This window comes from Eublepharis macularius, chromosome 5 (assembly GCF_028583425.1).
Source record: "Eublepharis macularius isolate TG4126 chromosome 5, MPM_Emac_v1.0, whole genome shotgun sequence".
NCBI classification, from domain to species: domain Eukaryota; kingdom Metazoa; phylum Chordata; class Lepidosauria; order Squamata; family Eublepharidae; genus Eublepharis; species Eublepharis macularius.
In genome coordinates, this window is record NC_072794.1 from 25,430,238 (window position 1) to 25,574,416 (window position 144,179).

General features: G+C 45.5%; 1 protein-coding gene across 1 annotated transcript; it reads right to left on the bottom strand.

Moving 5' to 3' along the window:
* Nucleotides 1–122,411: 122,411 nt before the first annotated feature.
* On the bottom strand, nucleotides 122,412–123,993 carry IER5 (immediate early response 5). Its single transcript, XM_054980994.1, has one exon. The coding sequence runs from the start codon at nucleotides 123,812–123,814 to the stop codon at nucleotides 123,074–123,076; it is 741 nt and encodes a 246-aa protein (XP_054836969.1). The 5' UTR covers nucleotides 123,815–123,993; the 3' UTR covers nucleotides 122,412–123,073.
* Nucleotides 123,994–144,179: the final 20,186 nt, after the last annotated feature.

Here is a 144,179-nt window from a genome sequence, read left to right on the forward strand (position 1 = left end):
GCTCATGAGTTTGATCCTGGCGGAAGTTGGGTTCGGGTAGCCGGCTCAAGGTTGACTCAGCCTTCCATCCTTCCGAGGCCGGTAAAATGAGAACCCAGTTTCCTGGGGGTAAAGTGTAGATGACTGGGGAAGGCAATGGCAAACCATCCCATAACAACAAGTCTGCCAAGAAAACGTCATGATGCAACATCCCCCCCATGGGTCAGTAACGACTCGGTGCTTGCACCTTTACCTTTATATAACAGCACAACTAAATTATATAATAGCTCTCTTCCCCTCTCCTTAGTTGCTTATACCCAGACTTTAACGTTAATGATTTTTAATCAGTCATCTCTTCTATATTCTATCTCTATAATATAATTGCCTTAATTTATCTTAGTTTTAACCTAAATGATCGAAGAAATCTTTCCATTTTTTCCAGAATTCCAATGTTGGTCTATTTTGTTTTGTTTCAATATTTATACCCAACATTTCTCCCCAGCTGGGACCCAGTGCAGCTTACAAGATTGTTCTCCCCTCTTCCACTTTATCTTCACAACAACCCTGTGAGGTAGGCTAGGCTGACCCAAGGCCATCAGCCGGTGAGTTTAACATGACAGAGTGAGGATTTGAACCTGAGTCCCCCAGATGATACTCGGACACTCTAACCACTGCACCACACTTGTTCTTATTTTTAAAGCTTCCTGAGGGCATTCAAGTAAACAGTTTTTAAAGTTGCAAAACTACTTGTATAGAGGGAGAGATTAGATGGTTCGTCGTTTCAAAGGAGCAGGCCAATCGGTGCTGTGCGGAGCTGGCTTTTGCTGCAAATCGATTTTTTACAGCTCAAACTGGAGAGAAAATGTTTTGCCTGGTAAGACACTGAGTCCATTGCTCAAATGATGTATGTTTGCACACATCCCAACTCTGACTCACCAACAGTTGGCCCTGATGATCGCTGTGCTTGTTAACACAGTATAGAAACTGAGGTCTCATCCCACGGCTGTGATGCTGACACAACACAGAAAACTCTACAGTATTTCAGGCCACTGGTCTTTCTCTGGGGGTGGGGGAGAGTGCCCTCAAGTCGTAACTGACTTATGGTGACCCCTGCTGGGGTTTCAAGGCAAGAGACTAACAGAGGTGGTTTGCCATTGCCTGCCTCTACAACCCTGGTCTTCGTTGGAGGTCTCCCATCCAATTACTAACCAAGGCTGACCCTGCCTAGCTTCTGAGATGTAGCGATCAGGCTTACCTGGGCTACCCAGGTCAGGGCAGTCCTTCTCTACTGAAGTAAATTTCACACGCCTGTAGGGTCGCCAGGTCCAGGTTGGGAAATTCCTGGAGATGTGGGGGTGGAGCCTGGAAAGGGTGGGGTTTGGAGAAGGGAGGGGCTTCAGAATGGTATAATCCCTCCAAAGCAATCATTTTCTCCTAAGGAACTGATCTCTGTCACCTGGAGCTCAGTTGTAATTCCGGGAGATCTCCAGCCACCACCTGGAGGCTGGCAACCCTACAAGCCAGAGATAGCTAACCTGCCCCTGATAGTGCCTGATCATCCCTGGGTGATTATGCCAAGGTTGAGGCTGACTCTTTCTTATCTTTCTATCAAGCTCCTTCATCTGTGATATCTGAAGCACGTTTTAAGACTGCCATCTTCAAATCAATGGCCCCGTCATTGCAAAAGATGGAATAGAGTTGTTTCCACACAAAGCTTTTGCTCCATTTTGGCATCCAAACTACAGCAGGATTTTTTTTGTAGGCGTGGGGAGTATCTACCCTTAATCATTCACTTTCCAGGTTTTCCCCTATTTTGTTGAGATTGTTCCCAAACCTGGTTGGATACGGGCTACTTCCACACAGTGATGACTCTCCATATAGTTTTCACTGCTGCTACAAATGCAGAGATATACACAGAGGCAAGGGAGCATCCACAGGGCAGCTTACTACACACTTCCCTGGACTCAGCCCCCTTCTATGGCCACCATTCCCTCCCATGCCATTAGAGGGCTTTGGGGAGGCTTTATTGGCAATTTCTAGAGTGATATACAGTAATCACTATAGTGATATACAGATCTGATATACATCAGATCAGAAAACGAAATATTGAAACTAAAACACCACCTTCCTAAAATGGAATACAATCTTCACACTTTGCTGTCCTTGAACAAAAAGAAGCGAGACACATTGTTACCGGAGATATTTACATAACTTACTGCTGTTCCATTTCTGTTCTCTATAATCTCTCTATAATTATATAAACTCAATTAGGTCCCATTCAAATTCACCCCAATAAATGACAATCCAAAAATATTACAAAAGGGTATCGAACATTGTGCTCCCCTATCTTCCTTGCTTGTGCTGAAATCCATCCTTTCTCCACTATTTCTAATATCAACTTTTAGCTTGGGGTCATTCTTTCCTTTCAGTTCTGCTGCTTTTCCTGCTTCTTACCCGTGGAAGAGCAAGACATTTCCTCCTCTTCTCATTTAAATGCACACGTGGTTTTTTTTGCTTGCGTGCCTGTTTGCTAAACACTGAGGGTTATCAAGTCTGAAGTGCAGTTGCTGGCTATGAAAGGAATTTCACAAGAAAATGTTCTCAAAGTATGCATCAGGGACTGGACGCAAAGGAAAGCAAAGCGACTGCAACTTCAGCAGTTGTGCAGAAAAAGAAGCGTGGCAGACGCAGCCTGTTGTACAAGGATTAAGAAGATCTAAGGAAAGCATTTAGTCTGCACTACCATTCAAAGTACACAATCATTAGGGCTGCCAATTCCAGGACAGGAAATTCCTGGAGATTTAGGGGTAAAGCTTGGGCAAGGCAGAGTTTGGGGGGAGGGGGAGAATAGCAGGGATGCGATACCAGATAATCCACTTTCCAAAGCAGCCGTTTTCTCTAGGGAAGCTGATCTCTGTCATCTGGAGATCAGTTGTAATTCTAAGAGATCTCCAGGTCCCATCTGGAAGTGAGCAGCATTTATCTCTGTCCTTTCTGTGGGTCAGACTTCCAACAGTGCTCAGATCACCATTGGGACAATGGAGTTGAAAGGCTGAAAAGAAACTATAACAAAATAACATATATGACAAACAGAAGCAAGTCCATTTTGGCAGGTTAGAGTCCATTTTCTTCTTTTACTAAGAATGTTCTCATGTTCTAATGGCTTTAAAAGCAACCCAATTTGCAAGAATGTCTCCTCACTACTTTATTTCCATGCTCAGAAAAAGCTTCATTGGCTTATTTTTTTTCCATGTCAGGCTGTTGTTAAAAGCATAAGAGCAGAGACAGTTTTTTAAAGTTCTTATCTCAAGACCGGAGAAAGGGAAAGTTTATAGGGCAGAGAAAGGGAAAGTTATGCTCATGTCTGAAGTACCTAAAGGAGTCTCCATCCCTTTGACATGTACAACAGCATTTTCGGTGCAATTCTAAGCAAAGTTACATCCTTCTAAGTATTGAGTCTTATAAGACTAGTTTCTCTGAGGAACGACACAATTAGCATGGCCCCAGACTGGTCCTATACTTTAAGCATCCTGTACCACAACGTACAGAAATCAAGCAGCTCAAGTTTCTCCAACCATAAGAAGCCTTACAACTGGCTCCAAGAAAAGATACTTCTGGATTAAGAGCGGGACCACAAGTGAAGCCAGACACAGGTTGGACACTTGTCAGCTTCCCTCAAGTTTTGATGGGAAATGTAGGCAGCTTGGCGGAATGTTGGACAAGTGACAGTTGAAAAGTCCATTGGACAGCAGTCGGAGAGTCAAGCTGCAAGACCAGGATGCCTACATTTCCCATCAAAACTTGAGGGAAGCAGACAAGTGTCCAACCTGTGTCAGGCGTCACTTGTGGTCCCGCTCTGAAACTCAGCTACTGTATTTGTCAACTGTGTGGCTATGATCCAGTACTGAATGGGGGGGGGGGGGAGGAAAGAAAGAACACGCTCTTAGAGGTCTCTCTGACATTTTTCACCACTTGAGGAGGGAAGCTGCATTCACACCTGAATTCCAGAAACAAAGAACTAACTTTCCTCCACACTATGTGAAAGAGTCCTCTCCTCTCGTTTTTCAGCATTTTCTTCTCTTATTTTCATGGAGACATCAGGGGATCATCTGAAACGACATCACAGGGTTTCCACCAAATGAGCCTCTCTCCCGGTCTCCTCTGTGTAGGGAGTATTGACCATCTACCCCCCCCCCCCATATATGAGCGAACACGCATGGTTAAGCCGCACTTCCACCTCCATCAGATGCTATGTGGTTTTTTATACGGTGAGCAGGTGTTTTATTAGAAAGCTGTGTTAATCGATTGTGATTTTATCTTGTATATTTTATCTTCTGTTGTGACCCGCCCTGAGCCCGCTTGCGGGGAGGGTGTGATATAACAACAACAACAACCTGGCCTGCACGTTTCACCCGAGTGGTATTGAAGATCGGCAGAGAAGTAGTGCTGTTGAAATTCTTACAATGGCTGCTCATGATATGACCTCTGAATCCCATACTTGTTGTTCTCCACCATCCCAAGTTTAGCCAGTCTTGGTTCCCTAAAAATATGCTTTTGCTTTGGGCTAACAACCCCAAAATGTAGGGCTCCTGTGCTTTCTTGGAAGTACCAGCAGAAGTCTTGTAGTTGCTTCTCTTGGTTGCTGTACTATCAGGCATGAATCAATCAGTCAGCTTGTGATGGCTTCTCCTAATTGGATATTTCCTGGCCAGCAAACTATTAGAAGGTTTGAGGAGGTGGCGCTCCAATCTTGACTGATGCCCAGATGGATAATATGATGAGAGCATCACGACAATTAGATAACAGCAACACACTATGGCGAAAACGAACTAAGAAACAAGGTTAACTGTCATTCAAACATTGTGTTATATGTTCGAATAAAGCTTTCGCAAAAGAAGTCTTATTGTTATAGTCTTATAATTATTATTCCATGAGCAATACAATTATACTTGATGCAGCAGTGTATTAATAAATCCATCAATTACAATCTTTATACAAAGTTGTAGAAAAGGCTTACACAAAGTTGTAGAAAAGCCTCCAACTTAATGACCACTCCTTAGCCACTTGACTCACGAGTAAATCCAATCAATAAAGTGCTCGTGCAAAGTAAACATTTCCTAGCTCTTCAATTATATTTATTCCAGATGGAATAAGGATAAAATGGGCTTCTGTGCTAGACTCAGTAATGTTAAAATTCACTCTTACCCTTTAATCTGCAGAGACAGGTGATGGCAAACCACCTCTGTTAGTCTCTTGCCATGAAAACCCTACCTGGGGTCACCGTACGTCCGCTATGGCTTGAGAGCAATCTCCACCACCGCCCTTTAATCTACTGAAACAGCTATTGACTAAGCTATCCGTCAACTTGATAAAAGGCCAAAGACCTAGTAAGGTACTGAACACTAATGCTTCAAATAACAAGACTGAACATAATGTTTTAGAAGGATCTCGCCAAGCTGAATTCCAAAGGCAAAACATTTTATTGCAGAAATCCAAAATCTGGTCATATTACAGATTTCAAAAAATTGTTGGAAGTAAACTGTTTAAACTTCCAAAAAAGAATTTTAAATCTGAAATATTACCGGATCTTGAATGCATGCAAAAATTGTTTTACTTCTAAACTAGGCTGAGCACTTCCAGCTCAGGGGGAAGACGTCATTAGCTTTGTCAGCTAAACAGAAAATGTACTACCTTTTGCACCGTAATCATACAGCCAGGGTGGGAGGAGCTACAGACAAATTTATGAGAAGTCAATGACAGTATAAAACAGTTCCAGAAAGGTCAGAGGGAACGTCACATAGGATCCAAAATATCTCAAATGACATCTCTTATTGGAACCAAGGCAGCGAATTTTGAGCAGCACAGAGCTCTGTTTCATCCCCGAAGAGTTCTGTGAAATCTGAAAGCTTGTCAACCTACTGTAAGACACATTTGGTGTAACAAATGCCAGCATCTGAACAATTTCTTATTCATTGTGAAAAGGTTTCTTTGCCACGTTCCGTTTACACACTGCAGCTTATATTTGCAGGGTGACAGATTTACATATTTTTTCGTTTACAGCCTCATGATTTCCATTAAGGCCCACGCATGGCAAGAGCCCTCTTGGAAAACTCCGTAACATTCCTGTCAAGAGCTGTAAAAGCTTCATCAGTTCTTACTACTCCTCCACTTGCAGCATTTGTCATAAAGTAGATCAAGCTGACAAGAGGGGGGGAAATCGCCCAGATGCAGCCCTTCTTGTTCCAAACATCTTCCAGCCAAACAAACCTGGCCGCCATTCAACAAATGCCATTTTGCGCTGGCCAGAACAGAAAGGCAATCTTCTCACCTTGTCTAGGGTGGGCTGAACTTGGAAGAAGTCAGAGATGCCACATCTGTCAATGTTCAACAGACGGAAAGCTGGCAATTCATCATGCCCAGGGCTCATTTCGAGGGGGAACGTGCCGGAACGCAGTTCCGGCAGTTCCCCAAAGAGGTCACATGTCAGGCCTGAGTGATCCACCTGACTCTTGGCCATTTTGGGCCTGTTTCAGCCTGGATCGGGCCTCTGACGGGTGGTGGATCACTCTCCCACTCAGCAGCAGCCCATTCCTGACCATTTTAGGCCCCTTTTTGCCATTTTGGGCCCAATTATAGTCCTGAATGGCCAGGATTGGATCCAAAACAGCCAGGATAGGTGATGTCAGAGGGTGTGGCATATGCAAATCAGTTATGCTAATGACACACTTCTGGTGATGGCAAGGGGCGTGGCATATGCTGATGAGTTATGCTAATGAGTTGTGCTAATGAGTTCCTCCAGCTCTTTTTTAACGAAATGACCCCAGGTCATGCCTAAAGAGATAATTGTGCCTTCTGGAGGGGCAGCTGTCCAACACTGTTGTAGCAAAATTAAACGGGGATCCAGCGACACCTTAAAGACTAACAACATTTATTCCAGCAGCAGCTTTCATGAGTCAGAGCTCACTTCATCCGAAGCACTGACGTGTCCATTCACAGCAGCTATACTTACATTTCAAGCAAGGGAACAGAAGGTGAGGATGGGGAGAAGTTCTCAAGGAGAGCCCAGAGTAAAGCAAGAGCCGTTCAGAGTAACCAGCGCATTCAGAATGGGTAAGAACCGCTCCCAGTGGCTGATAGAGGAAAAGGGGAGAATCTGTGTAAAATCAAATTAAAAGGAGCAGGAACACATGGGAGGGAACTGAGGCGTCTTGTGATGCCTTCAGGATAAACAAGCGTTTTTTTATTCAACCATGAGCTTTCATGGACTAAAGCACACTCTGTCAAATCCCTTCCAATCTGGCTTTAGGCCTGGTTATGGGAACGGAAAACCCTTTATCGTCCTGGGCGGTGACTTGTGCTGGGAGGACAGAGGGAGTAAGATTCTCTTGATTCTCCTGGACTTCTCAGGAGTCTTCTCGGTGTCTTTTGATACCGTTGATCATGGTATCCTTCTGGGACCGCTCTTCTGGGCTGGGATCGGGAGGCACTGTTTTGCAGAGGTTCCAGTCCTACCTGGAGGGTAGGTGGTGCTGAGGTTGTGGTGCTCAGCCCCTTGGCCTCTGGGGTCCCTCAAGGTTCCAGCTTGTCCCCTACACTCTTCAGCATCTACATGAAATTTCTGGGTGAGGACATCTGGAGATTTGGGCCAGGTTGCCATCATTATGTGGCTGACACAGCTCTATATGCTTCCAGCTGTTCCCAGGGAAGCTGCAGAGACCCTACACTGGTGCCTGGAGACCATTTTGGAGTGGATGCGGGGTAATAGCTGAAGATTAATCCCAGCAAGACAGAAGTGCTGCCAGTGAGTGGAAGGTCTGACCGAGGATTTAAGGAGTCACTCATTCTCAACTGTTCCCTTGAAGGAACAGTTCTGTAGTTTTGGGGGTACCCTTGGACCCAGGACTACTTCTGATAAGCATGTAGCAGCTGTGGCCAGGAGTTAGGCAGGAGTTCAATTGGTTAGGCAGCTGCAGCCGTTCTTGGGCAGGAACAATGTGGCCACTGTGGTACATATCTTGGTTACCTCTAGATTAGATTACTGCAATGAACTCTACGTGGAGCTGACCTTGTTCAGAAGTTTTCAGAAACTTCAATTGGTGCAGAATGCTGCAGCTAGAGTGTGGACTGCAAAACGTCATAGGGAACATATCACTCCAGTCTTGGCCCATCTACACTGGCTTCCAATCTTTTTCCAGGGACAATTCAAGGTGTTGTTGTTGACCTATAAAGACCTATATGGCTCGGGACCAACATATGAACCTACGCAACCACTGCAGTCATCTTTGGAGGTCCCGCTTTGGGTGCCCCCCACCTTCTAAAATAGACAAGTGGCAATCTGGGAAAGGGTCTTTTAGGTTGTGGCACCAAACTGTTAAGAACTCCCCCCCCCCAAGGATTTTTATTTCCACCATCAGTTGCTTAACAGATAGTTCTAACAAGCCAGGAGAAGATACAGAGCAATGAAGGTCCATCTTTTTTTTCCTAGGGTAAACTGCGATTCTTTTATCCCACCTGCAGAACAAATAAAAACAAGTGAGGCATAAAAAATTATATCCATAAAGAAAATCTATCTAAAAGTGGCAGGCAACCTGTATAAAGAGGATATTTCCTTGAAATATTGACACCTCCAGGGGAAGCCAAGGAACAGCATACACAATAAAAAGAGCGGTAGTAATAGTTCCGTTCAGGACAAATTCTGGAGGAGAGAGAAGTGGGAACATTTAGTTCAGCAGATCACAGACAGTAGCAAACTCATCCTTCCCTTTTCTAGGAGCCAGGTGAGTTTCAGGAGAGCCAAGTAAGAAGCAACACTAAGTAGTGAAGGTAGTTTCAGGTGGCTAGCCATGTTGGTCTGCTGTCAAGCAAGATCCGGCTCCAATGGCACGTTAAAGATCAACTAGATTTCCAAAGTATGAGCTTTCGAGAGTAAAGGTCCCCTTTTCAGATACAGGAGGGGGGGAAAGAAGGAGCCTTTATAATCTGAGAGTGAGAAGGGTATGGTGTCAGGAAACTAGCTATAATACATTTTGTAATTAGATTGATAAGAGCATGGGTGGGAAGTGCAGAAAATTGGCATCTGTAATGTAAGAAAACTCATTCGTTTTGCCCATTGGTTGATTTGACCTGACTGTTTTATGCGGAAGATAGGAACCTCCTACCGCCCTGCATGCTAATTAATAGAAGTAGAACAGGGCTCCGTGTTAAGAGCACCTGCTTTGCATGCTGAAGGTTTAATCTCCCCAGCATCTCCAGTTAAAAGTGTGAAAAACCTCTACTTGAGACCCCAGTCAGAGTACTGGATGTGCCAAGCTTTGAGAATAGGGGCTCTTGGCCATATTACAGCTGCCAGTACAATATTCACTTTGATAGACTAATGGTCTAACTCATTATAAGACAGCTTCATGTGTTCAGTGGAAAGGGGATGTCATACAGATTTTTTTCATTTCAGGAAAAATACAATCACTGCTGCTAAATTTTCTAGAACACTGTTATATCTTTATTAGATGGCCACTTCCTAAAATATCAATAAATAAAATATCACTAAATCAATAAAGCACCAGTTCTAACAGCAACAATTAATTTTCTTACATGGGATTTACTAAAAGGGATATAATGAAGAACACCACGGAGAGGGAGTAAAATCTTTTCTCCCTCCCCTAACATCAATGACCATAGAATTCCCATCTTAGCAGCATCCTCGGGAATAATGGTTTATTTTATGCCATAGAAGTGAACGGACTGCCCTCATCAACAGGCTGGGCCATGAAAACTCAATCATGAGGAGCCCCTAGTCTCATGACGTGGCCTAGCTATATTTCTTTATCCTAATTACCTGCGATGCAGTAAAGGTCTTGACCCACTGAGGCAGTTAAATGGCTAAGAGTGAACAAGCTGAAACTGAATCCTGAGGTAATGCTGGTGGGAGGGACGAGTTCTTGAAGGACATGGTACTTTCCACATGGCGTTCAGCCTACCCTTGTTGACTCTGTTAAGAGCTTAGAGGGTTATTCTGGATCCAGAATAATTGCTAGAGAAGCAACTTAATGTGGCTGCAAGGGGTAAAAAATAAAGCTTTCTTCCAGGAAGATGGCTCCCTACCTTGACTTGGCTGATCTGTCCACATGCATCTGTGCCACAGTGATCTCAGGACTGTCCTACTGTCATGCACTCTACATGGGTCTGCCACTGAAGTCAATTAGGAAACTCCAGTTGATACAGAATGCTGCAGCTCGATTACTGTCCGGAGCTAGGCAGAATATGTGTATGACACCCATTCTGCAGTCACTGCATTGGCACCCTATCAGTTATTGGGCTCAATTCAAGGTCCCTCAGATCTGCATGGCTGCCTCTCCTGTAATGCTCTGCCACAACAATGACTTACTTGATCAATTAAGTAATTGACTAATTAAACCCTTCTCAAATGCGGTGATGAGAGGCCTCTCTAGAGCAAACAGTTGTCTGCTGTTCACTGGGGGGGGGGGGCACAATGTATTTCTACCCATCCCTGGGACAGGACATTATCTTTCAGGTAAGAAACATATCCTGAAAAACTTGCTTGGCATCGCTTGACAACAAGTTTGTGGCAAAAGCTGAAATTAAATTCAGACCTCCCCGTTCCAATCCAAATCATTCATTCATTCAGCTACCATGCTGTTATGCCCCGGCACACTGACAGCTGTTGTATTCATACCCCAGTGGTTAATTGCTAGATAATGCAGGTCTTCACACCTGCCAGAGAGCAGGACAGCACTATGAGAGACTGAAGCTGAGACAGAGGTTAGTATTAGGCCACTATGCATAGCAGCAGTGCGGGTTTTCTGGGAAAATTGGAACTGGAATTTTTTTTGGATCAAAATATAAATAATTTAAATAACGTTCACAAAATTTTAATAACATTAGCAAAAGAAGTCAAATACACCATGTAGAACCCCTGGGGTTTGTCCATGCTTTGTATCACACATGACTGATTTGCAGCATAACAGCCCTGACAACTATAGATAAATAGGCAATATTTACATATTTGCAGGGGGAAATTTAACTTTCTGCCCTGCACCAATAATGCATAAGAGGGACCCTTATTATAGATTACACTGGAAAACTCCCCCCCCCTGCAATAAATTTGGGAGAAAAGGTAGTGGAAACGAGGTCCGTTTAGTGTATGTCTATGCATGAGAAAAGACACATTATATGCTTAAACTAATGAGGCCAAGGAGGTTACAGGATTGATAGTTCTGCGCTCCTGATTTAAATTAAGCCCTGACTTGAAGTTCAGAGCCAAACCACACAAGAACGTTCACCACTCATTTCATAGCATTAAGTGTTTGATTTTCCCTGTATTTTCCCTATATTTGCAGCGCTATCCTCACTAATCTCCTAGTGCCAACCTAAACACGGTTCCAATGAAACCAGTTTATGCCTCCAGCCCGTATAACCAACAAAGTTGTTCTGCGCAGCTACTCCAGTCTAACCCAATTGCTTTCTATGGACTTAGACTGGAATAACTCCTCCTGGGGCTGTACTGCAAGTCAAGAACATGCAGGTGTGAATCTCCTCTCAGTGTCAAAGAAGGTAATAATGGGCATTTTGTTACTTAAAGAGAGATCGAAACAGCACATCTCAACATCATACATCCTCGTGGATGGGAAAAAACTTCTGTTTTGCAGGTGCATTTCCATAACAGTGAAAAGATTTCCATCAATAAATACACAGGCTTTACAGCTGCAGTGATCTTGGTAACAGCTCCTTTGTGCTTTCTAATGAGGTTTTGCATGCTTTTTCCAGATGTTGTGCCGTAAATCCTTTTTTTTTTTTAAAGTAGATATAGCAAGCTAGAGGACATCTGTGAAGCGGAGGGATTCCTACATAATACCCAACAGAGGACGCTTCAGGGCTGTGCTGCCCTCTGTGAAGTAAATCTCCCTCAGTATCAAGAATTTGCCTGCCTATTTGCCCATCAGTTTCTCCCCCCCCCTTTTCCCCATCATTCACGCAGTCATTCAGATTTTGTTCCCTTGACAGAAAATTAAATCTACAAGTGGATCAGAAAAGGAAAGGATTGCTATATTTATCCATTGAATAGGAGGATTTTTTTTCCCTACGTGGCGTATGTTGCCAAAGCAACTAGTGTCTTGAGCTTTTCCATCCCCCCACCCCCCACCGCAAACTCCTGGCCCAAGAAAACTGTTTGCTTTTCCTCAGAGCAAAATGTAATGTGAAAATGTACGTCTCCACCATATGGGTGATTGAATCGAGGAGATTTACATAGTCTTGAAGCTTTTCTCATTATATAAGGTTTCTCTTTAAGGGTTTGTCATTGTATCAGGTAGGCTCTGAAAGTCTCTCTACTAGAGACATCTGACACATGAAGAACATGCTGGGAAGGGTAGTTTAAAAAGACAGAGCTGGCAGCAGGGCAAAGGTTTTGCTATACACTGGAGCTGTGAAATGCCAGAAGGGAAACTTCAGCCCATTATAACCACTCCAGGTCCAAGCCCAGCTCTGGAAGGCAGCTCCAGCCCATTTCCATTCCTCGCTGCCCTCTGGTTGCCATCTGTCTAGACCTAGAGAGCCCCTGCTACTGTTCCCAAGAGCTGAACCGGCAGCCCCTTGAAACTCCTAGCAGCCTTATAGGCATCTGGCCCTTTGAGACTCTTTCAGCCTCGGGGTTCATTTCTGGGAATACAGGCACACATTCAGTCAGTAACTTTTGACACCAGAAGTAAAATATATTTCGTTTATTAATTAGTTCAGATTAGGAAGAGTGTATGCAGGGCAGGAACCACTCTGTTAAAGCACAGAGCAAAAGGCAATGAAAGTAATAACTTATCTATGCTGGCTAAGACTGACTAACTAGACAGTAAAAGGCTTGCTAACTTGCATCTCTGAACTAGCTTCCAGGCAGGTTGCTCATACTCGCAAACTTTGAAAGGAAAGTCCCAAACCATGGCAGACAGTTCTGGTTACCTTGGTATCTGGCATGGAGCAAAAAGCCTCTCTCACATGCTGGTAGAATAGTTCTGAATAGAGAGGATCCACAGTGCTGTGAGCAGCCATTTTTTCAAGAGCTGTCAGCCAATCAAGGCACACTTAGATAATTGTGCTGCTAGCATGAGAAATTGGGGAGGGTGGCTGGAGACTGATACTCCCTTCTGCCCAAGGACATCTTCCTTGGAGAAAAACAGACTGCAGGTGCAGCTGAGAGGCCTGTTCATTCTTTTCTCAGGGACCAGGCCAAATTGGGCCTGTGGAAACTTACACCCCTGAATCAAAATTGCATGGGCAGATCAGCCATATGGGTTTTAAGGCCAGTCTAGACATCATCCCACACAGTTTTAGATTGGAGAAATGAAATTCACAGAGGCTTTGGGAGGCTAAGATGAAATTAACAAACCCTCTGAGGAACGATTTCCGTGGGCTCTTCCTTTTTAAACTATGCTTCCCAAATAACATTGCTTCTCCTTACATTTGACGAACATGCACGAAGAATTCCCGTGTCCTATCAATAGCATATCAAGAAATGTCTCCATTGACTGAGGTGATTGAGGATATGCATGGGTTCTGCTAGCCAGTAAATAGCTGTGCTACACCTCTGAAGATGCCAGTCACAGCTGCTGCCGAAATGTCAGCAACTACAATGCCAAGACCACGGCAATACAGCCCGGAAAATCCACAACAACCATCGTTCTCCGGCCGTGAAAGCCTTCGACAATATAGCAGGAAAAAATATAGCAGGAAACATGTTCTTTAGAGTTGCTTTAAAATAGAACCTTTTGAGGCACAGAATCCTTTTGTACACTTTAGAATTAACGGCATGATTTATTAGCTGATCCCATGGTTACTTCATTATGTTCAAGATTGTGTAGCTGCCTCAGATACAGTCCTCATTGTGAGCTTGTTCACCACTGCAAGACGTATCTTGTTGGAGATCTTCTGTACCTCTAATGTGAATGACTAGGTTATGAGATCATGGAAAACGGCTCTTATGTCTAAAATGACATATTAAAGTAGAATTATAAATCAAAAAGATTCATGAGCTGAGAAATTTAGGGAAATATGGGCTTTTGTTTATGCAAGAAGAGGACGGCTGTCCAGCTGTCCCTTTCTCGGGTGTCAAAGAGAGGCAATCAAAGATTGAGATACAAAGGTCAGGGGTCTGTCCATCCTTGCTTTCTACTATCCTGATACTATCCTTTGAAGTACAGATTGTATTCTTAGGGACTTCTTCTTCCTTTCACCACATCTTCCTTCTTCACCTTCTTGCCTCTATTGGTGTGGAGGACATGCCATCCTGCCATTCACCAGCATCTTTAGATGAGATAGCTAGAAAGACACCTATCTTTTCCCTTTCCCTACATAGAGTTCCAACAATAAATGAACTTATATTTCTTTTCTACAGCTTAAGCAAGGCTCTGAATGTACGTTTGTTTCTCTCCGTGCAGGTACTCTGCCATGCAGGCTCACGCACACACACACGCACACACACAAACATACCCCTGAAACCTATAACATATATCCCTGCATATTATGCAACTTTGCTAACAGTTAACAATGTTCTGGTAGAAAGATATGGTTTTTTATTTTTTTGAAACTTGGTTATGAGTGTTCTTTTTGTAATTTTCCCATTTTTTTTCCTGTTAGCAATGAAATTTAATTTTAAAAATTAAAATAAAATAAAGAGGGTGGGTAATTCTTATTTGGACACTTGAAAGGTAAATGTTGACGGGGAGGGGAGCGCTGTATGAATAAAACAGCTCTAATTTTGATGCAACAAAAAAGATCATTTTAGAAGTTTGGGAAACAATGCTATAAAACAGTTTACTTCAGCCCCCTACTAAAGCAGGGGTCAGCAATCTTATATAATCAAAGAGCCGAACTAAGTCAAAATTAAGAGGAAGAAATAACGAAACAGCCAGTAGAAGAAAAACATTTGCGACATATTGATAGGTGACATATTGGTTAATCCGTAAAGTTTTCATATCCCAAATATTGGTTGCTACAAATCTTTTATTGGGAAGCATCACACAGAATGTCTCATAATAAGCAACAGATATACACAGCAGCACCCTATTCAATTGCTTTAGTGCACTGACATTAACCCGCGCGTCGTCTGTACTTGGATTACTGGCAATTGTTCATTTTAATCCTTTCCCTTTCGGCATAACATCTCTAAGAAGCCCTTTGGCTCAATAAAAATCTTTGCCTACTATTCCCTTGACAAAGCAGTTATCCGTGCATCCCACCCACCACTCCAATACACCTTAAAGGTTTCATTTTCATTTTTATAGAGCAATAGCTGGTTCAATTTTGTTCACTATATCTCAGAAAAAATGGTATTCCAGAGCTGGGAGAAGTACAGAAAAGGGCAACCAAGATGATTAAGAGGTCGGAGCACCTTTACTATGAGGAAGAGATAAAAAGACTTTTCAGTTTAGAGAGGACTAACGGGGGGACATGATAGAGGGTTAATTAAATTATGCACGGAGTGGAGAAAGCCGATACAGATGACTTTTTCCCTCCCTCTCCTATTACACTAGACCTTAGGGGCACTCAATGAGGTTGAAGAGGAATAGCTCCAGGATGAACAAAAGAAAGCCTTTCACTCAACGAATTATATTGTGAAATTTAGTGCCAGAGGATGTATTGATGGCCCTGAGCACAGGCGGCTTTCAAAGAAGATTGGACAGATTCCTGAAGGAGAAGTCCATCCAGGACTACAAGCCATGCTGACTGAAGAGAACCTGCAGGTTCATAGGCAGCAGACCTCTAAATATGAGTGCTAGAAGGAAACATTGAGGGAAGGCCTTGGCTTCTGTCCCCTGCTGATTGGCTCTTCAAGGAAAATGGTTAGCCAATGGTGGTGGACTAAATGGATTGCTGGCCTGGGCCAACAAGGCTCTTCTTCTACTGATGAAGCCAGGTCTTCCAGCTTCTAATCCTTCACTAATTGTTACATTGCACAGGGCAGCAAAGATTGTTTCACTTGTGTCATGCCTCAGGCAGGGTGAGCCACCTTATGCTGCCACCACTCTGGGATTTAGGGTCCCTTGGGAAGGCCCAGAGTACCCTCCCAACCCTTCTGAACTCTGTAGCTTGGCCAATAAACAGGTGTGAGGACCCAGTAGAGTAACAACAAACAAAAGGATTTATTTACAAGGAGGTCAGTTAATATGAAACAAACAAGCAAGCAAGCAAGAAAGGTGCATTAGCAACAATAGATGGGTGAAAGCAAAATTAACAAAAGGGCCTAGCACGACTGAACTCACTGTCCCTCTGTCTGCCAGGCCTGTCTTCTCACCCTACCTGGATGAAGGCTTCTCCCCCTAGCAGAAACCTCCTCTGGTCTTCTCCCTGGGAGAAAGAATGCAGGCTTTTCCCCTCCCAGACTTATATAGCACTAGCCCCGTGTTCTGATTGGCCAAAAAGGGCGCCAAAACAGCCTAGAGGCTCCTGGGAATTGTAGGCAGGCCTACTCCCATTGCTAACAGGCTTCTGAGGCCTTGCTAGGCCTTCCCGGTACAGCCAGATCATGACATCCTGACATGCAACACTGCATACTGTTCCTCCAGTGTTACTTTGGATCCATACTTCTGCTATTCTCCTGACAGTTGCTCAGTTACTAAAGTGACCTTGCGGCCCGATCAAATGTGTATCCACTACCTAGGGGAAACAATCACCATACTGGGTTGCAACGTTCGCTCATGTCATCCGATTTAGACTTTGTGTCTGGTCTGCATTGTAGGTTACCACACCTTGAGCAAATGCCGCATGTTGGTTTGTGGGTATGCATTGCCTTTGTCTCTGACTTTTAAGGCTTGATAGTGGATTCGGAGCAGCAAGGCAAGCCCTGGCTGAGGCACAACAGCATGTTTTTCCTCATGCCTACAAGGAGGGCCTTGAAGTTTGTCGATGTGGTTGTTGGACCTTAGAGGTCGGCAAGGACTCACTTTCCACTGATTGCTCTTCCTTTGCTTAGAAGGATGCAAGTCTGCTTAGGGTGGCAGGGCAAGGTGAACAGCAGCAGCAGCAGTGCCCCCCCCCATAGGGTTGGGGAAATTCCTAGAGATTTGGGGGTGGAGCCTGGAGAGGGTGGGGTTTGGGAGGGAGAGGGAATTTAGCTGGCTATAATGCCATAGAGTCCACCTTCCAAGACAGCCATTTTCTCCAGGGGAACTGACCTCTGTCACATGGAGATCAGTTGTAATTCTGGGAGATCTCCAGCCACCACCTTGAGGTTGGCAACCCTAGCCCCCCACACTGCAACTATTCTTCTTTGTACAGTGCCTACAGCCACAGCTTGAATTATTGCATATAAATCCAAAAACTATTACAGTGAGTTTGCTTAATCGAAGAACTGCCCAAGTCCTAATGTACCTTGGAAAGAAAATTCTTTGCCAAGGGAAGGCGCTTTACCTTACAGCACTGGCTGTTTCAAATAAGGAACATTTTTTCTTGGGCAGACAGAAAGCCAAGCAAAGAACATACAGACTGGTTAAATTAATGCATAGCCCTCAGGAGGTTTGAGGATTGTACAATTCGGCCACTTGCTTCTTTCGTTGTGCTTATGCTGAAGTCAAGAAAAGAACAATAGATTCATTGCACTATTGGGCCTAAGGTTACATTTTCCAGAGACATGTTTACAAAAAGGAGAAAAAAAGAATTAGCCATTTTCTTTAAGAGAAAAAACAAACGAACAAAACCCCCACACAACCATATGCTCTAACTGTCTCTATTTACCAGAGCAGTCCTGTTCGGGGGGGGGGGGGGGGGACGGGCCTCTCAGAAAAAGCTAGCCTTGAATTTCTTCTTTCTGATAGCGATGCCCAGATTACTTACCAAGTAGCTAGTGTCTGTATGGCAGTACTGAGGTTAAGGAAATTTTATGGTATTTCGATTGTAATGCAATTGTTTAAATTATTATTATTATATTTAAATGTGGATTTTAAGTATGTTTTTCCTTTTTGCATGTTAGGTCTAAGGACTGTAACAATAAATAAACTATGAACCAGGGCAGTCCCTATTTTTTAGTACCCTTCCTTGGTAATTCATTGTTCTGCTCTGCAAATGTTCCATTCATTCCATTCATGCACAGCAACCAAGCAAATCTACAATGCTTCTGATATGCACAGTGCGTATTTCGCATGCATGTACCACTTCGGTATGCAAAAGCCAGAATTCTGAAAAATCCCATAGAACTTCCATATTCATATGTGCTAAACCAATATTCATCAGCTCTGGGTCGTACCTTATGTAAAACAGATCAGGAATTGAAACTGGAGTCCCTAGGAGTAGGATCCTCAGAGCCAAAATACATGACATGTGTGGCATTCAGGTCACAGCTGCCTGACCTATTGTGAAATGCATGTAAGGGCGGGGGGACACTCACCTTTAATACTTTCTATTGCTCCCTTCAGCTTGAGAGTGCTGTAAGAGGGGAGGGGGTATTCAGGCTGCATTCCTGTGCCATTTTCACTAGTGGAAACAGTAACAGGGTCCCTGTTTACCCCTTACTGGCAGAAATAGCCCCTCCTGCCCCCTCACAGCACTCTTGAGCCAAACAGAGGGTTATGAAGGCAAGCTCTCCAGCTCTTATATGTGACTACAGGTCCAGTTGGGCACCTGTAGGGATCCCAGACCCCCAGTGGGAGCGGGGGATCTCCTGCTCCTGCTCCCTACACCCTGCCCCCACTTACCTGAGCAGTGGGGGGGTGCACACCTTCCTTGTGTGCTCCCCCGTGGCACAGCACACTCTTGTGCTCCGCAGCCACAAGGATCAGGCCCGTTTTGGCCTGGATCGGGGCTGCAGCGGAGCGCAGGAGCACTCCTGGCCTCCACAGTGCCCAAAATGGGCCCGCTCCACAGCAAACGGGCCCATTTTCAGCAACTGTGGAGTGCAGGAGCGCTCCACAGCTCCCCAAAATGGGCCCATTCTGCTGCAGATCGGGCCCATTTTGAGGCGCTGCGGAGCGCAAGAGAATTCCTGTGCTCCGCAGTGACTCAAAAACGGGCCCAATCCGTGGCAGAACAGCCCGTTTCAGGCACGTTCTGCAGCACCCAGGGCCGCGTGATGACGTCACCCCTGAAGTGATGTCATTGCGCCTGTGGGGGCGCGCACACATGCTCTGTGTGCACGCACCCCCCTCTCCCCAGAGATCAGTGCCAGGCCCCTGTCCCCCAAGGCCTGGCAACCCTAGGCACCTGTGACCTGACTCTTGTGTTCTGTCAGAGTCTGTTTTCTGCCTGAAGCAAAGGTCCTTTAAGGGATTTGCATGGCCAGAAAAGCTCACAGAGGCAATATGTCCTTGTAATGTACATAAAGTTTAATTTCAAAAAAACTTGGTCCACAAAATAAGCAAAGACAGTGGTCTTTTACAATCCTCTTAGTTGCTGGGGGGACTTCCTACAACAACGGCCACACCCCTGAGGCGACTCTACAGCCCTTTCTGGTCTCTGGTGAAGCCCCCTTGTTACTCTTCCATTTCTTTTTTTAAAACTGTCTTTAGCCTGTAAGCTGGCAATGCTACTGTAGCTACTTGCAGCTATGGAACCCAGATAGGGTTGCCAGCCTCCAGGTGGTAGCTGGAGATCTCCCGGAATGACAACTGATCTCCAGGCAACAGAGACCAGTTCCCCTGGAGGAAATGGCTGCTCTGAATGGTGTACTCTATGGCATTATACCCCACTGACGCCCCTCCCCAAACCCCACCCTCACTAGGCTCCACCCCCAAATCTCCAGGAATTTCCCAACCTGGACCTGGCAGCCCTAAACCCAGATGCCAATATGCTTGAAGCCAGAAGAAGGTCACCTGATCACACATCCCTAATTCTCCTCAGGTTCTTTAGTGTTGGCACTACATCAGGTCACACCTATCATATATTTTCGCTCTTCTTCTGTGTGTGTCTCTCGGAGAGGCCTGAAAAGCAGAACAGGCCCCCAGAAAGCTTTGATAATCCAAAACTCACGCACCAAACCCAGCCGCTGCTGTAGCAACCAAACAGATTCCACCGCAGAGACCTGCCAAGGCTCTCTCAACACCTCGCACTTTCATTCCTCTCCTGGCACCCAAAGGTGTCACCACAATCCCAACAGAACAGCTTTGCAGCTTTACAGCGGGTGTGAAACAACACAACACAGATCATCCCACACTAGGGTTCAGGGAAGAGCTAGACTGATTTCTTTTCTCTCTCCAAAGAAGCATTCAGGCACCGTGAGGGAGGAAAACAGAGCGTGTATTGAAAGAGACATGTAGGACACAATGCTTAAAAGCATTTAAAATCTGAATTCTCCACATGAATTGGAAGGAATCAAAGCTACCACCCAAACAGCTGTTCTGCTTTTTAGAAAGGGAATAGATTTTTATTCTAGCTAGTCATAATAGGCAAATCCCTACCTGGAGGATATTTAATTCAAGTTGCCAATTCCTGGAGATATAGAGTTGGAATCTGAGGCAAGCAAAGTTAGGGAGGGAAGGGACCTCAGTGTAGTATAATGCTGTAGAGTCTGCCCTCCAAAGCAGCCGTTTTCTCCAGGGGAATTCATCTCTGTAATGTGGAAACCAATTGTAATCTCCAGGCTCCACATGGAGGTTGACAACCCTAAGAGAAATGTATCTATGACCAAAAGCCAGTATATTGATTCTTTATGAGGAACTAGTAACAAAGCTCATTGTGGCGGGAAAAATACATGGGTTTTAGAAAGGGGAGGGCGGGCAGGCTGGCATTGCCTCTTCCTCCTTCATGGCTGATCCCAGCTGGGGGAAGGCGGGGGACAGACATTGACACCTGTTCTGCTCCTGGTACTGGCCGGGTGAACGGGGGGGTGGGCATTGCCACCTGCTCTGCTATTGATCCCAGCTGGATGAAGGAGGGGGGGGGCATTGCTATCTGGTCTGCTCCTGATCCCAGCTGGGTGAAGGCAGAGAACAGGCATTGCCGCCTCCTCCACACCTGATCCCAGCCTGGGCTTCCCACCGTGACACGCTTTCTGGAGGGATGGGCTGCCTCTTCTGGGCTTCCCTCCACAGTAGCGCCCTCTGGTGGTGCACCAGGGTAGGAAGTGAGTTGTCTTGAATACGCTTAGCCTTTTATATAGTAGGATTATCTCAAATCGCCTCCATGCTAAACATTCGCTTAGAAGGAAGCCCCATTGAACTCAGGGGTAGACTTTTATTTATGTCATGGAGAGTCTGAGCGGTGTAGTGGGTCAGAGACCTGGATCAGAATCTGGACCAGATTCAAATCTCCATTCTGCCATGGGCACTGGGTAGGAAGCCTTGAGCACGCCACACTCTCTCAGCCAAACCTACCCCACTGGGTTGCAGCTGTGAATACAAAGTGGAGGTTAGGGTGAGAGTATACAATAAGGTATAGCCCAATCTCAACAGATCATAGAAGTTAAGCAGGGTTGGCCCTGATCAGTGCTTGGATGGGAGTCCGCAAAGGCTGGCTGAGGTTGCTCTGCAGAGGAAATGAGACTGCCTAAAGAAAAAAAAATACTCAAAGGCCATTTCAAGACACCTCTGCCAGGGGTGGGTTTGCACAGTCAAGCGACCTTTGCTTTCCTCTATGCTCTTTTCTGTGCCCTCGTTCCACCTTACATAGCTGATGCCCCACCGTGCTGCAGTGAGCCCCTGGCTGGGCCAGTTGTAATTATGACTGTGCAAAGCATTAGATTGCCTACCTTCCCAGGGGTCTCCTATGCCTTCCAGCTGCACGCAGTCACCAGTGGCCCATTTCCTCTCTCCTTCCTCATTTACCCTGGCTATAATAGTGACTGATTGAGCTCTTGCGCTCATTATTTCCTATAAGAAGGAGCTGTGCAGGATACAAGCCATGTGGGACACTAAAAGATGGGGGGGGGGGGGGCTTGTGCAAACCATACAATATATTTGCATCCCAACAGCTAGAGAAGAAGAAACTCACAAGGTGTCCTCTTAAGAAGGGAGCTCTGATTCTCGAAAGCTTATACTCTGAAAATCTTGTTGGTCTCTAAGGAGCCACTCAAATCCTGCTGTTCACAAACCTTGAGGTTCATTGTACTGTCAAATCACAAAAATCCATCTTCCTGTATGATATCCAGTGTCTTCATAAGGTTCAAGAAAGTAGTCCTCAAGATGGGGCGGGGGTGATCTCTAAAGCCTTCTTTGTCCCTTTGATTGAACTTCAGTCCCAACTCATTAGTCCATTCTAAATAAACGTTTCTGTAGGATTGCCTTCATTACTTAAAAGAGAAGATTCCTAGTTACACCTGCCTCCAAATCACTCCCACCAACCTAAAAATTTTCCTTCAAGATCAGATAGGAAGATGAGAATGAGTGAGTACTGTATGCAGTGAAGGGAAAACATGCTGCACAGATGCAGAAAAGGGATTACATTTGGCTCAAATTTGTTTAGATCTTCCCCTCGCTTTTCTGAGATAGCCTGGTTATTATGCCTCTTCCACCCTTTGCCCTCTGCAATGAAGAATTGCTTTTTCTGTAGAGAGGTTGTGGAGTTTCAAACCTGCCTGAGTGTTACTCTTCTTCTGCCCTTTGGTCCTAATCACAAATGTCATTTTAATGGGGAGAGCAGGAGCTTGAGGACAATTATTCATTTGTGAGAAAAAGGCATTCTGCACATGCTCAGAGGCATGAATAGCTTTACAGCAAGGTGGCTTGCAGTTCATGATTAAAACCACATACTAGGTTCAGTGAAACTGGGCATTCCTTTTTCTGTTTCCGCCTCTCATCTCATGGCCCCTCCTGTGCCTGAAGTAAATTCCCCGCGGCAAACAGAAGGATACAGCCGTAAAGTAAGTTACACTCCACTGCCTACTATTCTCACTTGCTACTACGGAAGTTAAAAGAGCGCAGAAGCCATTGTATAAAGGCAGCAACTAAAATCTTAATTCAGTAGTTCATTTTTAACAACCCTGGGAAATTGCAGGGCAAGCAACTTCACTTGAAGCCGGGAGGGGGGGGGGGGAGATAACAAATAGAAATAATACTTTTTCTGGTTTCTGTCCATCGAAGCCCAAAATTGTCCTGTCCTGTGTTAAAATAACAGGAAACCAGTTATAAAAGTGAAAGTAGTATCCTCCTGTTGTTCCATAAGGCTTTCTTATACTGAAGACTTCTGAGTTAGCCTCTTAAAGCAGCAGCATATAACGGGGGGGGGGGGGGGGAGGAAAGGAAGAAAGGCACAGAGCAGATGAGAATGAATTTGGTCAGGAAGGGGTTAACTACCTCTGTCCCAGCCTCTTGCAGCGTCTTGCCCCCATTCTTTCCAGGCAATCAGGACAAAAATAGCTTGCACATTTCCTCTCATATCTCTGCAAGGAAACAAGAGCTAGAAGCCGTTCTTTTAAATGGAGGTTGAAAATTCATTGGTGCGTGACATACTTCTTGGGGGGGGGCATTGCTCTCAAATGCCCACCCATCCATCCAAAAACAGTAGGCTTGTGGGCCACTCCAATAACTAAGGGGAGCTAGGGTACATCAAACCAGGATCTGAAACCATGGTTTGAAGTTGGTTTAGTAACTATAGTTAAGTCTTAACTATGGTTTTGCATGACACACAAGTATCCACATCCTGGCATTACCTAGTGCCGTACTTGTATATCCCTGGCTACAGAGTAGGCCTAGCCACCAGTGGAAGTCCAGGAGACAGGGACCTTGGGTTTTACCACCTTGGTAAAACCATAGATTTTTTTCTGATTCCTAGAGAGATTGACATCACTTCCAGGTTTTCCCTAAAAGTATCATTACACTGTCAGTCCGACATCCATTTTCATTTATTTTCTCCTGCCACTGTTCCAAGTGGCAATGGGAAACAGAAGATGGGGGATACCCTGTGGTGCTTGGCAAACCTATTACAGAACCTGGGGGCAGGGGACACCTGGAACAAGTGCTGGGGTCATCTCGTGCTGGGGGGGCCCAACCCCTGAGCTCCTCTGTTTGGTAGCCCCCCTTCACCACTATCAGCCTTCCACAGCAGGTGAAGACTGCAAGAGGATCACAGCAAGAGGCAATCAGCTATAGGATAGAGGGATGGGCCCTGCCCCTCCATTGCTAATCTCATGCCAGCTTGCTGCCTGCCAATCAAATTTTGCCTGGTGCCCCAGGATTATTATGACTGCCTCTGTAGCAAAGGCAACAAAGCCAGCATTTGTCAAGGCAAGTCATGATTTGAGCGATCAGATGCAAGCAGAAATTTGCTTTCCTAAAGCTTAGTTGAAACAAAGCATGGCTTGGCGTCATGTCTTAGTCTTCACCGAGATGATCTTCATGTAGCAACAATACCCTGAATGCATCTGTGTTAAATTCCAGTTTTGCCCCTAAAGCTAAATGTACAGTGGTGGACATTAGTACCTGAAAGAACAAGGGAAAATATTAAGAGTCTTAGAGGAAAGGGTTTTTTCTTTTCAGAGTTGGAACTGAAGACGCCTCCCTAAAAATATTGTGCTATTAAAAAGGAATCGACGGCATGTCCTAGCTGCCTAGAACATTTTGCTCAGTTGTACTCAACTTATTTCAGTGGGGAGGAGGAACAGGAATAAGTGGATGGAGACAGATGATAACTTGAACAGAAAAAAAGAAAAAGAAAAACAGTCACAGAAAAAGAGATTGTCAACTGTTGGGAACTTTTAGAAAGAAGAAGAAAGCAAGGAGGCCATGGGGCCGAAAGACAAGCGAGGCCTGTATTTGGGGCTCACACCAGGAATCTCATGGCCGGAACTTGGGACTTTCCATGGGTTTCACCTAGGGTTTCTATTCCCCTGATAGTGGCAGGGGATCCCCCAGTCCCAGCCTCCTCCCCCATTACCACTCACCTGGCCAGTGGGGGGAAAGGCGTGGGGACGGGTCTCCCGGGGCGAACTCTCAGTGCAGCAACATCACTCCCAAGAATGATGTCATTGCACAGACCCCAGGAGTGCTCCTGGGCTTCTTGCCAGGCCAATTTGGTTGATTTGTGGTTCCAAATTGGCCCAGCACAAAGCCTGGGAGCACTTCTGGGGGGAGCTGCAGGATGACATCACTCCCAGAAGTGATGTCATTGCACCACACTCGAAGCACACGTGCACTCTGCTCATGTGCGAAGATATCCAGAAAGGTAAATGCCGGGTTTCCCCACACACACCAGGAGGGTAAGGGGACTTTGTCACCTTAGTTTCACCTCTTAAAGCCCTCTTCAAGCTCAGAAGGGAATTTACTTATTTATACCTCATTTCCTCCCCAAAGGGGGCCAAAGTGGCTTACAACTTTCCCTCCTCTCCCATTTTATCTTCCCAACGACATCCCTGTCGGGAAGGCTGCGGCTGACTGACAAGTTCCATGGCAGAGTGGCAATTCGAATCTGGGTTTCCCAGATCTTCACTGACGCTAAGGGCCAAGCTACAAGTGACGAATGACACTTGAACGGCAAGTGAACAGACTCACATGTATTCCTCCCTGTTCACTCGCGGAGCGCAAGTGAACAGGGAGTGTCATTCGTCACTTGTAGCTTGGCTCTAACTCCTACACCATGCTGTCTGGAAGAGGTGCATATAACTCTGCTGTCTCATTACTGCCTCATTCTGCTGTTTTTCCAGGTCACTCCTTTGATGGCTTTAAAAGGAGATTTGATTCATCGAGGTTAGACCTGTCAATAATTAGCTAAATGGGTGGAACCTCCATGATCAAAGGCACTGTACTTCCTCCACAGAACGCATGAACTGGCCCCATCCAGGAATCCCTTCTTGTCTAAGATCCAGTGAGTTAAACTCCAACCCACCACAGCTTGCTGAATTCTTCCTGAAAAGCAGGAGCACAAAGAAGATCTCCCACCCACCCCCCAAAGAAATGCAGACATGGAAGATCTGTGGCTGAAAGAGAGCATCGTCCTGCCTTGGTAATCTGGGACACCTTGTTTCTCCCTACACATATTGATTAGTCATGAAAGGAGAAAGGCCTCTGTCCAGGGGGTTGGAGTTTTAGGTGGGTAGCCATGTTGGTTTGAGTCCAGCAGCACTTTACAGACCAACAAACTTTCTGGAGTCAAAGCTTCCTTCTTCAGGAGTGTGCACATGTGGGTGTCTGCACGCATGCGCATGCGCGCACACCAATAAACAAGTCCTCAGGTTTTGCAGTGAGCTGTTATAAACCACATTTGGGTGCTGCATTCTGTTACTTTGGGAGTGACACCTGCTGTTTTAAAAGGCAAGCAAACTTTCGTGTTTGTAAATATACCTGAAAATCATGCCTAATATTGCCAATGAAATGAGATGTTTCCTGAACTTTCTCTTTGCAAGGGAATCTACCTTGTAAGAAACTCCTTGGGAATATCAGAAGTTAGGCGCCTGCCCCCCCCCCCTCCCTTTCTCCCAACAGGTTTACCAATTCTGCCTTTTCTTATCCTCCATTCACAGCTCCTGCTACCTGCTGCGACCACACACAGTGTGGATTTCTGTCCACATTTCTTTGTCGATTCAAAGTTCTCTTTCATTCTCTGAGCTTCATCCTCTTCCTCTCTTCCCACTATGGCAACTCCATCTCCCTTCTTCCTCTTTGTCTTCCAACAATCTGACACCAGACAACAGAGATACTGGGTTTGGCATTGCAGATCCGTCACAGCAGGCTAGATACAACACACTGGCATTAAAGGTCACCTTTTAGACCTTATTATATAGGACGAGTTGAAAAACATCTAGAGCATAGCATATTCTCCCCCTTCCTCCCCCTGAACTACTAGCCAGTCTCTTGGGTGCTGCCCCCTATTTCAGAAACCTCTCGTCTCCCCTGGAGCCTCGGACAATGCCTTGAAGAAAGGCAGACCTGACCAATAGCATCGATCGAAGAATTCTTCTTGTTACTAACCTTTAGAAGACAGAGATTTAACTCTTTAGTGAAAATGGTTTAACATGTTCAGCTTTTCCCAAAGCCGGTGACAAAGCAGAATGAAACCGCAAGACAGCTCAAGGAACTGAGATGCAGGATGACAGGATTTAGAAAACTCTTCTGTGCCTTGCTGGTGTAACCCTTGTGGGTTACAGCGGACTGCCAACAACGTTCACAGTGGAGCCAAATCTTCTGGCAGAAATCTGTTTCTCAGATGCAGATGAACTCAACACACCTCTTTACAAGATACTAGGACTAAAGATGGGCACGAATCAAAATACGACCTCAAAAAATGCACGAACCAGGCCGGTTCGTGGTTTGCGAACCAGTGGTTCGTGGAAGTTCGTGGAAACGAACTCCCATGAACTGGTCTACTTGTTCATTTGGGTCGTAAAGGGGCAGTTTAAACTTTTCCTGCGGCTTGCAAGCAGCAAGTCCCTTTAAACTATCAGCTGGTAGGCGGTGAGGGGGGGAATCACCCCTGCCGCCTGCCAGCTGATAGTTTAAAGGGACCTGCCACTTGCAAGACAGGAAAGGGCCCTTTAAACTGTCAAAGGCCCCTTTCCCTGCCACTGCTAAGTGGCCGGAAAGGGGCATTTAAACCCCACGAACCATGAACTGGTTTGTAAACTGGCCCCAGTTCATGCCATTTCGTGGTTCTTGGTTCGTGAAAATCCACGAACCACAAAACTTATGGTTTGGTTTTTTTGTGGTTCTTGCCCATCTCTAACTAGGACCACAAATACTACTACTTTAAATCAGCAGTTCTAAAACTGTGGATGGTAATTCGTGTTCTACTATGAAAGCCTCCTGAGTAATCTTGGGCCAGTCACAGTCTCTTGGTCTAACCTATCTCAAAGGTTTATTGTGAGGATAAAATGGAGAGATGACATCCACGTATACAACCCTGAGCTCCATGGGGGATCAGTGGAATAAAAATGTACTAGACAGACAGACAAGGATAGTGTAAGGCTTAGGGCAGGGGGCACACTCCCACACCGCGAGAGCAGGCAGCGGCAAGAGCGGGCAGCAGCAGCAAGTGCAGGCTGCTCTCGCCGCCACCACCGCCTGCTCTCACTGCCATGGCCCGCTCTCATTTGGCACATGGGCTGCAGCTGCGAGTGCAGGCAGCAGCGGTGAGAGCAGGCGGTGCGCGGTAGCAAGAGCAGGCCGCTGTCAGTCTCGCCACCACTGCTGCTGGCCACTCTCTCCACCACCCCCGCCCGCTCTCGCTGCGGCGACCCCTTTGTGCCGAACCAGAGTGGGCCACGGTTGTGGCAAGAACAGCCCGCGCCGGTTGAGACAAAGGCCCCCTTTGACCCAGGGGCACCCGCATGATGATGTCACTCCTGATAATAGAAATAATTAATGAGGTTTTGCAAACCCAAATAAATAAGAACCTAGAGTTGTTGCTACTGAACTTGGGAATGGAAGAAGTTCCAAGGCAGTACAGAACATTGCTATTTTACATGACTACAGCAGCAAGACTTTTGTATGCGCAGAAATGGAAAGTGCAAGAAATACCAACTATAGAAGATTGGATCTACAAATTGCTGTACATGGCTGAGATGGACAAAATGACAAGAAAACTTAAAGATCTTGATCCAGGAGAATATATTGCAGACTGGGAGAAATTGAAACAATATCTAGAAAAAAAATGGGATGTGAAAGGAGGATTGTGGCAGTTTGAGAATTATTAATATGTGACTTTATAAAGGGGAGAGAGAAGTAACTTTAGCATTAATGGGGAAACTTAGCTATTAATTAATCTAAGCTAATATTAGTAATAAGGAGATTGTATTAAAAAATAGATAGTTTAAACAGTGAAATGTAGATTGATATATTAGAAAATTGGAGATATAGAAGAATTTGAACATGCTTAGAATAAGTGATATAACAAATATAGGATTTAGAAAAATTATGGTTAAGAGTAATTTGAGTAATAAGAGGGGTTTGGGGTTGGAAAGCTGTTGGAAGTCAGTAAGGAGGGGGGAAGGGGGGCTGATATAATTTAGATAAGATGGGGAATTTGTGTATTGAATAACATTGTATGTACTCACCAATAAAAAATTTTTTTTTAAAAAAAAGATGATGTCACTCCTGGAAGTGATGTTATCACGTGAACTGGGAGCAGGAGCGCATGCTGCATGCATGAAGAAGGATGAGTACCAGCTCCCAATCCCCCGCCAGGAGACTCCAGGGACCTGGGGATCCCCCGTCAAGGGACTCCAAATCCCTGGCAACCCTATTCTCACTTATTTTGAAAGCCCCTTGCTGGGGTTGCCATAAGTCAGTTGCTACTTGAGGGCACTTACTTACTTACTTTTTACACTTTATTACATTCGCTCATAGCCTTAGCAACACCAAGAGAAATCTGAAATACAAACCATCTCAGTCCCAATTAAAACCCTTAAAATGTCCTTTTAAAATTAAAATACATAATCATTAAAATCATAGCAACAAAATAGATAGAGGCTACTTACTGTTCCTGTATTAACACATTGAACTCAGCATAGTACTTACAGTTTATCCATCAACTATGCTAGAAATGGATGGTTTTGACAGAGTCTTTATCACCCAAATGATAACCTTTGCCATTCATGATGTTAACCATTTATTTTTATCAGCAAGCAATATTATAAGTCTGTTCTGGTCCGATCTCTCTGGATATTGTGATAAAATATTCCCAAAATATCGTTCATGTTCTACTACAAATCTTGGGTACCAGAAAACCACATGGGCTAGGTCCACAATAGGTTTCTGGTCACAGGAGGCAGACAGATTTATTATATGGGGTGCCGTTATAACATCCTCTTAATATTGCCAGTTGTAAAATATCCAGATGTGCTTTGGTGAATGCTTCCCTATGCTCGAAATTTAATAGATCAGTAAAATAAGACGGAAGGATTAAAAGGGAGAATGCAAGCTGCCTATAGAAAAGGCAGTTTTTAGGGTACCCAATAATGTACCTATTTTATTTATACTCCATTTTGGTCCCCAAGATGACTTACATAATTCCCCTCCATATTTTATCTTCACAACAATCCTGTGAAGTAGGTTAGGGTGAGAGTGTGTGCCTGGCCCAAGGTCAGCTACAGAACTGACATTTGGTACACACCAAATACAAGATAGTTTGATTACTACAAAAGTCTATAAAGATGGGCATCTGCACACCTCTGCCTTGAAACTAATGACATGGGGTTTACTTCTGGGTAAAGGATGGACTCCAGCAAGCCGAGCCACAAACAACCCAAGTAAAATGCCAGGTGGCCACAATTTCCTTTCCTGTTGGCACTCTTGAATCAGCTGTGATTTGGGAGCAGGGGGATGGCTCTTTGTGGCAAGCCAAACACACTATACTCTCTTACAGGCCCCAGGCCAAAACAGTGCTTTTTACTCAGGCTTTTTAACTAGGGGGTTGTTTTCATTGTTTTTATGGTCTGTTTCTAGCCTGAGGAATGCCATTTACAGCACAATCCTAAGAATACTTTCCTGGGAGTAAGCCCCAATCAGTAAGTCTATTTAGGATTGCTCTGCTAGAGTAACCAGTTGAGTTTTTATTGGCTGCATTGTTAATGAGTGGATTTGAATGATTTTATGTGCTTTTAGTTCATGAACCACCTCAAGCTGATCTCTAAAGAGATGGCAGATAAATGCTTTAAATTAATACATAAATGCCAGACCTATATACTAATGAGCATATATTTTTGTCTGCTTACTAAAATAGGAAGATGGCAAATGGAACTTTGACTGACTGTGCTGCGCTCTGCCTGAAAAACCTCTGGATTTGGCTGTCAGTGACCTGTCCAAAGATTTGAACCAGTGCCTTGGAAGTGAACGGCAGTGCCTTGGTCCCATTTCCCTTGGGTCAGCAAAATGCCCCCTTTGGGACCTTCGAAGCCAGGAGAAAAACCCTCGTTCTAATGCCAGAGAGTGGAACGAAATGTTTTTGCCATTTAAACAAGAAGATTGGAAGGGGGGGGGGGGGTCATTGCTTTCACACATGTCATTGCCAGTCCCCGGTGGCTTTTTATTTTATTACTCTGGCAATGCCAAAGGTTAATTTATTGATCAGAGGAGACGATGTTGTTCCAACAATTAAAATTAATTCTTTTCCTCAGTGCACAGCAAAGGGACAGATGGTAAGGATGTAGGAGGGAAGGCAGAAAAATGGGGAAAGGAAGGAAAATAATAGCAAAGACATTTTTCCAAAGGAGACTTTTTTAATGAAGAAATTCTCATCGGGCTTTCAAAGGAGGAACACTGGTTGCTAGAACGAATATCATCAAACCACTGAGAGAAAGAGCTGGAGACTGATGGATGGTAGGCTTGCCAACCTCCGGGTGGGAACTGGAGATCTCCCAGAATTACAGCTGATCTTCAGCCAGATTCAAATCCAGTATCCAAGGACTACCCAATTCTCCACATTTTTGAAATTAGATAGAAGCCTCATGGGGCCACAATTCAAACCGGGCTTGTGGCATTTTGGTGGCAGTGGTGGTAAAGGAATTAACCCTTCCATGAAAGCTGCTTTTACCTGTGGAAGGAACAACATACAATGATAGCTTTCAACCTGTCTTTTTCTTCCCTTCCACAGCCAATGAGAGCCTAGGGGATTAGTCAGGATCAGTTAAGCTATGAAGGGGTGGAAAGATTAAATCCCTTTCACCCTCTGAGACCACAGCCCTAAGCTGGAGTGGGCCCCACAGGACTGCTAAAGCACTAATGCCTTTTAAAAATACTGGGTAGTCTTGATCACACATTTCCTGGTGTTATGTCAAGTTATGCCCTTAGATCGTTCACGCTGGCGTTTCTTGCTTGGCATAACCAACACTCAAGTCTTCTATCCAGAGGGAAAAAGGGAAATCAGGGGAAAAAGCACAGAGCGGTAACCCAGGCCTAGGGCAAAATATACTATCGGAGCCTTTCTTCTGTGCTATCTGTAGGTAATACCACATGTTTTAAATAAATGAAATAGAAACATAATACATCTGTTATGTCGCTTTGTATGCCCTATTTAATGCTGATCAATTCACTAACAGTGAAATGTTGTGAATTGATGATCAATTCACTAACAGGAATGCTCTTTCACTAGATCAACTTCCTATTTAACTCTGTATGCACTGAAGGTCAAGGGTGAAAGGTCAGGCAGGTGCCACCTTGTCGGTCCACTATCCTTAGGCAATATGAACCAATATGTTGGGGAGTTCTCTGCCCTGTGGCTGCCCTGGGGATGTTTGCTTCCTTTCCCCTCCCCTCTGTAATCCAGTCCCGAGTTAAAGTACTGCAGCTACCTCAGGTGGTAGATTTTGAGGCATCATTAAAGGAGGCTGAGCGGGTGCTAGACAGAGCACATTCCACTAGGATGTTTCTCTGCATGGGCAAGAGACTGGTGTTTTGCATGTAACTGCCACTCCTTCAGTTGCAGTTTATGTAAGGAAAATTCCCTGCAGGATTACGGCCCCCCAAGTTAATGAACGGAGAAGAAAATCTCATTTGGATATTTCTTCCTAAGCAACCAAAATCATTTCATGAGTGCAGCTTCCAGTTCAAATATGGAAGTTATTATTAGTTTGGGTCTGCAAATTGTGATCTGTAATGCACTTTTTTTTCAGGAGGGTAGATTTATAGGTGAGTGTGTTTTTTATAAATGTAAGAGAGAGGGGGCGTTTTCTGTGTGTCTGCATTGCGTCCTGCTTTTAAACTTTACTCTGCTTTAAAATGCAACACCTGTTCACTTAAACCAGACTAGGAGTTTGCATCGACCCCAAGTGCTGGGATATATTTTATTTAGCTTATGGCTTGCCTTTCTGTGCTTTCCACAACCCAAGGAAGTCTGTATCAAAGCAAGTTCCTGAGGTCTGTCTCTGCATGACCAAGAAACAGAACTCAGAATGGAGCCATGCAGATTAGAAATGTTCATTAATAGATTAATGAATGGAAAAAATGCAGTCTTTTATTGTTGTTACAACCACCACCAACAGAAAAAGAAATTACATCTATTAATAGTAATCTCTCTTCATTATTCTGGTGCCTTGCTCTTTGGTTTAGAATTCATGCCGTGAAGGAAAGGGGGGGGGAGGATTAGGAGATGATGAAACAGACAGGGAAGCTGTCCAATCATCAATTCAAAAGGAATCTGGCGACAGAAGAGAACTGTGCTAACAGTTTCCCCAACAGTTACCAGTGGTTTGGAGAGGGCTTTCTTGAGCCTGTTTAAGCAGGGGCTTCTGTTTCCCCAAATTATTCTGTTATCTTGTGCTTGTAGTTGCTATTAAAGTAAATGCCCCCACCCTGCCATTTGCCTGCCATTGGCCTAAGGGCAACTCTAGACAATACTTCTCTGAACAGACATGCACTCATTTTAACGCGCTTCACATGGCAGCTGTAAGGAATTGCTTTTTTAAAAACAGGCACAGAACACTTCCATGGGGCGGGGGGGGGGGAGGGATGAATGGCTCCCAAATACCACCCCCAACTGAGTTTTCTTGCATGAAAACCACACAGGGAGTTCTTTTACTGATTTTGCTGCTCCACATGGAGCAACTGTGTGCAGATGCTCTTCTTTATAAAAAAAAAAAAAAAAAAGCAATTCCCTGCAGTTGCCGTGTGACTGCAGGGAGCACATTAAAACAAGAGCATGCCCATGCAGAAAAGTATTCTCTAGAGCTGCCCTAAGGCTTTCACTCTAAAAGAGATAGTATAAGGTTACCAGCTTTGGGGTGGAAACGAGACCTAGAATTCTCCCCAAAATATATCTCCAGTTTACAGAAATCAGGGTGGTTTTTTTTTTTTGCAGGAAATGGTAAGTTCAGGGTGTGGAACCTATGACATCACATCCTGCTGAGCTCTCTCACCTCAAATTCTGCTGTCCCCAGCCAGGAACTTTCCAATCTGCAGTTTGCTCCTCTAGTATAGTGGCAGCATACAGAACAAAGAAACAATATTCCTGCTTGCAGTGAGGAGCGGGTTTAGGAATGAGCCCAGCTGAGGACAGCAAAGAAGAGCTCAGCCTCTTTCCTCAATACATCCTGATTTGGTTTACTTTTAATGCCTTTCCACAATTTTCAGGAGTCATTTATCTATGGTGCAATTGTGCTAAAATAAGCCACCTCATCTCATGCCAGAAAGGAAACGTGTCTGGGAAAGAACATGACTGCCAAGGGAACTGGCTACAAAGTCTAATTTCATCAGAAAATTCATATTCTTAAGCAGAAGTCAAAACGATTTTGATGGGGCGAAGCACTAACCTAGTGGTTGTTATTTTTGCATCCGCTGCCACGCCCAAAATATGCAGCGTCATCATTAGGTTTTCCAGGTCCCTATGCCCTCCCAGCAGGAGGGGGGCCCCAGCACTTACTGTGCGCCTCCCAGTAGTCTTCATTTGCACACTCCTGGCATTTGCACGAAGACATCACTTCCAGGAAGTGATGTCATCACACTGGGCACAGACATCACTTCCAGGAAGTGATGTCATCACACTGGGCACAGGCATTCTCCTGCGCTTTGCACAGGGCAAATTCAGCATGTTTGGGGCCAAAACTGGAGTGTGCCTGGTTTGTGCTCCTCCGGTTTGCCTGCCAGTGGGGAAACTCCAGGGGATTTCCATCTCCCACTGATCGCCAGCAATCAGTGGTCAATGGGGCAAACCCCCCAGGAGATTGCCTGCCACTGGAGGAGCAACTGGGAAGCCTACTTCCATTAGCTGTCAGAAGTCATTGCAAATAAGGAGAAAGAGCTGCCTAAAATCCAGAACATCCCCCAAAGTTACAAAAGCACCCCAAGGTTTGTAGATAACTCCCAGAAGGGGACTGCATGGCTCTCTTTAAGATCGATTGATGGAGCAAAGCCAATAGAAAGAGTTGGCAGCCTCTACTTGACCACTTGGAGAGCTTTTCCTCTTTTCTCTCTACTGCACCATTCTGCAGAAGAAAGAGCGATTTCTTTAGGTCAAGACTGGATTATGTGACCCAATGGAAAAAGTAGAGACGCTCCCCTACTATAGCTGAGGAACAAGAAGGGCAAATGGGGCAGGTGGAGTGATTAACTGGAACATCTAAGGCACAGTTTGAGAGAGGAGGCCCCCATGGATATTGTCGTCTTCTCAAGCCATTATCCAAGAGACCAGAGTTTGTCTCAAGCAGCCAGAACGGGCACTAGAAAGATTTTGGAGTGTTTGTAAACACCAAGGCTCATAAGCCTGCAGAACTGAGGACGATGAAAGCAAGCCTTCGGCACTTGTTCTGCTCCGAAGAAACGAGAGCGAGAGTGTGGCCTGCAGTGCCACCCGGTGGCAGGTCTCACAGCATCGTTATCCATCTCACCAGCCATAAATCTAGCTTCAGGAGCGCAAATCCCATCTGCTGCTCGGGGTGACGTTTCCCAAAAGAAGCATTCGGCAGAAGGCTTTCTGCACTCTGGGGCGGCTGCATTGTTCTAACCTGACCTCCCTGCTGTTACTAATTGGAAGGGAATGCTCCCAACCGAGACAAAACTGCCAGTGGTAGAATTCAGGAGAGAAAACAGAGATAAATTTCTTGACATGACAAAATATACAAGTAATGCCTAAGAAAGGGAACAGGCTGCACTCCCATAAAACAAAGGCATTGCATGACAAGGGGGCAAGCTAATTGTGGACTGTGCTCAAGCATATAGTAGTGCCGACGTTCCACATTAGCGTTGCTGCTTCTCATCCCAGACACATACCTTTAGCTCTCCGAATGCAATAAAAGACAAGATAGCCCCAACAGCTTCCATCAGGGTACTGCCTTCCATTCCATCGCACCAGCTGTGATAAGCCAGGCGCCTGCTGGCTCAGGGGTAGAACATCTAGCTTTGCATGCAGAAGGTCCCAGGTTCAATCCCCAGCATCTCCAGTTAAAGGCATCAGGTAGCATGGTAATGAGGAAGCCCTCTGCCAGAGAACCTGGAGAGTTGCTGCCAATCAGACTGGCCTTGATAGAATAAAATTATGATTCAGGAGTAGGCACATTCATGTGTCCCTGGTATGCTATCTGCCACAAAGCAAGGCTAGGGAGTGACATGATTGACAGGACCAGAGAAAGAACAGGTGGGAGAGAGGCTGAGGCAGCAGTATCTTCCAGCAGTATCTTGGGAGAGTTCATGGTATATGTCCATGCAAGTCCTATCCTACACAGAGCAACGTCTCAGGTTATCCACACCTTCCCGCACACTGTCAGGACAATGTGAGAAGCCAGGGGTCTCATGAGCCTAGGGATGACTCCAGCTTTATTAAGATTGCATGAAGATTTATTATCTTCACGCAACTTAGCCAGAGAGCTCCTTAACCATCTGGCGACAGGAAGAAGTGGAAGCACAGCCTATGAGAGGCAGAATGGAGAGGGACGCATGAACTGAGGGCTCTGGGACAGTCGGGGCCTGAACAAATCAGAGGCAACTAGCTGGCTTCTAAAGAGCCAAGATGGCAGCACTGGCTCTGAGTGCTCTTCTTACAGTTATAGTCTTCTAAGGGCCAAAGTACATGATACATTTTGGGGTGGGGTGGGTCTGAGTTCCTCAGACTTCGATCACTTTCCCCACAGCCACACAGCAGCTGTGGGGAATGTCATTTTTAAAATCACCAGGAGGCTGATTGGGCTCCAAATCAGTGTGTGGGGAGGGGCTTCCACCTTCCTGCCTGTTTATATAACTTTGGAGCTGCATGTAGAATATTCCAAGCACAGAACAGCATGTCGCTTGACCCTAAATCCACTGAAATCAATGGGTTTAGAAGGGCATGAGTCTGCTTAGACTGCCCTGTTAATAAGTTGGGGCCCTGGCACATGCCCAGTTTTGCTATCTGTTACTGATGATGCTGCAGTTCCTCATACTGAGGGACAGCATGGCGTCGTATTAGTGTCAGACCAGGATCTGGGAGACACAGGTTCACATCCCCACTCTGCCACGGAAGCTTGCTGGTGACCTTGAGGCAATCGCTCACTCTTAGCCTAACCTACCTCACAGGAGGGTTGTTGTGAGGATAAAATGGAGGAGTGGAGAATGATGAAAGCAGCTTCGGAATCCCCCATGGGGAGAAAGGTAGGGTATAACTGAAGTAAGCAAATAAACATTATCAACCCTCTGGAAACTGGAGTAAAGAAGGTGAAGGGAGGAATCCCAGCCTAGGTTCTACCTAGGCTTGCCAACTCTGGGTTGGGAAATTCCTGGAAGTTTGGGAATGGAGCCTGGGGAAAGCAGAGTTTGAGGAAGGGAGGAAGCTCAGTAGGGATGTAATGCCATTCAGCCCCCCTGACAAAGCTGCCAGTTTCTCCAGGAGAACTGTTCTCTGTCATCTCAAGATCTGAAGTAATTCTGTGAGAACTCCAGGCTCCACCTGGAGGTTATAGGACAACAAACCAAGGCTCAATACAGTCAAAACCCAAAAGGTATAATTCAATTTTACATGTTATAAAGTGCAAAAGTGCTACAATTTCATATATACATGCAAAAAGTCATAGGATTACAAAAGTGCATAAGTACAGCGTCCATTCATTAATCAATGTAAACAAATTACAAAATACAAATCTTCAGTTGTCCGGAAACAATCCAATGAATTAAAGTGCAAATGCTACAATTAGTAAGGAGAAGTCGGTAGGTAGGAGATCGTGCCGCCAGAATGTTGCAATGACAGTCCATAAAATCAATTATATATACAGAAAAAGCGCCGACGGGGGTTTGCAGGCAAATGTAATTAACCCGTTTCGTGAGGACCACTCCTCACTTCCTCCTGGGCGTAAGATCTTTCGGACTGAACGTACTGCAATGAAGAAAACACAATCCACAAGCTTGCTCATAATTATAAGAGACTAACAATATGTAGTTACAAAGGAAAAAAACTTACAGTGTGTCGTAAGCACAAAAAACAAGGTCTCCCACCGTTCCTCCACAAGCGTGATTCTCACGAGCCTCAGCTGCCACTGACCGGGCTGACTTATTAACACCGAGATGCAGGAGGATGGACAGCAAAATTAAATGGGGCCTGGAGTATACGCCATTGGCCCCGAAGATAGTTTCTATCATTAGACAGCACTGGCATATTATCAGTGGCATCAAAGGATGTGAACTGGGGCTGTCAGTTGGTTTTAGACGCACGCGGTCAATTGGAGACATTGTAATGAGATCGGAATTTTCCGGCAGCCCCTGTTCAAGTAATTTGCCATCGGGCCATTTCACATGTGGCTCTTGCAGCGTGTGTAGCCTCATGGTAAAAATAGAACAAATAATCCCTGACCATCGCCCCCACACACATTTCTTTTCGAACTGTAAGTCAAATAACGTGATATACGTCATTCAGTGTAAGTGCCCCTTACTGTATATAGGAAGTACCACGCGCCCTTTAAGAGTCAGGATACAAGAACACCTGTCTAGAATTAGGAATTTAGTGTGGGAGGCACCCCTCGTAACCCACTTTTATGAGCAGAAACATCTTTCAAATGACTTCAAAGTCTCGGTAATTGATCATTTAGACTGCCCCTTCGCTCTGGATCAGACAAAATTGCTGCTACGTTTGGAATCCAAATGGATTTTTGGCTTAAACTCCTTGGCACCAAATGGCTTAAATTCAGAGATTGATTTTTCGTGTTTTCTGTAAGTTTTGGGACCCTTGCAAAGATCCTCCATAGATTTTTGGCCCCTCCCCCTTGTGGAGACTTAATTAGCAGTAGTCCTTTCTTTGGTGCATGTCCGTGAATCACGCTTGTGGAGGAACGGTGGGAGACCTTGTTTTTTGTGCTTACGACACACTGTAAGTTTTTTTCCTTTGTAACTACATATTGTTAGTCTCTTATAATTATGAGCAAGCTTGTGGATTGTGTTTTCTTCATTGCAGTACGTTCAGTCCGAAAGATCTTACGCCCAGGAGGAAGTGAGGAGTGGTCCTCATGAAACGGGTTAATTACATTTGCCTGCAAACCCCCGTCGGCGCTTTTTCTGTATATATAATTGATTTTATGGACTGTCATTGCAACATTCTGGCGGCACGATCTCCTACCTACCGACTTCTCCTTACTAATTGTAGCATTTGCACTTTAATTCATTGGATTGTTTCCGGACAACTGAAGATTTGTATTTTGTAATTTGTTTACATTGATTAATGAATGGACGCTGTACTTATGCACTTTTGTAATCCTATGACTTTTTGCATGTATATATGAAATTGTAGCACTTTTGCACTTTATAACATGTAAAATTGAATTATACCTTTTGGGTTTTGACTGTATTGAGCCTTGGTTTGTTGTCCTATCCACCTGGAGGTTGGCAACCCTAGTTCCATCTATGGGGACCATGGTTTCCAGCAGTAAATGTCTAATGAAGGAAGGGCTGGTGCTGCTGCAGCTATCATTCCACTGGGGTAACAAAAGTACCTGTTCATACTTTTAATGAGCATCGCCGTCCATTTATAAATATGTATTTATTATAGACATCCATCCTAAAGCATACATAAGCAGTACTAGAAAGCACAGAACAAAGAGCCCCAACCCCACCTATTTCAACACACATATTGAAGTGATTTTTCAATTTCAAACTGACAAAACCTGGCCAGTCTTGGATTTCTGTGAGGTGATCACTCAACAGAACATAATTGTAGAGTGGTACAAGGCAAAAGCAGGAGAGAGGCCCCATGGGATACGTCTACAACAGACTATCAATCAACAAGGGGGGAGTGTTCAAATGCTCCCCCACACAAAACACTCTCTACACATACAAAGCTAACATGTTAGGCAGAGGGGCAATTGAGAAGTTCCCAACCTTGTTGAGCTCATGGTCATTTTTGGAATTTTGAGAATGGGTAATGGTAACCCACCAAGAAGACTCTGCTGAGGAAGCAATGGCACACTACCCCCACTTCTCTCTTGCCTTGAAAGACCCTTGCTGGGATTGCCATAAGTCAGTTGCAACTTGATGGCACAAACATACGTAATGGTCACCAAACAACATGGCCGCTGTGAGGAGGAAAACAATCATAAAATGGCTGCTATAGAGGTGGGCCAGTCACAAAATGTTAGTAGGTGGCAAGCCAACTGTCCTACAACAGAGGCAACTGCTTCTGAATGGGTACTCCCTGGAGACATAAAGGTGTGGTTGTCTGTATTTTGGGAACTTCTGAAGCACCTGACTGCTCCCAGAAAGTTAGGATCATCTCTTAGGGATCGGGGGGAAAGATACCGATGGTTTTAGTTTCCAAAGAAAGGGGAAGGTTTGCTTCTTGCATAGCCATAAGGAGATGTTGCCAAGCATAAGCCTAAGGCCGTTTCCACATGTCCTTAAAGGGAGGGCCCGCTCACCAAACATGGGTGGGCTTTTCCACTTCACTCCAGAGGTCTTCGTTTTCAAAACAGGCTGTTTTGGCTTCTGTGTTTTCGGCACCTTTCCTGAGAACGCCCTTTCCACTTACCATTTTGAAAATGGAGATGTCTGGAGTGAAGTGGAAAAGCCGCCCATGGCCATCCCTTTAAGGACATGTGGAAATGGCCAGGGTCTACAATCAAACCAGGGCAGTTCAACTGTGATTTGCCTGCCTGGGAAACTCAATACTTGCTAGTCAATCAACTGGTAAGGAGCAATCCAAAGCCCGGGAGGTTTTTTCTATTCAAGAGACCCTTTGTGGCTCATTCCCAATACTCAAGAAGCAAGCAGGCACCAAGAAACGCATCGGCAGGCACCGTGTTGGAGATCACCAGCTCAGAACCTTTTACTGGCATGTGAATATTTCAGTGAAATCCTAAGCTCAGTTACTCCATTGATTTCATCGGGCTTAGACTGGAGCAACTCTCCCTAAGATTTCACTGTTTGTCGGTATGAAGGCAAATCTGGTTTCTAGCCACAGCATAATCCTGCTACAATGTAAGAGAATCATTCACAGGCTAAGCAAGAATGCCTTATACAATGTCAGGCCATTTCGCTATGCCCAGTACCATAATCAGTCATTCCTGTACCAGGGCTTTCAATTGTATTCCTTCCACCCTAGGACACAAAAGCAAATTAGGAATGGTGGTGGACCATTAAAGGTGTTGTTTTTGAAATCCCAAAGTTCTCAATGCTCAGTAAAGCTCAGTGATTTTCGTTGTCACTGGTGATATTCAACATGCTTTACTGTGTTAGGTAACTTACAGGTACAGGGGCAACAAAAAGCTGCAACAGTCATTCTGTCTGGTCTGCTACCCTCACTACGCCTCTAAGCAAAGTTTGCTATCTGGCTTTTAATATAACATATCTCCTAATTATTCTATACAGAACAGAATTATATAATTTAACTTTTTAAAAACAATAGCGAGTATATTATACAGTCTTTGGTGCATATTTTCCACCCCTGCCCAAGTTGTGCTCAGGGCAATTGTCTCTGTTTCCCAACCCCAGTTACATATCAGATTACATCCATATTAGCTAAAGCTTCAGTACTGACGATCAGCAGCACTATTCATCATTGGCTGGTTCCGCATACATTGGATAATACACTTCCAATCCTCTTTAGAGCTCATTTGGAACTGAATTTTTCGAGTGTGAAACAAAAAATCCACTTCCAAACGATAGCTAAAGTGCATTGAAAGTGCATTATCCAACGTGTGCGGAATCAGCCATTATAAGGACAAGGTAGGGAGCAAAGCAAAATTGCTGAGAATGTCCTATTGATTAGTTCAGTGTGCAGCACGTGCATGTATGTATGTGCATGGCGGGAGTGACAGAGTGTAGCTAGAATGTATTCTCTTACCTTGGGACCAATGCATTAGCCATGACTGACTGGTGGCCCTCAAACCGGATTTAAAACATTCCGATTGATTATAACAATTTCACTCAGCCTTTTCAAGGGGAAGGCCGAGGAATGCCGCAAATGTCCATTTTACACCGGAGAGGTTAAAGCCACTAAAATGTCAGTGCTAAGTGTTTACACAGTTTGTAGCCACCACCCTGCAGAGAAGAAGGCAACGGTTTCATTTATAGTCAAGCAATGAGCAGCAATTCCTTTGCTCCAAGAAATGTAGTGTTTATTGGGCATCAAACCATGCAGGAAGTTATCAATGTGGCTTGTATCCACCACTTTGCCAAATCTGAAGCCTTCCTACATCATAAGGAGACTTCTTGCAACACAATAAAAATCCACTTCTGTTGGAGGAAGGCTCTGCCATTGTGAAAAACTAAGTGATAGTCTAAAACTTTGTTTTTTGTAAAGAAAAGCAACTCTTTTGTGGATTGGTGGTGTAGATGTATGCAACACTGTCACAAGGGAGAAATCTGGATTTATTCTACAGCAAAGGTTTTTAAGTGAGATCCTGAGAATTGGAAGCTTTTCAGTTCCTCAAATGAAGACCATTGGTAATAATTGATGGGATCTCTTGTTAGCTAATATCAGTCTTCCTCCATAATGTGCAGCAGCTACAGAGAGCTGTTGACTGTGTTCTAGGACAGATGTTTTCACTAAGAGAACCTTTTCCCCATATGGAGCTGTTAGGAAATGTTGAGGGGTAGTAATAGGGGTTCAACCACCACCTGGCAGGGAAATTTATCGACCGTTACTTTTCTTCTCATCATGGAAACTCTGGAATGCCTCTCTGAACAAGCCCAGTGATTCATGGAAGACAGTTTAGGATCACTTAGCACAGTGGAGCAACAAGACCCAACAAATCCTCCAACCTCTGCTATATATAAACAGGCTTTGGGCCCAGGAACATAATCCAGAACCTCTTTGAAATGGGTGTAGAGGTCCCGCAGCCAACAAATTGATGTTGAAAGAGTTCTCTAAAGTTAAAGCAAAATGCAAGTCCAGTAGCACCTTAAAAGATCAACAAGATTTGTCAAGGATGGTTTGACGTTTGAAATCTTATATGCTGGAAATTTTGTTGGTCTTTAAAGTGCTACTGGAGTGCACTCTCATTCTTCTACTGCAGACCCACCCAAAATTATCTTCTCTGAAGACAGAAAGCTTGAAACGCAACTGGTGGTTTCTTTCCTTCGGGAGCATCCCAAAGCATTTCTGAATAAGCTTCTGGAATAGTCCCCATACCAGGGCTGAGCTGGCTCTTTAACTAAAAGGGAGAGTTCCCACTATGCCGCTGGTGGCCAGGACGAAGCTGAGCCAAGCGGCCTATGCACTGATGGCAGTGCTACAAGATCCGATCAGCTCAAAAACCTACATCTGCTGTGAGCATGCCATGGCCAGGGGCTGAGCCAACACCACTGGGGCCAGTGGACTCAGAGCCAAGCTACAAGTGGTGCCTGACACAGGTTGGACACTTATCTGCTTCCCTCAAGTTTTGATGGGAAATGTAGGTGTCCTGGTCTTGCAGCTTGGCTCTCCATTTCATTGAAGTTTACAGAGCGGTAGTCTATGGGAGGGAGAACATGCGGTCAGGAGGGGAGTGCAGGCATCGGGCTCTCACCAGGCGCCCCCCTTCCCCTCCGCTGGGTGTGTGCGGGGGGGGGGTTCCTGTAAACTTCATTTAAATGGAGAGCCAACCTGTAAGACCAGGATGCCTACATTTCCCATCAAAACTTGAGGTAAGCTGACAAGTGTCTAACCTGTGTCAGGCATCACTTGTAGCTTGGCTGTCAGCATGCTCCCAGGCTTTTCCCACATCCCAATCCCTCCCTACCTTGGAGAAAACAAATCAAGCAACTTGCAGCAACTGATCCTGGTATAAGGAGCCATTTAAAGAACAAACTTCTCCAACAGTGGGAAGAGAGACAGCTAAAGTATTTCAGAGAGGCAGGATGCAATTAACTCAGACGGGAATAAGGCCAGGGCGCTGCAGTTGTTTGCAACAGAATTATGTTCTTAAGGTCGCCATTAAACAGCTCCTGAAAATAAAACACAAATGTTCAAGGAAGCTTTAAGTACAATTAGCTATTTATATGACACCACAAGGAGTCACAGTGGTTAATAACAGGCAAAGTCAATGAGAGAAGCAGCATCTCTAGCTATGTAAACTGGGAGGCGCGCAAGGAAGAGAGTTCAAATTCCTGATGAATCCCTTATTTGGGGGCACATTCTTATTTTATGTTTTGAGTTGACCTTCCCACCCATATCTTATTATTATTTATTTATTATTAAATGTATAGTCCGTTCTTCCCACAAGTGGGCTCAGAGCGAATAACATCACATATTATATATCACAATAAAAATCACATTTTAAAAGCATAGAAGTCAGTGAACATAGAACTCTAGGCAGCAGCCCATAGTAGAGTATTTCATATACGCTTCCAATATGTACAAGCTCTACCAAATGTTAGAGGCTAGGCATGCAGAGTGCATGTGAGTGTCATTTAAAAATAATAGTAACAATTCAGGAACAGCTGCTTTATCCTTTCCTAGCAGTCTGACTTTTAAAAAAGAGAATAGTTGAATTTTACCAAGCCAACTTTAAATTTGAATTTTGTCTTTTGAATATTTTGGATATTGGAATTGTTCTAATTGTTTTGACACTTTCAGTATGTACAGTGACATCATAAGTGGGGTGACACTCTTGTAAGCCCTTTGACTCCAGTGGACCTAGAAGGTATAACTTTGGGATAGCATTGGTAATCTCATAAATTGTGGGTCAATTTACTAAATAGTAGATACAGGCAGGACCACAGCCTTATCCACCCACACACTCAATTTAGTATCTCAACAAGGAATTTAGTGGATATCCACTAAAAGCCCAAAATTAATTTATTTTTAACAGATCAGTTCTAAATTGGCAAGATCTCTAGGTACCAGTATACTCCAGATAATGTCATTAGAATCACACCACGTCCTAAAAGCCTATCAAATGTTTCTAGACCCATTTTGGTATCTACATCCTCTATGCAGACTGGAAAATAGGGCAGAAAAAGCAGGAACATATACTCCATGTTTAGTGAATACAGCAGAACCCAAATCATCATTACTTAATATAGTCAGCTTTAAAATACTGATATAAAATATTGCTATAGTTTGGGAGCTAGCATAGAAACTGTGCAACTGTATTATACAGGAGCTGTTTTATTCCAATGGGTGTTTATAGGCCCCAGAACTATGGGAAAGGCATGTTGTCAATATACCACCTGATCTGATTTTAAGGTGGTGCCCATAATTCAAAATTATGGCTGAAAGCAGTCCCCTTCCCTACTTCTAACACCAATATCTGAGGAAATAACAGAACCTTGAAAGTTTGAAACTAGAACTGTATGGAAATTGAGAATACTTGACTATCACAGCTTCAGTCTCTGACATCTCCAGGAAGATATTTTCAGGTGGGTAGCCGTGTTGGTCTGTAGTAGAAGAGCAAGATTTGGGTCCAGTAGCACCTTAAAGACCAACGAGATTTCCAGAGTACGAGATTTCGAGAGTCAAAGCTCCCTTTGTCTGACTCTCTGACTCTCGAAAGTTCATACCCTGGAAATCTAGTTAGTCTTTAAGGTGCAACTGGACCCAAATCTTAGCATCTCCAGGCTAAAGGTTTAGGTAGCGGGTGATGTGATAAACCTCTGCCTGAGATCCTGGAAAGCCACTGTTCATCTGAGTAGATAATACTGACTTTGATGGACTGGTGGTCTGATTCAAACACCTTTATATGTTCCACACCTAGAGGAGAAAAATGATCAGGTTTCAATTTATGGACATTTAAATCTGTTGCTGCTGCTGCCCTGACCTGGATGGCCCAGGCTAGTCCAGTCTTGTCAGATCTCAGAAGGTAAGCAGGGTCAGCCCTGGTAAGTAATCAGATGGGAGACCACCAAGGAAGACTAGAATTGCTACACAAAGTAGGCAATGGCAAACCAATATCTCTTGCTTTGAACATCCTATGGGATCACCATAAGTCGCCTGCAACTTAGAAACATAGAACTGGAAGTGACTTCAAGGGTCATCTAGTCCAACCCCTGTACAATGCAGGAAATTCACAGCTATTCCTCTCCCCCCCCCCATCGGGTCATCTAGTCCAACCCCTGTACAATGCAGGAAATTCACAGCTATTCCTCCCCCACCCCTCATCTTCCCTCAGTGACCCCTGCTTTATGCCCAGAGGAAGGCAAAAAACCTCCAGGATCTCTGGCCAATCTGGCCCAGAGGAAAATTCCTTCCTGACCCCAAAGTGGTGATAGGCATATAAAAAGGGACCATGAGAGCCTAGCACCAGCTCATCCCTTCATGCACTCCCTCTCCATTCATTCATTCTCCCTCTCCATTCATATTGAGTCAGAGAGTCATTATAGCTGGCAGGTGCCTATCTAGCCTCTTCTTAAATACCTCCTAAGGAAGGAGAGCCCACCACCTCCCGATGAAGCCTGTTCCATTGAGGAACCATTCTAACAGTCAGGAAGTTCTTCTGAAAACTCTTTTGCTTTAATTTTAAACTGTTGTTTCTGGTCCAACCCTCTGGAGAAACAGAAAACAACTCCACTGCATTCTCTATGTGACAGCCCTTCTGTAATGATTTCAAGAAATGGGTGCATGTGTCTTTAAATGTTTGGTGAGATAAGTGAAGAGTGGGGGGTGAAAGAGAGAGATAAGTGATATGATTGGTTGATGACAGAGAGTGGGCGGAGTGAAGGCAGTTTTCAGTTACTGAGGGAGAGAAAAAGATTCAGTTAGGGCAGGAGAGGCGAGCTGTGTGCAGCCTGAGTGTGTTCATGTATTTGTGAGGGAAAGGCAACCTGAGTGGAAGCCTGAACTGAATGTGTCTGTGAGACTATATATTCATTCTATTTGAAGCAGGCAAACTGTGTGTGCGCCTGAGAGAGAAAGAATTGAGAGTAAAAAGAAAACAGGCTGGCTGTGTGCTGCCTGAGGAGTTCTCTGTGAGAGAAATATAGAGCCTAGAGAAAGAGGCTAACTGTGTGTGAAGCCTTACAAGAGATCTGTGTGAATGAGTTTGGATGAAGCAACTAGAAGAACTAAGAACTACTTTTATGTAACCAATACGCTTCTTAAAAAATAAACTTTTATTTTGTTTTGTTATATCCCAGAGTTATTTCCCATTCCTATCCTCAGGGCCACATAGAACCACGAAGGAGCCTGACGCTCAAACACGTTACAAAAGGGAAAATTTAAATAAAACATTTTGGAATAATATATTCCTGGTGGCAGCAAACTACCCAGAGGGTGTAAGGGGGAGATTTAAAGCAAAATCCACCCTAAAGAAAGTGAAGATCATAACACCTTCAAATACTTGAAGAGGACTATCATATCATCTCTCAGTCATCTCCTCTTCAGTCTCCTCAAAGAATTTGGACTCCAGATCCTTCACTATCTTTGTTGCCTTTCTTTGGACACATTCCAGCTTGTCAACATCCTTCTTAAACTGCAGTGACCAAATCTGAACTAAGTACTCCAAGTGAGGTCTAACCACAGCAGAGTGAGGTGATAGCATGATCTGGACATTGTACTCTTGATGATACAGCCGAAAATCACATTTACCCTTGTAGCTACTACACCACACTGCCGACTCATGTTCAGTTTATGATCTACTAAGACTCCTAGATCTTTTCACATGTACTACTGCCAAGACAAGTCTCCTCCGTCCTATAATTATGCCTTTGATTTTTCCTACTTAAATGCAGAACTTTACATTTATCTCTGTTGAAAGTCATTTTGTTAGTTTTAGCCCAGTTTTTTCAACCTGTCAAGATCACCTACAATCTTGATTCTGTCTTCTACTATATTTTCAATCGCTCCCCATTTAGTATCATTTGGAAATTTAATGAGCATCTCCCCTATTCCTTCATCCAAGTCATTTATAAAGATGTTGGACAACAGATGGCCTGGGATAGATCCCCGAGGCATTCCATTTTTCACTCCACTCCAAGAGGAACCATTTACAAGCACTCTTTGGGTGCAATCTGTCAGCCGGGTACAAATCCACCTAACGGTACTAGGATCCAAACCACATTCTCCCAACTTGTCAACAAGAATATCATGTGGAACCTTATCAAGATAAACTATCTTCACAGCATTCCACTGATCCACCAAAGGTTAGTCTGACATGATGTATTCTTTATTATTATTATTATTATTATTATTATTATTATTATTATTATTATTATTATTATTATTATTATAAGTTTTTTATTTATTTTTTACTAAGAAAGGGGGAATACAGAATAAAGAGGGATGGGGAAAAGAAGTTCATGTTCTATCGCTCTAGTACATTGCACCGTTCAATCTAATATATTTCTTGTCACCTCAATCTGTTCTGCAGATCAACCACTTATTTGCAAATTTTTCCATTCATTTTAAATAATGTCCATAAAAGTCTTCATCCTAACTAAGAGCTAGGTTTCTTCAGATTTCCTCTGTATCCAGCTATAAAATGAATCCCAAATGTCATTATATATTGTATTGTCCATCTCTTTCAATAAACTCAACAATTTATCCATGACATGACTTGCTCTTGAGGAACCCATGCTGGCTGTTAGTAATCACAGCTGCCTTTTCTAAATCATCAAGGACTGACTGATGATTTAACTCAAGATTTTTTCAGGTATGGAAGTCAAGCTGAATGGTCCATAGTTACCTGGATCCTCCTTTCCCCCTTTTTGAAGATGACAACATTTGCCCGCCTCCAATCTTCTGGCACCTCACCTGGGCCGTTTCCAGACGGCTTACCTGCCTCCGGAACGTCGCGCCATGTTGCGGGGAAAACGCGGAATATCGCGTTTTCCCCGCAACATGGCGCGACGTTCCAGAGGCAGGTAAGCCGTCTGGAAACGGCCCTGTTCTCCAAGAATTCTCAAAGATGATAGACACTGGCTCTGAAATTGCATCAGCAAATTCTGTTAGTACTCTAGGTTGCAATTCATCTGGCCCTGAGGATTTGATTTAAAGAAGCTAAGTGTTTACATACTACATACTACCCCTATGTCTATCCTAGGCAGCAACTGACACACTTAACACACACACATTTAAGCTGAAAATCATGTGAAATTACCACCGTGTTTTGGATCAAGTTGTGTTGATGTCAGTTACAACAGATTGTGACAATCTTCAGTTAAGCAGTCCCCCACAAACCCAACAGCACTTATTTTTTACTTCTTTGATGTACATCTGCTTTGTCCACAGGTTCTCCAAGTGGAGAAGCAAAGTTGGCAAAATAAATCCCTCTTATCCCATATCCCATTTTAGTGCAGGAAAATGGCTTTGGGAAAGGCAGGAATGCTCCCTTGGGGTGCCATTCTGAGCTTGTTTGAGCTTTCTTTTTTAAAAAAGAAGCAGTTCCCTTCAGCTGATTTATTTTATTTATTTATTCAATTTATAGCCCTCTCTCCCCGTGAACGGGCTCAGGGCAGGGCTCAGGGCCCCCTTCCAATTTCCCAATTATTATATAGAACAGCAGAACAGAAGGGGTGGCGTGGGGCCACAGTTTATAATAATCCGTGACTGCAGGTAGCACGTTAAAACCAGCTCATGCCCATGCAAAAACGTATGGTCTAGAGCCATCCTCACTTCCTGACTCAGCAAACAGACCAGCCTTATCACTGGTGACTCCTATGGTCACTTTCTGTGTGAGCTTCCCTCTGCCCTACAGTCACCTAGCCAAGCCAGGACATAAATCTGTCACCTAGTGCAAGTAGCATGTGTGTTTGGAGGAAACATCGCTCCTTCTAAATCCATGTATCACACAAAAAAATGTATCAGCAAAGATTTGTTGTGGTTAGGAGGACTGGCAGTGATGGCCCAGCAATTCTCCACTCGGTGTAAGGAACACAACCGGCTCTATCTTGCCTTTCCATCTTCTTGACTGACAAATTGTTTTGCCCAATGTTGTGACAATGCAAATCTGAGAAATCCCATCATATGTTGAAACAGATTTAACGAGTGTGCTATAGAACAGAACCGGCTAAACTGCCAACTGTTCTACAATTGCTCAATCTGTGAACTGCACCTATTCTATAAACTGTGCCAGCATATTTGCTGGTAGCTGTGATGGGGCAGTTGCTAGTAACAGCATCACAGTGTTCTTCTAGAGCTTTCAATAGGTGTGATTTGACAGGCTTCTTCAAGAAGCCATCTGCATTTGGCTATAGTAAAAAGAGATTTGAACAGTTCAAAGTGCAAAAGTTTCTTCATATTGTATTTTCTGTAATACCCCGAGTTGTTTAGTCTGTGAAAGATAGGACTACAACAAGAGTTTAAGCTTTCCATGTGCAACTACCATGCTCTTGGATATTTCTAGATTTCTCTAGCAGATAGAATCAAAGAGAGAATTTGTTTGTTCTCTTCAAGCATTAGATCCAAAAGGAGTTATCCTTATGCATTTGTTGGATATGCACCACATCTGAACTAACTTTGGGTGAAGTCTTCTTCATGTATCTCAAATGGGTTTCCCATTGAATGATTGGTTGGTTATCCCATTTGTTTTTATTTATTTTACTTTCAGATAACTCCTTGTGTTTGATAGTTACTTAAATCTGCTTTTGCATCACTGATAATGTCATAAACTGTCTTCATATGATGCATATACTATATTTTATGCAAGATTGGAGAATAGCTTCAGCCAATGGCACATATATCCATTTTTGATGAATAATCTACTGTCTGCTCAAATACATGATCCACAGTCAAATGGCTGAAAGTTGCACAGGACTTTCAATGCAAAATTACCAGCATAGAATTAAGAGTTTAGCCTTTGATGCTCTTTCAGGAAGTAGGTGGGCATCTACAGTCCAAACTGTTGTCAATTAGTCTTAGTTCTGATGCTCAAATGACAAGGAAAACATCATTATCTCTGCAGCAATGGCTGATGTTCAAAGACTCCATCATAGTCTGGTCAAATGAAATGTAACAACATCTCAAGAGTGGCAAAATAATTTTTCCATTTTTTTTTCATCCTGCAGTGAAGAGGGCTCAAAGAATTCATCTTTGATTAATTTTTTTCCAAAATAATGATATTCTTTTTTTTAAAATATACTTTTAATATACTTCTATCCTGAGTTTTGGCACATAGAGTGGAAATACACATTACTAAGTACCTCGGTAATAGAGCCAAAGGAGTTAGCCATGTTAGACTGTAGTAGCAAAATAGTAGAGTCCAGTAGCTCCTTTAAGACTAACCAACTTTACTGTAGTATAAGCTTTCGAGAACCACAGTTCTCTTAATCACATGCATCCAGGGCCGAATCGATGGAGGGGGGGGTAGTCTGCCCCTGGGGCCGCCGGGTGCAGCTGCCAGCCCCAGGAGCACACGAGCGGCAGGACAGGGGGCATGCTAGCCATGCGCCCCCTGTTCTGTGGGGAAGGCAAAAGGCAGCACGGGTGGCTGGGAGGCCACCCACACCATTCGCCTGCCCTGCAGGACAGGGGGTGTGCGGCAAGCCAGCCGCCCCCTATCCTGCGGGGCAGGCGAATGGCGTGGACTGCCTCCCAGCCACTCATGCTGCCGCCGCTAGCTCCACAGCATTCCAGGACAGCCGGCTTGCTGCAGTGCAGCACGCGCCATCCTGCATGATGACATCACAGAAGTGACATCATCACGCAGCACTGGGAGAACGTGCACACTTCACGCGCGCACGAGTGGCTGGTCTTCAGTTGCCCTGGGCACCAGCAACCATAGATCCAGCCCTGCATGCATCTGACAAAGAGAACTGTGGTTCTTGAAAGCTTATGCTACAGTAAAGTTGGTTAGTCTTAAAGGTGCTACTTACTATTTTAAGTACCTCAGGACACTTAAATGAACCTCATTTCACGTCCCCCCTCCAACTTTCCATGTACTTGCTCACACAGTCACACCTCAATTTGCTCCATATGAATACATTCATGAGTTCAATATCAGTTCCTCCTCAACTTCTAAAAGTATTTCAGTTTCCCCCACATCCATTCATTGAAGTACAGATCTTGACACTTTCTCACACCTTGAAGAAATGCAAATTGGCAAGTCAAAGTTGCCTACAGTACTTGTTCTCACAGCGAAAACAGAACTGAATTGGCGCTTTGCCCTCCCAAATCACTTGCATTCACATAAAGGGAGTTCCTGTGAAAAGCAGCATTAATTGCATGTGAATTGTGGACTACACATATAATCCTGCACTTGAGCATCCATAAGTACTTAATAATATGTATTTCCACCCGTAGTATCCCCAGGCAGCTCACAAAAACTCCCCATCTGGACAACAATAAAATATACCTTACAATAAACACATAGAATTAAAATCTACAGAATATTAAGTTTGACAGTCAGGGAAGGAGCAAAAGCAGTTATAAAAACAGGAAAACGTACCCTAGAAATGACTTAAAAACAGAGCCAGCCTATTATTTTTATCCTGCTTTTTGTGCAAGAAGCTTAAGTTTCACGGTAGAGTGAGGACTCTGGCATGGGTTTCTTAAGTCCAACCACTCTAACCACTACACTTCACTTCCAAATAAAAAAAGTTGGCAGCAAGCTTTTATTGCCTCCTTGAAAATCTCAAGGGAAGTTGATTGTTGCACCTAACAAAAAAGGCATGCCATAATTCTGGTGTGACCCCCCCCCCACCCAGAAAGGCCTGTCATGCACAGATATTGATCACATCTCCAAAAATGGTGGTACATCAATCAGGGCCTTGCCAGGTGATCTCTGCAAGTCAGGCAGGTTCATACCACAGAGGTGGCATTTCTCGTCACAAACTATTTCAGGTTTTAAAGGTCAAAATCAGCACTTTGAATTTTGCTTGGAATTGGTAGTAAATGCAGGTGGATCGAGATTGATTTGATGCGACTCTAGCAGTTAACCCCAAACAATAACTAGGCACTTTCATTTTGGATCAACTGAAGTTTCCTAGGACTTTTCAAAGGCTGCTCCACTTAAGTACATTACAACAGTCCAGTCCGAAAGTTAACAAATTATGTGTAACTCTGGCCAAGTGGGACTTTTCCAGGAAGGACTGCAACCAGTATAAAGCATTCCTGGCTACTACAGCCAGATAACTTTCTCTAGCTTCCTTCACTGTTTCTGTTGACAAGTTCTTGGAAAGTTTTCAGGGGCTGAAGCATGCCATCATGTCTCACATTGCATCCCAAACTTCAAGTCAAAATGATTTCCACACTAACCAGATCATCACCTCTGAGTCCACTTTATGTATGCTCATGCTTTTGCTTCCTGATTAGCACCAAGTACTGAAAAAAGTGTCTTCTGCCCAAAATAGAGTATAAGATGCCTCGGCATGTGTTTGTCAAGTGTAGGAAGACACAATGTTAACTGGGAAGCATAGTTTAAAAAGACAGAGCCGGCAGAGATTGCTCCTCAGAGGGTTTGTTAATTTCATCTTTGCCTCCCCAAAGGTTCTGTGAATTTCACCTCTCCAGTCTAAAACTGTGGGATCTCAATCAGAGGGCAAGGATGAATGGAAATGGGCTGGAGCTGCCTTCCAGAACCAGGCTTGGACCTGGAGAGGTTATAATGGGCTGAAGTTTCCCTTCTGGCATTTCACAGCCCCTTCACACAGCTCCAGTGTATAGCAAAGCCTTTGCTCTGCTGCCTATTCTGTCTTTTTAGACTACCCTTCCCGGCTAACATTGCATCTCCCGACACATGTTCTTCACATATCAGATGTCTCCTGTAGAGAGACTCTCATTTAGAATGTGCTGTGTGTGTCAACAAACAAGACGTGCTCTAAAATGTGTGGGTGGGATGTTTTGCTTTCTGACTGAAAGGAATATCATTTTCCTACAGTTTTCAACTTCGGCTGTTCTTACAGAGTGGCTACATATATCACTTACGTGCCGCTAAAATACTCTCAAAGCCCTCCGTTTTCATTCAGTTTTTGTTTCAAGCCTCTATCATCATTACTTCCTGAAATACTGGCTTCAGAAGTGGGGAAGCAAACATTTTTAGTGGCCATTTTGAATTCAGGCCACCATCTTGACACCAGACCAGATGGTAAACGGATGGCATCACCTTTCTAAGTCTATGGGACCTCCACCCCCACCCCGCAGAGAGAGACCGCTGCTGTTTGCAAACGGAAAAGAATGTTCAGGAATATGCAAATGACCAACATTTAAAACAGCCAATAAGCAGGGCAAATGCGCCCTCAGTCCATGACCTCTATAATAACTGAAGTGTTGTTAACTTGTAAATGGACGGCATCACTTTTCTAAGTCTATGGGACCACCACCACCTCCCAAAAATGGTGAAGAAGAAAAAACAGTTACGACATTTTTGTACACAGCTTCTGTACCAGCACCCAATCTATTATATACTCCCCCACTTCTAAGCAGGGTTTCTTTCCTTTTAAAGAGGGAGCACTTACCACCTCTGTTAGTCTCTTGCCTTGAAAACCCCACCAGGGGTCGCCATAAGTCAACTCTGACTTGAGGGCACTCTCCACCACCACTATGGACACAGGGAAAACACAAAAACAGCCATAGATGTGTGTTCAAACAGACATACGTGCAAGATAGATCAGGGTCCCCAAAACTGAATGGGGGGATGTAATGTCTAGTTCCGCCCTTGTGGGCCATCTGTAATAGTTGCTTAATTTGTCAATATTCACAGAGTATAGGTAAAGGCAAAAAAACAGCTGTTAAACTTGCATCAGGTGTCCTACAGGACCTATTGCACCTCAGTTTCCACTAACTCTCTTTCTCTCCTATTTGAACTGTGAATTGGATCCAAACTTTTTCTCTGTCCCTTTCTGCTAGCTGGTGGGTATTTGCTTTCTCGATGGCTATTACATTCCAAGGCCAGAAAGTGATGAACAGCTAGCAAGAAGTATTAATCTTCTTTTGCTGAATCTCTGAACGCCAGCATGTGCAGCTATATGCAAAACCATAGAACTCCCGTGCACATTAATCAAGACAGCTCCTACCCCCCCCCCCCCGCATCATGAGATGTCAAAAGCAGGTATCAAATACATGGTGAAAATTGCAGTTACTTGAGTATTCAGAGAATGTTTGACATTAAAATGTACGACCATTCATTTCAGTTCTAACACACCTATCGCGTTATAAATTGTGCATATATTAGGCAGAAAGTAGTTAAGGGTTAACAGTTTCCCTAGTTTAAGCCCCCAAACTCCCAACTTATGCTATGCAAGCTTTTAAAAAAATAATAATAATGCATTCATGATCAATGCTGTTTTACCAATATAAAATTTACTGTTTGGTTTTGGGGGGGGAGGGGGGTTAAGCTTATACAAAGAAATTTGCCTGAGGCTGCACAAAGTGTCTAGAGAACATTTCTGAGTCACATTCTAGACATCCAAACAAAGTGATCAAGCAACCTTTAAAATATATGTATTTGCCTTCAGACAAAAGAAATTTCTGACTACAGATGCTTTCATGGAACAAAACACCTCTTTGTGAAGACAAAAGTCTTATGAATTTGAGTTTGACATCTAAAGTAATGTCAGTTACAAGAAGTCAGTTCCTATGTGTGGAAGGAAGCGGGCTTAAATTTGGGGGATAGACTCGCATTATGTTCATGTGCAAGGTACACATAATGCCCAGTCGCTAAATTCTGCAACCATTTTCCTTCCCTAAACAGGTGGAAATATCATGGAAAACCAAACACAATGCACGTACATTTGGATTGTACATACAAATTCTCATGTGACATACCACATCATTCATGCCACAGCAGCTATGTGCATTCCCCTTACTCAAGCTGGTTTCACATCAGACATAAAAGCTCACACATACACATGCACACAGGCCCAATTTCTTGACAACTTTAAAGGCAATGAAATCTCTCATCTTCTGGGCATGGCTTTTGCAATGCATACAAGACACCACATTAAAAAAAGTGGGGGAGGGAGAAACCAGTGTAGAAAAAAGAAAATCCTATTGCAAAACTTCATCCCGTTAAGACAAAACTTCATTCTCAGTTGCAGTATTGCACATGCCCTCAAGAGGGCTATCTTTTACAAGGAAAGAAGAACCAAGCAGTTCATGCGTCCATCTTCATGACATACTTTATATCACTACGGCTGCCAATCGACCAGAAAAAAGAAAAGAACAATTTGACTTCTTCTTTTGTATTTAGTAGCCTGTGCAGAAATCGACAGGTAAAGTTTTTCATGTCCTGAAGAAAAACATGATCAATTGTTCAAGGCTGCACATTATGCTGCTGTTAAAAGAGCAGTTACTGGAGGCTAGCTGAAAGGGATAGCCCATGATCTCAGAAGCTAAACAGGGTCAGCCCTGGTTAGTACTTGATTGAGAGGACACCAAGGAAGTTCAAGGTAGTTACCCAGACATAGACAAAGGCAAACCACCACTTCCTTTGAAAACGCCATGAGTGGTCACCATAAATTCGCTGGGACTTGATGGCACCTTGCACACACATCTGGAAAGTTGGCAACCTGGTATGTCTTATAAACTTAAAAACAAGAGGGTTTTAACCAATGTAGAAAGTCCCATGTAAGTGTTATACACCTAAGTTCTTCTACTGCATCGGTTGCTATACAAGGACACTGTCCAAATAAAAGAAAAACTTGCAATTGTTAAATCACCTTATGTTTGCTCGAGAAGAATTAACTGTGAAGTGCTGACAGATAGATGATTAAGAGATAATGATTACATTATCAAAACATATGACACAATCCTGCCAACGCATATCTCATACTCCAGATAAAAAATTTCTAACGCTGAGAATAAAAACAAATGGCCATGCCATTGCAGAAAGCCCTGCTCATATTTTCCATAGATTTCCTACTCTATGGAGACCCAGGAGGCAAGCCGATCCAAAGTCGTTTCCCCACTGGACATTTAATCTGGATCAGATGTCACTTGTCCGGTCTAACTGAGCATCCAGGTTGACATTATTTCCAACCTGTTGCATTCCACAATTTTCCCTATTTCATTTCACTGGTTTGTTTGATCTATTTTGTAGCAGGTTCTTGATACCTACAGTGAATACAAAGTGGACATAATTTGAATGGTTCCACTGAAGTTAAAAGAAATGAAAAGTTTCCTTTTTAAACATACAGTTTATTAGTGGATCTGGGAGGCCTTCCAGTCTGCCATGGAAACTTGCCCAGACGACCTTGGATGAATAATTTTCTCTAAGCCTAGCCTACCTCACAGGGTTGTTGTGAGTATAAATGGAAGAGGGGAGAATGACATTGTAAGCCACTTTGGGACCCCATTGAGGAGAAAAGCAGGTTATGATTATATAAATATATCAACCATCCGTACCTTTCTCTGATAGGATGACAATGATGATGATGATGATGATAACTGTGTTTATATACCGTTCTTCTAGATAGATTAGTGCTTTACCCAGAGCAGTGAACAAGTTAGTGTTATTATTATCCCTACAATACAGCTGGGGAGCTGGGGCTGAGAGGAGTGGCTTACCTAAGGTCACCTACTGAGCTCATGGCAGTAGTGGGATTTGAACCAGCAGAGTGCTGATTTGCAGCCGAACCACTTAACCGCAACTGCCAGTTCCCCAAGGATGGAAGACTTGAGAAGAAGGGATATTCCAACCTCAGCCACCTCCTTAAGATCCAAACAGCTGTGGGGAAGGGTTTTTTATTGTATTTATTCTCTTGTCTCATTAGAATGTGGGACACAGGTCTTTAAAAGAAACAAAGGAGGGGTAATTGTTTTCATGTGTTTCAGGAATCTTCATATATTTCAAACTGGCAGATTGTACAAGGTTGGACGAGAGAGATCCTGATGGTAAAGTATGATTTAAAAGCTTTGTCTCTACAAGTTGTTTCTCTCTCTCCATACACACAAAAAATCTCAAGACCTCAACAAAAAAAACCCCAATTGTAACAATGATCTATGGCAATATTATTAATGTAATTGAGATGAAATTGTTAAGAGCGCTACCAGTAACTGCCAATAGTAGCAGATCCAGTTCTTCTATCTGCACTTTACATCCTACCCAAGTTAGAAGGATGAGCCTGGAAAAACAGATCATAATAATAACTGCCCTTATATACCACTCTTCTAGCCAGATTAGTGCTTCTCCCAGAGTAGTGAACAAGTTAGTGTTATTATTATCCCCACAATACAGCTGGGGAGCTGGGGCCGAGAAGAGTGGCTTACCCAAGGCTACCTACTGAGCTCATGGCAGTAGTTGGATTCGAACCAGTAGAGTGCTGATTCGCAGCCGAACCACTTCGACACTGTGCTACACCAAGGTAAGACCTAGGTCTAATGGCACACCAGAACAGAGGATGGTCCTATCCAGATGTTTTGAGACAGATCCCAGATTACTCTGAACCTTGGGTAACAGCATCTTTCTTCAGGGAACAGGGAACTGAAAGTCTTAGGCAGTTTTCATTACAGTTTTTGTTGTATGTATTATACTGTTTTATTGCACAGTTCTCCAGTGCTGAAATCCAGATTTATTGCACTGTTTATTGTATGTACTATGAGTTTAGTGATTAGAGCATCAGACCAGGATCTGGGAGATTCCAGTTCGAATCTCCACTCTGCCATGGAAGCTTGCTGGGTAACCTTGGGCCAGTCACATTCTCTTAAGCTAACCTACCTCACAGGGTCGTTGTGAGCATAAAATGAAGGCGAGGAGAATGATGTGAGCCACTAGTGACTTGGGTCACCTGTGGGGAGAAAAGCAGGATATAAATATTTGAATAGTAAATATTATATGGTTTTATTCACCTTTCCTCCAGGTTTGTAGTCCTGCATTATTTGTTGTATGTATTATACTTTTGAATACCATCATTTTAAAAATTCTGTAATCCATCTCGATTCTCGGAAAGAAATCAGGTAAGAAAATAAATGCACACAAATATACACACTGATCATACTAAGCCACACTGGACAGCCAGTGTGGTGTAGTGGTTAGAGTGTCAGACCAGGATCGAGGAGACCTACCTCACAGCAATGACTTGAAGATAAAATGGAGGAGATTGAGATTAGACATGGGCACGAACAGCATTACGAACAGAAACAAACAACGAACAGCCTAATCTGCTGTTCTCGAACAAACTGTTCGTGAGGCCCCATCCTAAACGAACAGGTGGTCGTTGCAAGCCTCCTTTGTTGCCTTCGGCAGCCATTCGGCAAGACAGACAGTCTGGCGCCTACTGCAATCAATCCCCTTGGCAACCGGGGATACCCGTTCATGCCCATGTCTAATTGAGATACACCAGTTTGGGGCCTCAATAGGGAGAAAGGCAGAGTATAAATGACATACTAAATACATCAGAAGCAAGCACATGGAAACGCCATTGAAGACCTAGAGCCGAAACAGACGAGACGAGTTCCCTCAATTCAACCTGGGTTGAATTGCCTCAAGGTTTGACGGGAAATGTAGGCATTTCTCCTTCCCGTCACTCAGAGGAGGAGGGGGGGAGGGCTCCTCTCACCCGGCCGCCACCGTTCCCAAGAGCGAGGGACTTGAGGAGCCTGGAAAGTGGCGGGGGGATGCTCTTAGGCTGGGGTGCAGCGGTGGCGGTGCTCTTGCTGCTGCCGCTCGCCGCCGCCGCCACCACCTCTCTCGCCGCTGGAGAAGGAAGCCAAGAGGAAGGAGGACGAGAGGAAGAGGCTGGGGTGGGGGGCGGCTGCAGCAAGAGCGCCGCCGCCGCCGCACCCCAGCCTAAGAGCATCCCCCCGCCACTTTCCAGGCTCCTCGAGTCCCTCGCGCTTGGGAACGGTGGCAGCCGGGCGAGAGGAGCCCTCCTCCTCCCCCCTCCTCCTCTGAGCGATGGGAAGGAGAAATGCCTACATTTCCCGTCAAACCTTGAGGCCATTCAACCCAGGTTGAATTGAGGGAACTCGTCTCGTCTGTTTCGGCTCCTAGTCTATGGCCTAGGTCCTCATGGGATAAGAAACCTGGAGTGACTTCAGATACCTGAAGAAGGCAGGGTGGGAAGTTTCAGGGAGGGAAAGAATCCCATGCAAACAGAGAATCCTTTGTCCTACTACTAGCCAAGATCTGGCACTGTAGTTGCCACAGCTTCCAAGGAAAGGGTGTGACGCCAGTGCCACCCTCCTTTCCCCTTCAGCCAAGGCTTGCTCCTGCAGTCACTGCTTCCCTGCTGCTTTGGAGAGACCAAGGTGGAAGACCTGCTGTCCTCTTACACAGCAGTAGATCTCCACACATTCAGAACAGGTGGTTTTGTATTTGGTTTGAGGAGAAGGACCCAGATGGGGAAGCACGATTGGGAAGCTCTCCAAAACAGTACATACACACAGTCTCAGAGCTCAACGAAGTTTGATTAACAATGATCTGTGGCAATAGTGTTGCTGCTCTGGTAAGACAAAACCCTTAATAAGTTTACAAGCTACTGCCGGGAGCAGCAATCTAATAATACCACAGGCAGCTTCATTTCCATGGGCCAGATCTTCGCCAGATTTGTAGGGTTTGCACTATAGCTGGTTGCCATTTTTTTTTTTTACCGGTACCAGATTTGGCAATTCTGCCGTTTTTACCAAGATGATAGGACCAAATCCAGCTCAACCCATTTGAAGTGCTGACGCTTACCTTTAAAGCCCTTCACAACCTGGGCTCACACACCTGGCAGGAGAATTCATGGTAGCTTTGCTCCGTGTGATGATGCCTTCTAGCCATTATAACCCCCACATGGTTATAGTCTCCTCTCTTGCTGCCTGCTTGCAAGCTTTTTCTGCATCTGCTCCAATTCTATGGAGCAGCCTTCTGGAGGAAGACGATCCAGGCCTCGCTTGCCATTTCGGAGCACTTGTAGAACAGAACCGCTTAGAAGCACCTTTGGCTCCTCAAGATGAGTGAGTTTTGGGGTATCCCTAAAACACAGTCATCTCTGTTGAACATGGTATTTTTCTGCTAGTTGTTTTCATTCTGCTCTTCAGGATTATTTTGCATTGTAACAATTGTATTGCAGGTACCTGCCTTGGGCCCCAGTTACAAGGCAGGGTTATAAATGATTCAATAAAACAGACCATTAAGGCAAACTGGGAAATCTCTGGGGCGCTTCCGTTCCAGGGACACAGGGCCTCAGCTCTGTAAATGTCTCAGGAAAGAGTTGGAGCCTGCACTTTTGGAGGAAGTCTACAAAGGCAGTTTAGTAGCTTGTATCAGCTGCAAGGGATTCTTCACCAGGACAACCCGAGATCAGGGGCACAAGGTCTCTGGCAGGTAGTCAAGATTAAGCCAAGATGGCGCTGATCCCTGATATTGTAACCAGATCCTCACACTTCACACAAGCTAAGTTGTTGAACCTGGAAGAGGTGGAGTTCAAATGAAAGCGTATATAGCTCCCCTTCCTGTAGCCAGACTTGGGTCCTGCATCCTGCAAAGATGTAGAAAGTGGTTCTCTTCTGCTGCAAGCAACTGAAGTGTGGGATGCCTCGAACTTCTTTGGCCTAATCCAAGTTTCAGCTCTGACGCTTTGCCTTCTTTGCTCCCCAGGGAGACTTGAGTGGGGGGCAATAATGGAGATGGATGCTCTTGGTCTTCTTGTTCAAGGGGGCTTCTTGTTCCACTGGTTTTTGAATGAGGGCCTGCTACGGTAGTGAAGCCGGGGGGGGGAGTCTTTCCAGGAGGTTCTGTGGCAGCCTCAGTTATAGTGGGAACCGCAGGGAACTCCCCAGTCCTTGTGGGGACTTCTTCTTTCTCTGAGGAGTCCTCATCTAGGCAAGGTTAGGCCATGACATATGCTGATAACGGAAACGTTATCTCTTGTGTTCTGGGGCAAGTATTTTAGAGCAATTCCACTGATCACCATTAGAGTCTTTCTATTAGACACAGGTCGTTTCCACACGCCCTTAAAGGGACGGCCCACTCATCGAACGCCGGCAGCTTTTCCTCATGAATCCAGATGTCTCTGTTTGCAAAACGGTTGCGGGCTGTCTGACTTCTGTTTTTTCAGCACCTTTTTGGGGAATGCGCATTCCATGGTCCCAGAAAAGGCGCTGAAAAAACAAAAGCCAAACGGACCGCATCAGTTTTGCAAACGGAAGTGTCGCCTGCATTCCGTTAGTATGCCATCCCTTTAAGGGCATGTGGAAATGGCCACAGTTACAAAACGCAGGAAGGAAGGAAGAAGGTAGGAAAAGAATAAAAATAGAATCGAAAAAATAGAATCTCAGTAATGCTTTAATATACTATTGTTACATTACAGGGAACAGTACAAGATTTTAATTTGCCTAGGGAAGCAAAGAGTCTTGAGCCAGGGTCTGCAAACACAAAAGAATGGGGTGGTTGAGTGGACTGCATCATGTCAGAGCGCTCGTGAGGGATTATGTTTTTCCACATTTTACGACATTAGCACTTCCCAGTAATGGAAAACTACTACAGCATGCAAAAAGCCAGGCTAGAACTATTTGCTCCAGTGTGCTGGTTTTTCATTTGCGGGGGGACTTTACATTAAAAATACCTCTCTCCCCACATACAGACCAAAGTAGTACAGCCCATTCTGCCACTTCACAATTCTACCATCTTAATTTGCTGCGTTGCTACACCAGCTTTTATTACCCACCCATCACCAGATGTGCTTCTCAGCCAAGCCCTCCCTCAAAACCACTGAGGAATATGCCCTGTATCTGGCATGTGTGTGAATTTCCCATTTTCCTTTACATAGTAAACAGCCAGGTCACTCTTGGGGAAGTACCACAGCAGTGATAGGCTGACAGACCCACTGAATTGGCAGATGGGGAGGTGGGATATGGTGAACACATACTCGTGTTCTTTTCTAAAAAGCTGTGGACTTAACTGCTATAGATACTGAGCTGTTTTCATTTGCAATGATTGGGATTGCTTCTCTCATTGCACAGGGGTGACAGATGGGTCAAAGCTCCGCTGCTGGCATCAACATCTCTCACCACACCTATTGCTGCCTGCTGGATCTGCCTACGCAGAATCATCGTCTCAGGCTTGCCAGATACTCTTGCATATACACCTGGCATCATGACAAGGAGGTAACCCAGAGGGGAAGGCAAAGGTACAATTATGTCAAGGGAGAGTTTTTGCAAAACACGAAAGAAAGAGACACAAAAGCAACTGCACTCTTATTGGGATCTAGCGCAAAGGTGCTCCAGGAAATCCCATTTGTTTGGCTGAGTTTCTCCCCTTTTCACTAATTTTAAGTTTGGGACAGACTTTCTAGAAAAGCTAGAAACAGGTTTCAGGGTCTGACATTTTAAAAAACACAGCAGCTGAAAAATTGCTCCCAGGAAGGTGTTCATGACAGCACTGACAGCAGCCAATCAGTGCTGTGCACCTGCAGCAAACTTGTAGAATCCTTCTCTCCCCCTGAGACACACTCTAGCAATAACTCCATGAAAACTAATATGGTTTTATTCCAGTATAAGCTTTCATGGACTAGGGCCCACTTCTTTGGGTCTAGTTCACAAAAACGTATGCTAGAATTAGGGGCAGACTGGCCATTTATGTTACAGGGAAATTTCCCAGTGGGCCACTGCCCTACAGGGCCACTGGTGGCCAGTAGCAAGCAGAACCAAGCTCCAGCCAGCACCTCAGGGGCTGCGTGGTTTAGACCTTTCATCAACAATGGTTTTCCTGCACAGCTGTCAGTTTTCAGGAGGAAGCAATGGGTGAGCTAACGCTTGCTGTTTGAGCCACTGAGCTGCGTGACCCCTGCAATGCTGGCTTACGGCACCACAGGAGACTCTCAGCTTGGCTTGCCCCAGGGCCATTTTCACTTCCCAATCTACTCCTGGCTGGAATAAAACTTCGTTAATTTTTAAGATGCCACAACACCACTGTTTGCTTTAAAGATCAATAGCTGCATTTTAACTGAGATTGCCATGGCACTTTTAAAGTGGCCCCACCGACTCTGTACATAAGTCTGTTTCCTCCTTCAGCCGGGCTTGAAAGTTTCTGCACTCAACAAGAAATGTTAAGGTTCCTGGTCAATGACTGGCGAAATCCAGTCATTGTGAGTCAAGGTGAAGGAAGACCAGAGAGTCTCCTTAAAACAAAAACATCTGTTTAAGCCTGACCTTACAGGGACCAGGCAGTACCACATTTCCCACACTGGCCTAACTCAAACAAGATACTTTCTTGCTGATTTCTTCCATTAATAATAATAATAACAACAACAACATTCAATTTATATACCGCTCTTCAAGATAACACCCACACAGAGCGGTTTACAAAGTATATTATTATTAGTTCCACAAGAAAACATCATGTGAGGTGGGTGGGACTGAGAGAGCTCTGAGAAGCTGTGACTGACCCAAGGTCACCCAGCTGGCTTCAAGTGGAAGAGTGGGGAATCAAACCCGGTTCTCCAGATTAGAGTCCCGCACTCTTAACCACTACACCAAACTGGCTCTTGGTGTCCTGATTTCTCTGCCAACTTAGGGATTGCCCGTTCCTTCATCCAGGTAATTCCTTACAGTGTCAAGCAAAACAATTCTTGTTGATGAGAGTTACATAACCATGTCACACATTTAGTTCTCATTAAGGGGGGAAAATGTGATCAGAAATATTAAAGGAAGCAAATTTATGTTAAATTTCTCCAAGGGGTGTTACAGTTTCCTAATGAGCCTGCTCCCATGCCTTTAACAGGAACCTAATAGAGAGAACGCGGTACTATAGACAAGCAAAACCAAAACCAAAACTATAGACAAGCAAAACCAAAAATACTTTCGTCAACTTACTACCTCAATAAAGTAACATATACCACAACCAGTATGTAGAACCACACAGTATTGGAAATCAATGTGCAAACTATACAATTTTAATAACAATCATCCCCAACAATCGGAATAATATTCATACCAGTGCTAACATCACTGGCACATGGAAACAAGAGGCACACTTTTAAATCACACTATTTAGCTCCAGTACAGGCAAAGCTTCACGTGTTAAATACTGGCGCATCTGGAGCCTGTTAATGAATTGAACATAGGCACTGCAGCATAAAAAAAAGGTGGCAACCCAAATTTATTTTAAGACTGTTGGGGGCGATGCAGACACTTCAACGGCTATCAAAACCAGTGGATTTTATGTGATTTAGCAACAGCCCCTTTATATTCCCTGTGTTTTAATACTTGCCTTGGGCGCTTCAAAAGCAATCTCAGTAAATTGGGGGTGAACTGCAACACTACGGAAGCTCTACAGGTTAGATTAACAGCTAAAGCAAATTCGCAGCAGTGCAATTTTTGGTAATGGTAGTTTAAAGTTTGCTTTAAACAGGCTCATATTACTATTTACATGGGGTTGATCGGGGACAGATCCACCATAACAATCAAGGCGCAGCAGAGAGTGAGGCAGAGACATCTGTGTACTTTGGGGAGACTCAAAGCTTAAAAAGTCTTATACTTCAAATAGACTATATACCAGGGAGCCTGCAGGCACTTTGGGAAGTCTGACACAGAGAGGTGGGCACAACTACAAAGAGGCTGCTGCTGCAGCAGACAAAGCCAACAATAACACATCATGCATAACTCTAATAGTATCTCTTCAAACATTTCAGGAGGAAGCTCTGTTTAACAGAAAGGCTTTTAAAATGAATATATTGCTTTACAATATTTTCTTGCATACACACGTTTCCTTCAGTCACACAGTAAAGATCCTTGTGCTGCGCTGGCAGCTGCTGCCAAAGCAACTTTTTAAAAAAATCTACCCAGGCAATTGGCTCTCTAATGGCCAGTCGGAAGCTTTGCTGGGCAAAACCCCCACCTGGCCCTGCCCACTTTCAGAAAACACTTGGCAGGCACCAGGAAAGGTGCCAGTTTGGGAGCCAGTTTGGTGTAGTGGTTAAGAGCGCAGGACTCTAATTTGGAGAACCGGGTTTGATTCCCCACTAGAGATGGGCACGAACTGAAAAAACCCCGAACCATGTGGTTCATGGTTTGTCACATTTCACGAACCACGAATGTTCACGAACCTGTCTCTGGTTCGCAGACCGGTTCGTTTTGTTCATGAAAACGTCACATCCAGGTCAGGAAATCATCACTTCCGGGTCAGCAGAAGGTCACTTCCGAGCCAGCAGAAAGTCACTTCTGGGTCAGCAGAAGGTCTGCAGGAAGTCCATCCCGTTGCCTAAGAAACTGATTGATAGGCACCAGGCTGTCTGCAGTCACGAACCAAAAAACGAACCAAATGAACCAGCCTAAAAGTTCATGGTGGTTCATCAGAAATGGGATCTGATGAACCGTGGTTTGCGAACCACAAACCGGCCTGGTTCATGCTTAATTTTGGTGTGTATTTCAGTTTGTGCCCATCTCTATTCCACACTCCTCCACTTGAAGCCAGCTGGGTGACCTTGGGCTAGTCACGGCTCTCTGGAGCTCTCTCAGCCCCACCCACCTCATAGGGTGTTTTGTTGTGGGGATAATAATAGCATACTTTGTAAACTGCTTTGAGTGGGCATTAAGTTGTCCTGAAGGGTGGTATATAGGCAGGTAGTGGCTGGAGATCTCCCAGAATTACAACTGATCTCCAGGCCACAGAGATCAGTTCACCTGGAGAAAATGGCTACTTTGGGGGGTGGACTCTATGGAATTATGCCATGCCAAGGTCTTTTCCCTTCCCAAACCCCACTTTCTCTAGGTTTCACCTCCCAGATCTCCAGGAATTTCCCAACTTGGAGCTGGCAACCCTAGCGGTATATAAATCAAATGTTGTTGTTGTTGTTGTTGCCACAGGCACCACATTTAAGACTTCTGCTATATACCAATGAACTGCATGGGCTTACCCAAAGAACTCTGGGAACTGTAGTTCTGTGAGGGTGCTCTGACAGTAATTAAACTGCTTAAAGTCAGTGATAAAAATACACTGAAAAAGAGGCAATAGAAAAGCAAGATGCTCTTTGACTATACATTTTTCACAGGCAGAAGTACTGCTGGAGTTGAAATCAGGCTAGTGAGATTTTTGCAAAGGGGTAGCTATAAGGTCGTTAATGATGGGACATTTTGGAGGTCTTTCATTCATAGGGTCGCCAAAGGTTGGAGGCAACTTGACGGCACATAACACACACAGCTGTAAGCTCCAGGTAAGGAAATTCCTGGAGATTTAGGGATAACCTAGGGAGGGGAGGGACCTCAGCAGGATACCTCAATGCAACCATTTTCTCTAGGGAAGCTAATTTCTGTCATTTGGAGATCAGTTGTAATTCTAGGAGAACCCTAGGCCCCTCCTGGAGGTAGGGAACCCTACGTAGCTGTGCTAGTTTGTCATAGCAAAATTAAACAAGAGTCCAGTGGCACCTTAAAGGTTCACTTTAATATAAGCTTATTGAGAGTCACAGTTCAGTTCATCAGATATGTATGTATAAAAGTTAAGGTGCCTCCGGACTTTTGTTTTATTTAGTGAAAATTTTAATGGGGCAGAAGAGAAGGCTCCCTTACTGTAAGAGTTGGAGCAGGTTTGCACACGCACGAACAAAATCTGATAGCTCAAACACTCAGTGACTCAGAGCTGAAAATGTAAACTACCTCCTTTGGAAAAGAATTATAAGATGAGGTTCCAGTCTATGGAGTCTGGTATGCGCATTGGTGATCCTGGAGACATTAGAAGAAAAACAGGCATAGATGTACTAGGAACTGGGTCTGCCAATTCTATAGACGCCCCACACTACCCCACAAAGCCATTTGGCCGATTTTCTGTCTGGTCAACTAACATACTATGGATTAATTGCAGGAGAGATTCATAAAGATTTTTCATTCCCAAACAGTACCTAGATTATGTTAGAAACAGCTTTGAAGTAGCCAGTCATAGAAGGGTGGGAAAGTAAGCACATAACAAAGCCCCAAGAAGTTTTAATTCTTATCCAAGCATACTCCAAAAGGAATCTAGACAAGTCTAGACTGGTAGTTGTGTTATACTGTACCAACAACATCCTGTGACTCCTTGAAGACAAATATGTTTTGTTATTCTTTAATAATAATATTTGATTTATATACCGCCCTTCAGGACAACTTAATGTCACCCTCAGAGTGGTTTACAAAGTGTGCTATTATTATCCTCTCGACAATCACTGTGTGAAGTGGGTGGGGCAGAGAGAGCTCTGAGAGAGCTGTGACTAACCCAAGGTCACCCAGCTGACCTCAAATGGAGGAGTGGGGAATCAAACCCAGTTCTCCAGATTAAAGTCCTGCTGCTCTACACCAAGCTGGCTTTAAGATCCTACTGTAGTAAGAGGAGAGGAATGGAGCAAGGAAAAGAGGCATGGATGAGAAAGAACCCCCTTCTCCACCAACGACAGTGGCCAGCTGCTAAATGACACTGGAGGACTCAGCTGCCCAGGGCTCCATCACTCAGAAGTCGGAGCCTGACAATCCCATTCAGTCCTATGAGTATAGTTCACTCCCAGTCACCGGCAGTGAAAGCGGTAGGCTACGTCCATTGACCACCCCACCCCACCTAGACTCCACGCTGCTCGTGCCTGAAGAGCTACAGTAGTGGGTTCTAAAAGGTGGAGCAAGAACTTATTTATTTACTTCATTTATACCTCATGTTTATACCCAACGTTGCTTCCTCTCCCACTTCAAAAAGTTTGGCAAGCATTGCGTAAGACACCCCAAACCAAAAGAGTCTCTATTCTTTGTTTAAAAATGACCCTTTTGAATGGTCAAAGTCACAGGTTTAAGCCTTAGCCCCGGAGTTTCCTGAGGCTGCTGAGAAAATGCCGGTCCATGGAGTTCCCATGCCCTTGACCCAAGCACCTCTTTGCTGACAAAGCAAGCTCCACACACGCCTCAAGCAATTCCCAGGATCTGTCCGTAACTGCTGGAAAGCCCAAGACTTGTCAACACATGTTCTGCCACCTTCTTGTCTCCCTCTTCTGTGACTCGCTGTGGGAAAACGAGAATCGACAGGATGGCCGTACTACCCATTGCCGCAGGTAAACACTGCCAAAAAAGGAAACCTGGGTGCAAACAGAACCTGTTACCTGCTCAAGAGCAATCTTGGACTGTGTTTATTATAAATCTGCATTGCCAAGTAGCCCTGAATTCTCACACAAGAGAGTAAAAAGTCACATGCCTCATAGGTTCTCAGATGGACAAGAACTCTTATGCATCTGGCAACAATGGGAGTGAAAGAGGGAACTGTAACACATCAGCCACATGGAAGAAGCATGGTGTACTGGTTACAGTGTTGGATCTGAGAGAGCAACCCAGTTTGAATCCTCACTCTGCCATAGAAGCTCACTGGGTTACCTTGGGCCAGTCACACACACCCAGTCTACCCTACCTCACAGGGTTGTTGTGAATATAAAATGGAGGAGAGGGAAATGACAGAGGCCACTTTGGATCCACTGGGTACAAATGAAGCAAGTAAATAGATAAAGCTTGAAGGTAGGTTATCCCATGTCTGAATGCTTCCCCACCTTAAAAATGCCCACAACTGTTGTAAAAATACTTCCAGCATACCAGGGGGGAAAGGTTTTAGCCTAATCTACTCCCAACTGTTGTCATTTTCAGTTCAGGGTTTTTAAAAAAAATTGTAAGAGAGCATTTCCAAAATATAACCCTACACCTGCAATGTTGCACAGCTCATTTTGTCATGTCAGGACTCTACCACCTCGTACCCCCCCCCCCAATCCTGCTGTATATGCAGATCAAAGTTCAGTAAAAGCCAGTTCATGGAAAAGTTTTCTTTGGCTGTATCAAATTAGGGTGCTTTGTTAACAGAGACATCATGCAACACTTATATCCTGCGTTTCCCTCTACCAGGCAACCAAAACAGCTTAGGAAAAGAGTACATATATAATTCAACCAAAAAAAGAGGGGCAGCAACAGAAAGAAAATTCAGTACAGCTCTGGGGCTAGTCCAGGATCCAACTGACCCAACTCACTCAAGGCCACAGGCCGAGATTCGAGAGCCAGTTTGGTGTAGTGGTGAAGAGCGGCAGGACTCTAATCTGGAGAACTGGGTTTGATTTCCCACTCCTCCGCTTGAAGCCAGCTGGGTAGACCTCGGGTCAGTCACAGCTTCTCAGAGCTCTCTCAGCCCCACCCACCTCACAGGGTGATTGTCGTGAGGATAATAATAACACACTTTGTTTTACGTTCGATTTGTATACTGCCCTTCAGGACAACTTAACGCCCACTCAGAGCAGTTTACAAAGTGTGTTATTATTATCCTCACAACAATCACCCTGTGAGGTGGGTGGGGCTGAGAGAGGTCTGAGAAGCTGTGACTGACCCAAGGTCCACCCAGCTGGCTTCAAGCGGAGGAGTGGAATGTTGTTGTTGCTGTTGTTGATGTTGTTGTTGCTGCTGCTGCTATGAACCCTTTGGCTCTTGCCCTTCCACTCACTCTCGCCCAGAATTTATATGCATAGCTGAGATCCTCAGAGACGCTTCTGTTAGTCTGGAAATTGTCCTCCTTCCCTGTTTCATCAACTTGCTCTCCCTTATTTCCACCAAGGCCGCCTGGCTCATTCAAAACCAGCTGGGATGCTTTTGTTGCCTCTGTTCAATCCTCGGCAGGGCAACAAATTTAGATGCATATACACTGAAACCTGATCATTAAGCAACGAATATTTCCCCCCTCGAGGGGGGGAACACATGAAGCTGCTTTATGCTGAATCTGACCATTGGTCTGTCAAGGTCCGTATTGTCTACTCAGACTGGCAGCCGCTCTCCAGAGTCTTTAGGTAGAGGTTTTTCACATTACCTACTACATGATCCTTTTATCTGGAGATGCCAGGGATTGAACCGGGGACCGTCTGCATGTCAAACAGATGCTCTACCACTGAGCCACCGCTCCTCCCAAGCGAGGGTGAGGTGGCCTCCTCACAAATATTCCTTCCTCTTAACTTCTATCTCATTGAAGCAATTAAAAGCAATGTTAAATATATGATTTATCACATAAAAACGAGCGCTCCTGTAGAGGGCAGCAGTGTGCAGTTTATAAGAGTGCTCAGGTCCCACGTTAGGTAGGCCAAAGTTGAAACGGCTTCAAAGCATCCTTAGTCTGATATAAGCATGTAGAAAATGTGCAGGAAAAGAGTGGAGCCACCACCCCTGAATAAGCCTTGGCCCAATGTCCTGTGGACTGCTTACTCATTCACACAGTTCTGCTAATAATTCAAAAGAGGTTGCAACAAGTCTGTGAGCCTTGCCGCATGCCTGGAGGAAAAGTGTCCCGTCCTTTTAACAGAGGTTTAATGGGATCACATCTGTCTCTTCCTCTATACTTTATAGCAATAGCATCACTCATCAAAGCAGGGCCTTCTGTGGGTGCCGTGCTACAAACAAGCAAATGCAACATCTGCCTACACCCTTGCATTCTCAGTAGTGGCCACCGCAACTACGTTATGGAATGGCCTGCCAGAGGAGGTCAGGAAAGCTCACACGCCTCCTGACTTTCCACAAACAATGCAAAACTGAATTATTCAGGAAAGCTTTTCTGCACAGCTTAGGGCTGTACTGTAACAAAATATTTCAGAAAGAGGCTGCCCTAGACTATACTACTGTATATAATATGCACTGTCTGTTGATGTAAGTAGGATCCTCCTACGTAATTTTGGCATTGTGTAATGTGTCATGTTAATGCTTATGCAAACCCGATTGCATTGTTTATTGCACGTCCTGTCCTGTTGACTCTATTTGACCTACAATGTGTAACAGCCTCAGCAAGAAAGGGGGACAACGTATAATATAAATGAATAACAAATAAAATAAATACATACATACATACACACACATACATAAAGCAAGCCTCTAGTAAAGGATTTTTTCCCTGTCCTCTTTACACCCCTGCATGTTAGTCTGTTATAACAAAATAAATAGAAGTCCAGTGGGACCTTCAGTACTAAAACCGGATTCGTTCCATCATCAGCTTCCATGAGTCAGAGGTTGATTCTTCAGATGACAGGAGTGCACAAACTTTGGCAGCTCTGCAATCTCCGAATTCCTCCAACAAGACTTTCTTCTGCCTTGATGATCCCTGTCGCCTAGCTCCTCAGACACTTTTCATTATTTTAGTAATTAATATTCAAACATATTTTCCTGATTCAATCCTCTGTGTTGCTACTGTTCAGATACTGCAACAACACTTTCCCACAGGCAGAGGCAGAAAACGAATAAAATAATTCTTGCGTCTTTAAAAAAAAAGTGATGCCTGAATTAGCCCAGATATGTCTGCAGAGGGTACGAGAGTCTGTACAGCAGATTCCAAAACTGCATTATTCTATACATGATGGCTACTGGGCAGAGTTGCCTTGGCTTGTTTCCGGGTCAAACAAAGGCAACTGAAACAAAGAATGTCAGCCACAGCTGGAATGACACCTTGGACAGGTCGATTCATGATGCCCTCCATAATTTCGTCAATGAATGCAAGCATACTGGCAGTGCAATCTTGAAACAGAGTTACTCCAGGCTAAGCACATTGAAATCAATGGGCTTAAACTGAAGAGACTCTGTTTAGGATTGCACTATTAGAGATGGAAATGATCCCACCATCATTGGCACAGTCCTACCCCAGGGTCTGAGTTATAGTACCTGTTATGTCTAAAGAGACCCAGTGAGGGGTAGTGGTTAGAGTGACAGAATAGGATCTGGAAGACCCAGATTCAAATCCCCATTCTGCATGGATGACCTTGGGCCAGTCACAGCCTCTTAATCTAGCCTACCTCACAGGGTTGTTGTGAGGATAAATGGAGGAAAGGAGAATAATGCAAGCCATTTTGGATCCCCATTGGGAAGAAAGGTAGGGTATACACAACATAAATAAATAAAGCATCTCTCACAAATACTGTATTTTTACGAACAAACCAAAACCTGCCTCCCATCAGAATTCAGACTGTAAGCTCCTTGGGACTGAGACCTGCTTCTTCTGTTTTTTGCTTATACAAACTATAAAGCAGAGATCAGCAAACTTTTTTATAACTGACGAGTCAAACTACTTAAAAACTCAGAGCAAAAGATCAGAGAGCCAGTTCAAGAAAGCCCATTTGCATAGATGGAAATATACAGCTTAACATTACAGATATTTGACATTTTGATTAATAATCCATCAAGTTTCTGCAGCCCAAACGTATTTTTGTGAGTCCTTCATTAGAAGGAGCAGTACACACAAGTTCTCACAATGTCCTAAATATACACAAGAGCACCCTGTACAAATGATTTACTGCACTGGCATAAATCTTTGTGTGATTTGCACTTGCATTACTGGTAAATGTTAGCCTCTATCATTTCCCTTTCTGTAAAACATCTCTAAGAAGCCCTGTTTGGTCCCATAAAAATATTTGCTTGCCATATCCATCACATACTAATTACTGTACCATCCCACCCAAGTGTCCACCGTACTTTAACTTAAAAGAGTTCATTTTCTTTTTTTAAAGCGTCAAATATGGTTCTGTATTACGCCATATTTGGCCCTACAGACAGAAGTTGCAGGCCCCTGCTATAGAGCATCAAGTACGCTGATGTACGTAATAAACGATGATTACGTGTGTGCATAATGACTGAAAAGCAAGAGAACTGCAACTGTCAACAATGAAAAAATGAAGGAAAATACTCGTGGGTCCTCTTGCCATGACATCTCTGTTCCCAGAACTGAATGGATGTTCTTTGAGAAAGTTTCCTCTCGTTTTCAAGGGCATCTTTTTTGCAGAGCCTCCAAAGGACAATAAGCTTTCTCTTTTCAACTGCTTTCAGTTTCTCAACCAGAACAGGCTCGGAATACAATGCAACAGTTCCAACAACAGAGGTGATCACCTGGTAGATATTTCCCCTTTTTAAAAAAATGTACATAATAAAACATTTCTGCCCTACGTGATCTAGCCCCCTTCCTCGCATGTTGATTCGGCACACAAATAGCATCTGAACTGGGAATTAATTAATTGTATGGGGAAAATATCACCAAAAGAACCATCTTCCCATAATTAAAAGCCTGCTGAAATAAAGTAATCTTTTAGTCTAAAGACAAAACACTAAAAGCAAGGTATTTTCAAAGAGAAGTCTTTTTCTCCCACGGCCATCCACCTCGCTTCTGAAAGCAGAGGGGTCTAAAGCAAGAGCTCTGAGGAAGAACACCGTATCCGGGAAGGAATATATGGAACCATGCAGTTCTTCAGATACCTCGACTGAAGCCACACAGTGCTTGAAAGATTAAAACCAGCACCTTGAACTCGACCCTGAAACAATCATGGAAGATCTTTAAGAACTGGTGTAATGATGCCTATAACCAACACCTGTATTCTGGACATTTGAATTTTCCAGGCTGCCTTCAAGGGCAGCCCTGTGTAAAGTGCATTACAGTAATCTAACCTGGAGGTCATGAGTGTATGGATCACAGTGGCCCAATCATGTTCCTTGACCGAAGGGACTCAGCTGGCAAACCAACCCAAACCAGTTAAAAGTGCCACCTATAGCAGCTGAAATGTCAACATCCGACTGGAGATTTCAGTATAAAACACCCACAAGATGTGAAATTGCTCCTTCGATGGGTGTACAACCCCACTGAGAGCAGGCTGTAACTCAACTACATGAAGAGCATCACCAGCATCCAACAATACCTTATCTGGATTGAGCCTCAGTTTATTGGCATCTATCTGGTTACCACCTTCAGGCACTGCTTCAGGACACAATCACATCTTTCAAGTGCTATTACATATTGCAGGAGGTTGAAATATTTTTAGCAGTATTTATTTTTTAGTTCATTTTTCCATGGCTAGCAGTGAGGGGCCCTGGATGGTCCAGGCAAGCCCAATCTCATCATATCTAGGAGGCTAACCAGAGCTGGTCTTGGTTAGTAACTGGATGGGAGACTTCCAAAGAAGACCAGGGATGCAGAGGCAGGCAACAGCAAACCACCTCTGTTACTCTCTTGCCTTGAAAACCTCAGCAGGGGTTGCCATAAATCAGCTATGTCTTGACAGCACTTTCTACCACCATCACTACCAGCAGGAATGGTGTGTTTGATCTTTCAAGCTGCACTTTCTTATCTGCAGATGCTCAAACATCAATAAGTACTTGTGCACACTGTTTATGTGGAATTGGATCTGCAGCAAGGATAAAATGCATGTCTTGCCAATCACTTGTTCGAGCAAACACTTGGTCTTTGAAGATCTCAAAACCCTAGCATAGACTCTCCTCTCCCTTAGCTGGCTGGGCTGCAAAGCTGACCTTTCAAAGGTTGTCTTCAACATGGGCTACTCATAACAAGCATGGCTTACATGGTACAAAATTCTGCACTGACCTGGTGCTTATAACAACAGCATCAACGACTCACTGAGGAGCTCTATCACCATTTACAAGTTTGCAATGATCAGTTCTTCGGCATATTATACCTTTGCAGGGATCTGCTTTGTCCTCCCCATCTTCATTGCACCATGTAAAGGCTATACCTTTTGCCTCAATCCTTCTCATTCATGAAACATGAAAACACATTAAAATAGGATATTACAGAAGCTGCTACCACACTGCAACAGGGCTTTTGTTGCCACTATGAATACAAAAGTATTCACTGAAGCAACAGATTATCCTCATAACAAGTTTCCCTATGCTTTCCGTGCCTCAGTCCCCTGCAAGTGCCATCCCCCCCACAAGTCATTGGAGGGCTTGGGGGGGTTCCTTATTATCAGTAATTAACAGGGCTCATTTCGAGGGGGAATGCGCAGGAACGCAGTTCCAGCAGTTCCCCAAAGAGGTCACATGTCAGGTGGCCCTACCCGCCTGACTCATGGCCATTTTGGGCCTGTTTCAGCCTGGACTGGTGCCGAAATGTCCCGGATTGGGCCTTTGACGGGTGGCAGATCACTCTCCCACTCAGCAGTGGCCCGTTCTTGACCATTTTGGGCCCCTTTTTGTCATTTTGGGCCCAATTTTGGCCCTGGATGGCGAGGATTGGATCCAAAACAGCCAGGATAAGTGATGTCAGGGGGTGTGGCATATGCAAATCAGTCATGCTAATGACACACTTCTGGTGCTGTCAAGGGGCATGGCATATGCTAATGAATTATGCTAATGATTTCCTCCAGCTCTTTTTCTACGATATGACCCCTGGTAATGAATATATCACAAAGCAGAGCAATATGCCAACTGCCAGATAAGAAAGCAAAACCCAAAAAGCCCTCTGGTGGTGCAGGCGGCCATAGAGGACTGGGGAAACGGTGCCAGTGCAGCAGGACCAGGAAAGATCCGCACTTTCCAGTCCGCATGGCATCTGCCCTACCTTGAATGAAATCTTTTCAAAAAGATTGTAGCAAAGTAGGTTTACGAAAAGCAAAGCTGGAGAAAAACTGGAAGGTGCCTAAATGCACCATAAATGCTGTGTGCACTCTAGAAAGGGGCAGGCGGGGGGGACCCTGCTGCATTAAGACTCAAGCTGGACCGAAATACCCAATGTGGAAGGACCTCATTATGAAACGACAGTCCTAATTTTGCAACAAACATCCAACATACCTCGGAGAGGTCGATACCACTAATTTGGCATTAAATGAGATACACAGTAAAACTATGGGCAGTTGAATATGTAGGTATATATCATTCTAGAAATGAATATGTCACTCGCACATCATTATCTGCTAAATGATCCGAGAGTCCGGATGTCTTCCCAAGCTTTCTTTTCCCCCAAACCGATTACCTTCGCTTTAAAGACCTGGAAAGATTTTTTTTTCTGGACACAGCAGTGCACATGGGAAGGTATCCAATTTACAGATTATTCCCCTGTAGGCAAGCCTTTGTCTGTTTCAAACAGCAGTACTATTGTCCATTCTAAACCCTAAGGGCAAGACAGGATCTAAAGCCAATTCATACGTTCGACTAGACTCATCGTGTCTTGCCAATCTTGCATTTAAAAAGGTAAGCATAAGGAAACCTACAAGAGAGAGAGAGAGAGAGAGAGAGAGAGAGAGAGAGAGAGAGAGAGAGAGAGAGAGAGAGAGAGAGTAAATCAATGCTACCGTCACAACAGTCAGTGAAAGTGCAGCAAAAGGGCTGGTCTCCGGACATAAATATCCAAAGCTCTCGTTGCCAAGACCACTGGGTCCCAGCTGGAGGCATTAACCTCCAGATTTTATGGCCTCGCATTTACTAGCTAGAGAATGGCAAGGAGCAATTAGGCAGCCCAGTGTCCCCAGACCTTTTAGCGGGTAACCTTTTCACCTCATTACCTATTGGTGCTATTTATTTTTACAGCATTCCCTCCTGGGGGCTATTGAGTTCCCTCCTTGCCTCCTCCCCCCACCAGGCATCTTTGGATGGTCTGGCCGGTCCTGCGGTGACCTCCACCCCCTTCCGAAGGATGCCTCCCGGCTTCTTCCCTTGTACTAATCCCACATTAATCTGCCTTTTGCCACCTGCATTTCTCAAATCAAGGCCAGGCAGTCACCGGGTGTCAATCAATCGCAGACAGGCCTGTCCCCGCCTTTCCGTCTGAACATAAAAATAGAAAGAGAGGAATGAAAGAGAAGTCCATCCCTGCATTGAGCATGGCCACTTCTCCAGCAGAATGCTGGAATCCTAAACGGGGCTGTTCAGATGCAACACACACATGCACACAAAGCAAGCCACACCGAATTGCGAACCCAACACCAAAAATAATTGATGCAAATCGATTTTTGTAAAAACAAATGCCGTTTTTCCATATGCTTACTCCGTTTCAATGGTTTCATAGAATTTGACTTATTTAATTTCCATTTTTACTCCAGGGCATGCTCGATGAGATACAAAATCGTTGGTTCATTTCAGTCTCTATGGCAGGTGCCCATCCAGACTTTTCCTCGAACATTTTCCTTACATTTTTATCTCGCCCTTCCTCCATGAAGCTCGAAGAGTCACACATGGCTCTCCCCTCCTCCATTTTATCCTCACAGCGACCCTGTTAGGGAGGCTAGGCTGAAAGAGAATAACTGGGCCCATGGTCACCCAGTCTGTTCCGTGGCAAGCAGGGATTTAAACCCAGATCTCCCCGGCCATAGCACAACACTAACCACTACACATGACTGTTTCCAAGGTGATTCCACAGCTTTTTGAGCTAACTTCATTCTCATAATGCAACTTCAGCAACCGGAAAACCTTTTTGGCAAGGCAGTGCAGGGGAGGAGGAAATCCTGTTCTTGTCCCTCCCAAACTGGCCGGCTACAACTTCCCATTCTTGGACTCATCATTCATCTACAAAGCCCTTTTCCCTCTAGGACTGGTAAGGAGGGGCTGGATTTCATCCAGAGGCTGCCAGCTGCTGACCCTCACCATTAACCTTGACCCCTTTTCTATAATTTAAATGATGAGGGGAGGGGAAGATGCTGGGGAAATTTGGCAGCATCTGGCTTGTGGACATTCATGTTGGTGGCTGTGGATATAGATGCTTAGAGTTGACAATATCCTGTAGAAATATGAATGGCCCAAACAAAGATATAGGAACTGGGTTTTTTTTTTTTAATTTTAATCTGAGAATTTTGCATAATGTAGATTCTTGTTCCGGGTGGGCATTCTTTGTTTGCAGGAGTTGGGGGGTATTTCACATGCATTGCAAGAAACAAGTCAATGACAAATTTGGGCAACTAACAGATCGACCCTAACACAGAGTTATGCCTTTCTGAGTTTCAGGTGGGTAGCCACGTTAGTCTGGAGTAGAAAAGTAAGATTTGAGTCCAGTGGTACTTTAGAGACCAACAAGATATTCAGAGTATAAGCTTTCCAGAGTCAAATCTCCCTTCAAAGGTCTTAAATTTAAAAGACTGTAATTTGTTTAGGATTGCACTGTAATGCTGCAATGCACTTATTAGGAAATAAATCTCATGGACCTTGATGGGACTTGCTTCTAAGTAATTATAAATATTATTTTCATTTATAGGCAGCCTTTCTTACTGGGGCCCAAGGTGGATGAATTAATAGTTAAGTGGTTAAGTCTGATTGTGGTGAAAAGTGCCATCAAGTCATAGCTGACTTATGGCAACCCCTGCTGGGACTTTCAAAGCAAGAGACTAACAGGTGGTTTGCCATTGCCTGCCTCTGCAACCCTGGTCTTCGATGGAGGTCTCCCATCCAATTACTAACCAAGGCTGACCCTGCTTAGCTTCTGAGATCTAACGAGATTCAGCTTGCATGGGCTATCCAAGTCAGGGCAAAGTTTGGTTACAAGTATGATTTTTAAAAAACTTCTCAGTCAATCAGGATGCAGATTATAAAATATTCTGTTATCCAGCCATCAGTGAGTAGATTACAAGATATGATAACGTTTGAATTTAACAGCAATGATTTCTGGTAGTGGAAAGCGCCATCAAGTCGCGAGTGATGTATGGCGACCCCTGCTGGGGTTTTCAAGGCAAGAGACTAACAGAGGTGGTTTGCCATTGCCTGACTCTGCATAGTGACCCAGGACTTCCTTGGTGGTCTCCCTTCCAAATACTAGCCTGGGCTGAATCCTACTTAATTTCCAAGATCTGATGAGATCAGGCTAGCCTGGGCCAACCAGGTCACAATAATGCAGCTGGGTTGGGATTGTAGGACAAGTGAAGAAGTCAGAATGCACACAAAACATATCTGTTTAAGGCAACAAGACAATCCGCGTGGCGTGCAAACCTATCAATTTATGTATTTATTTACATTACCTAAAGTCCACCTTTCTCACTGAGACTCAAGATGCATAAATCAATGCAATCAGCAGAACGGGACATCCGATAAACAAAGCAATGTGGCTTGGACTGCCCATATCTGGAAACAAGCCGAAATCTGAAACAAACCTGAACACAGAGCATATGCCTTGAATACAACACAAGACAATTGGTGTAGGTAAGACTTTATTCCTAATCGAAGGTAAACGCTACACCGCCGCGTCGCTCTCTCTACAAGAATGAGGGGACCATCCCCACCCCAGAGCCAGCTGTGACTCTTGGGAATCCAAATTTGGCCATGTATGCAATTTTCATACTTGTGTACTCCAGGGAAACTCCGCCAGGGGGACATCTCACTTCCAAGTAAGCATGCCCCCTGCTGCAGTGGCCCCGCTAACCTCTTACTCCTTCTTTCTAACTTTCCCAGTAAGCAACAAGTCCAGATTCCAGCAGGCTGGGCACCCTCCTATGTCTCCACTAGTGCTGCCAGCCATTGTACAAAGGGTTGTCCTAGACAAATCCACAGGGCTGGTTGTCTTGGTTTCATTCCACATGGAACACCTCCTTGCTAGAAGTGCAGGAAAGGAACAGCCTCTCTCTTCCAGCAGGAAGCCTCCAGGAACTGTGACGTTGAGCAGGAGAGCCAAACTTGGGCACCGAGGAGAAAGACAGCCACAGCGAACCCATGCAAAAGCGGAGCGGGATCTATGGGACTCCTTAGGCTTAGCAGCCATTTTTAAAATCCAAGGGGAGGGAGGTGGAAGGTGCATCACTGTGCTGCCCCTGGGTGATGTTGTCTTAGAAACAGGAAGGTACATCCAGGAGGGAAGGGAGGGGGGAGTTGGTCGCCTGGAAATGTGATCCAGAGAGTAAAGCCCCTGGGACCCGTGCCAGGACTCACTGCTGCCGCCACTATATAATTTCACCCAGGGGAGCCATTAAGACAGTAAAAGGTGTAGAGGAGTGAGAAGAGGCTGCTACTGGCTCCACCTCCTCCTCTTCCTCAACTGGGCAATGTGAAATGGTCAAAGGGAGCTGCTGAAGGGAATGAGGCAAGATTAGCATTGGCCTAGCCTAGTGTTTTGGGGTGTTTGGTGCCCCAAGAATTTGGCGCACGCACCCCTTTGCATTGGGGGTCAGGATCGTGTCGCCTTTCTTTCCAAACGCATCCCTTTCCCCTTATCTGTCTGAGTTAACGGAAGCAAGAGGCTGCAATAGTGAAAATCGTGCATGGTTGGGTAGGGTGGATGTGTTCTGGGGTATAAATTAGCCTGGTGTAGATGGGTTGCCAGCTCCAGGTTGGGAAATTCTTGGAGATTCTTTGGGTGGAGTCTGGAGAGGGTGTTTAGGAAAGGGAGGGACCTCAGAGGGGTATAATGCTACAGAGCCAACCACCTAAAGCAGCCGTTTTCTCCAGGGGAACTGATCTCTGTGGCCTGGAGATCAATTGTAATTCCAGGAGATCTCCAGCTGCCCCTGGAGGCTGGCATCTTTAAGTGGTCAGAGTGTCAGACTAGGATCTGGGAGACCCCAGGGGTGGGAGCATAACTGTTTGCATGCAGAAAGTTTTGGTCTCCAACATCTCCAGTTAAAAAGAGATCAGGTGATGGGGAAGACCTCTTCCTGAGGTCCTGGAGAGGCACTGCCAGTCAGAGTAGACAATACTGTCCTCGATAGACAAACACTCTGACTCAGTATAAAGCAGCTTCATGTGTTTGAGTTCTAATCCTCACTCAGCCATGAAGCTTGCTGGGTGACCTTGGACTGCCACTCTCATAACCTACCTCTCAGGGCTGTTGTGAGTATAAAACACAGAGAGGACACCCATGTACGCAGCCCTGACCTCCTTGGAAGAAGGGTGGGGTAAAATTGCACTACATAATAAATAAATAAGCTTCTGTTCACTTGCATGAAACTGGGTAAATCGGGCTGAATCGGGCTGAAAGAACTACATTCCCTTTTGAGGGTTTATAAACTAGCCAGGTTCTGTTAGCCATCCCTGCTGCCCCGTCGACTTAATGAAACTAGACTGACTCTAACCACAGCCAAAGCCCCCCTTGCATGAAAAGAAACTGGCAAGTATATATTTTTTTCAGAGACATGCATGCTTATATACCATGCCTCGTTTTTAAAAAAGATTCTGGACTTAAGACTGGCTGCAGATTCTAATGTAGAGGTTCTTCTCTCTAACTGTAGTTATGTCAGTGGCAAGAAAAAGGCATTCTCTTGCTGGAAAACATGGGGTGTTTTCAATATCAGAAGGAGGTCCCTGAGCATATGCAAAGTACCTTTTTGTCACTTCATCCTGTCTGCCCAAATTTCAAATAAAGGAACATGAATTCCCAGAGGGCTTGATTCTCTCATGCTTAATGATATATTTTAAGTAATTAAAATTTCTAATTTTGCTGCTATCTCAAGGCAGATGCAATAATTTGGAAGCCTCAAGCAGTCAGTGCCTCCATGCCCCAAAAAGACAGCTTCCAGAGATGGTACGAAATTCTGCTGCTTGATCATTTTCAGAGAACTGAGGACCTCCAGGCTGAAGGGGGGAGATACTTACCCCTCCCCCTGTTATCTCCAAAAGTCAAAAGGTCACCATGAAAGATTTGTAACCCGTTTCAGGGATGAAAAGGAAACAAGAAGGGGGAAAGGGGTCATGGACAAAAGGTGTTAGAAGAAAAGAAAAGAAAAAAAGAAAGAGAGAGAGAGAGAGAGAGAGAGAGAGAGAGAGAGAGAGAAAGAAAGAAAGAAAGAAAGAAAGAAAGAAAGAAAGAAAGAAAGAAAGAAAGAAAGAAAGAAAGAAAGAAAGAAGTGGAGGGAATAAACATAGAAAGCAAGTAAATGGAATTTCTACTATTTCAGCCTCGTCTTCCAATAAGCAGATATGCAGCCAAGGCAACACATCGACTGTGCCTCAGGGCTATAATGCAGATGTTTGTGCTACACAAAACTAACCAGACCCTGCACTGAGAGTGAATGAGAGCCAATTCTTATTTTATGGGACTGGAGTTGATTCTGCGGCCCTCTGGCCCTGTGTCTCATGCCATTTTGATATTTTGCAGAGGAGAAGTGGATGATGGGCTGTCTCTCATCTTGCCACTGCCTCTCTCTGGGAAGTAAATGTGCCGTTAGCTTCCTTGACAAGATTTTAGGATCCTCACATCATAGAACACCACAGGACCCACCTATGGAGGCTGAGGGACAGAAACCAGGCCACTCTTCTGCCTGTGATGTTCATGCTCCCAAATATGGTGTTATTTAGACATTCCTTTATAAAGAAAGGTTATGTCTATATGCAGGGGCGGCGCAAGGGTTTTCGGCGCTCATGACCAGCCGGCTGGGTGCCCTCCCCTGCGCGCGAACGTGCACACACCAGCCTGCATGATGATGTCGTGCGTGACATCATCACGGGAGCACGCACAGCGCCGCCGGCCCAATCCCTGCAGCGGGCGGCTGTGACGGTGCGCAGGTGCCCTCCAAGCTCTCCCATTCGGTTGCCTGCGCCGCCGCAGATGCCTGCCTGCGGCAGGTGTGCCCGGCCGGGGGCGTGTGCTGGTGGTGGTGGCGGCGCGGGGCGGGAGGGATAGAAGGCTGCAGCTCTGTGGCACGCACTCCCACCCCCCATGCCTCCTCTGGCACTCCCTCCGGCACCCTGCGCCTGAGGCAGCCGCCTACCTGGCCTCAATGGGCGCGCCGGCCCTGTCCATATGTCCCATGTTTCTGCTTTGACAAGCACTAAGGGTGGTTTACAAAGGTAATTTACTTTTAAATACAGCCCCAACAAAACAATACAAATGGGCAATCAAATTTAAAAGCCTCTGGCAGCAATTCACACAAACACCAGAAAAAACATAACTCGTTCAGTTTCAAAAGTAGGGATACTGGAAACAGCAATGTGAATGTGTTCAGTGGACAAAATTGTCTACTACTACTAGTAGTAGTAGTTGAACAAAGAAATATGGACTGTGAGGCCCCCCTTGCATTTGTGCAATAAGATGCCTCATTTAAATGGCCTGCAGCGGATCCCTTGCCTATGAGAACAAGCACACTGTTCAATTAGGACAATACACACCTTTTAAGGTGGTGTAAAAGTCTGAAAAACAACATTTTTGTGGTCATGTGAGTGCAGCAGCGGAGGGACTATGTTTCCCATGAGGTAACACGAGAATGTGAATGCATGAATGTCTCCAATCCAACCAGCTCAGCAGCCCTTAATGAACACCAACTGACTCTTCTATAAGATACACATAGATACACCCTAACTACTAAGTAAGCCCCATCCATCTGACCTCAACCAGGGCCAGGGCTTTTTCTGCCCTGGCCCCAGCCTAGTGGAACGCTCTCCCACTGGAGATCCGGGCCCTGCGGGACCTGTTACAGTTTCTCAGGGCCTGTAAAATGGAAATGTTTTGCCGGGCCTTTGGCTGAGTGCCAGCAGGTGTCCTCCTTCTTCCATCTAAGACCACCACTTCTTCTGGGGCTGTCCTCAGACATCTGCTATGCCCGTATACGGACTCCCAATATTTGTTTAAACAGCCTGCTCCTGGACTATTTTAATGACTTTTAAAAAATTATTATTAATTTTATGGTTTTGTGATTTTAATGTATTTTTTAAATGTTGTTAGCCACCCTGAGCCCATCTGTGGGGAGGGTGGGGTATAAATCAAATTAAACAAATAAATGTTAAAATTTTATTTCCTCTCCCCCTTTTCGTACTGTGGCCTTTAACTTGGTGCGCTGAGAATATGCTCACCAAACCAACATATCTTGTTCAACCACTGCAATCTTCTAGTGAGTCAAGCCTAGGATCGTTTTATCTCAGTGCTGTGGTTTGTCACTCCACTTGAGTGCTGAGCCGAGCAGCTTTGTGGCTGCACAACAGGCAAGGTAGGTAACAATTGCTGTTTTTATGTCTTTGCGTGTATGTATTTTAGTTCTGGTTTTAATTGTTTCGGTGGTGTGTTGTGGTTCTTTTGGGATAGTTTAAAACTCTGATTTTATTATGTATGTTTTAATTTGTTATTCCCCCTTGGTGACCCTTGCAAAATGAATGAATGAACGAACGAACAAACAAACGAACGAACAAATGAATGAATTCCTTGTCTTTATATCTTGTGGCCCCTTTTGCACCTGCACAAATGTTGAAATCAATCTTTGCCCAGCACCAGGGGGCAAATAAAGCAATAAAGTGCACAGATCACTCAGTTTGCACCCCGATTTGCAACTGTAGAATAGGAACCATTGTTTAAGTGACCAGCACTGGATATATTGCTTGATATTAGAGACTGTACAGTTGCAGGCATCCGTCTGGAACCACCAGATTCATCAACCAGGAGGTCCCCAACCTTTTCAAGTGTCAGGTCTTGCCAGGTATTTTCCCCAAACACTTCACTGCGTCACTCAGGTGTATGAGTTAAAGTTACTTTATTAAAGAAGAATACTAGTATCAAGATGGTCAGACAGGATCATCGGCTGAAGTGATGCAAGGTAGCAAAGCAAGGTTAATTATAGGGCAAACTCCCTGCTCCCAATAGGAAAGAAAGTCCGTTAGGATTTTGGCAGGCTGAGTTGATGAGCCAGGAGAGAGGAGAGGAGGGAAAGGATGAGCTCTGCCCAGTCTCTTAGGAGGTTTGTGCGGTCTCGGCTGGAACTTCAAGGCCATGTTCACAGGCTGGCCAGGAAATGGTAACCAAAACACCTGCAAGATAAGCAGCTAGCAACCAGTCAGCAAAACAGTTTCCCTCTGCACGTTCTCAGAGGTACACTACACACTGCAGCAAGCAATTCATAACACATGGCAGATATGCTGGAGGCGTATCTGACATCGAGCCTGGGAGCATCTTTGGAATTCTGACAGCATGGTAGACTCAGCCACACAACGGCTTCTGCACAAGGCAGAACCAGCTGCATAAAGCCTGCTTCAGTGTGCCTTTAGTAGCACAGCAAAGATCCTTGCACTGTGGTGGCAGCTGCTGCCAAAGTAATCTTTTTAAAAAATCTGCACAGCCAATCAAATCTCCAATGGTCAATCAAAAGCCCTACCTGGCCCACTTCCTAAAGACTCTTGGCAGGTACCAGGAAAGGTGTTGGTGGGCACCATTGTGCCCATGGGCACCGTGTTGGGGACCCTTGACCTAGGGTCATATGGGTAGGTCATCACCTTTATATAAAGAAGATACCTGAACGACAAGCTAATCCATTTGAAAGATAACAAATCAATTAATTTTAAAACTGCATTTTATCAGCGGCAACCACCATAGCAGGGATTTTAGAAGTTGCAACAACTGAAAGTTTGCCTCTATTACTCACTTTGGACCAAAGGACTGGATACTGAATGCAATGACCAGAACGACCAATCAAGTTAGCATGAAGTTTCCTCAGAGCAATCAGAGAAGTGTTGAATCGATCATTCTCCAAGGATCTCATCAAAAGAAGACTAGATGATCTGGCCGTGACAACGGATCCTTTTTGTTACCAGTGCCAAGACTGTGAAAAGCCCCCTCAGCCATCAGATACGGCTACACAAATTACTCTCACCTTGAAGACCTGCTCCTTAACCACTCAAACACAAGATTTTGCAATCTAGCCACCAAATCAGCGACGGATAGTCATATAAACCAGGAAGGAGAAAAGCTGAGAGACCCCAAAAACAGGTGTCAGAAAGTAGGAATAAAAGAATAAGCAGCATAGAATAAGAGAGCTGCTATAGCAAAGTGGTTAAGCGGTCCAGCTGTGAACCGCACTCTACTGGTTCGAATCCCACCACTGCCATGAGCTCAGTAGGTGGCCTTGGGTAAGCCTCTCCTCTCAGCCTCAGCTCCCCAGCTGTATTTTGGAGATAATAATAACACAAACTTGTTCGCTGCTCTGGGTGAGGCATTAATCTGTCTAGAAGAGCAGTATTATCATCAGCAGCAGCCTAAGAAGCAAATACATGAGGGGAGAAAAGGTGGAGAAAGCAGAGGCTGAGAGACAGACGACTGAAAAAATCAGGAAGCTGAGGAAAAATAATGTGGAGAGAGGGGGGAAACCTCATGTGCAAGCGATCAGGACTCAAAAGTTCGGGAGGCAAGGGTACTGCTCATTTTTTCTTGGGCTAAACTCGCAGCCTGCCTGGCAAGAGATCTTCACATGGTCACAGGCGGCTGAACCGTAAGGCAGACATTAGACAAGGCTTGGCTGTGCCTGAGGCCAGCCTGTGGTTTGGCATTCGGTCTCAAGAAAATAAAATATTCCATTCCCAATGTTAGCGTGAGATTCTTCCTTCCTTCCCTCCCCTCCCCTTCCTTCCTGAGGGAGTTACTCTGCTTGGCCCTTCCTGCCGATGCAGCTTGTCCACACTTTTCCTGCATAAAAAGTGCCCAAGGTCATGATGAATACTGCCTTTCACGGCCAGATTTAGTTTTCAAGGCCTTTGGGATACCCAGTTTAACCCAGACACTGCGCCCAACCCTGCCAGCCTTGGACTCTGCCAGTGTCCCCTTGATCAGGACAAAGATGAAGCCGGGGCCAGTTCTCTGGCCAAGCTCCACACCCTCAAGCAATTGTTCGGGGCGCAACAGCTGATGCACTCCAGGGGCTTGACTAATTCCCAATTAGTAGCATTGTGGCCTGGCTTGGACAAAGCTGGCAGTGGTGCAGGCTAAGGAGGACATGGATGTATTTTTACACGGGGTGATAAAATACATTGAATGGCCCCTGGATGTGGCCGCGTTAGAGGCATGATAGGAACTCTGGTGGTACGTGCAGATTAGGGGACAAGAGGCAATGTCGTCTTTCAAAGTGACACTTGCCTGACACAAAAGACCCAAGGCCTGGCCTAAATGTGCTACTGGACAAGGTGGCAAAGGGGAGATGTCATTGTTGTGTGCAAAAAAAAACCTCCTCACCATCCTGCAAACAGAAGACCAGCTCTTCAGGGAAAAGGCTGAGCTGGAATCTTTTCTACCCCATGTGTTATCTGTTTTTAATGTGGGGAAGCACTAAAAACTGTTCCCCACTTACACTGTACAATGGCAGCGTCTCAGGATTTTTACCGTCTGATTCTCACTACATTCTGCAGGATAGGCTAAGAAGCGGTCTGAACTTGATGCTTAGCCAGGGGACTTTGCACTGGCTAAGCATCTCACTTAAACTGGGCTGCTTCTAGGGTTGCCAGGCCTCCTGCTATGGTGGGCAACCTCCCACCAGCAACTCTTTCTTCCCGCCACCACTCAGAGCAGTGCCAGGAGAAAAAAATAATTTTTATCACTAGCATCACATGCAGCATGACATTTGGGGAAAACCCAGAAGTGACATCACACCACTCCAAGAATTGCCAGAAACTATGGGGAAACCATAGTTTCTGGTCATTCCTAGAGTGATGTAGCATTAGTTCTGGTTTCCCCCAGAAGTGACATCACACTACATGATGCCAGTACCTCCCCATGTCTCTGCCTACCCATCTCCTGCCAGTTGCCAGCCACGTGCTGTCCACCATAGGCGCTACCCCAGCAAAGCAACTACATGTGCCTAATTAGCTCACCTGTACAACATCTGCCCAGGCGTGGGACTTCTGGTGTGTTGAGAAAGCATGTGTAGCTGCTTTGCATGGACAGTTTAAAAGAGACACTGCACAAAAGCAGTGTCTCGGGGGTAAGCACTTTTGTCGCATCACATTAAAGGTAGGTCCCCAGGCCCAGCGTAATGAGAAACCCCTTCCTCTGTGATCAGCTTCATAAATTATTGAGAAAAGACAAACAACGGGCTAATATTTCAAGATAAGATTGCATACATGAAGGTTCCTTATACGAAGTAAGATCCTTGGGCCTGTCAAAGTCAGCATTGTCTACTCTAACTGGCAGCAGCTCTCCAGGGGGTCTCAGGCATAGGTCGTTTATATCATGTACTACCTGTACGTACACTTCAAAACAACGTAATGTGTGAAGCTTGTTGGGAGATAAACACCTCTTTCAACATATAGATATGCTCATCAGGGAACTAGGATTGGCCACCACTCATTAGTGAATGAGAGTCAGATCAAAAAAATTGAGTTTGCTACCATGTAACATAAGTGCACAACAGAGCCAGTGTGGTATAGTGGTTGGGTGCCGGACTAGGAGCTGGGAGGCCTGTGTTCTATTTCCCATTCAGCCTTTATGTTTGCTAAGTGTCCTAGGACCTGTTATTCTCTCTCTGCTTCCCAGAGTTTATTTTGAGGATAAACTGGTAGGGGAAACTATGCACACTACTCTGAGCTTCTCAGGAGGAGGATAGCATGTATGTACAAATAAGCCTGCCAATATCAGACCAGAGATTCACTTAGTCCATTTACCCCAGTTGCAACTAGACATGTGCTGAGTATACCAACACCTGTTCCAAAAGTCAAGAAGCTTAACAAATCGGCCACAATCCTAACAGCTTCGGTAAAGAAGCCCCTTCCAAGACAAGGTGGGGTTCTCTGGATGAATACCAGGATCTCTTCTTGACTTCTACCCTGTGCAGTTGCACACCGGTCTTTAGTTTTGGCACTGGCTGATTTGGAAAGGTCTTGTCTTTACATAAGCATCACCCTGAAACAGAGCAGAGTGATGTGTGAGCCACGAATGACACATCTCCCACTGTTGTGCTGTGACACAGAGATAAAGAAAAAGCTCCTCCTTCCCCACACGCAGCCAGCCTAGAGGTCCAGCCCTGAGCCCGAGGAGCCAACCCTGCCTGCTTGCCTTTATTGGCTCTGATCTGCCCTAGGAATCCGGCTTCCAAGTTTCCCTGGTAACAGGTTGTCACCCAGCAAGGAGAGCTGCATATGGAAACATCAAGGGCTGTGGGAGGTGACACCAAAGAGACGGGCACTCTGAGATCTATCAAAAACTGAGAGGGGAGGGCAAAAGGAGGTGCCACGCCATGTGGAATGGAGACAGGAAATTCCCCTCCATGCTCTGTCCCAACCAGCCAGCTAGCCCCATCCCGCAGCTCCAAAGAGGAGGGAGACACTTGCAAGAATATTTCTTCCTCCAAAGGCACCTCATCCTTCCTCTACAGCCAGTGTAAGAACAGAAGGCCAAGATAAGGACCGCAGAAGGCTACCTGAGGCTGTGTTAGGATTAAGCCATTTCATGCCAGGTTAATTAGCCTGTCATAATTCACAGTTCCTTTCCCCAGTCCTCACAATCATTGATTCATTCATGATCCATGTTTGTTTATGCTTATTTTTTTATTTATACCCCCACTTTTCTTCCCAATAGGGACCTCAAGCCGCTTACAATATCATTTGTCCCCCTCCTCCATCTTATCTTCACAGCAACAACCCTGCAAGGTAGGTTAGGCTATGTGGCCCAAGGTCACTCAGGGCCAAGCTACACATGACGAATGACACTTGAACGGCAAGTGGATTGAGTGGAGGGCAAGTGAACAGGGAGAAATACACCTGCCGTTCAAGTGTCATTCGTCATGTGTAGCTTGGCCCTCAGTGAACTTCCGTGGCAGAGTGGGGATTTAAACCTGGGTTTCCCAGACCCTATTTTGAACCTGTAATCACTGAACCATACTCACTCTGAGAAGTCACTTTGGTGACTTTAGGCCGCATGCTCCCATTTTTCAACTCTGACCCATGCTTTTGTTTTAAAAAGCCTGAGTACAGTTGAAGTTGGTTATCACGTTAAACAAGGGGACTTCAGTTTGTCGAGAGTGACATGTTCCGTTTGTTTCAGTGCAACATTCGTGCTAGATTGAGCTCTTGTAGAGTTTCATAGAGAGTTTTTCAATTATTAATGTCTTTTTAATACTGTACTATGCAGCAAGCAAAGGTTTAAAAAGGGAGAAGCCCTAAAAAGCAGCTTTATTCACACAATTTGCATAGATCACGACTCAGCTTTCATTCTTAATGAAGCGACATTGCTCTAGCAGAGATATTTTTTAAATGCCAAATATGTCAGGCAACACCTTTAAACTAGGGAGGAAGCATTTACATCTATATCCTGTCCAGCAAGGTAAGGGGTGAGGGACCGATCCAAATTGTGTACAGTTGCTTTACGGCTTGCAAGCCCAGGTTGAGAAAACTTCACGTGTCCTTTTCTCCAACCCTCCTGAAACCACAGACAGAGAGAAGCAAACTCGGGCGGCGGCAGCAGCAACCGAGGAGACTGTGCTTGGAAACTTCCACTAAGCACCTCAGCACAGCCCATGGCTGGAGTCCATTCCTGGGAACCTCTCGGAAGAATGCCAGTCATACCACAGTGGATTGGTAATGGGGGAACAATCATCCAAGAATGAGAGACTGGAAAATTAATTTCCCTGCTGGAAATTCAAATGGAATTTTGGCTGGGGACTCCGGGCCTTTCCTCTCCCTGCCAAGAGAGTGACAAAAGACACAGCCCCCGCCCCCCCCCTCAGCTCAGACGGAGAGCCCTGGGAAGTAATAGGAGGAGCAAGGAGCAAACTTAGAGAAGGGCGTGCGATGCAAGGCCCAGATCACCAGGGGCTGCCATAGTTGCTCCTTGGGGAAACTTCTTATCTGTCATCCTTCATCCCCATCACTGTCACCTTTAGGTCACCCAGGACCTTGTGTCCTTTCGGCCGGCCTGCAAGGCAGAGCTGTTCCACCAGGCATTTGGTTGAGGCCAGTATTCAGATCCACCAATTGGCCTCCCTGCCTGTCTCCTATTAGTGGGGGGTTATATGAGTCATCTGCCCCAACTCACGTCTTCACACACACACCCCCTTATGCTTGGCAGGGAAGGCTGAAATGAATCCCGTCCCAGGATATTGGGAACATGTTGCAGAGTTTGTTTTTATGCTGCTAAATCTGGCTTTTACTATTGTTCGATGTACTGTTTTATTAATGTGTTTTTGTCTGTGTGTTGTAATCTGCCCTGAGCCCGTTCGCGGGGAGGGTGGACTATAAATTTAATAAATAATAATAATATAAAAATAATAGAGAAAAAAAGTCATGATGATTTGGGGATGTGACAGAGTTTGGAGAAAAACTGGAAATTACATTGGATTCCCACCACCCTATCCTAACCTCAGCTGCTTCCACGCAGATGCTCCAATTTGTCTCCCACACATTGCTGCACAATTGTTCCTTTTTCCAGGTTTCCTCCTGCCTCACTGCATTCATTCACAAACCTGCTTCGGTATGCTCATTCAGGAAGATCATTCTCAAAGAGCGCTGGTTCAGCCACTTTCATGTGACATTTTCATTGTCTCAAAACTCATGAGTTTGAGAACCACATGTTGGAACATGTAATTTTGGCCTCACTTCTAAGTAATGTAGGTCTAGCAACCCCCTCATAATATGCAGTTCCTTCATTAGCATGCTGAGAACTGTAGCCTTAAGACTGATCCAACGCAGTCTTACCTAAGAATAAGCCCCACTGAAATCTGCATCAGTCTGCTGGGTAACATGCAAAGGACTGGGCTGCCTGTCCCGGTTTTGGCTGCAGGTGAGTTTTATTTTTGTTTTGGAGACAGGAAGCAAGGCCACCTGAGTGTGGAAGTCCAGAGGATATGCACCTAGTATGTCCACTGTAAGAGGCAGCGCGCATTGTCAGTTGTGGCAAATGGTCACATTTGGATGTTCACATGTTCCCAAAGCAGGAAGGTAACTTCAATATCTGTTGTGTGCATCTCTTCAGGTATCTGTGTGGCGGGATGGTAGTACAGGATGCTCCCTGTCAATGGTGAGACAGTCTTTTAAGAATAATAGTATTTTGATTTATATAGTGCCCTTCAGGACAACTTATCGGCCACTCAGAGAGGTTTACAAAGTGTGTTATTACCCTGTGAGGTGGGTGCGGCTGAGAGAGCTCTGGAAGAGGTGTGACTGACCCAAGGTCACCCAGCTGGCTTCAAGCGGAGGAGTGGGGAATCAAACCCAGTTCCCCAAATTAAAGTCTTGCCGCTCTTAACCACTACACCAAACTGGCTCCCTTTTCCCTAGGTATGACGATCTTACAATATGTATAGGTAAAGAAAAAACAGCAAGGTTCTCCAGCTCTGAGTCCCTGCAATGAGTTGCAGAAGCTGGGTGCCCGAAGCTAATGAAACTAAAATGCAATACAGAGAAATATTGTTCTGTTGACCAGTCGAGGGCAGAACGCCAGGCTAGCGCTTGCCAATTACAAGAGTACGTCCCCAAGTAGTTCATCAATCTAACCGCCAGCCTCCTATCTTGAGATTTAAGCCTCAGCATCCCCGAGGCCAGGATTTAAACACGGCTCAGCCTCATCAGGAATGGATGGAAAGTCTCCTGTTGTTTCATTTATACTGAAAGGATGGGTCATACCTGAATGATCAGAAGAACAGTAATGAGCGGCCATGGGATTCAGCAGAGAAGCGGGCATGTCAGGTACTTGTAAACAATTCACAGATAAGAATAATACTTAGAATTTACGTAGTGCCTTCCAAATGTTCAAAGCATTTCCCATATACACTAACTTGACCAGCTGAATACATTTTTATATCATTCATTCTCCAAGGAGATCAACAGTGCTACCATGGAGGCAGGGAGGAATGCCTGATGCAGCGTTACCCGATGAATTCAACAGTGAGCAGGGATTCAAACCTGGGTCTGCCAAGTCCTAATCCAACACTTTTAACTGTTACACCATGCCAACTCCCATGGACAGACTCATAAGATGGTGGTTATTTACATGCCAAAAAATGACCCAACAGTGGCAGAACCATGTTCTGACAGAACCATGTGCCCCAATTAGGGGGTGCCTAATATTGACTGCGAACAAGAGGTTAACAGTGAAACCCTAAGCAGAATTACTCCTATCTAAGCATGTGCTTAGACTAGAGTAACTCTCCCTAGGATTGTGCTGTGAGTTAATAATAAAATTAACATAAGAACATTAACATAATAACATTCAGTTTATACGCTGCCCTTCAGGACAACTTAACATCCACTCAGAGTGGTTTACAAAGTGTGTTATTATTATCCTCATGAGCAGGGCTTTTTTTCAGCTGGAACCTACTGGAACAGCGTTGGGGCACCTCTCCCTACAGCCCAAGACTTCCCCGCTGGCCAGCTGAAGCCCCAAACAGGCTTTAAACTTCAGCAGAGAGGAGGGGGATTCCCTTCCTCCCGGATGACTCAGGGGAAGCCCCAAACAGGCTTTAAACTTTATCTGAGAGGAGGAGGATTCCCCCCTCCCAGCTGAAGCCTCCCTCCCACCCTCTTTCTCTCCATGTCTTTCCTTCTTTCCCTTCCTTCCCCCCTTTCTTTCCCTTCCTCCCTCCCTTCCTTTCCTTCCTTCCATGTCTTTCCTTCTTTTTTTCTTTCCCTTCCTTTCTCTTTCTTTCTCCGGGGGGGGGGGCGCTGCACCATGTGTGATGATGTCACTTCCCAAAAGTGACATCATCACACAGTCCCAGGAGCACACACATGCTTTGCATGCGCATATAATGAGAGAGGGATGACCTCCTGCTGGGAGTTGCCCCAGGTGAGAGTTCCCCAACCTCTTTCCCCAGAAAAAAAGCCCAGATCACGACAATCACCCTGTGAGGTGGGTGGGGCTGAGAGAGCTCCAAGAAGCTGTGACTGACCCAAGGTCCCCCAGCTAGTTTAAAGCAGAGTGGGGAATCAAGCCCAGCTCTCCAGATTAGAGTTCCGCCACTCTTAACCACTACACCAAACGTTACCATCTCCTCCTGTCCACTCTTTGCTTCCTAGTAACCCCCTTGCTTAAGCCAAGCTCCAACACCTCAAGTGAGCCTGGCTGGGAAAGAGGGGCAAAGCTTTTGGGGGACAGCCTCTGTACAGAGATAAAGCACAGAAAGGGATGGCGCTACAATCCTCACTTATATGCCCCTTATGCTCTTAAAGTTAGACCCTTCACCTTTTCCCCCTTCGCTCTGATTGGCAGTTTCAAGTCTAGCCTAGCACTTCAGCTACGAAGCGAGGAGAGATCTGAATCAGGGGCTCTGTCCCTCCTACTGTTTGTACTCTTAACACTACCCTCACCTCCTCTCATTACTGACAGGCTGTTAACCCTCCCGTATTGACAGCTCTACACAGCTATAATAAAACGCTCCATTGTTCCTCCTCTCCTCTAGCCCTTCCTCTGCATTAGACATGTCCGATCCTGTCCTTAGGCTCAGATTAATCCCCTCCAATACCAAAGATGACAGCTGAGGTCAGACATGGTTGGCAGAGAGAGGTGCAGGAGGGGGGGTGGAGAAAAGTCTTTTTTTTCCCCCAGGAAGCTTCATGCACTCTCTGAATGAAAGCACTGGATGTGAAGAGCAGGTGGCTGGGTCGGTTTCTCTACGGCTGCATTAATAACTGTTGGCAAGAGAGCCAAAGCCTCTCTCAGCCCCAGCATGGTGCAGTGTACAGATGCGCATGCAGGCGGCAGGAAAGTCATAGCCAGAATAACCTTCCCCGTGGGGAAACTCCCATCAGAATGGCTGCGAACGCTGCTGTTCTCTTTGGCATCAGAGGTCACTTTGAGAGACTGGGAAGGAGTGTGCAAAGCTGGTCCCCAGTTGGCGTTATTCGAGGATAGAAACCTTCGCAGCTGGAACCAGCTGACAAGGTCACTAGGTGGATTTAGCAGCATTTTAGGGCCCTATCTGTATGACAGAAGGGAGAAAAAACAAACTTGGGAAGAGGGTTTTTTTCCCTAAAACCTCTCCCCACCCCCACCCCCTGTAACCCAGATAGGAGATTTCCTTAATTTATTAGAGGAATTAGCATTAAAGGAGACGCAGCAAGAGGGGGGTAACTAGGAATCTCCACCTATGTATACCAGGATTGTTTCCTTAGAGAACTCTCAAATAAGTCAGGCAGATGTTCAACAGGAAAGGTTTTTTATTAAAAGAGAAATAAAAGGCAATCCAGCAAGCACAAAACACACACAGCATACACACAAGGCTAGCTAAGAAAACAGAGAGGAAAATGGGAGAGAGTAATTTGGGATAAGGTGATCATTTCTAGTCCTGAAGAAGGAAGAGTCGGTGGGAACAGCAGCAAAATGACCAGCTGTTTCACAGGGAGAAGGAAGGAGGACTCAGATGTATCTGAGCGTGCATGTAGGGGTCCTGAACATGCACACATAGAGCATATGGCTAGGCAGCCCAGTTATAGAACAAAACATTCCCTTGGGCAAAACTGACATCTTCGCCCCTGAACAATGGCTTAATGACTGTCTCTGGAGGTGGACAAAGGAGATGAGAGAGGTTTGACATGACTATTTGCTTGATGACCTGGTGAGTGCTGGGCAGGAAGGCTATCAGATGTGCTGAATAACCTGATTAGGTAAGTTGGAGAGGAAAGGCAGAAGAAGGTGTAGATGAGATTATGCAGGGAGATGTCTCGGGAAGTCTCGTTATCTCTGCTGCTCTCCGCCACTTGGGGGCCTGTCAGTCAGTCATTCCCCTTAGGACTCATGGCTTGGTAACTTTCCAGTCTCCAGGCCGGCTGGGGCCAAGCTCTGTCTAGAACTTATAGCAAGGGGGTTATGATATTCTATACCCATAAACTGCCCTTTCAGTGTGGGGAGGGGGTCTGACTGCTAACATAAGGGCATGATCAACATACATGCAGTGATTTCCACGTTTGATTGGGCAAAAAATGCCTGACAATCCTGGGGCTACATTTAAAAAAAAAAATCAAATGTCTAGAACTTACTGAGGTTGTAGAGCTATAGGTTTGCCAGGCATTTGGCAGTGCTTAATAGGTGTTACAGCCTGGTGCTGGCTGCTGATTGTTGTGTTTGCTGATTTATTGCAAATCAGTGGAGTAGTTCCTGATTATTAAAAAAAACCCTCCACACTTTATATTTCATTGTTTCAAATGCAAAATGACCCATTATTTAGCAAATTCATCGGATCTTCCTTTTTTTTTCTTTTGCAGGGAGCTGCAAATTTCTTCACTGCAGCAACAGTGGGGGAGGGAATTTTAATCCTGTACCATTTTTCCCACTCACATTCCCTCCCCCTAGCTACGTCCCTCCCCCCCCCCCCACACACACACACACAACAGCTAGGAACAGCAGCTTCAGGGAGCAAATGGAGAAAACATAAGGGAGCGATTCTGAAAATCTTCCCATATGCCCCTCCCTCTGATCAAATTCAGAGCCCTCTCTCACTCCAGTTCTTTAAAAGTAAAAAAAAAAATAACTACAGGAGATCCAGTCATGGTTCTCTATCATAACACATACATGGATTATGTTATTTATAGTCTGCTTTTCTCACTGAGACTCAAGGTGGATTGTACTTACACTGTGCAACACGATTATCAACCGGACATTCAATAAACAATACAACAAGGGTAAGGAGAACAGAAATTTGGAAACAAGCAGAAATCCAACACAGAGCTGAAAAAACACTAAAGCAAGGCATAAGGAGATTGATATGACATAGATTGATATGAAATATTAAAAACATGGAAAGAAGGAGCATTCTTGCCGCAACAGGCAGAGATGTATACTACTTCTCTCTGAACCATTTGCTTACAGCACAGGTCTATTACCTGGGTAAGAAGGCCCTCCTGAATAATCTGGATTTGCACAGGAGGGTGGAAGCATTCCTGACCTCTTCAGGCTGGCTGTTCTATAACATGGGGGCCACTGCATAGAAAGCACATGTACAGGCAGCTGGTGATTTTGCCCGACTGCAGAGTGGTACCTGCAGACGGCCATGTTCAGATGAGTGAAGCTGCCATAGTGGAGCATAGGGGGAAAGGCAGTCCTGTAGATATGAGGAATCAAGGCTATTGTCAGGCTCCGCTGCGGGGGTGCCAGAGCCTGGGGGGGGGTGCCCTCCAAGTTGGCCTGCTAGCATCAGCTGGACATTGGGCAGAACTCCGAAATAGAGGAGGAGGGGAGTTTACAGCACTCTTGAACCCTCTCTTCCCCTCTATGTAGCTGGTTTTCTCCTCTAACTCTCTTTCTCTCTCTCTCTCTCTAAGGGTCTCCAGCAATGCAGTCACTCTCCTCCCTAGCCTGCCGGGGTTCCACCTTTATAGGGGCTGTCCTGCGGGACTTCCACCCGTTCCCCAAGCTCTGACCTGTGTCTGTCCTCCCCCAACAGACTGGGGGGCCGCTGGCACAACCCTGGCCTCCAGACCACACCCACCTTCCCTTGTGGCCACCCATCTGGCCAATCCATGAGCCCCTGCACGGTGGGGCTGGCCAGGCCTTTCCAGGCACTGTGGCAGCCCGGCCGCCACACTGAGGCCTCCACTGACAGTCTTGCCCCAGCCACCGATTGCAGCAGCACACCCAGGAGAGTTGCACAGGCCAGGCCGCACCAGTCACCAGTAGGCGAAGACACTGCCAGTGGGGAGGTGGCCTTGGTGGCCGTGGCCTGGCCACAGTTGGGCCTTGCCCGTCGGCTGGTTCACACCTGCTGCCAGCAGGAAATGTTGCTGCCACAAGCCTCTGCCCATTGGGTGGCTTTGCCTGCTGTCCCAGCAGTATCGCAGCCCTGGGGCTCCCCCTGCCCTGTTTGCTGGCTGAGCACTCCTCCACCGGTGTTTCTGGTTGTCCCAGCCAGGAGGCATCTCTCCTGGATGGCGCTGGAGTCCCCAGAGAATTAAAGTCTGGGGAGGCTGGCCTGGCATCCCCAGACATCCATGAAGGGCTTGCTATGTGACAGCCAAAACCTTAAATTGAGCCTGGTAACTGATGGGTAGCCAATGGAGTGACCGCAGAACAGGCATAATATGCATGCCCTGTCCAACTCCTGATAATATCTGAGTTGTGGAGTTCTGCACTAACTGTAGCTTCTGAGTTGACTTCAAGTGAAGACAGAAGTAGAGGATGAAGGACTCAGCTCAGGGGGTGCTTCAGGTTCAGGTGAGGCAAAAAATAGTATACACATGTCTGGAAGAGAACTAAGTGCTGACCTCTCCCCTTGTCCCAGTGTCCCTCCCAGCTAAATACAGGACGGAGGCCCTTGGGACAGCCCCGTTTTAGGGTGGGAGCAGCACCCAAACAGAAGCGTAACTCCAAGAACTAACAAACCATCTGTGAAACGGATTACATTTAAAGGCTGAAGTAGGCAAGCCCAGGAATGCTCCACAGCCTCAGGGGGAAACAGCTGTATAATCCAGAAACCAAGTTCCAGAGAGCTTCCTCCACCCCATAAGCCAGAGATTGAAGAAAAAGAGCACTTTAAGACTTTGTTTTACTTAACTTTTCTGCTTGTGGTAAGGCAGTGAAATAAATTGTTCCCAGAAGCCTCAGCGCTATTTACATATTTGGAGGGAACCTGTCATATATCACCTCTGCCAATTGTGGCAGAGGTGGCAGTGCTGCAGGTGGGTGGGGGAAGGAGGGAAATTGGGAACCCCCACCCTCCTCACCACCATTCCCTGTCCAGCAGCAGGGGAGGGGCAGGTTGTCAGCTTGTGGCTAGATAAGGTTCTTCCTACAGGTTCCCTTTCAAAAGCAAACAAGAGTCCATTGATTGAATAAGGAAACTTTACTGCAGAAAAGGTCCATTATAGTCCACAGTCCTGAATAGGAGACTCAGGATGGTACACAGTCATTGTTACCAATGAAGGGCAAAGCATGAGGTACAAAGTAACAGTTCCCATCTGCATCAGCCTCCCCCCACAGTTCTCAAAACAACATCTTTCAGTCTTGGGAAGCTGCTCTCCGTCAAGGCCAATGCCTGGTGGAACGGTATTAGACAAAACAGTCTCCTCCGGTGGGAAAGCTGCCTGGGAACTGGTGCACCTGCGGGGAAAGCACTTAGACACTAGAAACATTAGAAAATGGAGTCAGTACAGTTTAAACATACACTGGACCTGACATTCTGCCCCCCTTAAAATAGATCCCCCCCTGGCTTATATGGGTAACGAGTATGAAAAGCTTTGGTTAATCTAGGAGCATGAACATGTACAGAGTTCACCCACTCATCGTATCCAGAATCAAAGTCCTTCCACCTAATGAGGTAAAAAAGCTGATTCCGTTTGATCTTAGAGTCCAAAATTTGTTGCACTTCGTAGTGTACTTGGTCGTCTATCAAAGTAGGAATGGGTGGAGCTGTGATGTGCCACTTGTCATCGGTGGGAGCTCTTTTAAGGAGACTGACATGAAATGTATCATGAACATGGCGCAAGTTCTTGGGTAGATTTACAGCAACAGTCACTTTATTAATTACTTTGCGGACAGGGAAAGGCCCAAGGAACTTTAATGCTAGTTTGCGGCTCGTTTGAGCTAGTTTCAGGTTCTTGGTGGAAATATAAACATGATCTCCAGGTTGTAAATTCCATTCGGCCACACGATGGCGATCTGCGTACTTTTTGTAATCCAGTTTGGCTTTCTCGAGGTGTTTTTTAATGAGAGTCCATTGCTGCTTGGCCTCCCCCCACCAGGAAGATACATCAGGCGAATTAGAGGAATGGCGGGGGGGAGTGTCCAACGGGAAGGGATTGAAGTGAGCTCCATATACAATTTTGAAAGGGGCCTCCCCAGTGGAAGCATGCACACTGTTGTTGTATGAGAACTCAGCTAAAGGCAGAAGGTCCACCCAATTATCTTGTTGGAAATTAATGTAGCAACGAAGGAACTGTTCTAAAATTTGATTAGTTTTTTCGGATTGTCCGTCGGTTTGTGGGTGGTGGCTTGAACTGATTCCCTGCTCAATATTCAACATTCGCAAAAGCTCCCGCCAGAAGTTGGCAACGAACTGTCCGCCGCGATCCGAAATCACCTTGGACGGAAAAGAATGTAATTTTACGATGTGTTTTAAGAATAAATCTGCCAGTTTTCGAGCAGTGGGTATAGCAGTACATGGAATAAAATGAGCTTGTTTGGAGAACAGATCTACCACGACTAAAATGCAATTATGTCCTTTCGAAAGGGGTAAATCAGTGATAAAGTCCATAGATATTATTTCCCACGGTCTGTCAGGCGTCTCCAATGGTTGTAGGAGGCCTGGAGGTTTCCCCTTCCGGGTTTTGGCGCTGAGGCAAATGGGGCAGGAGCTAACGTATTGGGAAATGTCTTTGCGCATGCCCGGCCACCAGAATTGCCGTTGTATTAGATGCAACGTTTTCAGATACCCATAGTGACCCGCAGTGGGGGCATCGTGACATCGTTGTAATACCTCCCGTCGGAGGCTGTCTGGGACATAAAATTTGTTTCCAGCGAGCCAGTCCCCCTGTGGGGATTGAGCCAGTTTGCTTTTAGGCGCTCTACCCCCCTCCTTTTCCACCTCAGCTTTAAGTTTCGATTTCCACTCTTGGTTATGCGGGAGGGGCTGTCTTGCGCGGCTGCGTGTAGTTACCACGCCTCCCAATTGCGTAGGGGAGAAGACCGTGTCTACAGTCTCCTCCCGTTTGCTCTTGTGTTGGGGCATGCGCGATAGGGCGTCTGCAAGAAAGTTAGTTTTGCCCGGGAGGTAATTTAAAGTGAAGTTGAATTTGGAAAAGAATTCTGCCCATCGCAATTGTTTGGCGTTCAGTCTGCGAGGGCTGCGAAGGGCCTCCAAATTTTTATGATCTGTCCAGACCTCGAAGGGATATCGCGCCCCCTCCAGCCAATGTCTCCAGTTAGTGAGGGCCGCTTTCACTGCAAAAGCTTCCTTCTCCCACACATTCCAATTTCTTTCTGCTTCTGAAAATTTCCTTGACAGGAATGCACAAGGCCGTAGTTTCCCATCCTCCCCCTTCTGCAATAATACCCCTCCTATCGCCGTATCGCTGGCGTCGACTTGCACTATGAAAGGGTAATTTTCGTTGGGGTGGCAAAGGATGGGTTCCGTTACAAATTGTTCTTTTAGGCAATCGAAAGCAGTTTGGCAATCGGATGTCCACTGTATTTTGGAGGAGGGTTTTTTAGCCTGGTCCCCTTTATTTTTTGTCCTTAACAATTCAGTTAAGGGGAGCGTGATTTGAGCAAAGTTTGCTATAAAGTCTCTATAGAAGTTGGCAAAGCCCAGGAAGGACTGCACTTCTTTGCGGGTGGTGGGAGTTTGCCATTCTTGGATCGCTTGTATTTTGGCTGGATCCATTTTTAACCCCTCTTGGGAGATACAGTACCCAAGGTAAGTGAGCTCAGTTTTGTGGAATTCACATTTGGACAGCTTAATGGGAAGTTTATTGTTCATCAAAGTGGACAGGACTTTTTGCACCATTTGAACGTGTTCCTCTTCCGAGTCTGAATAAATTAATACATCATCGAGGTACACCACTACACCTTTATAGAGGAATTCGTGTAGAACTTCATTTATCATGGACATGAATACCGACGGGGCTCCCGCCAATCCAAAGGGCATAACTAAATATTCATACTGTCCGAGGGGTGTATTAAATGCGGTTTTCCACTCATCCCCTGCCTTGATACGGACATGGAAGTAAGCATCTTTTAAGTCTAATTTTGTAAAGATCTTACCTTGGGCCACGACGTTGAGAAGATCTCGGATGAGTGGGATGGGATAGGCGTTGTTGGTAGACACAGCATTAAGTCCTCTAAAGTCCGTGCACAGTCGAAGTCCCCCATCTTTTTTCTTCACAAAGAGTACCGGAGCGGCATGGGGGCTATTGGCTGGACGGATGAACCCTCTTTGAAGATTGGTGTCGATGAATTTTCGGAGCTCCTCTCGTTCATGGAGACTCATGGGATAGAGTCGTCCCTTGGGCAATGAGGCCCCAGGTACAATTTCCACCGCGCAGTCAGTTCGTCGGTGCGGGGGTAGAGTATCAGCTTCTTCTTCGGAGAAGGCATTCAGAAAGGGCCAGTACGGTTCGGGAATTTGGTTTATTTCTTCTTGGGTGAGAAGCGCCTTCTCGGTGTGAGTTGGATCACTGCCCCAGTTTTGGTTCCAGCGATGGTTTTTACAGTTGGAGTGAGTGAAGGTGATGCACCCCTCTGCCCAATTTATGTAGGGATTGTGATCACATAGCCACTTGCTGCCTAAAATTAACGGGTATTTGGCAGTGGCGCTGATGACAAAAGACCTTTTTTCCCAGTGTTGGCCCATGCCGGTAATTATTGGGATGGTTTCAGTGGTAACAGGGTTCATATTGGTGCCATCCATTTGTTCAAAAATCACTGGGTTTTGCAATTCACGAGTTGGTAGAACTAGTCCGTTGACGAGGGCCGGGGCGATAATGTCTCTCGAGCAACCCGAGTCGATGAGGGCTTGCACTCGGATGTGCATCTTCCTCTCCGGGTTAAGTAAAGTCACTGGCATGAATAAGATGGACCCAGGTGGCCGGTTCCGTGCAGGGACGGGCCTGGGGCGGATCTGTCGTTTGGGCCCTTTTACGACAGATCCATCTCGTTTCCCGACTGGGGGCTTTCTGGATTGACTTCTGCGTTTGGGGAAGCGGGGTCGTATTCCATAACTTCTTCCGCTTCCAGTCCTCTCTCTGAGGCGGGCCTTTGGGACGCACCGCGGCCTCTGTTCGTGCGTGGCGCGGGAATCGGGCGTTGGAGAGTAGGAAATGGAGCAAGGGTTGGACGCCGTAGTTGAAGCGGAGGTCTTTGCACAGGCCGGTAGGGGCATTGTGCTGCAAAGTGACCGGCTTGTCCGCATTGCAAACACAGCCCTTGTTGCCATCTAGCATCTCTCGCTCCACGGGTGGCATACCCAGCTCCCCGTCCTCCCTTCTGTAAAGTTAAGGGTCTTCTTTGTCCCGTTTGTTGTTGTTGTTCAACCAAACGGACTTCCAAAATGCGATTCTCAACTTCGCATGCAAGTTGGATCCAACCTAACAACGTAGGGGGATTGTCCTGCATAAGGGCTCTATCCAGAAGTCTCGGGTTTAGCCCTTGCTTGAACAGAATGATTTTGGTGGACTCCTCACACCTAGGGCATTTGGCAGCCAATTGTCGGAATTTCGTGATATAGTCTCTCGCCGACATGCTGCCCTGTTTAATGGCTTGCAATTCTGTTCGGGCCCTGGTTTCCTCTAAGGGGTCTTCATATTGCACTCGAATAGCATCCACCAACCCCTGGAGAGTATTGAGTTCCGGGGCCCCGATATTGTATAGTCCTACATACCAGTCCGCTGCTTTGCCTTGTAAGCGGGAGCCGAGATGTTCAATTTGACTGGCCTCGCTGCCGAAGAGGTGTCCCCACCGGTTGAAGAATTGCACGACTTGCACTAGGAAAAATCCCAGTTTGGAGGGATCCCCATCAAAAGTAGCTTCCAGTTTCACCCAGCCCATCGGGAGGTCTTGCCTCGGAGCCGGTGCTGGGTAGAAGTCCGTCGGAAGCATCAATGGCACTTGAGGTACGGGGGGACCCGGTTGTGGTAGCGGCGCTGGTTGCGCTGGCGGCGGCATCACCGGCTGAGCCGGGGGTGGCGGCCTCGGCTGGGCTGGCAGTGGCGCCCTCGGTTGGGCTGGCGGTGGTGCCCTCGGCTGGGCTGGCGGTGGTGCCCTCGGCTGGGCCGGTGGCTGCAGCCGTGGTCTGGCAGGCGGCTGCAATCTTGGTCGGGCTGGTGGTGGCAATACTGGAGGTGCTGGCAGTAGCGGTTGAGGTGGAGGTGGCCATTGCGGTTGAGTAATGACCGGCCGCTGAGGGGTGGGTTGGTGGGGTCGTAGTGGTGTAGGTCCCACCGGTTGGTTCGGAGGTGGTAACACGGGTTGATCAAGTGGCAAACGTATCGGTTGCTGCAACGGGGTTAATTGCGGTCGAAGCGGAAGGGGCCGCAGCGGCGAAGGTCTGATGGGTGGTGGGCCGCGCGGGCTTGCCCCTCCCGGCGTCGTGATCCTGGGAAGCAGAGGCTGATCTTGAGGTGCCGGTAGACCGTCCCTCGGGGTTAGTTGAATGGGGACCGCTTCTCGTGGTTGTTGTGGCAATTCCTCCCCAGGCGGAGCCGGAGGCTCTTCCGTCTGAGTCGGCCGAACCGTCGTTGGAGAAGCAGGAGGGGGTATCACCGTCGTTTCGGTTGGACGGGTTGGCCCTTCTTCCCCCTCTCCAGGCAGCTCAGCTGGAGTCTCCTCGGAAGGTGTATCCCCGTCCGATTTAGGGGTTTCCGTTGGAGTCTCTCCGGGTGCCTCAGCTGGAGTATCCCCGCTAGGCGGAATTTCGTCTAATCTAGGGGGTTCCTCGGGCGTTTCCCCCGGTTCTCAAACGTCCTCCACTGGATAGGACATAACGGTTTGGAGGGTGGCTATTTGTACAGCCATTTCTTCAGGTGAAAGCCTCTCTCCTGCCCCCATCGCTGAGATTAGGTGAATGGCATGAGCCAAACTTTCCTCCATATCAATCAGTCTAGCTTCCAACTGTTGCATTCGGCTTGGACCCGGTTGCCCCGTAGCGGAACCTCCCTCGGTTGTACTCACCGGGGAAAACGGCCCCCAAGGCGGAGGATCTCCTTGATCGACTCTCGATCTCGCTGCTAGAATTTCCTTTGGCTAGACCCGTCACTGCCGAGATGCCGGAAACTACAGCATGGGTGCGACTTTGCATCTGCACCCAACTTTGTTCAGGAACTTCCGTTGGCTCTTTCCATGGAGCAAGTTCCGAATAATCCCAACTCAGGGCGCCGCGGCGGGATGTATTCCCGTCCGTCTGTTCGGTCGTCCTGTTCCAAAACAGCCACGGTTGGCTGCTATCCAGCTCAGGGACAGTCCCTAGGCTTCGGCGCCCGTCCATCGAAACTCTAGGATGTAGTCCTCCGGCCCGGCGCTCTCGCGTTTCTCGGGGTCTGGCTCCCCACTCCGACGGGGTGGGTAACGAGATCAAGGGGAGAGCGGTAGCCGTCGGCCTGGTCCCCTCACTGCCGAGGTCGATGAGAGGCGGTGTAGAAGTCGAAGCTCCGGCCCCGACCGACACCGGTTCTTGAGATTCTTGGGGTTGCGCTGTTCGACTGTCGGGGGACGCATACGGATCAAACAAGGGATCCTTGTCCGGGACTCCCTTGGATTCCGCTGGGCCCGACTCAGGCATGATTGGTAACAAAATGTCAGCTTGTGGCTAGATAAGGCTCTTCCTACAGGTTCCCTTTCAAAAGCAAACAAGAGTCCATTGATTGAATAAGGAAACTTTACTGCAGAAAAGGTCCATTATAGTCCACAGTCCTGAATAGGAGACTCAGGATGGTACACAGTCATTGTTACCAATGAAGGGCAAAGCATGAGGTACAAAGTAACAGTTCCCATCTGCATCAGCCTCCCCCCACAGTTCTCAAAACAACATCTTTCAGTCTTGGGAAGCTGCTCTCCGTCAAGGCCAATGCCTGGTGGAACGGTATTAGACAAAACAGTCTCCTCCGGTGGGAAAGCTGCCTGGGAACTGGTGCACCTGCGGGGAAAGCACTTAGACACTAGAAACATTAGAAAATGGAGTCAGTACAGTTTAAACATACACTGGACCTGACACAGGTGAGATTCCCCTTCCCCCACAAGCATAGTGGCTCATGGAGGGGGGAGGGGGAGCCTGAGGGCAGATGGACAAGCCCCTACTAGTCTCATAGGTTTGCCACTTGTATATAAATAAGTCTAACACTGAGGCTTCTTAAAGAATTTTTTTTTGTTTTCCCGCCATAAACACAAAAAAAATAGTGGAGGGAAAGAGCATTTTTTTAAAAAAGAAGAATTTAAAACTTTGGTTTCCTGGATGAGGTTAGTCAAGGTTCTGGGCTGCTGTTTTTCTCCCCCCCAGAGGTTCTGAAATATTCAAGGACTTGCTTGTTGAACAGTAGAGCCTTAGGTATAAGGGATTGGTTTGGATGTCATGGTACTGTATTTTTAAGAGAGGACAAGAGGATTGTGTCTCCCCTAGCCAAAAAGGAAATACTGCTCAAGTCCAGAGGCCTCTGTGAGATTACAAAAACCTCTGGGTTGGATCCAACAAAATGTTACCACAGGTGCAAGGACTCCTGCCCACAAATCACTTTTTTGACTCCCCCTATCCCGCCATGGAAGCCTCAAATGCCTCCTGAAATCCTGCTTCTGAGGGTCCCCTCTACCTCAGGAAAAAATATTTAGGGTAACATTTTGGACTGACAGAAGAGGGGCAGCCCAGGCAACCAGTCTGCACAGGCAGAAGTCCTTCCACTCACAGAAACGTCGCACTGGATACAACCCTCTGGAGTAGTGATGGGCACAAAACGAAATACGGAACAAAATCCCATACGGAACGGCCAGTTTATAGTCAAAGAACCACGCATTCCGTGGGGCCGCGTTTTTCCGTTCCATTGCCGGTTCGGGCACTTTTGGCGCCAAACACTCCCTCGCCCAGGCAATGTTGGCAGTCTTTAGCTTGCCCCCAATCTGAGGCCTCCAGGCTTGATTGGCAGCTGTCCCTGCCAACTAGAGAGCTCCCACTCTGGCCTATCCAGCCAGGAAAAGGGGGGGAGAGGGTTAGAATCTCCAAGGCAACTGAGGAGATGGGCCTTCAGTATCCATGGTAACACCAATCTCTTCCTTCCAAAACCATGTTAGGCAGGTTTTTCTGCCAACCAGAGTCCTCCGGTGTTGTTCAATCTCTTGGCTTTTTCCATAAATAGGGGAAACCATGTGATTCCTGGTTTCAGTTTCTCTAGAGTGGGAGAGGGAGGAGAGGTGGCTGGTTGTGGTGTTGGGATTGGAACTTGGATCTTTGACCTGCACTTCTGGCTGCTGGAAAAGGGGCTGAAAAGCCTCTTTTCTTTTCTCTTGCTTTCTTGGTTTTCTTACTGGCTGGGGACTGGGGAGGTGTTTGGGAAAAGGGTGCTTTTCTCCTTTCTTTCATCAATTGCCGTGGATGGCTCCATTTCTATGGGACTTTCCTGGGGCACCAGCTTTGGGGCTCTATAACTTGGAGATCCATGTTGCAATCTTCATGAAACTTGGAGGGTGGCTGGAGGAGAGCCTACTGAAAACTCCCTGTGAGTTTGGGTTCTCTGAGCATGAAGGGGGCCGTCCTGCCCCCCCGAACCCCGAACCGGTTTGGAAATTGGGTGAGTTCATTGAGTTCATGTTCCGTGTTCTGAGAGGTTCAGGGTTTTTTTCGTTCCGTGCCCATCGCTACTCCGGAGTTATCTTCTGGTCTGCGAAGGATGTCCAGAGAAAAGCAGAGGAGCATGAGGTTCTCTTCAGATGCTCCTCATAGATCCAGGATCAGTGTGTTTATTTGGTTAGAAAATTTATAAGCCATCTCCTCAGAGATCTGCTCACAAAGTAAAAATAATACAATTAAATTATAAAAAACAATATCTCTAACGTTATCAAGATTAAAACAAGACAGTGTTGGTTCCTAGGATGTTTTTCTTACCCCTGATGTTCATACACACACTCATTTATCAATGCCTATCCCCCGCCCAAATTAAGAGTTCTCTAATATCCAAAATACCATATTCAAAAAAAGGAGCATGCAGTTGACAGTGAGTGATTCCGCACACGTTGGATAATGCACTGCCAATCCTCTTTATAGATCATTTGGAATGGATTTTTTTGTGTGCGGAACAAAAAATCCACCTCAAATGATTAATAAAGTGCATTGAAAGTGCATTATCCAATGTGTGCGGAATCACCCAGTGTTCACCCCTGAAACACCAAACCCACTTTGCTCCAGAAATCTCTTAGGGCTCAACTAGATGTGATGATGTCCACATATATGACCCATGGACACCACTATCATTTTAAAGAAATTTTTGAAAATGCTGTGCGGTCCCAATCCTGATCAGGCCTTCAGTGTGGCAGGCTGAGGCGCTCTTGTTCCCCCCCGCCAGCCATGTGTCTTTTCAAATGCTAAATGGCTGTACCACCAACCCGTGGCTGTTTCAGCACCGGTGGGGGCAGACAAGTGTAACTCAGCTCACCATACTGTGGACTCAGTCAGAATTGGGGCCTTGTGGCGGCAGCATCCCATGGACACCCTTACCACAAGTTTGGCTGCCAGCACCAATCTCAAAACAGCAAAATCAGCTCCATTCAGTTCTTCTTAATAACTTGCTTCAGAAGCCCCCAATGTAGCAGGAAGTTATGGCTCATCTTAGGAAGAGCTGGCTGCCCATATCAGACTCCTATTCTTCAATGTCAATGTCAAATACCACATGTTACAGAAACAAAGGCCCTTTTTTCACACTGCACTACCGTGCTTCATGTTGTCAAATGTTAGTCCTGGAACTGATTAGGTTATGTTTCAGCTTCATGTTGTCTATTATCAGTCCTAGAATCCATTATGTTCTGTTCCAGCATTTCTTCTACTCTGTATTAGATCCTTGATAATGGTATGTCTTTGTCAACTTGTTTATATTAACCCTATGACATTGTTTATAGAAATGTCCTTGACACTGTATGGAAATGTACTTGATATACTGTATGGAAATGTACTTGATACTGATTGTACTAAGCTCATACTGTGTAATCCGCCTTGAGTCTCAGTGAGAAAGGCACACTATAAATGGCATAAATAAATAAATAATCTAATGCAGTGATCCCAAATGCGGAGCACCTGTGAGTGCTATGGAATCCACTAATGTCTTCAGGTGTTCATTTTCTTCCTGAGTCTAAAATCCAAAAGGAGCACTGGAAAAGGGAGAATTTCATGTCACTCTCTACCAGAGATGGGCACGAACCAGAAAAAAACCAAACCATGTGGTTTGTGGTTCGTCAAATTTCACGAACCATGAACTTTCACAAACCTGCCCCTGGTTCGCGAACAGGTTTGTTTGGTTCGTGAAATTGTCACATCCAGGTCAGAAAATCATCACTTCCGGGTCAGCAGAAGGTCTGCAGGAAGTCCATCCCCTGTTGCCTAGGAAACTGATTGATTGGCACCAGGCTGTCTGCAGTGGGATCTGATGAACTGTGGTTTGCGAACCATGAACTGGCCTGCTTCGTGCTTAATTTTGGTTCGTATTTCGGTTTGTGCCCATCTCTACTCTCTACCAGCTGACTGAATAGCAATGCCTGGAGCTCATTCCAAGCAGGCAGGCAAATCATACCTGTGCTGTTTGAACTTGGTCTCAGATGTAGCCTGTCTTACGCCTCTGGACTTGGGAAGCAATCTCTCCCTATGATCAGGCAGAAAACAAACCTTCCTCTTTCACTGAAAACAGAAACCAAACAACTTCTGCTTCCTAAAGCAAAGAGATGATCCTCACACACACCCCATGGCAGCCATTTTGTGATGGCACCCATCTTTCTCAAAATTACAGAGATGCCCATAGGTTTAATAAAGTTAGGTCCTACTATTCTAATGCCATGGCTGTGACACTGTAACTACAAAGAGATCCCACCATGACATACTGACTATTAACAAATCAAAACCGTATCAAATATTTCAGCATGTTTATACCAGTACTCAAAATATATCATATTGACTCTAAATTCACAAATTCACCATATAATTTACATTAATAAGTAGTCAATAGATACAAACCTCCATACAGTCTAATAAAGTGATCAAGTGTAAAGTGTAAGGCGATAGAACTGAGGTAGTTGGACCTGAAGATTTCTTCCTCTTATGTGCCTTCGATGTCAAAGGTTTATTGATATGCTTCAACTTGAGCTTAGCCTTTTTAGCAGGCGGCTCTGACTGGCACCGAGGTGGAACCAACAAAGACATGGCTGGAACTGACTAGTCCTTCTGAGCAGTGCCAGGTGCCAAAGAGCCTGGTGGAACTGTGGTTCATTACCGGCAGCATTTTGATCAGAGTGAGTGGAGCTCTTCATGGCTGACTCCCAAAGAGCCGTCTTAACCCATGATGTCCTTTCCTGGCATGCTTTGGACTTGAATTGCTTGCAGACTCCACACCACCAGATGTCATGGCCTTCACCCAGACAGAAGAGCCATTTTTCGTACCCATCCAATCAGGCCATCTTCATCCCACAACAGGAATACTTATTGAAGAGGGCCTTTGACACCATGGATCCAAATGCCCTGACTCACACACAGCTCGATGGATCTGAGGAACAGAGAAAGGAGATGTCCTTCTTCTGTGGCAGCAAAAGACGAATTGAGGGAGGGAGCCGCCCTCCCTGCCTTTTATAGCTGTACCTGGGAGAAAAGACTAGGCAAGAATCTCACACCTCTAGGAACTTTGGAATGTCTGCAGCTGGTCTGCACATGCGCAGATCCCATGAGGGACTGCATAGAAGGCATGACGATGAATGGTCTGATAACTGCAGGGATTTTTTTCAGCAGGAACGCGGTGGAACGGAGTTCCGGCACCTCTTGAAAATGGCCACATGGCTGGTGGCCCCGCCCCCTGATCTCCAGACAGAGGGGAGTTTAGATTGCCCTCCGCGCCACTCAGCAGTGCAGAGGGCAATCTAAACTCGCCTCTGTCTGATCAGGGGGCGGGGCCACCGGCAATGTGACCATTTTTGCCAATGGCAATTTAAACTTTAAAAACTCTCCCCTTGTTCCAGCTGACCCAAAATGATGTCATTGTGCATTCCTGAGTTCCACCACTGAGTTCCACCATCTCTTTTCCCAGAAAAAAAGCCCTAACTGAAGGTATTTGGAGTTAGGGGCTCCGGATGCTCAGGAGATACCCTGAGCATTCTCCGGAGAGAGAAGTTTTCCCTTATAAGTCTATTTGCATGTCTGATCACAGCTGTTTCCAGGCTGAAATCTGGCACACACACTCAGGAGAAGGGAGGCGCCATTTGGACTCCAAAACGTACAAGGCTCCAAGTATTTCAAAAACGACTAACGAACAAGTCAAAAAATATATTTACTCCACCTGGTCGAAATAAAACAGCGAGAGGGTCCAGGAAATAAGGTGAAGCAGGTGCCGATCCAGACTGACAACCATTGGCAAATTCAGGATGGGATGTCCAACCTAAATTTCCATACATGTTTTCAGTTCCTAAAACGCATCTTGGAAACAGAAGGGCGTTCAATTAGTTCTCCGTTCTCCTTGATTCCATGACTTATTTCCTTTGTGGCTTGCATTCTGAGTATGACACACAGTTTCTCAGCCTGCTTCCATCTGGATCTTTTAATTCCAAGCCCCATCATTAGCAAGTTGCCTTTTGCAACTGAGCAGCCACTGGGTGGGCGCAGACGGAGATGGAAATCCCACAGTTTGGGGCGGGAGGGATTGACCTGCTCAGCCAAGGAACTCTGTTTCAGATTATCGCTCTCTAGAGCAGCACAGCAATCCAGGATTGCTGAGTTATGGTTGTATACTTAAGACAATGGCCTGAATCTTTCAAGAGAAGTCCTGGTATTTGGGCACATACAAAAAATACAGTCACCAGAAAGGGCCTGCCACAAGCCAGTCTCGTGTTCCCGCTGCCCCCCGCCAGTTGCCAGGGGGATCCCAACATAGCTTGACACGCTTAAATGGGTTTTTTTTTCACCACTTTAGTAGACATGTGCCAGGAAAGGTGTCACAAACTAAATTTCAGGCTGTTGTAAAAGGTAGAGATGAACAGGCAATGTTTTTTAAAGATAGTAATACTCCTACCAAAAATAGTATCTTCTCTTTGATAGAAGAGAAAGGCTATGAGTGTACATGAGAGGAAAGGGTCTTAAATGCAACATTCAACCTCTTCAGACCACTCAAGATAGGCACACTGAAGGAACTTAAACCCTGAGTATCTTTGGTAATGCAAAATGTTTGCCATCAACATGCATGTCAGACAATGCTGAGAAAGGTACTAAAAGACAGAAGTTGGAGGTTTCCATATTGGTGCAAAATAAGCTCCAAAAATAAAAGCCATGCAATACCATGTATTAGAACCAACCAACATAATGCAAAACCATGTGCAAGCTTTCAAATACTCCAGGAGTCTTCATCAGGCTGCATGTTTATATACAAAAAGGGAGAGGAAGAAAATAGATCAGGATTCTTGCCTGCGGCCTGTGTAGAATTATCTGGATTGATAAAGGGATGTTTGGTAGAGCGCAGCTGGTAACAGGCCTACTGGGGAAAAGAGAGAACAGCTGCTTCCAACGGAAAAGACAAAGCCCCTCTTTTCTCATTATTGGGGACCCAAAGTAGCTTACAACAGTCATCCCTTCTCCGTTTTATCCTTACAACAAACCTGTGAGGTAGATTCGGCTGAGTGTGTGTGACTGGCCCAATGTTACCCACCAAGCTCCCATGGAAAAGCAGAGATTTGAACCTGGGTTTCCTAGTCCAACTCTCAGACCAGTCTACCACAAATGTATCTTCCACATGCAGCACAACACAGAGATATCGTACTAGTCTGGATGGGGTCATATTCCCTGTCTCCATAAGGATCATCTACATAATTTGGTAGTTCCCTTAGATCAAACATTCCCCTTGGATCTCTGAGTGACTTTGGCTATGGTTAATTCATCAGCTGTATCATTTCCAAAGAAAGGAATATCTGCTTACTAGACTACTGCAATGCCCTTTTAGCCTTTTGGGGGCAAGTAAAGACCTTTCTTTTTTTAATTTGGCTTTCAGGGAACAAAGTATTTCAGGACTCGGTTTTGAGGTGAATAGGGGTCTAATTTGACTTGAGACTCGGGCAAGGAAGGGATACACTTCCTTTCCTGACCTGAAATGCTCCTGACAAGCTGTAGAGGGGCATTTTTGGTCAGGTCAGGATACTTGCGAAGGGGGAAGGACTTAACACCCCCTCCCTTCAGGCCACAATCTTCATTCAGATTGGCTCCCACATAGTTAATCATCACATTTTAAAATCTGCTGGTGGTTCTGTTCAATGGACTCCCAGTGCCTCGATTTTGCCCTCAGATCACAGTGTTATACGTACTTTTAAAAAAATCATGTGGTGTGGAACAATATCCTTGAAGCATTTTGAGAGTTCAGAATAGGATGAAAAGGCACAACAGAAACGTAATTCAATAAGCCAACTCTTCTGTGTTGTTGCCTTCTCCCCCCACCCCTTGCTTGGCAACAGGCATACAAAGCATTCCCAGTGGGAGGATGGATTAAGAACCTAAACGAACAACAAAGAATTAGGACTTTTGTCTTTAAATGCTCTTCCAAAGTGCCCTAGGAGGCCACATTGGGTCATTTAATAGCGGCAGACCCAGTATACAAATAAGCAGTAAAACCCTAAGAACACTTTCCTGGGGATAAGTCCCACGGAACAGAACTCAGCAGAATTTCAAGGATTGCTTCTGTAAGATACTATGGTATGAAATTCTGAGCTCAAAAGTCTATTTGCTATATGAATGCTATGTAGTATTATGATTAAGATCAGGGGTTATTTCATAGAAAAAGAGCTGGAGGAACTCATGAGCATAACTCATGAGCATAACTTATTAGCATGTGCCACACTCCTTGACAGCACTGGAAATGTGTCATTAGCATAACTGATTTGCATACGCCACACCCCCTGACATCACCTATCCCGGCTGTTTTGGACCTAATCCTGGCCGTTCAGGACCGAAATTGGGCTGAAAATAGCAAAAAGGGGCTGAAAATGGCCAAAAAGAGGCCCAAAATGGTCAGGATTGGGCCACTGCTGAACAGGAGAGTGATCTACCACCTGTCAAGAGGCCTGATCCGGGCCATTTCGGCCCCAATCCAGGATGAAATGGGCCCAAAATGGCCGAGAGTCAGGTGGGCAGGGCCACCTGACACGTGACTTCTTTGGGGGAACTGCCGGAACTGCATTCCTGTGCGTTCCCCCTCGAAATGAGCCCTGATTAAGATGATACATTTGTCCTTCTACAATCGTGATAACATTTTGACAGGACAATTAATAGCCCCAGAGAAAAATACCAAAGGCATTTACAAACACATCCCTTCATTAAGATCCACAAAAAGAAGTAACCCACACATTTACACCAAGGGTTGTCCTTTACTTTCAACCAGACAAAATGCATTCTGTCTACCGCTGTTCATTCTGAAAATGGCATGTTTTTTAAAAAAAAACTTGCCAGAGGTGCCAGATTTATCCTTCTCACCCAGACCAAATAGTTATTCCACTTTCCCTTAAGAGGACAACCAGCTGTTCCACTGCAGACTAAGGAGGGACCATGCAGAGAATGTAGCCCCCGGAAGCTTTCTTCTCCCTCCCAGCAACACGCTGGATTCCAAACTGCTGAGACAAGCTAAAGAAATGCTGCAGCCATGAATAGACGGAGTTATATTTTCCTAGGACAATGTGGGCTGAGCATGCAGGGTCATCTCAGGTCATTCTTCCATAAGGTAATAAAGGTACAGGAAAAAACCTCCATCCGGGCTCAACTACCCAGGCATCCCTCTCCATTTGGAGGGGGGGGCAGACTATAACAGCAAGGATTGCTTTATCAAGAAGGAAAATGGGATGCGGGGAAGAAGAGAGAATCTTTAACCCTTTCTGCCCCTGTGGTTTTCTCACTGGAAAACGCCAACCAAGAACTGCTTGGGGTACCTGTTAAGCGCAGCAGTAAAAACAGTTCAAGAGTGAGTTTATCCAGAGAGAAAATAAAAGGGGAGGGAAAGATTAACATTTCCCTCCTTCCCTCTCCCCCTCCATTGCTGTTGTCCTTGATAAAGCAATCCTAACACTTAAATTGACCTCTGTTGGGTTGGGACCAACATACCTGAAGAAACTGCCGTAGGAACTAACCTGGCCACAACAGTCATCTTTAGAGGCCCTGCTTTGAGTGTCTCTGCCTTCTGAGATTTGGCAGCTGGCAACCTGGGAGAGGGCCTTCTCAGTGCTGGCACCAAAACTCTGGACCTCTCCCTCCAGGGAACTTCGCCTGTCTCCTCCTGTTGCCATCTTTTTTTGTTTTGCTTGGCATTCCCGCAATGATCCCTCTTCCCTACCAACATTTTAACTGTCTTTTTTATGGTTTGTATTTAAGTTTTGATTTTAAGTTATCTGTTCGTTTTAATGGCTTTTGAGATTTTAATCTGTATGGTTTAATTGTGTTCGCTGCCTTGGTAGCCCTGCAAGAGCTGAACAGCATGGTAAATATCTTATTAATAAATATATAAATTCAAAGTGCTGGTTATTAGCTTTAAGGCTGAGACTCTTAAAGTACCACTTCCTCCTTTACTGCCCAGTTTGCCAGCTCAGATATGCCTCCCTAGTCCACTCTGTGCCCCTGCCAGAAAAGGTAAGACAAATGGCAACTGCAGCTAGGGAGTCTTCAACGGCATTGCCTTGCTTTTGGTATTCACTCCCCCTTAAGATTCACCTGGCACCTTTCTTATTTTCCTTTGGGCACCAGGCCAAAACAACTGAGGCGGCTTATTAGTTCTTTTATGGTCTGCTTTGGGCATCCCAGTTTGGTGAAGTGGTTAAGAGCAGGGGACTCTAATCTGGAGAGCCGGGTTTGATTCCTCACTCATCCGCCTGAAGCCAGCTGGGTGACCTTGGATCGGTCACAGCTCTCTCTCTGAGCTCTCTCAGCCCCACCCACCTCACAGGGTGTTTTGTTGTGGGGATAATAATGACATACTTTGCAAACCACTCTGAGTGGGCATTAAGATGTCCTGAAGGGTGGTATATAAATTGAATGTTGTTGTTGTTATTATTATGCGGGCATTTTATAACTATTCTTTTTGGGTTGTTCAATGTTTGTTTGCTGTAGTTATACTTTAAGAATAGACACTTGGGATCAGAGGAAATGTTTTTGCTCTTCCCCCACCAGTACCTGAAGAATGCCACTACCCATACATACATTCCCATTCTCCAAGATGAGCCTAAATTTTTGGGCCTCCCTTTGGAATTATATTTAGCAGCCTTACGGAAAGCATTGTAGCATCAGCTAGAAACATATTTCTTCCAGGTGGCCCTTTTAAGTTGAGTTCTTACTAAGGCTTTAAATGCTATTGAATAAAATGCAATGTTGTTAGATCTATATTCATATTTTATTAATTTGCGATCCACCTGGAGTGCTTAAAGTGGAAAAACGGCATATAAAAGGTCTGAGCAATGAAGATAAATAGCAGCCTGGCCTGCACATGTGGCTGGAAATCTTACAGGCAGATCATGAAGGCAGCTGTACCTTGTATTTAGCCTTACCAGGTGTCTGCTTATGGCAGGCAATCTCCCAGCAATCGGTACCTCTGCCCATCGATCACCAGCTGATCAGCGGGAGGAGGCAGGCCAGGGAAATGGGGGCATGTGCCTGTCATCCCTATATGACGACATCAATTCCAGTGTGATCCAGAAGCGACAGTACCGCCCACTAATTGTTAAAGAATCAGCCCCAGTGTGATGCTGTCACTTCCGGGTCGCACTGGAAGAGAAATCATTGCGGAGACAATGGGTGCGTGCGCCCTAAGTTCCCACCTTCCACTGGTTTCCAGGGGGACTTGACAACCCTACTTGTATTCAGAGAAGCTCTGCCAATGAACTCAGAGGCTCCATCAAGCCTCCCGGACTAATAGCAGTTGATGGATCTATCCTCCATGAATTTGTATAATCCTTTCTAAAGCCCCCTAAGCCAGTGATCATCACCATTTACCGCTTGATTCTATTAACTCTACAAACTGTCCCTAATAGCTCATGAACCAGAAGCAGGGACCGATGAGCCCTCATTAACAGTTAAAGAGGATGTAGGTAACTGCCCGGGTCCAGAGCAAAAATCTGAATGAAAGCTATGGAATGCCTCTTATTATGACCAGAAATGAACAAAAAGGGACACCGCGTAGTAAGAGCAACCGCAAAGAACAAACCTACTGCGGTAACATCAAAGTCAAGGTAGTGAAAGCACTTGAACAGTTATATACAAAGCCTTTATAACTTATAACACACAACCAAGAGACACAACAGTCATAAGTTCTCCAATGACTGTGAGAACTTACACACATGACTGTGTTGCGCGACTCTTGGTTGTGTGTTACAAGTTATAAAGGCTTTGTAACACACAGTATATAACTGTTTAAGTGCTTTCAGTACCTTGACTTTTATTATGACCAAGCAAAATGACACAAAGCGGTGTGCAAACTTTTTGAGTTCTCCAGAACTCTTTATCAGGCTGGTTGTTTAAAAAATGTTGAGGGGGGGGGAGAGAGAACAGAACACAAGATGCTGAGGTGTGTATCCTATCCTAGAGCAATCCTATGGAATTGTTCCTCAAGATATTGTACGTTGTGGTTAGACAGCTCCTCTATTATCAGGAGCCTCTTTGCTTTCCACAACCCCCTCAGACAGCCAAACTCTACAATAAATATTCTGTGAGGCATATGGTTGAAGCCAAAGTGGAGGCAAGCTCCGCTGCTTGTCTCCTGTTGAGGGGGATAGAGAAAAACCCCTCACCTCCAGTTTTCTTCATCAATATATTAAATGTTGTCTGCCCGCCCTCATCTCAGAGGATGTTTTTGGTCAGGGTTGAGCAATATAGATTGCCGCCAAATTTTGTGTAAATTGTTTTTTATGCTTTTAATGTTGATTTTATTGTAAACTTACTTATGTTGTGATCTGCTCTGAACCCATTCACAGGGAAAGCAGATAATAAATCCAATAAGTAAATAAAATTTGCATCTCCTAGGACTAAGAGACCAGATACAAGGAACATGCATTCAAAGGGAGTGAGGTAGTCTGAAGCGTTAGAGCCGAGGAACTAATAGGTGTCTAGAAAGATTACATGGATGCATGTGAACATCACGGAAATATTTCTTGTTTTACTTTCAGGGCTGTATCTGGAGTAGGCTACGGAGAGTCATTTCTGCCCATTCAGCTTGGAAAGCGTCTCATCTCTGAAACTGAGGTAATTTTAGCAATGACCACTAAATGCCTTCAAGTTGCTAGTGGCAGGGTGGAGCTTCTGATTTCCTCTGACGTCCTCCCTCAGTAATTTCCACAGGACACACCCCAGGGTTATTTTTAATCACTTTCCTTCATTCGTTAGACACTTGCCTAAGAGGTCTATTTGAGATCTGTTAGCCAGCTTCTTCGGCATGTAGGCTTAAGCCTATGACTCAGTTCTTACTCATAAGGTAGTTTACCTGGTTTTGGTCTATGCTGCCATAGGCTACAAGCAGGGGCTCCCATGCACAAACGCTCTTCCATAAAACAGAACAATTCCTCAGCAGTGCCAGTCCTCCAGCTAAGCCATGCAAGCAACAGCGTAATCAGGAGGATGTGGATGCCATGCCAGGACTCAACTGGCATCACGTTCTAGGCCTTCATTGCCACCAGCTAGGTCGAAACCAACTCAACGTCACTTAGACCCAACCACTAGCAACAGGCGCAGAAAGTGATGAGGCAAGCATAGAGGTGGCAAAAAACCTTAAACCAGCTTCGCATGTTCTAGAGATAGCTAGGTTAGGACCTCCTCCCTGACACATAGCATTCTATGTGCAGGGTGTTTATATAGAGTAATATTCAAACACACCAAATATTTATTGTGCTTGCAGGTTGGTTGAGCCCTGTCACAGATGTACTGCCTCACTGAGGACATGTCTGTCAGGCAATCATCTCAACCTTCTACTGAGTAGGCACAAAGGAAGCAAGCCAAAAATAGGATCACAACTTATTTTAAAGGTACCTGGAAGTTAGTTACACTTCTAAGCACTATGAGACACTACAAGTAGAGATGGGCATGAGCCAGGAAAATTCCAAACCGTGCGGTTCGTCCCATTTCATGAACCATGAACTTTCGCAAACTTGCCCTGGTTCACGAACCAGTCCATTTTGTTCCTGAAAGTCACTTCCAGGGCAGCAGCAGATCTGCAGAAAGCCCATTCTCCGCCCCACCCCACCCGTTGCCTAGGAAACTGATTGATCGGCACCAGGTTCTCTGCAGTGACAAACCAAAAAACAAACCAAATTAACTGGCCCAAAGTTCGTGGCAGTTCATCAGAAATGGGCTCTAACAAACCGCCGGTTCACAAACCACAAACTGGCCCGATTCGTGACAAACTTTGGTTTGTATTTCGGTTCATGCTCATCTCTAACTACAGGCCTTGATCGAGCTGCAGCTAGTACTTTCTTTAGCCACAAAACCACTTCTATTAGATGTCACATGGGCAATAAGGCACACAGTGAGAGTAAAGGTCTAATGGCCAGTATTATTGACTACTTCTAATGCTATGGACACTTAAGGAGTTCTGTTGATTTCCCTGCATATTAGTATTCAACAGAAGTGTCAGGCTGGTATCTTGCAGCCAGGGTGTCATACAAGCAGCCATTCCACTCCTGCAGAATATGGTACAGGACCCAGACTTCAACTTCCAGAGAAACTCAGACTTTGCTTTTACTTAAATCTAAACCAGTGTCAGTGATCTCCAATTTGGCACCTACCCATTCATTTCCTGGCATCCACTTCTTTCCTCCCAAAACAAAGAGCTACTCCTGGCTCTCCTCCACTTCACTGGAGCAGGAGATGCTTCAGAACAGTCCAGGAGGGATTACATTTGTGTCTGCAAGAAGCACACAGGAATATCCTGTTGCAAATTATTGCTAAAGTGCATTGGAAGTGTACTGAAAAGTGCATTACCCAGCATGTGTGAAAGCAGCCTTTTATTCCTGGTCCTTTTAACTGCAGCCAGAGATTCAGTAGGTGAACACTGATACACTGCTAAGCGGGGGAGGAGGCTGAGGAAGGGCTGAAGAGAGTCCATAAGGATAAGCAATAGACAAGATGCCACACCCATGAAGGCAGCATTTCTCCATTCCAGATTGTTTGCACCAGTCTTTGCACCAGATTGCTTGCAAAGAGGCAAGGTATACAGGGACACTCATACATAACAGGCACACTGTATAGTTAAGCCCTGAGCTGCTCCATAGCTCTATGAATTATCCATATGGAACACTGAAGGATATCAAAACCATGAGTAGATTGCAGCACACAGCAGCTGGAGAACAAGCCCTTCTAAAAAAGCAAAGACTCGCTTCAGTTGCTTTTTGTTAAGGGCTCTCATTTCAAGTGTTCCCACCCATGCAGGTCTCTACATTTGTTCTACATCTCTAGCCACCAACTTCTGCCCAAACACAGAAGATGGGTAAATGCATATAAAAGCCCGATTCAGCGTTCCTCTGGACCGAGCCATCTAGAGGACCAGAGGAGTGATGGGTAGATATTTACTTCACTGACAGTTTGAGTGACAGAGGTTTGAGTGTCAGCCTAGGATCTGGGAGATCCCCCATATGGCCATGGAAGTTCACTAGATGACCTTGGGCCACGTTTTCCAACCTATCTCACCGGGTGGTTGCAAGAATAAAACAGGAGAGGAGAATGATGTAAGCTGTTTTAAGTTCTCCACTGGAGACAAAAGCAGGGTATAAGTTATATGAAAAAATGAACAATTCCCCACCAAACAGAAGGACCCCTTTTTCCTTTTAAGTGATCAAACCCATATTCTGTTGCACAGCCCCAGCCAGCCCTCCTTCCTTCAACTTGTTTTCCCTTCCGTCTGCTGGTGGGAAGGTGGGATTGGGGCAGAGCTTCCAGATTTGGCTCTGTGGAGAGCCACCCATGGCACCAGCTGGTCTACAAAGACAACTATTTGTATAGATAGTATCTCATATAAAATAGTAGGGATCCAGAGGAAAGCCAAGTTGAGATAAAGGAAGAACTTGAATTGATTTAAATAGAGCTTTGCTGCAAAGTGGTTTATTTTTTTAAAGGCCCTTAAGTACAATTTTTTTTGGTTGAGCAGATAGATTGAAGGGAGGTCTGGCCAAATTCACACATGCCACTCCCATAGCAAGAGCATCAACCAGTGGTAACTTGTAGTCATCACCCAGCCTTCACTTATAAAAGACTACCACCAGCTTTCACATGATCTCCAACAGAACTCTTTTCAGTGGAGACAGTCCGCTCATTCCTCCGATCACAGAATACTAAGGCAACGAGGGAATTATTTGCATGTGTGAATTAGTCCTCTGCATCACACTCAGCAGAGGCTGAATTATCCTGGACTTGCACAAAACCCCCACCAGAGTAATGACTCAAGAACAAACAAAAGTTCTATTATGATGTTCAGTTCTCTGCCATTTTACTATGCTTAAGAGCGCAGCAGAGACTTAACACTGGTTCCTCTTCTCTCGATGTTTAGGTTCATCCTAACTCGGTTCTCGAGCCAAGCCACCAGAGCAACCGCTCAGGGCTGCCCAGTGAGAAGTGTACTGATCCACAACAGCCATGCAACTGTCTCCCAGTTAGCAGCAGCATGGGAAGTAGCAGGCATATCACCTCCTGGGCCTGCACTACCATCTGGGTCCAACCCAAGTCCGGGCAACACCACCACAGGCTCAGGCAATGATGGTTGTACCTTGACTGGAACCTGATCTTAACATAAGAAACCACTGCTCTGGACACCTAATTAATAGGATAAGCCAGGGAAGTATTAGCCAAGCTATGACAGAAGAGTCCACTCCTCACATCAGATGGGAGCAGCTCAGACTCTCGAAAGCTCACACCCTGGAAATCTAGTTGGTCTTTAAGATGCTACTGGACCCATCTCTTGCTCTTCTACTACAGACCAACACAGCTGAAACTACAATACCCTTGGATTATTCTTTTTATGACCTGTGCAGTTTCAGATGCAATTAGGAGATGGGAGAGGCAGAGGGACTTCCCACTGGAGAGGGAAACCGGCTTCCCCAGGGCAATAACTTCTGAGTCATCCCTGAAGCGCCAACATTGTAGAGGGGACACTCATTACACATACACACACACTTCACTTAGGTATTTCTGCCTGCAACTCAGCTGAGCAGCAGTGGACAACGGGAGCTGGGGGAGATCCTCAGCTCAAAAAGGGCAACAGCAAAAGTGCACACGATTGTGGTGTTGATTCTTAACAGGAGAAAAAGCGACATCACATAAATGCATGAACAAGCAAGACACAATCATATACTGAATCAGACTATCAGTCCATCAAGGTCAGTATTGTCTACTCAGCCCGGCGGCAGCTCTCCTGGGTTCCAGGTAGAGGTCTTTCAACATCACCTCCTACCTGGCCCTAACTCGATTAAATCTGGAACCTTCTGCATGCAAAGCAGAGGCTCTCCACTGGTTACCTTACCCAGAGTCACCTCCTTGGTAGATCGAGGTCAGAAGGGTTTAGTCTGGCTGGCAGCGGCTCTCCAGGATCTCAAGCGGAGAAAACTTCCACATCACCTGCTGCCTGAGCCTTTTAAGTGGGGATGCTGAGAACAGAACCTGGGACTTCTTGTGTGCAAAACAGATGCTTTAGCAGTGAGCCAGTCTCATCCCCTGACATCAGACCTACGAGCACAGAGAAGTTAGCTTAGGCATGTTGCCTATTCACGGCAGCATAGTCCGCCCAAAAGAAATTTTCCTTCACCTCCTGGCCAAAAAGATGCTCAGCTCTGAAGGGACTACCTTATTCATTCACACCTCCTTGGTCTCTACTGGTGATTACAAGGTAATGGATTTGACATACCCCCCCTCCCCTTTTCCTAGTCACTGGAAAGAGCAAAAGAGCATTCACATTCTTCTTCACTCATGCGCTTGTCTAGCTGCCAAACTAAGATACTGCAGAAACCACAAGAGAACAGCGTCAAAATATTTAATACGTGTTGTACACGTAGAGTTACATTTTCATACAAAAACACACACAAACCAGAAAAAGAATACTGTACAGACCCTCTCTCCCAAAAACCTTTATACAACAAAGGCCGGGAGTTCTCAAAAGCCCCAGAAAAGTTTAAAATCATAGATCTGTAAACGCTCTTTTTTTAAAAAAAAAAATCCATCTTAACAGCACCATAACAATTCAACCCAATAACGATTTAGGCTCGTGTCCCTCTTCCCCAAATGCCGCTATAAAGGTACGCCAACCTTTTTTAACGCTGGGGGGTGGGGGCATGCTCTGCCTGGCATGGGAACAAGGGTATGACCTTCACAACAGCTTTCGCCACGAGATGTTCAAACAGAAGGAGGTTAAAAAGAACAATTCCAAGCAGGAGTCTCAAACGAAATGTTGTCATGCAGGCTGCTAAAGCAGCAGCCAAAGTCGGACGGGAGAAAAAGCAAAAAGAATGTGAAGTGCTGGATCCTGCCCTGCTTCAGTCCCACTGCAAGAGACGCCCACCCAACCCACACTCCTGCACCGCAAAGGAAACTTGCAAGGCGCGCAGGAGTCCTTGCTTCCACCTGGCACCAACCAGCGCTGTCCAGAGTGGGAGCAAGCCTTGCTCCGGGTTGGCGTCCTCCACCCGCCCCGCAGTTCAGAAAGCAACGATCGCCGTGCTCCAAGGGTTGAGGTTGCGAAGCATCGACTCGTCGCAGCAGATCTGCCCGGGCTCAGCCTCGGGCGGCACGGCTGCCTTCGCCTCCTCCGCGCCTTCCTCCGTCTCTTGCCTCCTCCGCCGCACCCGGCCGCCGCTGGCCGGCTTTTTGCTGAGCAGTCCCGAGAAGCCGGAGCCGAAGATGCTGATGAGGTTGGCCACGTTGCCCGTCTCCATGTCCTCCTCGGGCGCCTCCTCCTCTCGGCGGGGCTTCTTCAACGGAGAGCCCCCGATCGCGCCCGCTGCTTCGCCAGTCCCCGCGGCGCTCCGCTTCCTAGGGCAGTAGGGAGGAGAAGGCGCCTCCGCCGGCCGGTTGCCCGCCTCGCCGCCCGATAAAGCAGAGCAGCAGCAGCCGCAGCAGCGGGGCAACCGCAGCGCCTCCCGGTCCAGAGGGAGCCGCCCGGGCAATGCAGAAGCCCGGGGCTCTGCCTGCAAAAAGCCCCGGGGAGGAGAAGGGGAAGGAAAGACGGGCGGCGGCAGCGGGGAGGGCTCTGCAGCCCGGAGGGGGTCTGCGCCGGCGGAGCACTCCAGGTCGCTCAGGTAGACTTGCCGGGCGCTGCGCAGGACCAACGACACCAGCAGGTTCTTGTGCAGCTTCGCCCCGCCGCGCTGGCCCCGCGCGCTGTACATCTTGCCCAGTGAGATGCTGACGATGCGGTGCGCCTCCAGCTTGCATTCCATGCTGCTCGCGGCGCGGCGCTTGCAAAAGATGCGCGGCGACAAAACCGATCCAGGCGTCCGGACGAGTCCAAAGCGCCTCTCATGAGCCCCCGCGCAAAAGCTTCTTTATGAGTGGGCTTCGCGCCTTTTCCTGACCAGCCTCTTGCTTCGTTCAACAAAACCATTCAACCTACTCGAGCCCCCGCCGCCGACTAAACTCTGCCGGCTTCAAACGCGTGGTTTTTATAGCACCCCCGCTGCTCCTGAGCCAATCACAATTGGCTTGGGAACGTGTCCCCGCCCACTTAGGCATCTAACCGCTGGCGCGCGCCCACACAACCAATCAACAAGCGCAGGAATCAAGGTTTGAAGGCGGCTGGCCCCGCCCACCGGCTCGCACAGCTACTCTTAAAAGGGCAAGGGCGAACTTAGCCCTGCTGGGCGCAGTTGCTGTTGTACATTTCAGAAAATTATTGAAGAGGATGAATATGGGTAAACAAGTAGGCTTTAATGGGCCCTGCTGGAGTCAGTGAATTTTTTACTCTCCACAGTGATGATAGTTCCCAGAATAACAAATGCAGGCTCTATGGTTCCCTGTGTCAAAAAGAAAGCCCAATGGAGCCTCCATATCCAGAGGCAGTGTATCTTTGAATATCAAGAGCTGGTTGGGGGCAAACTATAGAGAAGTCCAGAGAGTTAGCTGTTTTAGTATGTTGTGCAAAAGTGAACTCAAGCCTTAAACACTACTAACATTTTATTTCAGTATCAGTTTTTGTGGACTAGGGCCCACTTCAAATGCTGCAAATAGATGCCTAGTAAGCAGACCTTATATACAGGAGGTAAGTCTGTTGCAGCAAAAATAAAGAGTCTAGATTAAAAACTTTTTATTCCAGCACAATGGAATGAAAAAATTAGACTTTAGTGTCCCTAGCCTCCTGTTTATTTCCCTCCATGATGCATAGGACTCCAGACTAGATCATCGGGATGGATTTGGATAAAGTATGGATCTAATCTTTCTAGCATGTACATTTTTATCCCACCCTTCTTCTAGCTTGGGGTAGTGTCTCCCTTCTCCACTATATCTTCGCAACAATGCTGAAAGGTAGGTTAGGTTGAGAGAGTAACAAGTCCAAAGTCATTCAGTGAGTTTTATGACAGAGTGAGGATTTGAACCTGGGTCTCCCAAATCCTAGTTGGCACTTTAACCACTATACAACACTACCTCTCTACCTAAAGCCCTTCCTTGGGTGATATGGTAAATCATAATACTGGCCTATTTTACAGTATTCTCAGATTCCGATCTTCACTCAGCCACAAAGGTTCTCCTAGGAGAATTTGGACTGGCTACCGTCTATCTCTGTCTGCCAGACCTATCTCACAGGGTTGTAGTGTGGATAAAATGAAGAAAGGGAGAACTAGGTACGCTACTTTGAGCTCCTTGGAGAAAACGTGGGACAAAGATGTGAGAACCAGCTAGATAAATAATGTATGGGAAGTGCTTGGAAATGTTGCTATGCAAAAATTACAATCAAAATGTAGCTCACATACGTGTTTGAATTCTCTTTGCAAACTACCCCCCACTGCCAGTCTTCGTTAATATACAGATAAACCAAGGCTGACTCTGTCACTCAATCACCCCATTACCAAGGAAGTAAATAACATGCTAATTTTAACAATGAGGAAGCCAGCATGGGGAAGTTTCAGTGACACAACGTCCTAGGCCACACATGTTGAATGAGTCAGCAACCATCATTAGCCTAACCATCCTATTCTATCCAGAGTTCCCTGGGCCCTTGCTTACACACAGCTCAGTTTGCATAGGACTGGTGCCCCAGGCCCCTGATTTTTCAAAACAGTCCAGAGGACCTTGCCCCCATAGCCGCCCCCATAGCTTCAAGAGGCTTCTCTCTCCCCTGTCTCAATAATATTTATGTGAATATTTCACCTGCCGCATTCTGAAAGTTCAAATATATGCCTACCATCCTATGCGCATGTACCAGAAAGTCAACCAAACTGGACACAATGAGACTCTCTCCCAAGTTGTAATTAATTAGCCTGTAATTAAGTCAGGAGCCCCGTGGTGCAGAGTGGTAAGCTGCAGTACTGCAGTCCAAGCTCTGCTCACGACCTGAGTTCGATCCCAGCGGAAGCAGGTAGCTGGCTCAAGGTTGACTCAGCCTTCCATCCTTCCGAGGTCGGTAAAATGAGTACCCATTTTCCTGGGGGTAAAGTGTAGATGACTGAGGAAGGCAATGGCAAACCACCCCGTAAAAAAGTCTGCCAAGAAAATGTCGTGATGTGACATCCCCCCATGGGTCAGTAATGACTCAGTGCTTGCACAGGGGACTACCTGTATCTTTAATTAAGTCAGAGGGAGCTGGAAAGCATTAAATTTAGGCCTTAGCCCTGAAAATATTATTCATAAAAAATATATTCCTTGCTCACTAACACCAGATAATGAATCCTAATGCTGGCTGATGAGGGGGGGCCTAACTCCAATCTTGCCCCTTTCTGATCAGCTGCTGTGTACAGTTCTGGAAGCTTGACAGCAACCACGGGAGTGCAATTTCTCATCCACCCACAAATATTTATGTTATTTATAGTCACCTTTCTCACTGAGACTCAAGTCAGCTTACACAGTGTAAATCAATATGATCAATAGCTGGTACATTCAACAAACAAGACAATACGGTACGGAGTGCAGAAATTTGAAAACAATTTTCATATCGAACACTGATATGAAACACTGCAGAAAAAAAGAAAGTAAATCAACATAAACATATTAAATGACACAGAAATTCCAACAGGAGCATATCTGCACCAACAGATAATACACAGCAGTATAGTTTACAGGCCGTTTCTAGGCAGGATGAGTGGGGGGAATTACTGCATATTTCACAGCTTTTAAAAGCTTTGATGTACCACTAAATCTATATTACTATACAACAGGCAATGACCTGAGATGCTGGAAAGGATGTGGACTGATAGACACTTCCTTGCATTGTTTTCTTGTGTAAAAAATCAAGCCTTTTTGGGGGGGGGGAATAATAGAAATGATAGAGTCTATAACTGGTAATACTATTCCACATAAAACTGAAGTGATACTGTTAAACTTCTGGAATAATAAAACAATACCATCTATTAGAAAAGAACTGATAGCACTCCTGTTGATGGCAGCTAAATTTCTGATAGCACAGAAGTGGAAATCGAACCAAGTACTAACCATCATACAATGAAAGAACAAAGGCTGATTCCACGCACGTTGGATAATGCACTTTCAATGCGCTTTATCAATCATTTGAGGTTGATTTTTTGTTCCGCACACAAAAAAATCCATTCCAAATGATCTATAAAGAGGATTGGAAGTGCATTATCCAACGTGTGCGGAATCACTCAAAATCTGGGATCTGATGGCGATGAACAAAATATCAGACCAATTAATAATAAACGACAACCCAGCTTTCCAGTCCAGCTTTTTAGAAAAGTTGTTCCCATATTTAAACTACATTTCAAACCACAAATCATCAGAGACCGCCTTACTGAAGAAGTACATGGACTTTGTATTCTACTAACTACCATAAATACTTATCATTTGTTTAGATGTTTTTATTGTTTGAATGTTGTCTATTTTGTTTTGTTATGTTGATCGTTTAAAAAAGTTCAAATTAGAAATAAAAAGTTAAAAAGAAAAAAAAGCTCTAATGCATTTGCATGGGATGGGGAGGGGACCAAAAGTGCCTCAACCTGCCGCACTGTGGGCTCAGTCAGAATTGGGCCCTTGCAGCATCTTTAAATCACTTTAAAATGGCAGTGGTGTCCTCATGACAGAGATGAGGATGCCATCACATCGACTTTGGCCCTCAGCTTACGACAAAAACCATCTGCTGGAAACGGCCATTCCTTCATTACTACCACAGATTTGTCATGTTCTAGATTCTCCACTAGAGATGAGCACAAATCAAAATACGAACCAAAATTCATGACGAACCAGGCCAGTTCGTGGTTCACGAACCAGCGGTTCATCAGATCCCATTTCTGATAAACCGCCATGAACTTTAGGATGGTTTGTTGGGTTGTTTTTTGGTTCGTCACTGCAGACAGCCTGGTGCCGATCAATCAGTTTCCTAGGCAACAGGGGATGGACTTCCTGCAGACCTTCTGCTGACTCAGAAGTGACGATTTTCTGACCTGGATGTGACGTTTTCGCGAACCAAACAAACCGGTTTGTGAACCTGGGGGCAGATTCGTGAAAGTTTGTGGTTCGTGAAATTTGACAAACCATGAACCACAAGGTTCGTTATTTTTCTGGTTCGTGCCCATCTCTATTCTCCACGCTAACTCCATCCTGGGAAAAAGAACTCCTTTTTTAGGCTTTGCATCCCCTTTTTTTCTCAGCCAAGGTTCTGCTTCTCCTTGCTAATCTATCCATCGAGATCATCTGTAACCAAGCTATCTAGATAGGCTGTTTTGTAAAATCAGGGTAGAAAACAAATACTTGGTAGGCATGGAAGAGGGGGTTGCAATCTATGGTTCTAGAGCAAAATGTGGCTCAGTACATAACTAAATATGGCTTTTTAAAAAAGGAAATTAAAAATTTAAGTTGTAGAACCTAGATCTTGTAGAGCCCAGGCTACCCTGACCTCATCATATCTTGGAAGCTACACAGGGTCAGCCTTGGTTAGTACTTGGATGGCAGACCACCAAGGAAGTGCAGGGTCACTAGGCAGAGGCAGGTGACGGCAAAACTTCTCTGCTTGTCTCTTGTCTTGAAAACCCTATGGGGTTGCCACAAGTCGGCTGCAACTTGACAACACCTTACACACATGCACACACACACAGGAGTGGCAGGTGGGATGTTAGAATAACCAATGGAATGGCAGGAAAATACTTTTATGGGAATAAAGGGCTTCTTAGAGATGCTATACTGAAAGCTGAACAGTTGCCAGCAATCCAAGTGCAAACCATGTGCAGATTTATGCACAAACACTAAAGCAGTTGCACAGGGTACTCCTGTGTATGTCAATCACTTATTGTGAGACCATAGCCTTCTTAACATGTTACCATGAATGCATATACATGCTGCCTGTGCATCAGTTTGAAAGCATGAGCCAACATGCATTCACTTTACAAATGAAACCGAGGACCAGTACCTAGATAAACAGGGGGGGGGGGCGGGTTGTATCACACGTTCAGCTGTACACGTGTTGACTGTAACATGAGCATTACTCAATGCACATATATAGAACCAAGTGTACACTGTACATGGATTATATGTATGTTCACTGTAATTTGTGAACAGGGCTGTGGTGTGCACAATAAAGAAATTGCAACAATCACTCTTTGGGCTGCAGAACCTCTGTGGATCATTAATGAAGATGTCAATGATCAGTAACGTTATGTATTTTCAGTTATACTAACTGGCTTTCTTATACTGTCTCTTTGTGGATCTCTTGCTCTGAATTTTGATGTAGTTTGGCTCATTAATTATGAAAGAGTGCAGACCCCTGCTACAGATAATATGTTTTTCAAGATAAGGAAAGTTTGTGGGGGGAAAGGAAAATAGATTGAATTCTACTACAGTGTACTTGCCTGATTTGTGGAAAATGTAGTAGAAAGTCCAGTGTAAGGTCACATCTGTCTGTATTTACCTGAAAAAATAAAAAAATAAAGTATTTCATTTTATAAAGAATTGACAGTAGAGTTTAGTAGTAAAGGAGGGGGTGCTTGAGTCTCACATCAGACTTGGAAAGCTGGAAGGCAGCTGCACACTCAAAGATATTCATAACAAAATACAGATACAAAGAAAAACAAATGAAACACACCACATAGACGGAGCCAGATTGTCATTTTTGCAGACAGTTGAAAATTTATGAAAAAGGAATTGCTATGGGGGCATACACATGCCATTTTCATTAGCAATAAGCAGGTTTTGCAACTTTTTGTATCTTTGTTATTATGGTGAAATGAACTCCTATCTGCCTTAACCTCCCTCTAAATATGGAACTGTCTCACTGAGGGTCTATATTACCCTGTCCCTGTATCCACCACAGTAGGGTTACCAGTCTCCAGGTGGTGGATGGAGATTTTCCTGAATTACAACTGATCCCCAGGTGACAGAGATCAGTTCCCCTGGAGAAAATGGCTGCTGTGGAGGGTGGACTCTCTGGCATAATACTATTCTGAGGACCCTTCCTTCCCCAAACCCTGCCCTCTCCAGATTCCACCCCCAGAATGTCCAGGAATTTCCCAAGCTGGACCTAGCAACCCTGCAGTGACCACAAGTCCTGGTGAACAGAGGGGTTCTGGGAATTCCATGTTGAAACTAAATTCCCAGGTGCATGGAGGATCAACTTGGATCAGAAATGTGGTGCTTATGAGTATGACTCACCTGTGCATCATTTTCCTAATCTTGAAATGGTCTTGTAGAGCTTCTATTTGTCCGGGAGAGGAGACTTACCTGTTGCCCATCAGTATGTATGTGTGTGTTCCCCCAGTGGAGTAAATAGTTTCTGACCTGAAGGAGACCCCTGTGCACTGGGGAAGTTCAGTTTCAGCACAAAGTTCCCAGCACACATCTGTTTGACAGGATAAGGAGCAGACCTATAACCAGTGTAATGTGGTTCGGCCCCCTGAGTCTGATCACACACCTGTGTTAGGATGATTACCTGTAGCAGTGTTCATTTCTGAGTCAACAACCCCGAGGACTAACATTTGTTATGGCATATTCTATCTTTGTGAGATGGATGAAGTGTGGTCATTCTGTAGAACCAATGGGTTAATACAAGCGGTACAATGCATTACACTGCCGTGGGATGCTCAAATATACAAGACCAAGAACAAATTCAAAAAAGAATGTTACTCTGCATTGTTGTTGTTGTTGTTGTTGTTGTTGTTGTTGTTGTTGTTGTTAGGGGAGGAGGGTCACACAACAGTTGCAATTGGCAATAATGCATTTGAGGTTAGCAGAAATGCATCTTGCATTCTGTGACTTTTGGGCATCCCTTTTTTCATAATACTATTTATTTAGTACATTTTTTAAAATCCTGCCCTTTCTCCAAGAAGCGCAAGGTGGTGCATATTGGTTTCCCCCTTCTCCATTTTACCTACACATCAATCCAGTGAAGTCGATCAGACTGAGAGAGAGTGCGATGGCCCAAGGTCACCCAGCCGCTTCAGGACAACGTGCAGATTTAAATGTGGGTCTCCCGCTCTTTTCTCATTCAACACCTAGTGATACCTAATATGGCACCTATGGGCACCGTAATACCCCAGTGCCTATTTGCTTCTTTCACAAAGAATTGCCTCCCCCCAAAATATGGCCAGTCCTGGCTTTCCTCCACCTTTTCCTCGGAGCAGGAGATGCTTCAGAAGAATCCAGAAGGCATCACCTTTGCATCTGTAGGGAGTCCAAAGAGAAATAGCTGCCCCCATCATAGGAGGATCCAACCTTCCACCATTTTGTTGATTGACCCCTGCACCTCAGGGCGGCCATTTTGTGATTGCCCTCCATGGCTCCATTTTGTGGTGGCACCCATTCCCCATTCTCAAAATTCCAAAAGCGCCCACAGGTTCGACGAGATTGGGGACCCCCCTCGTTCTACTCCACGACACTGACTCACAACCCTTTGGACAACTCACAAAGCAGGCTCTAAGCCACCCAAGCTAACATTTGCATTAATTTATTTATATCCCATTTTTCTTCTCAGTTGGGGCTCAAGGCAGCTTAGAACACTGTTCTCCCTTTCAGTCTCTCAAAACAACCACCCTGTGAGAGTTTGTGATGGGCACAAGGTCACTCAGCAAGCCTCCATGCTAGAAGTGGGGATTCAAACCCCTGTCTTCCAGGATCCTAGTCTGACACTCTATCCACTATGCCACAGTCTCTCTCAATGCCTTGCCAGCTCTCTCTACACCAACAATTCTTCATTCCTTCTGTTGCGACACAGATTCACAGGGCTACTCCTTTGGTCACTTGAATATTCTTTGTTTTGTTTTTTTCCTCAAATGAAGTTCAGGTGTCAAAGAAAAGGATAAGACACCACATGCACATCACCTCTTTTTTTTAAAGCAATCTTGTTATTTTGATATGTTTACAGCAGGTGCTGTTTCCTTCCCTTCTCTCACAGGTTCAGCACCTTGGGCCATGGAAACGCATTGCTGTCTGCCACAAAAGTAATTAGTACCGCGGCTAGTAATAATGGCTGAGGCACTTGGTCATGTAAATGCCGCTGACAAAATGTCACACCCCTCCCCAAAGTACCTCAAGCAGCCTCATCCTACATATATGACTCCTTAAAGACCTTGACTAGATTTTTCTCATAAGTCACCAAGTGACTTCACCAAATCTTATTTTGTGATGCTCCTCAGAACTATTTAAGATGAATCAAGATGTGGTGTAAACACAGAGGGCCAAAAACAGTATTACACAGACTTACCATAGCCAGTGACATGCTGCCAAACAGACAGGTTGCCAAATTCCCTACTCCTTCTATCTTCCTATAGTACATTTTTATTTGTGCCTTGATGTCAAAACATCATATATAGTTTGCCCTCATTTTAGCCCCACGTCAACCCTGTGAGGTAGGGGAGGCTGAGAGAGAATGACCAGCCAAAGGTCACCCAGCAAATGTGACAGCAGAGGGTCACTCTGAACGTTACTTCCTTCACGAATTCTCCTCAGAGTCAACCTAGGCTTGCACAGACTCACAGCAGTTTGGGGAGTGGCTTACATTAAAAAAAGGAGCCCAAAATGGGCTTGGAAAGCTGCCGCCTGGGGAAGGACAGCTCCTGCCTTTTTTCCAGGCTTTCTTCCTCCCATGCAACAGCAGTGAAGGGGGGCATTTTTTCCGTTTCTGCTGCCTCACGTGCACAAAATGCCTCCATCGAGCAGATGAAAGGGAAATTCTCTTCCCCCTCACTGTTTTTGCTTGAGAGAAAGTCAGGGGCTCTCCTCTCCCGGCAGCAGCTTTCCAAGCCCATTTGGACTCTCCTTTTTTTATGCAAGCCATTCCCCAAAGCCACTGTGTGTCTGCGCAAACCTGGGTTGGCTCCATGGAGAACTTGTGAAGGAAGTAACATTTAGAGTGACCCAGAGTGGATGTTTCCCAGGTCTAACCGCTATAACCCCCCTGGCTTTAACAGCAGCCTCGTTTGAAGAAGATTTGCAGGTTGAAACTTTCTCTGCCATAAAGACAGGATTGTGTTTACCTGCTTAATTTCACAGAAGGCACAGGAGCTGCGCCTGCAAAACAAAGTTGGCACTTCTATTAACCAGATGAATAATCAGTTAGTCCTCCTTTGCCAACAGTGGAGTAAAATGGTTACACTGTGGGACTAGGCTGGGGCCCAGGTTCAAATCCCTGCTGACCATGAAGCTCACCTGGTTCAGATCCATTTATTCTCTTTCAGCATAACCTACCTCGCAGGGTTCTTGTGAGGAAAGTAGGTCCATATATATATCACTCCTTGAGCTCCTTGGAAGAAAGGCAGGATAAAAATCTATAAAATTCTGGCCGCCTTTTCAGAATCAACAACCTCATGAGAACCGGAGTCAAAGTACATGTTTGCAAAAATCTACATTTACTTTCTAACAAGAAAGCCAATGTTCTATACTGGTTAGTGTGTTGGACTAGGATCTAGAAGACCCAGGTTCGAACCCCTACTCCGTTATAGAAGCTTGCTTGGTAACCTTGAGTTAGTCAGACACTCTCACTCTAAACTACCTAACAGGGTTGTTGTGAGGATAGGATGGAAGTGAGGACAACAATGTAATTGTTGAGGACAACAATGTTGTTTTTAAATGTTGTTAGCTGCCCTGAGCCCACTTGCGGAGAGGGTGGGATATAAATAGGAAATAAAAAATAAATAAATGAATAAGCTGCTTGAGGAGAAAGGTGGGGTACAAGTGAAATAAATAAATAAAAACAACAACCTGGGACTCTAGGAGAAGGTCCCTGGATGGTATGACTGGAAATCTGCCATCTCAATAAAAATGTCTTCAAAATGCTGCTAGGTGCCATATAATGACAACACAATCCCACAGCACAATTTTGAATCCCATTCAGATGTACATCCCACTGAGTTCAGTGCAGTTTCTTTCCAATGCACAGGATGTGTTTTATTGCAGCCTGAGTGAATACTGTAAGAATTAAATGGGTCAATGTATCAGAGCTGATTGTGGAAGACATGAATCCCCTTTGTTTAAAAATGTCTGTGTTGACAACATTTTTATGTTATTATGAGGCATAATCCTAATCACCATGAGTGGTTTTCTAATGTTCATCGGGTTTTTTTGCAATTTACAAGTACCACTTTAAGCAGAATTACATTCTTCTAACTGATATCAATGCACTTAGGAGGGTGTAACTCTGTTTAGGGTTACGATGTTATTCTGGAATACATGTAAGATTAGTCCTTCAAGCAAGCCTTGCTGTGGATCTTGTTGCCTTCCTCCATCATAAAGTCTGAAGTTACACCATTGTGCAGGAGTTTTACGTGCTAGTTTTGACTAATTTCATTAGCTGTGCTTATTTGGCATCTAGCAGCATTTTGAAGACATTTTATTCCAGCGTAAACTTGCTTGCATTAGTGCCCACTTCATCAGATGCATGTAGTGAGTCTTCAGCAGGCAGACATTTATACATAAGCTTGCTTCGATGTAAATATCTCCTTAGTGCATGGAACCACTTTGCTCACATGGCTCTAGTCCACAAAAGTTTAGGCTGGAATCAAATCCTGATAGTCTTCTTCAAGGGTACCACTAGACTTCTGTTTATTTTTGCAACTACAGACGAACAACTACCCCTTTGCAATTGTTCTCATTTGGCTGAAATTTTTGATTGATTTGGTCCTCTGGTTTGCCTCCTCAGAGGAAAGATAGGAAAGCTTTAGCAGCTCCCTCACTGGGGGGGGGGGGGAAGAGACAGGAGGAAGAAAAGGACAGAAAAGAAGCTAATTACTGTTTATGTAACAGTACTCAGAGCAACAGGAAAAGTGGAAGAAAGCAAAGATAAGCAGGGAAACCACCCATCCTGACAACAGCTACCAGTACCATACATAGACAAAAAATGAATGTTTGAAAGGAAGGGCCTGCAAATCAGATGATAGTTTTACTTCGGGTCACATCCTGCAACATCCCAAACCCAAATTTGAAAATAATTATAATGATGTACATGTATATATGATATATATTAGCCACCGTGGCATTTTTTCCATGTTCTAAATTACTGTACTTGTTTATTATTTGTCTTCCACCTCTTCAAAGTTCTGCTTGAAGCAGCTAAAAAAAAATTAAACGTATACATTAAAACCACAACTCAAGAAAATCTCCTCAAAATCAGTCCCTGCACTGATAAAACCATCACGATATATAATTAATAAACCCTAAAAAAACTCTACAGTGTAAAATGGCAAAGAACACCTTTAAAAGAATGTATAACAATTATAAAAGCATAAAGCAGGTAGGACACAGGGCCTACAGACAGGAGTAAACAAAAAAGGTGGGCTAAAACTTCAAGTTAAAGCCTGAGTGTACAGGAATGTTTTAACCAATCAGACACAGGATTGCCAGCCCTGGCTTGGGAAATTCCTGGCGATTTGGAGGGTAGAGCCTGGGAGGGCAGGGTTTGGGGAGGGGAGGGACCTCGGCAGAGTATAATGCCAAAGAGCCCACACTCCAAAGCAGTCATTTTCTCCAAGGGAACGGTTTTCTGTCATCTGGAGATCAGTTGTAATACTGTGAGATCTCCCGGTCCCACCTAGAGGATGGTAATCCTAGTTAGACACATGGAGTCTAATCCCAGCTCTGCACAGGATTGCATTGTTAAACAACTTGAGAAATCATGCTGGGAGAATTGTAGATGATGCCAAATTCTTTGGTGTAGTGTGTTAAGAGTGCAGGACTCTAACCTGGAGAACCGGGTTTGATTCCCCACTCCTCCACTTGAAGTCAGCTGGGTGACCTTGGGCTAGTCACAGCTCTCTGGAGCTCTCTCAGTCCCACCCACCTCACAGGGAGTTTGTTGTTGTGGGGATAATAATGACATACTTTGTAAACCACTCTGAGTGGGTGTTAAGTCGTCCTGAAGGGCGGTATACAAATCGAATGTTATTATTATTCCTTTTGGTTGACAACGTCTTTAAAAATAAAAACACAGGGTTAAACAATTCACGGAGACTTGATCTATCAAAAGCTACCAACCATAGCAACGTCATTGCACTGACCACAGGAGCGTTCCAGCACTTTGTTTGGGGCCGATTTGGGCCCAAATTGGCCAAGTAGGCCCTGTGCAGCGCACGGGAGTGCTTGTGGGGCTGACACAGTGAAGTCACTTCCGGAAGTGACGTCATTGTGTCAGCCCCGAGGTGTGTGCACAGCGTGCATTCCTGAGGTGCCTGCCGGTAGCATGTAACCTCCAGAAGCTTGCCATCTTTCACCAACTGCTAGTAGATCAGCAGGCAAGGGGGCAAAACTCCGGGTGTTTTGGCCCGCCACCGGCCGGCACCTGGGAACCCTCACAAAAACCCAGTGAGGTAGGTTAGACTGAGGGTATGTGACTGGCCCAAGGTCACCCAGTGAGCTTCTCTGGCAAATTAGAGATTTAAACTTGGATCTCCCAGATTCCAGTCCAACACTCTACACTGCACTATACTACACAGGACAGGACTGCATGTTATGGGAAAGGGTAGTGGACATCACCACAAGATGGTTACCATGGGAGGCAGGCCAAATCACAAAATGGCTACCATTGGGGTACAGTCACAAAAAGTTGGGAGATTCTAAGCTGGACCTCTTCCTGTGATGGAGACTGGCTTCTGAATGGGTGCTCCCTGCAGGCCCAAAGGTAACACCTCCTGGCAATCTATTGAAACACCATGTGCTCCAACGGGAGGAGGAAAGTCTGCCTGACTTTTTGGAGAAGAAACAAGAGGGCACCAGGCTGAAAAACATTATCATAAGGTCAGGTTGCCAACCTCCAGGTGGATCCTGGGGACGTCCCAGAATATCAGCTCACTTTCAGGTAGGATTGCCAGGTAGTCTCCCTCCAAAAACTGGAGCCTGGGCAGAGGGGGCCCCACAGTACTCACCTTAGATAAGATCCTCACTCCTGGTCCCAGTGCAATGACCTCGCTTCCAGAAGTGACATCATCATATCAGGCTGTGGAGGCCCCAGCCCCCGAGTCTATCAGAGGTAGCCCGCACAGCCAGGGGCTGGTGGTAGGGAGCCAGCTTGGCCAACTTGCTCAATGAGAAGCAGAGAGGCAGGGGCCCTGTGGGCCTAGCCTACAAGCAGCGCTGGCCCTAGGGTTGCCAGCCTCCAGGTAGTGGCTGGAGATCTCCCGGAATTACAACTGGTCTCCAGGCCACAGGGATCAGTTCACCTGGAGAAAATGGCTACTTTGGGAGGTGGACTCTATGGAATTATGCCATGCCAAAGTCCTTTCCCTCCCCAAACCCCATTTTCTCCAGGTTTCTCCCCACAGATCTCCAGGAATTTCCCAACTTGGAGCTGGCAACCCTACCTGGCCCTCTGGCCAAGTCCACTCCCACCTGTTCTGCAGTGGCGAGTGGGCTGACTGCCTCTGTGCCGCACCACTCCCTCTCCTTCCTTGCCTTTATGGCATTATACCTCGCTGAGGTCCTTCCCTTCCTCAAACCCTGCCCCCAGGTTCCACCCCCAAATCTCCAGGAATTTCCCAACCTGGAGTTGGCAAAGGTATCCTCGAGCCACAGACCAAGCAGTCAAGCAAGAGCGCCCAGGTCCAAAGCCTCAGCCTCCCCCAGCCCCAGTAGGGACAAGAATACTGACAGACTTAAAGTGTCCTTTTCAGGGTTACTGAGACAAATGTACATGAAGTGCTCCGAACACTCGTAATAAAAGCTGGGATGAACGTGGCGAAGAGTCTGCCCTGCAAAAGTGGGCCGAGATTGCCCTTTTAAGACAGCCAATGTTTTGGTCCTTGTTTCCCCCTCCCCCTTCTTCTTCCCCAGCCCAGGCTGATGTAATGCTTTAGTAAGTTTCAGACTGGAGTCACATGGTTGCCTGTGAGGTCAGAGTCGCCTTGGGTGGCTTTGTTGTCTGTCTGCCTCCTTCAACTGCCCTGTGTGAGAATCTTCTGGCGTTGCTGCGGTGTGCACGCATGTGAACGTGGTGTGGGCTTGCATGTGCCAGACAGTATTTCTTTATTCCTGAGTCTCTGATTGGCTCAGCGCTGTTTCTGTGATTCTGTGTTTCCTTGGTTGTGTGCACTGATTGGTTCGTTGCATTATGCTTTGGGGTTGTGTGTCCCCCCGCCCCCGCAGCATATGCACAAACACCCTCTGAAATCTCATGCTGGGGGTATAGGGCCATGTATCTCGCCCCTTGGTCGGACTTTAAAAGACACCTGTGTTGTATTTTGCATGGCGGGGCTCTCTCTTCACACCTCCATCTGCCTACAGAAGTGGAACTCCCTCCCCCAGGTCACAGAGGGACAAGGGAGGAAAATGTGCAGCATCTGTGCTAATCTCTGCATGAGATCTAACGAACTGGGAAGGCTTTGACAACAATTAACAATCCTCTCCCGCAGCTCAGCTGCTGTTTCCCAAAATAGCTCCTCCTGGGTGGGGGGAAGAAGAAAACAGGGACAAAGGTGGCTTTTACATTTTTTAAAATGAGATTTGATTTGTTGGTGACGGCAGAGCAGGTGAGGATGAAGGAGACCTTTCTTCAGATAGAATAAATCAAAGCGGCGGGCGGGGAGCTGTAGCCCCACCCGGATGGGAAAACTGAGCGCAAGACGATCTAAACAGGAAACAGCTTGTGGTAGCCGTCCCACAATTGCAGAAAGGTGCACTCATGACAGATTTGTTGTTGTTTCATGTGTCATCCTTTGAAGAAGTCCTTAGCATATTCCCCAGGGGGTGAATATTGTCAGTTAAGAATGCATGACGTGATATCCGGGGTCGGTCGAAACAACACACCGTCCGTGAAAACTTGTACACACATGTAGCCTGCACATTCTTGTCTAGAACGGAAGCAAAGGCATCTGTAACACCATATTCACAGTTTGGATCCACAGCACCAAGAAGGGATCATTTGTGTAAAAAAACCCGGGTCGTATAGGGGCTAGATGGGATAGAGAGAACTTTTTCTCCCTGTCCCGTAGTTCTAGAGCTCAGGGGCACTCGATGAAGTTGATGGACAATTGGTACGGGACAGACGAAAGGAAGTACTTCTTTACTCAATGAGTAATTAAATTGTGGCAGTCAGCGATGGCCAGAAGCATAGACAGATTGAAAAGAGAGTTGGACAGATTCATGGAGGAGAAGTCCGCCGGTGGCTACTACTAGCTATGGTGACTGAAGATCCTCCATAGTCAAAGGCAGTAAGCCTTTGAATGCCAGCGCTAAAATGCAATCGCAGGATGAGGCCTGCCCTCTATGCCCTGTCCGTTTGGCTCTTCAGGGCAGCTGGTTGGCCGCTATGTGAAACAGGTCCGTGGCCTAGATGGACCGCTGGTCCAATCCAGCAAGGGTCTTCGTATGTTCTAAACTCAAATCAGGAAAACCTGGGCCACAAAGCTGGACACTATTTGATCTGATCCATCAGGGCTTTTTTTCCTCAAGGTTTATAGCAGTCTCTTCCAATGTAAAGGCAAAAAACAGTGTGTGATCATACTTGTTTTTCTGTGCCAGCAGAATGTAACTGAGTTGCACCTTAACAGACTTAATGTCAGTTCTAGGGATGGCAGTCCATGGCAGATAGACCCCCAAACCCCTCACAGCAAGCACTCCAGTGCATTGGTTGAAAAGCTTTTTATTTAGAGATCCATTAAGTTCATGGGTAAATCCATAGGTGGGAAAGTTGGCAGGAATGATTATATAGGCAAAGGCACTATTGATATAGGGAGTACTATTCCCCCCTCCCTTGGAGCAGTTTGCATTTAGGCGCGAAAGTCTAAGAAGGTGCATGAGAACACAATAGCTTAGTCTGGACAGAAGATTACAAAGAAGTCAAAGTCTTTCTCTCTCCCCTGGGAACCGGTTACATTTCTGGTTCCAGCTGCAAGGCCAGCGCTGCATATAGCTGTGTACTAGTAAAGTAAACTTTAAGGGTTGGGGGGAGTTGGCAGATGCTAGCCATGAGGACTATACAGAACCTCCATGTTCAAAGGCAGTGGGCCTCTGAATACCAGTGCTAGGAAGCAACATCATGTGGTGGTGGGGTGGCTTGCTTTGGGAAAACAGCAGACAAAAGGTTTCTCTACCTGGGTGCTCCATTTACCAGCGTAAATTCCCATCCCGGCAGGATTTGTTATCTTTCCGCCAGGCCTGCAAGACGGAGATGTTCCGCCGAGCATTTGGTGGGGGCTAGGCTGTCCTCTCGCCGGCCATACCACTGAAGGCCATCCACCACCCATGCAGGAGCTCATAAGTGTGACACAGGGCATGATGCAAGAGCCAAATGCTGTATTTAACATTTATATCCGCCAATTGTAATTATATATGGAAGAGTGTTTTAATGTTTTTATAATGTTTTTATTGTTTTTAAATTTTTATGTAGAGGTCTTATGTTGTTACACTGCCCTGTGCCTGTCTGACGGGGAGGGCGGTCTAGAAGTGCAAATAAATAAATAAATAAATAATCCCAGTGCTTATGACACTTTGGGTGCTATCAGTGAACTTAAAGTATAAACAGCCTTTGTGACTCATATCTTTCTTCTTTATGGGGTCTTGCTGCTCTAGTTTGCAGCTGAGGAAGAGAGAACACATGTTGAGACCACATCTTCTTTTATTATATAGTGCAGAGAGAAAGAAGTTAGCACTGAGATTTTTGCCAATGGGAAACAAACTGTAAACAGACAGCACTACTGAGTTGGAAGGAAAACAGTTATGTACAGAATTAAAAACCTTCACGAATGAAAATGTTGTGTCTGTGTCCATGGTGGTTGTGAATGTGGGGACACTCACCACTAACAGACACACACTCTAAAGATACAGCTTTAAATGCCCCTCTGTTGTACGTGTGATGGGCCAAGGCTATGAATATAAGGTAAGGGAGTGTTGCCTGCCTTTGGCTACCCTACCACAATGTTTATGATTACTTATATCCTTCCCCAATGGGGACCCAAAGCAGCTTCCAACATCATTCTCCCCCCTTCCGTTTTATCCTTAAAACAACAACCTTGTGAGATAGGTTAGGCTGAGAATGAGTGATGAGAACAAGTTCAACTAGCAAGTATTTGTGGCAGAGTGGGGATTCAAACTTGAAGTTTGAAAAGCAGCAGAAATCCAATTCAGAGCTGAAACAGAGCATAAGCAATTAAATTTGACATATTAAACAATGCAGGAACTACCCGGTAGGATCATACTTACTGCAACAGACAGTACGCAGTAGTATAGTATACAGTCCCTATTCCTTTACCAATGCATCTCTTTGAATCATTTGTTTCGCATAGTTTGCCAAAAGCCAGGAGAGTCAGAGCCCTGTGGTGGCCACAATGGAGAATGTGCATGTACAGGAAGTTGTTGGTTTCGCTTATTTGCCAGGTGGCATCTGCAGAAGGCCCAGTTCAGATTACAGAACCTGCAGTGGTAGAGCACAGAGAGAGAGGCACTGCTGTAGACATGAAGTACCAAGACTATGAAGGGCTTTGTATATGATAACCAAAAACTTGCCTAGTAACTGATGGGTAACCAATGGAGTGACTGCAGAATGAGAGTAAAATGGATGCTCCTCCTAGCTCCTGATAATAACCGAAATGTAGCATTCTGTACCGCATTGAGTTGATTTCAAGAGGAGACCTATGTACAAGCCATTACAGTAGTCTAGTCTCAGTGTTACCGTGATGTGGATTCAGGTGGCCAGACTGACCAGGTCAAGGTTGGGGGCCGTCTTCTGGGTTAGACTGATTTGGTAGAAGGTAGTTGTTGCAGCTGCATTCACTTGCTTCTCTAGCAGCAATGTTAGACTGAGAGCTAAGCTACAAGTGACGCCTGACACAGGTTGGACACTTGTCAGCTTCCCTCAAGTTTCGATGGGAAATGTAGGCATCCTGGTCTTGCAGCTGTAATGGAGAGCCAAGCTGTAAAACCAGGATGCCTACATTTCCCATCAAAACTTGAGGGAAGCTGACAAGTGTCCAACCTGTGTAAGGCGTCACTTGTAGCTTGGCTCCCAGTGTAACCCTAGGTGCTTAACCAACCCCATTTCTCCCTCAAACAGCAACAATCATACAGCCATTCAAGCACTAATGAGGCCAGAGCAAATTCAGGGGTAGAGAAATTCACTAGGCCTGCTATATATATTTGGTTATACAGAGAGGCACATTTTTCAAAAGCACACAGGATGGAACCAGTACATAGAAGTCACTATACAACAGAATACAACAACAAGGTGGTACAGGCAAGGTGAAAGATTTGCCGTTGTGATCTCTTTCTTCCATGGAAATCTTTGTTGCCTGCGGCAACCTCGACAAAGACAAGTGGCAGCCCCAGGGCTGTGTGCGAAACCTAAGCCGTTGCACGCTTTATTCGGTTGATAGAAGTCACCTCTCCACAGAAGTGGCCAGGGCAGAAAGCTTGTAATGAGCACATCAGCTGTCCACATTTGATTGTGGAAACCAGTTTGGGATACCAGTGTGTCCAAAAGTCTCTATTAAAGAATCCCATCTGCTGAAGGCTGACAACAAAGAACTTCTCCTAATAAGCAAGGGAAAGGGCCTTTTCCTGAATAAAATCAAAAGGGGCTGATGGGATGAGACGGAAAAGACTGCTTGAACTGCTGACTCCGGTCTTCTGTTTCTCTTGTGATCAGGTATCTGGCACCACAGCCGTGCGTCTTCATGGCTCTCTGCTTCCCTTGTGAGCATCTCACAATAATGAGCAGAGTCCCAACCACAGGAGACTGTCTTTGAAATATTCAGCGCAATGCCAATTTATATATTTTTTTCTGAAGTGAAGAGAGGGAGGAGACAGACTCTCACTCTCTCTCTCTCTCTCTCTCTCTCTCACACACACACACACACACACACACACACACACACACACAGAGCTTCTCCAGGCTTTTTAAAAGAAGAGCCTTTGTATGGATTCAGCTTCTAACAACCTAACGCCGGGTGACAATAGAACACCTGAGGGAACTGACAGTAGGCCAGGCCTCAGGAGTCCCTCTTCAGTTCACAATGAAACCAAATTGGTCGAGCAAAATGGAACAAAAGGACTCCAGGATGACAGAAGGAGCCTAGCAAAATGAAGCAAGGGTCCAGCAGGCTGTCTGTCTGGATTTTTTTAAAAAAAGAGGAGGCCCAAAGAGATTTTTTTCCTTTTACAAAAGCAGCGGAAGTGGGTAACCTTAAATGGCCAAGGAGGCCAGCCAGAGACACTGTAGGGCACTTGAGGTGGGGGAGAAGGCAGCATTTTGTAGCATATTTGGAGACTTGAAGCAAGAACTAGGAATTTTAGGATGCAGCCAGGCCCATAGCAGGCAGGTTTGAAAGGGCCAACTGCCGTGCTACCTTCTGTGGGAACATATTTTCTTCTTCTATGCTCTGCTTGAATGTTTGTGAATCTGACAAAGTCACAATAGATCTCTAGGGCACTAAAGAAGCTAATCTCCCATAAGGCTACCTCTGGACTGGAAGTATATGCAGAAATCCATTTCAGATGAAGTTGAACTGCATGTTAAATTCTTTGCTCAAACCACAGTGATGCATTTTACAAATTAAGATGAATTAAGCTCTAAAGTAGCATCCTTGAGGAAAATCCAAACAGGGTTACAGGAAATATTAACAACGCTGAGGAACCAACCCATTTTCCAATTAAACAGAAAGGCTTAAAAGTAAGGGTGCCATAGTACCATTAAGTTCAGGCGAAGAATTTTAGTTTACATTAATAATGGATTCTTCCGAGGGATGGAACACGATCCACAGCAGTACAATTTACAGCTTGTTCTTCAGTTATACAAAATGTTGCTCCTAGGGTTGCCAGCCTCCAGGTAGTGGCTGGATATCTCCCGGAATTACAACTGGTCTCCAGGCCACAGGGATCAGTTCACCTGGAGCAAATGGCTACTTTGGGAGGTAGACTCTATCGAATTATGCCATGCCAAGGTCTTTTCCCTCCCCAAACCCCACTTTCTCCAGGTTTCTCCAGGTTTCAACCCCCAGATCTCCAGGAATTTTCTAGCTTGGAGCTGGCAACCCTAGTTGCTCCTCCCTTTCTGCAGATTCAGATTTTTATTCAGTTTGTTTTTTTAAAAACTTTTAATTTTATACATAGATTTTTATACAGTTTGAAAGCTAACTATATGGCTTTTGATGGTGTCACTGGTTAGGGGGATGGAGGAAAATTGCAATTGATGTTTGGACATACGGGTTTTTTAGAAAAACCACCATAAAGGATCAC

What these genes read in the sequence shown, in the direction of transcription:
- IER5 (XM_054980994.1), bottom strand. Translation starts at nt 123,814, where the DNA reads ATGGAATGCAAGCTGGAGGCGCACCGCATCGTCAGCATCTCACTGGGC.